The sequence below is a fragment of the Ammodytes marinus genome (assembly GCF_949987685.1).
Source record: "Ammodytes marinus genome assembly, chromosome: 4".
Taxonomy (NCBI): Eukaryota; Metazoa; Chordata; class Actinopteri; order Uranoscopiformes; family Ammodytidae; genus Ammodytes; species Ammodytes marinus.
Genome location: NC_137233.1, coordinates 13,924,497 through 14,068,675, shown reverse-complemented (window position 1 = coordinate 14,068,675; position 144,179 = coordinate 13,924,497). Strand labels below are relative to the sequence as shown.

At 40.0% G+C, this 144,179-nt stretch overlaps 1 protein-coding gene across 1 annotated transcript; it reads left to right on the top strand.

Annotated features, from left to right (window-relative positions):
• The first annotated feature begins 33,124 nt into the window (after positions 1-33,124).
• LOC307248906 (plasma membrane calcium-transporting ATPase 1-like) lies at positions 33,125-143,092 on the top strand. The gene is made up of 21 exons (XM_080025449.1): positions 33,125-33,635; positions 72,867-73,286; positions 93,305-93,502; positions 94,317-94,574; positions 97,724-97,849; positions 104,898-105,023; positions 108,080-108,115; positions 113,001-113,174; positions 114,557-114,771; positions 115,378-115,620; positions 116,603-116,844; positions 116,976-117,213; positions 120,488-120,667; positions 121,047-121,134; positions 121,402-121,508; positions 123,445-123,636; positions 127,510-127,723; positions 128,319-128,530; positions 130,895-131,002; positions 132,520-132,702; positions 139,788-143,092. The coding sequence occupies exons 2-21, from the start codon at positions 73,091-73,093 to the stop codon at positions 140,037-140,039; spliced, it is 3,588 nt and encodes a 1,195-aa protein (XP_079881575.1). The 5' UTR covers positions 33,125-33,635; positions 72,867-73,090; the 3' UTR covers positions 140,040-143,092.
• The last annotated feature ends 1,087 nt before the right edge of the window (positions 143,093-144,179 follow it).

Below are 144,179 nucleotides of genomic sequence, written 5' to 3'. Positions count from 1 at the left end.
GCTGCAGAGAAAAGTCAACAATAGTCTATTTAAACAAAGTTTGAAATAAGCCACTGAAGAACAACTTCCAACACATTCACAACAACCTATTTAATTTATCCTAAGTTGTACCAATATTAGGGCTGTCAAATTAACGCGTTAATTTCGATTAATTAATCACAGAAAAATTAACGCGATTAAAAAAATTAACGCAGATTAATCGCACTTCTATAATGCCTTTTGACCCGGTGCAAAAGTGGTGCGGAGCTGCACCTGTAGCTCGCCGGGCCGGGCGCGTGGGTTAAAGGGAGAAAGGTAAAGAGAGAAGCAAGGGAAAGGGGCCGACTCGAGGGCTCTATGGACGGTTTATGGGATGCATGAAGGTAGGAAGACATCTTACTTAATTCTCCGCAGTGTCCGTGCATTATTTATTTAGTGGGTGCAACAATGTAGGCTAGGTTCAAAACAGTGAGTAGGCCATATCTCTCAATCTTCCTCCAATTTTGTTTGCTAGCTGTCTAGCACCCGCCCCGTGTGTGTGTGTGTGTGTGTGTGTGTGTGTGTGTGTGTGTGTGTGTGTGTGTGTGTGTGTGTGTGTGTGTGTCAATATTTTTGCCTATGAGTAGGCTACGAAATGGTGGCAGTGCAGCGCTGTCTGTTGTGGGAGATGGAAAGTCGTAATTTTGTCTGCTTGTTTTTTTGAGAAAATTTGGCGCTAGTTCATGTATAAAGCTGGCTGAGGGGAGGAGACAGAAGTTACGAGAGACGGAGACCGAGCGCGCGCGCGAGAGAGAGAGAGACAGAGAGAGACAGAGAAACAAACTGTAGTAGGCTATACAGCTGTTTACAAACAGGTATAAAAGTGTCATATAAGTATGCGATTAATTTAGATTAATTAATCACAGAGCCTGTAATTAATTAGATTAATTTTTTTAATCGCTTGACAGCCCTAACCAATATGTATACTTATTTATTTAATAGGCTATGTTTAATGTTTTAAAGTTTGGTTTTAATTAACAGAAGGACATTTTCTAAAAATGTTTATTATTATTAATATAATAATTATATGTATATACAAAAAATATATAGATATAGATATTATTTTTATATTTTTATGGGGAAAAATAATTCTGAATCAGCAAACAATTGCAATTGGCAGGTTAGATTTTTTTGTCTAAATTGCAATCAGTGCACCCCTATTAATTTTTCCATAATTATTACTGCACACACTAGGATATAATATTAATTGAGAATCTCAAATGAGACCAAGATGACAGGCTCAAAGGTAATTACAGTGAAATGCAAGGGTTAAGGTTATGCAAATTTTCGATCATACTTTGTGTGCTACCAAATACATTTTTGTGCTACTGAATTTTTTTGCTTGCTACCACCAGTGCTACCACCTAAAAAAATAAGCGTACAGCCCTGTATTGCATATTATTACTTATTTATCCAATGAAGTAGGTTGTGCTCTCTCTGCAACTAAGTCAATGTGGCAGAGGTTTGTAGGTCACAGCAGACAAAAAAGCATGCTGGTTTGCATACTGTTAAATGTGACCCGATGTAGTTGGAAATCTGTGTATTTCTGGCAGAATTCATTTGGATGTATTAGAACATCCTAAATCTTTTTTTCTGGCATGCTAAATATTATTGACATATGGTAATTGGCACGCACAAATGGAAACAAAAGGGGGACGATGTGCAGGAATGGGGGCTGTGACAAGTTCAATATAAACTTTAACCTCTCCACAAATAACTTACTCCATCAGACCATTAGTTCCCACCAATCCACTTTGAGTGTCTGCGTCCAAAAGTAGCAGCAGGACAGTTTGAGACACGGGTTAATGTAGAGAATATGCACTTGTGTTTGTTCTTATCTTAAAGGTAAATGATTGGGGCGCTCGTGGCGCAGTGGTCAGAGCGTTGCCCCCCCCGGGCTCTGGCCCCGCAGCAGACTCGGGTTCGAATCCCGCCCGGGTCAGTTCTCTGCATGTCTTCCCCTCTCTGCCCCACTTCAAGTCTGTCTCTCCATACCTATCTAATAAAAGTAAAAATGCTCCTAAAAATAACCTTAAAAAAAAAAGTATATGATTAACGTGTGAAAACTGTAAAGATTAGGGGAGAACGGGGTAAGTAGGCACACTTTTTACTCTAGTGAGAATTGCTCATCACCTAAACATCTTTCAATAGTCATTCCTACATTAAATTGAAGCTTAAGGTGTTGGCTTGAAATGTGTACCCCTCACTTTTTCTATCTTATTGTAATAAAGAAGAAATTAATCATCAAAGACACCCTTACACATTGTGACAACCAACCCCATCAAGGGGTCGGTTGTCACACACTATGGGGTTGTTGGTCACAATGTTATCTTAATGGGAATACTCTTAAAAAGAAGGCAAGAAAGCAGAACTGAATTTGAAAGTTGAATTGCATTGTCAAGTTGACAAATAGGCCTACATAACTTACTTTAGCCTTGGCAGCTGGTCTAGTTTGGGATGCACTGGGTTGTTTTGATTTTTTCTTTTGCATGCTAGTTGCCTTTTCCTGCTCTATTCCCTACTTCTCTGGGGTGTCAGTGAGGATACAGCTTGACAATTTATTTCTTTATAGGGTTCCTTTTCTGGCTGCAGCCTTTGGATAACATGTGACAACCAACCCCCCCAAAAAATGTGACAACCAAACCCAACTGGAATTTCTAGCATCAAGGCCAACAACCATCGGACAACTAATTAGCTTGCTAACCACAATCTAAACTATAGTTTACCCTTCACACTTTTTATGGGTAACAAGTGTTTTGTTATAAACCCATTGTGTAAAAGCCTAGAAGAAAAAAACTGAGGAGCTAAATATTTTCAATTTGACATGAAAAACACAAACAGTCCTCTCACCTCAAATTCAGCAGTCTAACTCCAAGGAAGACTATGTAGGTGACCTCTGATCCCAATTCTGGATATTTACATACCAAAATTTCACTGACAGCGCCTTCTGGTTCCGAGATATAACGATTGTGACAACCAACCCGTGTGACATTTTACCCCGTTCTCCCCTATATAAGAGCCTGGGTTTGAGTGGAACCAGGGGCAAATAAAATTATATCATTATCAGAAAAAATACATGCTGTGGCAAAGAATAAAGTAAAGGCATAACTTATGTCAATGTGAATTGCATTGGACCAGGTATCGGCCCCTATGGCAACCCGCTATGGATGAGATTGATGATTCATCCCCATCAGTCACAGCAATCAATTCTCTCCCATTAACAATTCTTCACATTGAAGGTATTGACGTTCATTAAGCAGAACCAGCTGAATCAGCATGTTGCATATTTTGGCTGTAATGAGCTCTTCCTCCTCCAGGGGACACTAGCAGAACTTAAGATTGATGGTGTTTGCTTCACCTGACTCACAGTCTGTCTTGTGTGAATGACGCTAAGTAAAGTAGAAACTGAACGATAGTCACTCTCACACACACACACACACACACACACACACACACACACACACACACACACACACACACACACACACACACTTGACATTGACTAACTACCTCTGTGCTGCAGGGTACAGATATGATTTCTCTCTGCTTCACTCTTTCTGTCAGCTTCTCAGTATGGTGGGCATTATTGATCGGAGGAGCATCATCACCCACACTCAAATGTTCATCAAAGGTCAACAAAGGTCCCAGAGTCATCTGGGAACCTTGCACACTTTCTATGTATTTATCAGAGACTTACTGGGACTTAGTATTGATAGATTCATGATCACAAGGTCATTTAGTTACAACTACATACACACTGTTTTGACTTTATGATACGTCACAGTACTTATATCCAGTCTCAGTATCAAGAACAATCTGAAGTCCCAAAGTGCCATGTTCTTGTTAGTAATTTGACTTTGACTCATCTGTCTGGAAAGTTATCGGATCTTGATATATTCAATGATCCATAAAACAACTATCAAGGGAGGGTCTCGTGTTTAAGATAGGACTAAAAAAAAAGTGGTCTTGACTGGCATTGCTTTATAAAAGCATCCTGAATGGTTTAAATACACTGTAGCCAGTCTGACATTTTGCTCCTCTCTGCTGGATAAACTTTATAAAAAGGTTGAATTGGAAAGAGAAGAACACATCTTTGGGTTTGCATGACAGACTTATTCATATGCATAATGCTATTTTACAGCTGGAGCCAAATCCCAGAGGCAAAACAGTGAATATATGTTATTATTTATATTTATTTTTTGAGCAGAGCTTTGATGAACTCTCCTTCAGCAGCAGTGAACTCTGTTGGAGAATAGGATACGTCTGTTTTAGCTGCGAGGATGAAGTAGAAGCATCATCCGGATGGCTGCGTACCCCTGAGACGGTGAAAAGCGAGCAGTTTCAAAGACTGCTAGGCAAAATGTTCGTAAACAAGCAAACAGCATAATCAGGGGAGCTCACAGGGTCTATATACAGCATAAGTGATTGAGGGTTTGAAAAGTGTGAAATAATTATTCATGAGCTCTTCACTGAAAGCAGGTGAATGTGTTTTTGGAAGCATGCTCTGAAAAATAGGAGCCACATATAAATGTTCCAGGAGAATGACAGAAGTTATGACACCTGAGGCCTGTTTCAGATAGCTGGTTTTGAGGCAACCCAGAGTTTGTTCGCTCTGAGTTAGTGGAAACTCTCAGTTTTCTGTTTCAAGAAGCAGGTTCAGCGCAACCGAGAGTCAGTTACTGCGGCAACATACACTGTGGGTCTAACCTGCTCGGGAGGTGGTTAGACCTACCCTGAGTTTGTTTTGCTATATTTTGTTTAAAGAATCTCTACAATGCAAAAAGATGTCTTATGGAAATTTTGATTCATTTGAGTATGTGGCTCTCCAGTTAAATTCAGCCTCTAGAGCTATTTTCATCAATATCTACCGGCCACCACAATACAATACAAGCTTTTTGATGACCTTGCTGAACTACTGTCTGTAATCTGTACTGAGTTTGACTGTGTATTAATCGTCGGAGATTTCAATATTCAAACTGACAAACCAGAGGACAGATGTGCGAAAGAACTGTGCTGTGTCCTTGACAACTTTGGACTAAATCAGCATGTTGACAAACCAACTCATAACAAAGGGCACACGCTGGACCTTATCATTTCCAGAGGAATGAACATTTCAGACGTAACAGTGGCAGATATGGGTCCCCTCTCAGACCATTCCTGTTTATTTTTTGAGAGTAAAATGCCTGTGCACACAATTGATCAATCAAAAGTAATCAAAAACGGTATATTACAGAAAATATCAGTGAAACATTCATTCAAGCATTTTCTTCAATACCACCTCTCCCCTGTAACTCAGTTAAGGAGCTCTTAGACAAATTTAACTGCAAACTTACAAGTGTTATAGATGCTATTGCGCCCACTAAGATGAAGGTTGTCTCTGGTAAGAAAAGATCTCCTTGGAGAAATGCCCCGCAGGTCAGAATAGAAAGAAGAGAGTGCCGTAAAGCAGAACGCAGGTGGCGAAAAACAAATCTCCAGGTTCATTATGACATCTTCAAAGAGAAACTGTGCACGTTTAAGTCAGAACTGAGAAATGCAAGGCAGTCTTTCTTTTCTGACATCATCACCAAAAACAACAACAATGCACGTGCCCTGTTTGCTACTGTCGACAGATTAACAAAGCCTCCTGTGTCAGTAGCGTCTGAACATCTCTCCACGAGAGCCTGCAATGAATTTGCCTCCTTCTTTACTGAGAAAATTCACAAAATGATACAAGCTGTCACTGCATCAATACCAAGTTCAACATATGTGTTCCCTCTTAAAATCAATTCAAATGCAATGACAGAATTTTATCTTATAAACCACAAAAACCTGGAGGACATTATACAACACCTGAACTCCTCATCCTGCTGCCTTGACATTCTGCCCACAAGCTTCTTTAAAACTGTTTTTAGCTGTATGGCCTCAGATGTTCTGCAAATTGTCAACATGTCCCTTCAGACAGGTGTATTCCCACAGGCCCTGAAAACAGCAGTCATCAAGCCACTCCTAAAAAAGAACAATCTAGATACATCACTCATGAAAAATTATAGGCCCATATCTAACCTACCATTTTTTAAGTAAAATCATTGAAAAAGCTGTTTATCAACAGCTAAATAACTACTTAGCAAAGAACAACTGCTTTGATGTTTTTCAGTCAGGATTTCGACAACACCACAGCACTGAGACTGCTCTGGTTAAGGTCCTCAATGACATCCATTTAAACACAGACAGTGGCAAAAGTTCTGTCTTAGTTTTACTGGATCTCAGTGCCGCTTTTGACACAGTTGACCACAGCATATTACTAGATCGACTAGCAAACTGGGTTGGACTCTCTGGAACTGTACTAAACTGGTTTGAATCCTACTTAAAGGACAGAGACTACTATGTGTCAATAGGCAAATATTGAATGCGGAGTCCCCCAAGGTTACATTCTTGGGCCTCTTCTGTTTAACATCTACATGCTCCCACTAGCTCAGATTATGAATAAGAACACATTATGCTACCATAATTATGCAGACGACACACAAATTTACATAACCATATCACCAGGAGACTACAGTCCGATACAGGCACTGAGTAAGTGCATTGAACAAATCAATGATTGGATGTGCCAAAATTTCCTTCAATTAAACAACGACAAAACTGAAGTAATTGTCTTTGGTGCCAAAGATGAACAATTAAAAGTCAGCCCACAGCTTACATCCGTTATGTTAGAAACCACACCCCAAGCCAGAAATCTTGGTGTTGTCGTAGACTCCGACTTGAATTTCAAGAAACACATTAAATCAATTAATAAATCAGCTTACTACCACCTAAAAAACATATCAAGAATTAAAGGGCTTATGTCTCAGCAAGATTTAGAAAAACGTATCCATGCATTTATCTTTAGTAGACTTGACTACTGTAACAGTGTCCTTGCTGGCCTTCCAAAAAAATATATCAGACAGCTTCAGCTAATTCAGAACGCTGCTGCTCGAGTCCTCACTAGGACCAAAAAAGTGGATCACATTACCCCAGTTCTGAGGTCTTTACACTGGCTTCCTGTCACTCAAAGAATTGATTTCAAAATACTGATGTTGGTTTATAAAGCACTAAATGGTTTAGGGCCAAAATACATTACTGATATGCTGATACGTTATGAACCGTCCAGAGCCCTTAGGTCGTCTGGGACAGGTCTACTTACAGTCCCTAGAGTTAAGACTAAACAAGGAGAAGCAGCTTTTAGTTATTATGCACCAGAAATCTGGAACAAACTCCCAGAAAACTCTGCTGCAACTCTCAGTTATTCTAAATCGAGTCTGAAGACTTTTTTGTTTCCATTTTAACCTGTAAATTTTATTTTATTTGCTTCTTTTATTCGCTTTTAAATGTTTTATAATGTGTTTTATGTATTCTAATCTTGCCCCCTTGTGTCTGAATTGTGCTATATAAATAAACTTGCCTTGCCTTCACTTTACGCTGCAGTTCCGACTAAAGAAAGAGTGTCACTGCCACAACGCGACCCTGTACAGTTTAAAGCAAAATCACACCATAGAAATCTCCATCGGGATGTTTCTATCATTTCCTGATGATTTTACGTTTGATCGATCATTTATCTGATCAGTAGCATAGTTCTCAGCCCTTGTGCCGATATGCAGCCACCTTACACATCGTGAACATGCTCTACATTCAGATTAATAAACCTATTGTATTGTATGTATCTCATTATTTATTTTTATTATTATCAGGAGTTTTTTAACGTATGTGCCACTGAACATTGGTTATTTATGTCAGGTTGCACGCGGCTGCACACAATCGTTACTGTTCACTTGCGTGATCACAAAGTCACAGACGAGCCTCGTTAAATAGCCTAATATGAATATAGAAATTATATAATAATTTAAACTGTGATCACTAGAGGACAAGGGATCTGGTAATAAATCAATCAGGATCTACAATGGAAACTGTCATCTTATGTGTCAAACGTTAATATCTTTCACTCCCCATTTAAAAGAAGCGACAGTCTGTTTACTGCACAGTAGGCTATTATAGCTTGCCTACATAATACAGCGAATATAAAACACTGTTAGCAATGCTGTGCAGCGGCATCTTAATAATTTTGTTGCTGCTGATATGGTAACTTAATTCTTAAAATAGATTGCTTCTCATACGGAAGCAATGATGCTCTTGACAAAAAATGTTTGCACCGTTTTTTTCTGAATTGCCGAGGTGATTAGATCAGATTTATGAGACAATATCCCCGTTAATTCTTCTCCATAAGATCATTCATTAATATTTCTAACTCTAGTGGGAGGAGTGGAGAAGTTTTATTTTTTTTTATTTTTTGAGAAGTGGGAGGATCAAGTAGCCTGGTGCTACCAGACCATCGTACTTCATTTCATTTGTACAGAAAGTCTGGCAGTGCTGTAATTGGCAAACGTTCACTCATGGAGGCGGGTGTCTGTTAAAGTTTAAAACTATTGGATCTGCCCAGTGCCACTCTGGATTAGCCAACCAATCGCATAACGTTTGGTCGTCACGTGTGTCATGAGCCGGCTTCTGGCCACAACTGAAACTGGAGCACGACTTCGACGTCATCGTTCTCAGCCACTCGCTGATTGGACCGGCTGTCGAATCTCCGGCTAAACTGGGAAATGGGCTGTACACCCAGACTGACTACTGAAGGGAAAATAAAATTTGGCCGGAAGTAGGCAGGCGGGCGGAGCCAGGCTAAGGATCAAGCATTTCTTTCACCTGTTTCCATGGTGAATCATGTTATCAGCGATCCATTGACGATGGCTTTTACGCACACGCTCCACCCAGAGTGAACACGCTCAGAGTTGATTGACCCAACGCTGATCCACTGTTCTGAAACCGAAAACCCAGAGTTGCTCATCAACCCTGCGCTCTGAGTTGACCAACTCAGAGCGCAGGATTAAACTCAGAGTATGTAAAACCATCTACCTGAAACAGGCCTCTGGAAAAATAATTGATTTCCATACATATCTTTATTGTCCTAGGACTCCTATGAGAGAACAATGTAGCACGGCAACTTCAAAGCACAGAAAAGAGCTCACCCTGCAGAAAAAGTTTACCAGCCTTTTGTCATGGTATAATTCACACTCTGAATAGAGATGTACTTTACAATTAACATATGACATGTGTCCTTCAAAGAAAAATCTATTTTTTATTTTAAAGACATCTGTTTAGATCAGGTCTGGGCGATTTGACCTCAAATCAATATCACGATTAATTGATTTTTTTTACCTCGATTATGATAAATGAACGATTTTTTGTGTTTTTGCCCTCATAGTTCACCGACAAGGCTTGTACTGTAACGATGGTCAACTATTAAAGCTGGGATATTTTATCTATTGATATACTACATATCTTATCTTATCTGTTTTATTTATTAACAAAATGCACATAGTTATTTATTGAACATTTCAAACTGAAATCAAAGCATCACTTGGAATGAAAATGTCACGTTTCAGTTTTGAAGTAAAAATCAAGTTCTCCAAAACAGTAGAAAATAAATAACTTGCATTTCTTGCATACCAAATAAATGATTGTATTTGTCAAGAATGAAAAAATAACTAGAATCTCTAGTAAATGAGTATTTTAAATACAAATGTCATGTATAAAAGGGGCTTGGACAGGACCCGAATAAAAATAATCAGGTCGTCATGTGCAAGTTTAAGTCGAGTACAGGGTCTGAATGTCGTTTTCGATTCATTTTAGCCCAGTCCTGGGTCAGATGCACTTTGTGAACGCATTTTCTTTTGATTGGCTCATAAATGGGCTCAACAGGGTCTTAGTTCATAACAGTTCATGTCAGTGGAGGTCAGCTGCTCCTCAGGTGAATCCGTGTCTGTTTTTGATCAGCCTGCCTTTTCCACTCTGATTGGCTTTATGTAACCGCTCAGCTTTGTGTTGTTGCCATGGCGTCGATAGCTGACACTGCTGCAGCGCCTACATGATTTAGATGGCACAGTCATATCTGAATCACACACACACACACACACACACGCACGCACGCACACACGCACACACACACACACACACACACACACTGTATTACTGAAGTGTGTGTGTCACAGTGAGGGAGGCAAGAAAGAAAACAGTATTTAGTAGCTGCCTTTGTGAGCTGGCAGCACTTAAAATGGTTCCTCTTATTTTACACATGTATGTACGAAATCAATAAATATTATATGATTGTTGAAGTATGTCTCAATAGAGTACAACTTGAGCCCTGTACTGAGTACAACATAGATTTTGCATTTAAATCAATATGATTAATTAACATCTAATCATTATTGACTAATTTCTAATGTATATGTGTGAAGGATCTGATATTTCAGGTTTTTGTTGTCGTAAGTTGAATGTGGAGTTTGAGCTAAATGCTAACAACTCTGATTTATTGTTATTATTATAAACATGCAATGAACGGATGTTATCCTTCCTCAAGTTTTGACTGTTACCTAGATGATCTCACGCACAACTGATCAGTTGAAATTCTGCTTGTGACTGGATATATGCTGTGTTATTAGATGCTGTTGCTATGGAAACAGCTTGGGTCCAAGTTGGCTGTGGACAACAAACATTTATAAAGTCGATGGTAATTTTAAAAACAGGTGCCAAACATTGTTTTTCAGACCATTCATAGACCTGTCAGATGAGCTCATTGACATGTGTCCATTTGATGCACAAAAACATTATGTAGTATGTGTAATGTAGGCTATTAAACATTAATATTAAACATTAATAATTAATAATAAAAAACAGTTCTAAAATTGTAATAAAAAGTGGAAAACGTTACAATCATTTGCTTTTATACAACAACCAGAGATCAAAGAATCGTTGAAGTGTAGGTTTGGGCTCTTAATTATTTTTCATTACTTCTGGTTTGGCTGCAAAATGTTTTCATAAGCAGAAGCTGAATTATTTAACGTAAGAACCTGTGTACTATTGTTTGATAATGGGTGAGAAGTTGCAACCAGGCATCGCGCAATCAAAGGGCTCTGACACTGACAGGCAGAAAATACAAATTAAATATATATAATTAAAACAATACAATCAACAGCCTGATGCATGTCACTGAGTGAAAACAATTAATAAATGTTCTTTTAAGCTTTTTTCTGAAAAGTCAGTTCTTAATTTGGTAACCTTTAACCTAGTCAAAAATAAGCTCACACACTCCTGCTGCTACAGGCCAGTCCACGGCATGACTGTGTCACGGTCATCGATTATCAGCCTCCGTAGGATCTTTGTTTTCTGCAGTAAAAACAGGAAACAGAGAGATCATTGTTTCTTTGACGTCAGCGAGTAAAACCCAAGTAGTCACTCATTACTGAGTAACTAGGCCTACTTGGATTTGGTCATTACGCAATATATGAACACTTAAACAAACACATCATCGTCAAGAAAGACATAAAAAAAAATCAGTTAGCTGCAGTGTTATTGGCATCTCAAATTTAAATATTCATTAAAATAGCAGCTTCCATCCGAACATTTCTGCTAACTAATGCACTCAGCTTGTACCCATCGAATCTTGGGAATGTGTAATTAGAAACCACCATCTGTGTTGAAGCAGAGATCAGTCCTGAGGTCACTCTCAGATGAATCCATGGATTATACAGTGGTGATCAACAAACCGCAGACAGCTTTGTTTTGTCATGCTTCCCATCATGATCATGTCTGTGTTGTTGCTCGGGGGACTCTCATTTGACTTTCTCTGGAAGTTATACCAAAAATTAAGTTCCAGGTACTATTCACAAATACCGCATTTACTAAAGCAGTCAATAAACAGACTTGAATTGCAATGTTTATATACAAACACATCGTGTGTATATACATAAGCATTGCAATGTGTTAAAATACACACATGAAATTTTGATTCAGTGTGTGTTTTGCTGCCTTGTATATTTGTTCATTTAAGCTGTAGACTGTTGAACAGTGTTGGGAAATTTGTCACACTAACATTTGGATAGATCATGTAACGTCTCCAGTTCTGAGCTGTGTGCTCCACTGAGCAGTGGGGTGGAGCAACAAAACAATGCTTCACTATATTTTATTTTGAAGGAAAAGAAAGCTCAGAAACTGTTTCTGTGTATGCCGCAGTCTGTCCTCCCCACTGTTTCTTCACTGTCACCTCCTTCTGATTCAGGAGGGAATCGAGCTTCTGAGCGGGGCAGCTGGTTTGCAGCGGGTCTTGTTTACTAATCTACGCTCCATTCTGTCAACCTCCTACAGTGACTTAGGCGCTTTTATTATTTTTATGATATCAGCATTTCAGCTTTTACTGTTAAATGTTTGAGATAAATCGGTGTCTTCAACTGTTGTATGATCGTCTGACAAACAGTGCCTTAAAGTGAATAAGTTTGTTCTGCAATACCCTTCCATGAATCCACAATGGTCTAGTTTGTAAAGCCTAATGGGAAACGCAAGGCAGACCCAATAGAGTCAAAGCCATATGCCAGGGTTGCAGACAATCTTTTTGTCTGCAACAAAGGTCACTGTGTCAAATTAGACAATTATAAATCAATATCTTGGCCAAGACATGAGAGACTACATGATGTTCACCGATCCCATCAGTATCCGTCTGCCGTCCTCAACTACGTATGTGCAGGACAAGTATTTGTAAAGAAGTAGATCTACACTGTGTTCTTACACAGAAGTCTTCTGGTAAAAATATGAGAGCTCTTCCTCGACAGCTGTTACCATTGAGATGATAAATTATTTGCTAGCTTGATGCTACTGATGTTACTCACCGGGTTGCAGAAGTGCCTCTGATATTTCTCGTAGGCATTTTCTAGACACATTCAAAAAGACAGGGTTGTTGTTTCCAGAACAGGCCTTTCCTCAGTCTGGTCTCACAGTTCTACCTTACGGCAACGGAAACGTCACTCCTATTTCTCTTTGCCATGTTTGTTTATAGTGCTCCTTGCTCCTATTGGTTAACGTAACGAATGTGACGGAAAACGTCTAAAATCAAAATGCTATTCTTTCTCTTTGAACTGTTACTGAAAGCTTAAGGTAAGTAGCAAAAAAGACCAAAATGGGCGGAACAATATTTAGATTTTGGATAAAAATCTCGATGCTCTAGCTCAGTCTACAGAAGTATTTCTGAGTGGTTTGACTGTAACTTTAGTCAAGTAGCCCACACATAATTGAACTGGATATGGGGGATTTTTTATTTATTTATGGTCAAGCAGGGAGTCTCGCTCTCTATTTGTTTCAACTGGGTTCTAATACTGTGCGAAACAAACGATAGGAAAATGTACATAAACAGGAGAATTGTGCTTGTACTTTGAGAAATACAGATAAGATAATAATAACAATCATAACTCTAAAAAAAACACATAAAATATGAAAAATGTGCCTTGCAGTTAAGACATATGAACACATAAGTAAAAACTACTATATAAACACTGCAATATTCATTTCTGTTTTGTATCTCTCTACCTCCTTCGCACTGAGGCTTGACTTTAAAAATGTTTATCGCAAATCAAATGGCAATCTCAATTTTGGTCAGAAAAATTCTGCTTCGATATTCTCTACAAATTATTCATTACTACCATAAAAAGGATGAAAGTGAACAGGCACCTCATGTATGCTATAGTTGTGCTAACTATAAATGTAGTCTAGTTTGTAGGTTACACTCATAGATAGTATATAAAATGGATGTAGCATCCGGCCTGACCTCAGCTGCATCCAATCATCCTGGCTTATGCGCGTCGCCATCTTGTCAGAGTTTGAATTATTCGTAAGTTTTAACCTACGATAGTTTAAAAACTAGCGTAATCCAAAAAAATTCACCCCCCTCAGTGTTGTCATGAAGATATGACCTAAACATACAGACTAGAATGTTTTTTTGGACCAGGCCGTAAATACGTTTAATAATGATGTGAAAACGGCCTATTTAACACGGGACTCAATGAGAAATTGCTCTGTTTTGGTACCACCTCTTAGTGGCCACTCGGTGAATTTAGTTTTTTGTCTCTTCCGCAATGGATGCTGGTAGAACTCACTATCGTTGGGGCTTGGTTACACTGCATTGTTCTGCACCTCTTCTGCATATTTGTAAAGCCTTATTTATGTCTTTAAAGTCCAATAAAATAAACTTATAAGTATGCACAATATGCATTATTAATGAATCCACCTTTAAATATAAAAAAGGCTATACAAATTCAGGTCAATTAACATTTTATCATAGTGTTGTTTCACACTGTGCCAGCTTTGTGTAGAGTTCACACAGTGTGTGATCTTCTGCCAATAGTTGATGTGACCGGGTGGAAACAAATGTTCACATATTACTGGAATGTTTCATCTGCTTTTGTGATTTATTGATATCGCTTTACATTGCCCAGCAGCAGCTTTGAGCCCTTGTTTGATACAAGTCATATTAATGAGTTGGGTTGGATCAAGAATGTATTCAATATGATTGTGGGAACAAATTGGTTTGGTTCATTTAGTTTGTTTATATTTTGTTAATAAAAAACCTCCTCCTAGAGTTTGTTTTAAAGTGTCTCCACTCACATGTGTTATATTTCTATTGCACTTGTATCCAAAGCGCTTTACAGTGTTTGTGCAGCCTATTTAGCATACAGGCTGCATAACTGTGGTTTCAAATAAGGTTGGGGCTATTTCTTGGAAGCTATATGTACCATTGCAGAGCTGAAGTAAACCAGAAATCTGTATATTCATGTTGTGCTTGTGTGGACGGGCAAGTCAGCCCTGGTGGAAGTTTTTGTGAAACTGCAGAGGCTCCCAGACTCTGTTGCTAAGCTGCAACCTCCTAATGCACAAGTTTAAATTCAGAAAGTAAAGAAACAAGAAAACATTGGAACAGTTTCTGCAGAGCAACTGACTGGGTACAGCTATGTGTGTGTGCGTGTGTTTGTGCTTGCAGCATTGATACTGTGTGGGTTGTTAACTGTGTGTGTGGGGGGATTGAATGTCAAATGAATACAAATCATTGACATGTACATATACCGTAGTGCTTTTTCTGCTCTACTGATGTGATATATGAACTGTACTACATGGTCATGGTGTGACGCTGTGCATGTGTGTATAGTATGTGGTGTGTGTGTGTGTGTGTGTGTGTATGGTGTGTGTGTGTGGGAGATGAGGTTGTGCTGCTGTTTGAAGTGAGCAATGGGGTGCAGCGCTGCAGCTGCCTGTTTGCATGCTAATGCTGCGGCAGAGCAGGAGGACGTGGGAGAGGAGGGGAAAAGGCCAGAGCCCGCCCACACACACACACACACACACACACACACACACACACACACACACACACACACACACACAGAAAATCTGAACCTGCCATTTCACACTTCTACTAGTAAAAAATCCAAGAACAGCTTGGATGTGTTGATGTGTTCCTGCCTCTCTGCAGATCATCAGGAGGCTCAAACCCAACAACACATCAACATTGAATCCAGATGAACAAGAACATCTTTCAGCCATTGATGGACCAATATTAATTGGAGACCGCCCAAGTTTGAGGGCATTTTATCCTCATTAATAAGTCCTCCGAATTCAATACTAAATGAAACACATGTGATCCCACAGTGAAATATATCCTGTGATGGTCATTGGTCAGTGGTATGAGTACAGAACAATCCGCTGATTGCACCACTTTGTGGGAGTAATGAAAGTGCTTTTTCATGGTGAGTTTGATGGTGGGTCATAATGTTTAATGGTTGCATGCACATAAAGTCTTTGTTGAATTCACATATTCACCATAATCTGAAAGCTTTCATTATTAAAGTGACACTTAGGCTGTCCTTATGTCTATCATTCATTATGGAAGAAGTGGGACAAATAATGAACTCATATGTTGGCTCTCCTACGATCTTGTCAAGTCTTTTGTCAAACAAACACAGATTTTAACGGTCAGAGTTTTGCTTTGTAGCACCTACGGCACATCATTACCGTAAAGTCAGAACATTTTAATGAAAAAATTAATTATAGATTTAAAAATAATCCCTCTCATGATCACTTCTGCCTCACTAGAATATGGTGTGTATCTGCGCCCATCAGAGAATGAGACATTCCAGATCATGGTAGTTGAGATTGAGAAATTTCAATCATTACATTCTTTGTATGAATATGTCGGAATTGTAATTTATTGAATATGAACTGAGAAAAGTTAAGAGTGAATGTAATTTATTCTACAGTGTGAGCAAGCCCTTCAGCTTAGATAACTCTCTTTATCTTCAGTGGTATGCAGGTAATGAGTCAACGTAACAGGACAGACAAACCTGTAAATGGGCATAAACCGCATATATTTTCTTTTCTTTGTCTAATTTTTGCTTGTTCATACGGTATTCAATTTTTAAAAAAACATGTTAATTGTCTCTCAAGGGGCAAACGGATCAAAGGCCGAGGAGGAGGAGACTGAGGAGAGTGTGGGTGATCTCTGTAGGGAGTTGAGTCACTCCAGCAAATGACCAGCCCCAGACAATAGAACACCTGAGAAAGAAGACATGGACCATGGTATAAGTATGCTCATGCTTGAATAAGAGTGTATGGATGAAAGGAGGGAAGAGAGGAATGAGGTGGGGAGGTATGGATAGGTTGGGTCAAAACAGGACAAACCTTAATGTCTTTTACATACAAAAGTGTTTGTGCTGGGCCGTTGGTACATATGATTGAAAAGACATTGTGGTGCTAGTAATAGAGACGCATGGTTCACTTTATTACAGTTCAGTTGCAATAAATACATTTGAATATCTGCCGTTACTGTTATTGATTGTGATACCTGAGCTATTTAAAAAAAATATTATTGTGGTTGATGTTGGTGTTAATATGTGGTTACATAAAGTTGTACTAAACCACACCGCATATTCCAAAAAAAATATTTTTATTTAAACTGTTGAAGGCCTACTTCACCGGTTTGAATATGAAGGTGTATTGAATTCTGAGATCCTATGTAGTATAAATGTGCAAAAAAAAATTAAAATCGGTTCATCCTAGCCTGAGAAAAGGCAGAAAGAGTGTTTTTTTTAACCCCATATTTCTCCTTCTCGTGACATCACAGAAAGAGAAATATAGGGTTAAAAAAAACGTACTTTGTAAATATTACTGTGATGTCTTTTACTGTGACATCACAGTAAAAGACATCACCTTCATATTCAAACCGGTGAAGTAGGCCTTTAAGAACCATTTCTATACATGGGTTCAAAAGTTTAATAATATAATTTCGAAAAGTGTAGAGAAGACTTCATGAGTTTCTCAAAGTGAATATTTTAAATAAAAGTGCAAGAAATGTGTTTAGAAATAAAAATAAATATAGGGGAGAACGGGGTAATCTGAGCCACTTTTTACATTTGCTCCCCTCTAAGCGAGCTAAAATTATTTATCACGCAAATGTACACAGTTCCCGTTAATTCAGGATGTTTCCTATAAATGACAGAATTTATTCAAGACAAAGGGCAGTGAAAATATGATTGTTTAAAAAAAGTTGTCATGTGTCTCACTTTACCCCAGCTGTGGGGTAAACTGAGACAGACCAGAAAAATCAAGGGGGTAAACTACTTTTTCCACTCTGAAACTACCATAACAACACAAATTGTAACAGTTAGAATCCTGACAGCTAGCTTGAAAATGTCATGGTCTGTTTTTGTCTTGTCTTGTTTTGGTGGTTCCCCATGTTTCCTGTTTTATTTTGGTATGTCTGTATTGTTCCTCCCCATGTCCTGTCAAGTTTCCCTCCTGTGTGATTACTGCTCCCTCCCCTAATGTGATACACCTGTCCCTCGTTGTCTACCCTGTCTTGTGTGTGTGTATTTAACTCCCTGTGTGTCATTGTTCTGTGTCTTTGCATTGTACCTGTTGGTGAGTCTGTCCCTGTATGTCCCTGTATGTCCCTGTATGTCCCTGTATGTCCCTGTATGTCCATGTGTTCCATGTGCCATGCCTTGCCGCGTTTCTGGAGTTTTTGTGTTTTTTTTGGACAATAAATTACCCTCACTTGAAACTTTCTGCATTTGGGTCCTGCTTGCCTGTCTGCCTGTGGTCACTCTAACAGAATGCAAAAGACCAGAAATGGACCCAGCAGACAGCTCTTTTGAGGTGGACCGTGAGGAGGTAATCTTTACAATATCTTGCCTCAAGAAAGCCTGGGAGAAGGGCCCCACACTCGACCACCGAGAGGCAGCCTTGACTCTGGCACGTCGAGCTGTAGAATTACAGCCTTGGCTCAGGGAGTCCCTACCGGAGTGGGCAAATAACTTTTTATACCCTCCGCAGTTTTGGTCTCCCAGCTGCCAGCACAAGCCCAAGCCTCTGCCCCCTGTCCCCAGCATCAAGACTCTGACCCCGGTCCCCAGCTTCAAGCCTCTGCCCCGGTCCCCAGCTTCAAGCCTCTGCCCCTTGTCCCCAGCTTCAAGCCTCTGCCTCTGCCCCCGGTCCCCAGCTTCAAGCCTTTGCCCCCGGTCCCCAGCTTCAAACCTCTGATCCTGGTCCCCTGCTTCCAGCCGCAGCCCCCGGTCTCCGGCTTCCAGCCTCTGCTCCCAGACCGCAGCTACCAGCCTCCGGCCTCCAGCAGCAAGCTCCAGGCCCCGGCCTCCAGCAGCGAGCTCCAGCCCCCGGCCGCCTGCAACCTGCATGCCAGCTACCAGCCCCAGCATGCTAGCTACCAACCCGAGCATGCTAGCTACCAGCCCAAGCAACCTCAAGAGCCCCAACATGCTAGCTGCCAGCTCCTGCCCGAGGGGGACCACCCTTCGCTCCTGCCCGAGGGGGCCCGCCCTCCGCTCCTGCCCGAGGGGGACCGCCTGTTCTTTACATCTAGTTTGTTGTGGGGACCGAGCCCGCCATGGCAGCCACCACACCTCGTTAAAAAATAAAAATTTTATATTTAGTTTTATCACTTTTAAAACACAAGCCTTCATCTGTTGGAAATCAAACGTCATAGACTCTGTATAATTGTCCTTTTTACGAGAAATCATTGATCAGATGAAATCTTCTTAGACAAGAAACAGAATTACTAACTGTTTACACGTTAAGACCACCCCAGATAACTGGAGCTTGTTGACGTAGTAGCAACCGTCTTTTTGAACAGCATATGTCTTCTCCGAATTTAAGGGTATTACAGGCAGCATAATAACCTCCTTGACGCATGTCACACCGTGGGAACGCATATTTGTACCTGACAGATAGCATGTGACTGGCCCTTTTTACCATCAACAGGAATCCTCAATACACTGCAGTATATAACAGAACACACTTCACAAAAACAGCAAGAGTGGCCAACCAACAAACACAACCTCACCTATCTATCTCCTTCAGACTGGACACAAATTCTTTAACAATTCATGGAAAAAGACAAGTTCAGTTAATAACGACTGGCAGAATTATACATACCAGTCTGCTGATTCTGCTTTCCTTCGTGAACTGTTCGTTCTCGCGACACCATTCAGGATTTACCTAGTACAAGCACGCAAGGTTTAATAGACTTAAGGAAAACAATACAGAGACAGGTTCAGTGACCATGGGCAAGGAGATACATTACCCAGGCCGCCGTCCGTCTCTGTTGCCCTCTGCTTGAATCTGCCGTTTCGACAACGTGTTGACAGCAAGAAAATTTACTTTTACATGCAAAAAATAAATTTTTGTGAAAAAAACATGCTTACAACATCACCATGAGGTCCTCTCTTTCATGACCAAGGGGAAATGAGAGGGGCTTGAAAACATATATCTCACATGACCAAAAATGTGTTCCCGTGTCCTAGATACAGGGGGTGTCTCACATTACCCGATGCCTCACATTCCCCCGTCCTCCCCTACCATCAAAAAACCCTTTTAAAGGGGGCGCCCTTAGCTCAGTTGGTAGGGCGTCCCCCCCATGGGCCTCGGCCAGCAGCGGACCCGGGTTCGATTCCAGCCCGCGGTCGTTCTCTGCATGTCACTCCCCTCTCTGCCACATTTCAACTCGGTCTCTACACTACCAATAAAGCATACAAATGCCAAAAAAAAGAAACCTTTAAAAAACAATGGCGGCTTGGCTTCTTAAATCTGGGACAAATCAAGTCAGACTGTATTATAATGCAGCAGCAACAACTGTAAATAAACAACATGGTGAAAGGGACCTGGGTTAACCTGATTAGCATTTGGAATTCAGTACGGTGACATCAGTCCGATATCCGATACGTGAATTACAGGCGTATTGGCACCCGATACCGATATTGAATCTGATTGGTCCCATCTCTAGTTGGTAAATGTAATGTTTTCCAACCGGGTGGTACAGCAAAAGAAGGAGTAAAGTGGATAAAGCAAGAGGGGTATTTCTACAGTCTCTTCGACAAGTATACAGTATGTTGAAAACATGATGGGCTGCTCTGAGCTGAAAGCCGGAGCTGTTGATGAAAAGTTAATAATATCAGGAAATAACCCCCCCGGAAAGCAGTAATGGTAGGGTTGGACTCTGTGTCAGGGACCACCAGCAGAGCTCCAGGAGAGGGAGGAAGTCTCACCCCGCTGCCCAGGGAGGGGAACACTCTGCCTGTGGTATCCATCAGCTGACAGCTGCTGCAGGAGCCGCTGTGCTGAGGGTGATGGGGAACTCCCTGAGCAGGTGACAGGGATTGATGTTTGATCTCGAGCAACGTTGCCTCGTATCGATTATCTCCCGACCTTTCACCTCGGCTGTCCAAGGCTGTATTTCTTTTTTATTCTAATGTGGAAGCGCCTGAGGGTGTGATTTTAATGTTTTTCATTTCTTTTTATAGTTTTATTTTAATTAATATCCCCCAAGTAAAATTCAGTTTAGACAGTATTTCTTTTAATACCGCCGACAATGGTGTTCACCTTCTCACCTCGTCTCAACCCGGTGCATAGCAACACATGGTAGTAAATAATTTGATCTCCTTGCATTCAAGAAAAGAAAACAAAAAAAAAATAAATTGAAAAAACACACAAAAATAGGAAACTACGGTGTTTGAAATATCTGACAGTAATGAAAATTTGATAATAGGTATATGAAATTGAAAAGGAAACAAGTCTGAGTAAAGATCACCTGGCGCGATGCTGGAGATAGGTCCCTCATGGGGCAAGGTACAAGATGTTGCTAAAGACTGTGATGGATGGAAGAACATAATCGATGCCTTATGCCCCATTGAGGGCGAAAGAGCAAAGTGTAAGTAAAAATAGCAGTGCCTAAGTAATTCATCACAAAATTTGGCTTTCGACTTCCTGAATGGGTCGGTTTCCCGCTATGTTCAGGCGCAATAGAAAAATTATGGTAACTGACTAAAACCCTGGAAAGTGCCCATTCGTTTAGTATCTCTGTATTTCCAGGAACTCGTCCCAAATGCAGATGAAAAAGAGGTCAAACATAAGTTATCTTACTTGTGCAATGGGCTGTAGATGAACCAGCTCTGTCCTTATCATTTATGTTCACATAAATCAATTCATAGTACCACCGACATCAGTTAGAGACAAGCACACACTCCACTTGAACTCCAGTTTGTTCATATTTTCTGCTGATACTAAAATGCTCTCTCTCTTTCTAACTAAGCCTTTTTGTTTTTTGTACCTTCACATATAGAACTAAATCTGTGCATTTCAATATCATGTTATGGAGGCTCGGGAGAAGAAAAACCTGAAAATGCCTTTGTGATAAAAAATAATACAGATTACGTGAGAAGGTAGCCATGGATACAACATCCAGTCACCCTTGTCAGTACATATGTGGAGAGATGTATGTGTTTTCCACCTCAAGTTGTCTAAATGCTGTGTGTTGTCAGATAGCTGCAGTGTAGGTGGATCCTGACCCCAGGAAGTCATAGCGTTACATAAGCCTGATGGATTTGAATCACAGCCTTCATAATTAACATTAATACTGAAAAGTTTCTCAGTGAAACAGTGTTGCATTCAAGCAGCAGGGCTGATCAATGATTCTTATGGTTGAATCACACGAGTCCTTGTAAATGCCTCCAGTCAAAATGTAAACATGTTATTTAAAAAATGTAATCAGTTAACTATGATTTTTTTTTATATTCTTTAAATAGTCTTTATCATAATTGTCTGTCCCAACTAAAGTGACTTGAATAAAGAGGATTCAGACACCAGAATAAACTCTTATAAAATCCATGTTGCTTGTGAAAAAATATAGCAACGTTATTTAAAGGTGCTGTAAGCGGAATGGTTCTTTTAGCTAACTTCCTGTCAGTTACTGCAGTTAGCAGTCCCCTCGCTCGTCCCTACGTCACTACATTAATGCACAGCGGTCTTCAAGCAGCGAGTTATCTAGCATCATCTCAGATCCATAAGTGTGATAAAACATGATAAAAACCGTCAAAACAGACATTGGGAAGGATTTGTAACGGTTGGGTCTGGAGGACACAGGCGCGGAGACAGTATAAGTAAAAGATGATTTATTTCAGGAGAAACCAGCAGGGTGTTAGGACTGTGATCCGGGGAGGGGAACTGGCTGGCATGGGGGTCCAGGGAGAGAGCAACGTGCAAGTCCAGGGGGCTGAGTGGAAGCAGGCTAGAGCAGGCAGGCAGGAGGGGTCCGAGGAGTAGTGCTGGAGAGCTAGGGCTGGAGCAGGCAATAGTATCCAGCTGCAGCCCCGGAGACAAGCACCCTGGCGTGACAACGACACCCAGGCGTGACGGAAGTAACTGTGGTGTGACGGACGTTACCTGTAGATTTTATTTTTGCAACGTCATAAACTTCTAAGTTGTAAACAACGTCAAACAATAACAAGACAGCAGACCGATACTAAGTTTGTGTTATTTATATTGTTTTGGCGATTAGGTTCAGGCATCACAGTTGGGTGGTTAGGGTTAGGGCAAGGGGACAGGGAGAGGTTAGAATATAGATAGAACATTGACGGAACACGGCGGCGGCCATCTTGAGTACGTCACGTCAAACAATAAAAAAGACCGCAGACCGATAGGCTACTAAATTTCGGTTATTTAGGCCTATATTGTTTTGAGGATTAGGTTCAGGCATCATAGCTGGGTGGTTAGGGTTAGGGCAAATGAGTGACATAGCAGACATGTCATGGAAGCTAAATAGTAAAAAATCACGTCCGTCACACCACAGTTACTTCCGTCACGCCTGGGTGTTGTTGTCACGCCAGGGTAACTTGTCTCCGGGGCTGCAGCTGGACCCTACTCGGAGCAGGTGGCTGGAGTCAGGCCAGGAGAACTGTGGCAGAGAAACAGCGGTTAACCAGGAAAAAATGCAAAAAAAAAGCGGAGCTGTAAACAGGTGAGCAAGAGAGTGAACTGACTGTATGAAAACAGAAGCTACAATCTGGCAGTGTCTGGAAGGTAGGCCCGGGTATATGTAGAGCAGTTGATGAGGATTGAAGGCAGCTGTGAATGTTGTTAATTGACTCCAGCACACCTGGCTCCACCCCTATAATTAGCTCAGCACAAAGACAAGGGTGAAAGGGAAAACACACACAAGGCCAAGGGGCCCAAGCGGGATCATGACAGGATTTTTACCTGCTCCGCCATTGTAGGCGCATAAACATTCCCCCATCTGTTGCTCTGGCGTGCACCGGCAGTGAGACCATGAGTGAGACGGGTGTCGGTGTGTAGCGTTCTCTCTTGTGATTGGATATTAATTTCGAGATCCTCCAATAAGTTTATTTGCCGTTTACATGCAGAGCAGCTGACTGAGAGATCTGCTTTATGAAACGCGCACATTATGTAAGTGATCACTGTATGAATAAATAGCGATTTAACACTTATATTAAGATATATAAACCGCATACTTCACCTTTAATTAAAGTTCGAGTAATTTAGTTATTTTATATTTGGAAGCACATTCACAGCCTAATCACGTTTCTATCAGACTGCTGATTGGCAGGACAAGTGCACATTCAATGAGAAATATTGATGAGTCTCCTCAGGGAACAGGAGCATCAGAATTCACTAGATTTGTCACTGGTCTCTCCTAAAACAATGTCTTAGGGGGTTACAAAAGTCACGAAGACCACAAAGTCAATTTGTCTCTCCGCATATCGCTGTCAAGTTCGGGGGAGGAGGGTTTGGGAGGGTGTGGGGGGGTGGGGGTCATATTCAGGGTCAGCCGTACAGCACCCCTGGAGCAGTTTGGGGTTAAGTGTCTTTCTCAAGGACACAACGGTAGAGACGGTGGGCATGGTAGACGTAATACCAGCCACAACTAGTTTTACAACTAACACCCTCCTGTTGGGTGCCAGGGATCAAACCACGGATTTTTACTGGTCTTCCACCTTTCCTCTAGGCCATCTTCCACCCTTGTTGGCAAAACTGCACATGGCACACACTTTCTACTAGCCTGGAAATCCAGACCCTGATATCTTGAACGATAGAGGGTCTGGCCACGATCAATAGTAATTTCCAACTCACGGGGCGGCTCCTACTCTTGCATTTCAAATGCCACTGCACGCAGTTGGATAGCACTACAACCAATCAGAGCGATGCACAAGGTGACGTAAGCCCCGTTCGTTTAGCGAACAGCTGTTAAACTGTTAAATTAAACGTTTGCCATGGTCGGTCGGCAAAACAGAACATTCCACTTACTTGCTAATGAAAGATTTGAGTGCTGTCTTCCAAATCGTAAAGGGTCGAGGCCAAAGCAGTCTCAAACTCACACAACATATCCGCAGCCATCTTTGATGTTTACTATCACTGCTTCGACGTCGCATGCACGTCACTGTCGTCATCCGGTTACGTCCGCCCCAGAGCACCATACAAAGGGCTCTGGCACGCCCATATTAAGGCCAGGACACACCAGTCTGACTCGTTCCGACTACCCAAAAAATGGAGTCGCCGTTTCAGGAAGCTCCAGTCTTCCCGTCGCGGCCAAAAAACACACCGAGACGACTGCTTATTTTCCGTACGCTCTGCGCTTGCGCGGGACGTAATGTCTCCACAACAGCAGGCGGCGCTAATCTGTATTGTGGCCCGAAAAAATACGAAAGCCGGAAATGATGGGACAGCTCTCTAGAGCATAAACATAGATAGAAATACGTATTTATATATTTTTTTATTTTATTTTTTATTTTTTTAACCTTTATTTATACAGGTGAATCCCATTGAGACCGAAGACTCTTTTTCAAGGGAGACCTTTTCCTTTCCCACGTTACCATTCACACACACATTCATACACCGATAGCAGGCTAACTATCGACATTCACACGAGGCAAGGTGGGTGAAGTGTCTTGCCCATGGACACAACAACCATGACACAGGTGGCAAGGCGGGGATCGAACCTCCAACCCTTTGATCATCGGCCGACCCGCTCTACCAGCTGAGCCACAGTCGCCCACATAATGGACCATAAGAGCACAATTTTTAGCAAAGAGTGTCGAGCATGGTGTCGAGCAGTCAACAAGGGTTGATGCATGTGAGTACTCTCAAAACAAAATGAACAAACACATTAAAACGATGGCTAGCTGTTGTTAGCTGTTTGTGCTACCCGCCTCACTTCCGGGCTTCACTGATTCGCTAGCCCTCCACCAATCAAATTGCTCCAAATGAAAGACAGTCGGCCGCCGATTGAACAATCGGCTCAAAACAAGCCTGACGACCTCTACGTCGGCCGACGTCACGGCACACACCAAACAGATTCGTGTCCCGACCCCCTACCGACACTACGACGGCGATTATCTGGCCGGTGTGTCCTGGCCTTTAGATAGAACCAATTGAAACGTGAGCCCGGATTTCTGGTCTTCTTGAAAAAGCTTCAACGGAGAGTGTCCAGACCAGCAGGCGCAGCAAATTTTATTTGCCAGTGCCTAGTTGCACACATCTCTACAAAGACGACGGTAAAAACAACTTGTCAGACAAGTTATTTAATGAAGTGCCAGAAATGTGCGGGTTGCATCCCCATGTTGCAGTCCGGTAAATCAAAGTTGAACCAAGAAGTCACTCTAATTCTAATGCACATTTAGAGAGTCAGTCACCACCCGACTGTTGGAGGCGCTGCATGAAAGCCTTTGGCTTCTCCTGCTTCCCTTCGGACGATAACACAAAGTAATATGTATGAATATGCAATGAGAAAATTATGTATTATGTGTAATTGTCCGGAAGAATAATAATAAAAAATAAAAACGCCAGGCGATTCATCCTCGAGGGAACCTGAATATCTGAACCAAAGTACTCAGAGCATCTAAAAATAATAACTGAAAATATGAAGTCCTGCTTTCATTAAATTCAGCCACCTGCTCAGTGTTGCAGTAACTCTGAGCTGCAGGTGGAATCGGTCTTTCGTATCTGTGAAACTGCAGGGCAGCAGCACCAATGACACATCACCCAGTGATGTATGATGCTATTACACTGCAGAACCAGATCAGTCAGCAGCCTGCTTCAGTCTGTGCTGCACCAAGCTTTGTTTTTTATTTAGATAACAAATACAGCTTTCGAGATTTCTACCATCAACACTTTGTTGTTATCGTTCATACATGTCTGATAAAATTCTGGTTATATTGTTGGACGAGGATTTCAAGCTTGAACTCTCATATCCACTGAAAGAAGTAACTGAGAGAAACTGATTCAAATGCAGAAAACTTACAAGATAGATTTGAGTACCCAAACTAAGTCCTCGTCTCCGTCTCAGAAAACGGATTTCAAACTCAGGGAAGCTTTGGCTACTGTGGCTGTCAAAAACACTATTTTGGAAAGTTTCAAGTAACGTGTGTGTGTGTGTGTGTGTGTGTGTGTGTGTGTGTGTGTGTGTGAGCAAGCGAGAGAGAGAGAGAGCTACTACTTCATTCAAGGCCTTTAACAGATGTAGGGGTGACTATATCGCCCTGAATTGAGTCTCTCGGGAAAATCTCCCTTCAGGCTCTGGAATGCCTCCAGCAGCTAAATAAAAGTTTTAGATGCTTTAGGTTATGTATTGCGGGCCCCATTCATAGAACATCTTTCTGCTAAAAGTGGCTTTTAACTTGAGCCAATTAGGAGAGATTAGTTTCAGATAAGTTAAGAGAAACACCTAGAAATAGTTTCTGTGTCAGACTGTGGGCCATACTGACTTTGCACTCACCACATCCTTTTAAGAGAATCTGTAAAAACAACATACATCAGGGCAAGCACTTGCAGGTGCAAGCATCCTAAAGCTTTCTATAAATCTTTAAGTCTATGAGTCATTTCAAATGCATCTCTTTGAGTCGATCGAAAATATAAACAGAAAGTAGCCCCCTGGATTAGATGTTGTTGCCAGCTGTACAGGGATTTTCTTCCAGCTGCCTGCTCATCTGCAGACACACCAGTTTGTTTACATGTATGAGGTTGTGGGACAGAGTTGCATTAAGATATGCTCGCAAACAAGTAAAGGTCTGCCTCACCTTTTAAGGAGATTGAAGACTACTAGGTGCAGTTGTCTGGAGGTGGCAAAGTCATCTGGTTGAAAGCAAAGTAGGAAGAGCAAAATATGCCAATGACATGAGATCAAAGTCAGAATAATTTACACTCCAAATCAAAGTCTGTGAAAAGTTAATGACAGTCCAGAAGACGATTGAGAAACTTGAACACAACGAGTGAGTCTGCTGCTTGTAATGTGCTTCATTCTGCCAGAGTTTTAGAAAAGCACTTTTTTAGTAAGGAATCGGCTTGATTGTGAGAGTATTTTTGAAAGTGATGGAGTAAGATGCAATCACTTTGTCAACAAATCTAAATAATCCATTTACACCAGAGATGATTGTTTGCACAGGTCTCAACAAATGAGACACAACCGAAATGCAATTATGCAGCAAGGATGGAAAATGAGGATCTCAGCCCTTTTTATTCATCAAACCAGAGCTACAACAGTTCATTAAGTTTTTATTAAATAATCACCAGTGAAAATAAATACAATACTGCTGATCATAGCCATCACCTGTAGGCCTATATTTGGTGCAACACACCAAACATCAAACTCTGATCCTATGGTATATATACTGTATACATTTGATCTCACACAGTTTAATAGTGTTTTTCCCCCTGCCTTTCCGGTCGTATTGACATTATATACACAGGTGTGTTGTGAAAACAGAATTTTCAGGTCGGGAGGTGATGGACTGCAGCGAATCAAGCAAGTCAGTCCGGACACGGCACATTTCTCTGAGCTTGGGGGGATGGAGGCGACATAAACGTCATAAGGAGACACACATTGAAACAACAGACAAACTGGATTACTAACATTATCAGGTGACTTTGAAAGTTTATTTAATTCACATGAACAAATGAGAATAATTGATATGCTGGCAGAATGTAAAGTTTTAACTATACAGTTTTAACAAAAATTATTATTTGTCAACATCTAACAACTCAAACTAAAGTGTTAATAACAGGTGCTAAGGAGAGCCAACAGTCTGCAGGTTTAAACTCCACCCAGTAATAAGTACTCACACACAGGAGAGAAATTCACCAATGAAATCACCTGTTTAGGGGATTTGAATGAAAATATGCAGAGTAGTAGAAAGTACTATAGAAATCCCCCTAAACGGTACTATCGAAGCACGTTCAGCACCAAACTAGAGTATCTCGTGGACAAAGAGGAACATTTAGCAGCCTAGGAGCTAGATATTTCCCTCAAGAGTTGGTAAAGACAGAAAACAGAGCAATAAGGAGAGGATTATCAGATGGACACCAACACAAGTCCATATACGAAGGGTGCTCCCTATGTAAATAAGTGGCTGCTTGATAAATGGTCCCCCAAATGTCAGGTTTACATTTTTACAATATTTTGATTTTTTTTTGTTTACAGTAACGCTCAATTTATTTATTTATCTTATTTTATTATTTATTTATTGTAATTATCTATTTAGGCTACATATTCGCTTTTATTTATTTAGATACTTTTTAACTATTTATTAGTCTTACTTGTGAAGCACTTTGTGTCACCTTCTCTGTGCAAAATGAATATCAGTTGAAGTCATGTTTTATTAATATGTTTATATTATTAAAATGAGAACAAAGAATTTCTAAATATTTTGTTGGAAAACCATAATATGGAAAGCACAATAACCACTTTAGGGCCCTTTTAACATTTGCTTTTTCATAGAAAAAAAAAAGCGCTGTGTTGTTTTTGTAAACACATTGTTGGATTGTTTATGCTGGGTAATAATTCTGGGTTGTCTGGGTATTTTAACACACACTGTTGGGTTTATTGTGCTGGGTAAATGGGTTTGTGAGGAGTTCATTTGCAGGTGAACATCTGGTTGGGTTATTTGAACTCAGCTGTTGGTTCCTAAATGTTCTTCTTTCAGAATCAGAATAAGAAATGCTTTATTGATCCCCGGAGGGAAATTTGGTTGGTTACAGTTGCGCCAATTTAGAATAGAAACATGTGAAATAAATTATTCTAAGAATATTTGCTTAATGCCCCAAGGACAACCTACCAATAAAGTATAACAATATTAATGTAATTTTTTAATTTTTAATTTTATTTCAGACAACAAAATGAAAAGCATAAAAATACAATAAACAGAATGTATGTTTAAATGACTTCACAAAAAGAAAAAAAAGAAAACAAATTATCTGTATTGATGTGATATGCCTGAAAAGGAGCAGGAAGAAGTATACACTTATTTAATCCTACCCCTTTTCCATAGTAAAAAATTTTTAAATATTTATTATATTCGCTTCTTGTATTCCATATAATCTCTATACAATCTATACAATTGGCGATACTATATTTGACATTTACGATCTATACATACATACAACTTAATATACTATGATTTTTTATATTTTATATATTTATACAATGCATATATCTATATTTATATACAATCAATATATCCATATCTACATACATATCTGTACAATCAGTATATATATCCATATATATCAATACAACCCATATATATATATATACAGTCTTATGAAAAAGTTTGGGAACCCCTCTCAGCCGGCATTATAATTGACTCTGCTTTCACAAAAAAAAGATAAAAGTGGTATGTCTTTAATTTACCAGGAACAGCTAAGTACTGGGATGTTTTCCAAACAAAGATTTTTTGAAAAGCAGTATTTGGTTGTATGAAATAAAATAAAATGTGAAAAACTGGCTGTGCAAAAATATGGGTACCCTTGTGGTTTTGTTGATTTTAATGCCTGTAACAGCATGTAAAACTGATGACTTTAAACACACAGTTGGTTGGATTATGTTGTTAAGCCTTGAACCTCATAGAATTGTCTGTTTAATCATGAGAAAATTTATTTTAGGTGCCTAAATGCAAGTTGCACTTCTCTTTGACTCTCTGCTGAAGTGAGACAAAATGGGATCATCAAAACAGCTCCCAAAAGATCTGAAAAACAAAGATTGTTCATTGTCATGGTTTAGGGGAAGGCTACAAGAAGCTTTCCCAAAGGTTTCAATTGTCAATTTCGACTGTAGGGAACGTTGTCTGGAAATGGAAGGACACAGGCATAGTGGCAGTTAAACCCAGGTCTAGCAGACCAAGAAAAAAACAGGAGCGGCATAGGTGGAGGATTGTGAGAATGGTTGCACACAACCCACAGATCACCTCCAAAGACCTGCAAGAACATCTGGCTGCAGATTGTGTAGCTGTACATCGTTCAACAATTCAGCGCAATTTGCACCAAAACATCTGCTTTTTATAAAGACCAAATAACTTAATTTTTGTCTCATCAGTCCAAAGCATTTTCTTCCAATATGAAGCTGGCTTGTCTAAATGAGCTTTTGCATACTCCATGCAACTGTATCTGTGGCGTGGGCGCAGAAAGGGCTTCCTTCTCATCACCCGGCCATACAGATGTTTTGGTGCAAATTGCACTGAATTGTAGAACCATGTACAGATACACAATCTGCAGCCAGATGTTCTTGCAGGTCTTTGGAGGTGATCTGTGGGTTGTCTGCAACCATTCTCACAATCCGCCGCATATGCCGCTCTTGTACTTTTCTTGGTCTGCTAGACCTGGGTTTAACTGCAACTGTGCCTGTGTCCTTCCATTCCCTGACAACGTTCCTTACAGTAGAAATTGACAATTGAAACCTTTGGGAAAGCTTCTTGTAGCCTTCCCTTAAACCATGACAATGAATAATCTTTGTTTTTAAGATCTTTTGGGAGCTGTTTTGATGATCCCATTCTGTCTCACTTCAGCAGAGAGTCAAAGAGAAGTGCAACTTGCATTTAGGCACCTAAAATACATTTTCTCATGATTAAACAGACAATTCTATGAGGTTCAAGGCTTAACAACATAATCCAACCAACTTTGCGTTTAAAGTCATCAGTTTTACATGCTGTTAAAGGCATTAAAATAAACAAAACCACAAGGGTACCCATATTTTTGCACAGCCAGTTTTTCACATTTTATTTTATTTCATACAACCAAATACTGCTTTTTAAAAAATCTTTGTTTGGAAAACATCCCAGTACTTAGCTGTTCCTGGTAAATTAAAGACATACCACTTTTATCTTTTTTTTTGTGAAAGCAGAGTCAATTATAATGCCGGCTGAGAGGGGTTCCCAAACTTTTTCATATGATTGTATATATATATATATTTATCATTATTATTTATTTTTATTTTTTATAATTTCCTTCTTACTTTTCTCCCTCATCCCTGTACCTTTTGAAAATCATTGCTTTGAACCTTTTTTTAAACTGGATCATGTTTGGACATTGCTTTAGCTCCATGCTCATCCCATTCCACAGTTTCACACCCCCAATTGAGATGCATGAACATTATACTAAAATATTTACACAAATGCATTCCCTTGCTATTGGACAGGTTGGGGAACATTTTATGTTGAACCCTTTCAAAGCATCGAAAAAAACAACAACAAAAAACAACAGATATGAAAAAAATTAAGCAGAAATTACATTAGTCTCAAAATAAATTCCCAAACACATTAAGTCCTATAGTGACTAGGATAATTGGTTGAATACCTTTTTTTCTCTTATTATTTTTTAACTAACTGCAAAAACTGTTTAGTACAAAGACACTGAATAGTGGATACAATATACAAGAGAAGAGTATATTAGTATATAGTAGGCTACTAGTCTAAGTCTATCTATTCCCTGTCTTTCAGTGGAATCTCTCCTCTGCTGCTCTTTCTGAGATTTCTTCCATTTTTTCCTTATTAAAGCCTTTTTCTGGGGGGATTTTTCTTTATCTGAATTGAGGGTCTAATGACCATGGGTGTCCTGTGTTGTCCTATAACCTTAAAGTCCCTTGATGCATATAAGAAAATACATGGGATCGGTTACGAGAATCAGCAACCTATCTCTCCTTCATCTGCAGTCGGTTTGTATGTACAGTCAGGCAGCAATGTACTGTGCTGTTAAATGGCAGCTCTAACCACCTCTCTGTCATTAGCATAGCGTAGGAGGCAGAGCTGATTGAGTGGCCAGTTGGCAGTGAGAGAGAAATTTATTTTCAGTTTCATTGTTCATGTTCTGTGTTTGGTTCAGAAATGTTCAGCGTTCTCAAGCACAGTCTCTTTGGTGTAGGGCTACATATGGATAGGATAGGCAGGCTACATCCAACTCCTTTTGGCTATTTATTAAGGATGTGATCTCTTCTTCTCATAATAGGCTGTAGCTATATGCCTAACAGATGTGCACTGAATAATGTTTTTAGGAAATATTATTAGGCTACTTTTATCTTTACCATGTTTTATTTACGCTATAGCCTAGGCCTATGTTAGCCTATGACTTTAATCTCGAAATATTCTGACTCAAATCTGGAAATTCTGACTTTCTCTGTGTATTTTGACATTACACCTAATTTAGCCTACCCTGAACCAGTTGCAATCATCTCTTGCATCCTGTAAAATTAAACCGAAGATAGCCTCCTATTTAGCCTAATGATAAATGAGATAAGGCTAGGCCTATCTCTCCATCTCCTCTGAAACTATAGCAGAAACCATCCTTCAAACATCGCTCCAGATCCAGATGTGGATTTTTGTTCTCAACTTTCCAGGTTTGCAGCCTGGATCTTCACCCCGGGGCTGATGGTCTCGATAGCTGGGTTTCTGTTTCTTGCCTGATTACCCAATTAATTCATAGATCCACCTTAAATATAGGGTAATCCCGGGCTGGTCCCTCCCTCTCTCGCGGTCTCCAGCACCAGGCTCACCTCCCTCTTCTCTCTCAGTTTGGTTTCCCCCAGCGATCCAGAAAAAGACGCTGATCCGGACGTTGGGTCTTTTTCCCTGGTCCTGTCTGAATGTGTCGGATCCCCCTCCCACTCCCCAAACCCCCTTCACAGTCCCACCCACCGCTCGCCAACACAAACACACTAGCAGTCATCATTTACTGTATCAGCTCTTTGATATCAGAGCCTCTCTCCTCTGCCTTTATTTCTGGAGAGAGAAAGGGCGAGTTTGTTTCTTCCGTTTTCCTCTCGGATTGATTTCCTATAGGCTAGGCCTACTGAAGGATCTGGATCTGGTTTAATTCTCCTTCCTCGAGTGTGCGTGTCTGTGTGTGTGTTTGTGTGTGTGGAGGGGCTGCAAAGGAACTAGGAGGCCAATGCTTCCACGAATATAGCCTAAATTACATTCAAATAAACTGATATTCAAACGCCGGAACAAAGCGACGTGTTTTTTTAAAAATACCTCGGAGTGACAGTCATCTTTACACCACTGCAGTTGTCAAGTTGGAGCCCTGCTGGGAAATGGACAAACCCCTCTGAAGTAAAGAAGCTGCCCTGCCTTTCCAACACAACCACAGGACGTGATTTGGACGAGTGGAAGGTAACGTGAATTCTCTTGTTGTTTGTTTTATTCAAACTTCATCCGCCACAAGTGTGCTTTATTTTCATCAACTTGTAGCTGGGCGATAGAAACCACAACGTTTATTGTGTGTCGGTGTCCGTTATAGTGATATTTTGAAACCGTGTTTTAAAGGAGACTGTCGTGTCCCCAGTTGTCCGCACTGCTTAGTATCCGGGTTGATTTACCTTGAAACCCGCTTATTCGCAACTACAAGCGGATTTTGGGATGTTTCCACAGGTGTGAACGCACAACTATCCTCTTCAAGGGCACCATAACCTCTTTTTGGTTCTTTATTTTAATTTTTTCACCTACCTATTGGTCTCAAAGGTGTCTTACAAACTCCCAAAGGGCACGTTTTCCACCCGCTTCTTCTCGCCAAACGCCCCGACGGTTAGCGAGGTTACAGCCCCGATACGTGCTTCCCTCCCGTCTACGCTCTAACAAGCCTCCATTCAAAAACGCTGAGGTTAAAACGGTTAAAACGCGAACTTAACCAGCTTTTCCACCAACTAAAACACAATAAATCACACACATGGGGTATTGTACGATGGTTTAGGGATGAATAAAGCTATAACACATCGAATGGTACTTAATTTTCAGTAAAATAAAAAACTTTTAGACTCGGTAGGCCTATGGTGCTCGCTACACCTCCCATCCAGGAGAACGTGAGTGCGTATCAGTTGTTAAAAGTTGTACTTTTAGTTGAATACTATAATTTGCATGTGTACTGAAGGCATGCCGAATTAAAGAGCCCATCCTGCTGATTCCGAATATACTTTAAAATGTGTATCACACCTTCATGTTCACTATCTAACATGGGATTTAGTTTAAATTGGCAGATTTTGAATGGTGGTGATGTTGACCGATCTCCCCGGGCGACTGTTGCAGTGGCTGCGAGGCAGGCTGCAGACCGCCTGCGGATGTCCCCGAGTGTCTGGAAACAGTTTGCTCATGGTATCTGACTGCAATGTTTTGTTTTCCGGGTTAAATTTCCCTTGGTTACCAAAGGAACCTTTATTTTTTCATCAGTAAAATTACACGGTCTCTGGGAACTTCATACGAAAAACAGGCATTTCTCTTTTCCAGCGAACACTGTTTGCTGCGGTTGTTGCTCCTGCTTTGACATTAAAACGTGAGTAGCCTAATTGTGGTGTCCTCCTCACACTGTGCAGGACGAGCTTGTTCAGCCTGTTGGTGCGGTTTGGGCACTCACATTGTAAATACTTGTTCTGCTTTTTGCATGCTGTCATAATGCTGGTCAACATAGGCCTAGTGAACGAGGGTGAGGAGGAAAAGAAAATCGTTACCGAGCTCGTTTCATTGTAATTAACTGGCATTCAGCTCGCTATGAACCGTCCTGACGTCATCTGCCAAGCTGGGCGGATGAGCACCACCAGTAACAGCTCTGCTTCTTTTTCCTCCTCTCCGCTCGTCTCATCCATCTCCTCCTCCCATCTCTAGCTGGGTGTGTCCTGCCTTATTGCGTTAGGAAGGAGGAGGGGGGGATCCCGCATCTTGGCTCATGGTGACTCCTCCTCAGCTTGTGACCTCCAAACGAGGGCATTCTGCTCCTTCGGTTTTCCTCTACTGCGAAATTCACCTAGGCCTCACAACAGACGATATTTGCAAAGAAAATTAGAAAGCAAGGAAAAACGTCTATGCCTGTTTGCAGAAATAGGTTGAATTTGAGGTGAATAACTGACACCCAGATAGAGCTGTGGCAAAGTGACTGGTAAAAAAAGAAAGGCTCTTTTTGATCAAATGGTGTTCCTTTCACTGCAGCTCCAAGTGTCACAGCCTAGGTCTGTTTTTCCTTTTTTTTGCTACCAGGAATTGAAGGGAGAAGACATGTAGGCTAACAAGTGATGCACCTCTGTCAGATCCAGATTTTTTGCAGACCGCACAGTCTCATTGACATCCACTGGATCAAACACTAGTAATAAAGTCAGCACAAGTGATTTAAAACATACATGATTCTGTTGTTGTCTTCACAACACAATATATTGAATTTTTTTGCACAAAAGTTAGCTAATACCGGTAACTCTTCAGGGTTTCCCCCGTGAAAAGGGTCAGCTGATGATGTGGTCTATTGCCTACTGCCTGATGCATCTTGTCCTGTGACATTACAGTTTCAAAGATGACAGTCTCAGTAATAGCTTCACTATAATTTGCCTTTGCTGTGAGTTATGGCACCGCTGCTCTTTTTGCCCTGAAGGTTAACGTTGTAATTTTTATTACGAGTCAATTATTCATGAAGTGAGTTTAGGTGGCCTTTGCTTTTTGTAATGTGGCCTACATTACATCTGCTACATCTGGAGCTGACCCAATGAGTGATGAATTGACCAGATAAACATATTTTACAACTATTTTGATAATTAGGTTTTTGTTAAAGGTACGTTTTCAAGAAAAAAAATGCAGTAATTTTCCAATGCCAGCTTCTGAAATGTGAATCACTGTAAACTTCTTTTGGTTCTTAGCTGTGGATCAGAACCTTGAGGTCTGGTAAAATGTGATGGATATTTTCTCTGTTCTCGTATTGGTTGATCCAACATGCTGATCATACATGCTGTTTGCGTACATTTCAGCATAGCTGACAATTGTTTAATAGATGTAGGTGTTTGTTGTACACTTTCCACAGGATGAAATTTGATGCACTCAGCTATTTTTCTTTAACCTTTGGTCAGCTCAACTTGATGCTGCTTCCTTGTGGACATGTATGTTACCCCCATCAGCACTGTAGTCACGCCAGAACATCACCTGTGTATGTTTGCTCACCTGCAGCTGGGGGAAGCATAATAGTGAAACATGCTGTGGGAGAACCCCGATGTTAGCATATGATCCCTCCCAGTCACACTCAAAAGTGATGAGTCTATCCAAAACCAGACTGGCCTTTTGTGCTGGATAGGTGTTATTCCACTGTTTCCACTCCAGTGTTTCCCTGGTAGTCTTTAAACGTGGACACTTTTTAACTGACAAAAACAAAAACATGGAAAGACTTAGTCTGGCAAACATTGCAGAATTGACGATTGACAAAGTTGACTGACTGTAAATGTCGGAAAGCATAGAAAGGAGGAGATTGTGTTGTATAGTGTTAAGTTCTGTGTCTTGCTGGTTGGTTGCCCAGCATGGATATTATAGTGTTGCATGTGATGTTATGTGAGGCTGCAGGGAATTGTAGGTTACTGAGGCTGTTGTCTTCGAGGGAACTGGTCACTGTATTTCCTTTTTGCTGGACGGATTTCTCTCCCTGTGGTATAGTTGAATGTTGGTTTCATAAACGCCCCTCTGATTGCCCTCACACACACACCCACACACATGCACACACACACGCACGCACATTTTGTGTTTCTAAATCTGCTGTTTTGAGTTATTAGCTACTTATTGTCAGATGACTGCCCCAAGACAACTGCTCATTGCATTGGAATGAGCGAAAAATCTCACTGAAATGTCAGCGATTGTGTATTGTGCGATGTCCTCCACAACCACAATGCACACAACAAAATCATTTAGGTACATTATGGCTGACTTTAAAATTTAAATAAGATAACCACATTGAAAAATCTCTAATACTTTCATGTTAACCTGGAAATAATCAGAAGGTTTGGGGTTTAAGAACTATTTAAAAAATCAGCTTGTCTTGTGAAATGTTAAATTAGGAATAAATAGAAATATAGAATGAGCGGATCAAGAGTATGTCCGTACCCATAGTGGAAAAGCGCAATTAGATGCTAAGTTAGAAAAACTTAATATTTTCAGTTTGCATAATCCGTTTAAAATTGAAATTTTTTGAGCATTCAAGATCCAGTCCTCATTCAAGTGTAGGTCATTTCATGCAAGAGAGACGATGATAGTCAGCTATCACCTCAACATGAAGGAAAAGTTCCTTCAATATTTCCGTAGCTGGCTGTCAGCGGTCAAAGACTGTATGGTAGCGGCACATTGAATTTTCTCCAGTGTAATTTTTACTTAAATGTTAGTAAAGATGAAAGCAACAAGGCATCCTTCCTTCTTTGGCTAAAATGTGAAAGTGCACAATGATGTGAACAACTAATTTTGGTGTTTATAAAGTCGCTAGAATAAGGGGAAACAGTGTCTGTAGCCCCTTTTACACAGCCAGTGAAAGCCGGGAATATGCCGGCCTTTCGGCCCTCCGCCCTGCTGTTTAAATGCGACCGTTGCGGAACGAGGGAAGAAAGGTGCGAGAGATTGTTCCGGGAATTTTACTACCTCGGGGGGGAGTAAGATTCCCGACACAATCAGTTCCGCCTCTCTGTTTAAATGCTCCAGCTTGTTGTTGCGGAACAGGGGGGCGTTTGACGTTCCATAGCCTACGTTCTAAACATGCGACCAGGTTAGCAGTTGAAGGACGTGTGTTTAACATTAATCACGGCGGCCTGATGTCCCGTAAAATCACCAAATAAAAGGAACGGCGTATAATCTATCTGATCATGAGGTCCGTTGCTCAATCCAAACCCCGCGCTTCATTTTGCAGAGTGTATGAGTCTATTTCTGCCCAGGAGAAGTTGTTGGGAAAGCTAGGCTAGGCTAAGTAAGGGATAAAGTATAGCGAACGGGTCACTTGCTAGAAATAAAGACCGACATGCTTGAAGGTCTTTATTTCTAGCAAGTGACCCGTTCGCTATACATTATCCCGCTTATTACATGGCTACTACAAAAAATAAAGCAATTAATTGAAGCAACATGTTGTTTTAACAGCCAAAAACATTCCGCTACACGGTCGGAACTCACTCAGTAGCAACGGTTACTATGTCAAGCTGCGGCCAGTAATGGTAAATGGTAAATGAACTTGACTTATATAGCGCCTTCTAGCCGATTTTCTCAGCCCCAAAGCGCTTTACATATCTTACCACATTCACCCATTCATACACACACTCATACACCGATGGTAGAAGCTGCCATGCAAGGCGCTCTCTGAACCATCGGGAGCAATTTGGGGTTCAGTGTCTTGCTCAGGGACACTTCGACATGTGGCGGGGAGACGGGGGATCGAACCAGTAGTACGCCAGTAAATAGGAACGACCAAGGATACGACCTAGTAACGGGGGAATAGTCTGCTCGCCCCGCTAGACTGTCTGCTTCAGCTGACTGAAGGCTCCGGCTCAGCTGTTAGCCACAGAGCTACTGTTTTGCTAACACAACTCCAGACGTGAAGAGGTGAAGCGGATTGATTTTGTCAGTTTGGTTAACAGTCCCAGTGATGTTGGACTCAGCGCGTAGCGAGATCAACTGGCACATCGTGGGGACAGTAAAATACGGCCCTCTTACTGCAAGCTCCAGCACTTCTGCTCTCAATTCACCGGCCAGTGTTGTTGTTGTAAAGCAGCTGACCGGCGCGGCGCTAAATGTTTACGTCACACCTGACGCTGTTTACAAGCACCTCTTTCATTCCGGAGCGCTGTGTAAAAGGAGCTACTGATGCGCTAGCAGGCCGGCGTTGCTTGGTTCTGTGTAAATAACACAGCAGCAAGCAAAGCCGGCATATTGGAGTGATGTTGTTCCGTCAATATGCCGCAATCTCTGTGTAAAAGGGGCTTTTGAAACAACATTTTTTAATAGAAAAGAAGAAATAACAGACCTTTGAACCCCATTTTATGATGAACACAGATTTCTTTATACATGGTTTGAAGTTTTAACACCTCAGACTACCCTGCTTCACTGATAATGCTGCAAAGCAAGTGTGATACTCTAATCTTAGTGATTCGCACCTTCTGGGACTTGATTTACAGATCGAAGTGATCTGGGGGTGGTTTAACACCTGTTGGTCTGCATCTACTGTAGTTCACTTGGTTGGTTCACTTCAGATGCAATAATGATATACGTTATTTGTGGGTGTGCCTGTCATAGAAGCACAGTCCAACACCAACTATTTAGTCCATTGAGAGAGTAAATCAACGACCCTTTAGCAGCCAGATGACGGCGTATCGTCCACTTGGACCCGCCAAACACCCTGGCCTTAATGCCGGTTTGCCACTGAGGTTTATAAAGTTCACTTGTAATGTGGAAACCCCTCTGCAGACGTAAACCCTGCCTTATAACCAGATCCAGCAGGCACACATTGTCTCTTATGTAAGTCCACATCAATTATTAACAGCTCGGTCCTATATTTAAGATATTGAACTTCCTCCGTTCAGCCCAGCCTCAGTGTTTATGGTTATAATAGAGCTTTTGGCTCTTATCATTATTTTATTGCCTTGCAGGAAACCTCCACCCCACTGCAATGGAGAACCGCAGAAATATAACTCCATGTGTAGCGCTTTATTTATTTATCAATTTGAAAATGTAAGCTTTAAATAACCTTCATTGAAAAATATAATTAGACCTATTACCTTTTTAAAGATTAAGTACTTATACAGGGTTTGCTTGCTATATTAAAATTCCAACAGTATGTGATTATAATGGGCAGCTTACTGATGAATTTGTCTTTGTTTCACTCCATCTCACATTCACCAGTGGGCAAAAAATCACCTGTTCAGTGATGTACCATGTATGTTAAAGTGTAGGTTACCATAGCAACAGTACTGATGCTTCAGGCTAATTTAGCAGTTAGCTGATGAAACCAAAACCTGAACACCCCCTCAGCAGACATGTTAGTCTTCCATGGAGACCCTTTGTTGTCGTGGGTTCACTTTGCACCTGCCTTAAGAACTAATCAATACAAATGTTGTTTAGGCTTCAGCAGGATTGATGATTTTATCTGGGATCATCCAAGAGTGTCCTCCTGACACACACTTACATAAAGCCTGCATGTGTGTGATGGCTGGCAGGTGTTTAGTGGGTGGGTATGTGGGAGTTAATGTGTTTGCGTGATAGACAGGAAGGTTTTAGCAGCATGGTGAACCTTCGACAACAACATTTTCTTCAACACTGTTTAAAAAGGATGAACTCAACCAGACCCTCAGTTTCAAATCACATACTTAATTTTTTTTACTATTTACTATGCACGATATTGGATTTTTTGCCGATATCCGATATACCAATATTGTAAAAGTCATTCAGCCGATAACCGACGGAATTCACATATTATTATACATACTCTTATTGTGTTGGCCCACTGGCAAATGCAGACATAAACTACAAAACTTAAATTATGTAACTTTATATTTTTATTTATAAACTTGAATTCACATAACTTAAAACAGGTGCAGTTGACGTATGTGATGAAGCAACAGTATATTTATCAGTTTGGTCGGCAAGTTTTCGGACATTTCCGAAATCCGATATTTCATTTTAAAGACAATATCTGCCGATACCGATATCGCGCATCCCTAACTATTCAATCAAGGTATTGATTGAGTGTGATAAGATTTCAATCTACGTATATCTTTGAATTACTGTCTGAATAGTTCCATATTCAAGAGTAGTTTTGCTCTATTGGCTGGTTGAATATCTTTATTATCCAGTTCCTTTTGTTTGGATGCTAAATGACTAAATATATGTCTCTATTGTTTACTACCCAGATAATCAGTTCCTCTGCATTATTCAGTGTGGCATGGTGGTCAGATTGTCTGTTTTCACTTTGGGACAGGGAGTAATTTTGCTTTGTTTGCTTCAAGTTATTTGTATTTCTGTCATTTGTACAGCTGCACACATCTCATCCACACCATGACATCACCTGTTCTGATTCCACACTCAAACTCTGATTGGTCAGTTTATTCTCCGTGTGCTGTTTTGTATACCACATTCAAATCTGATGGAAACCACGCCCCTTCTGACACGCACAGATAGGTTCAGAACAACCAACTTGAACATGAAAGCCAAACAGAGAAGAAGCAATTATTACACTTAACACAAATAAAACAATTTAATTCTTAGCGATTAATAAGGGCGATGCTTGCTGGTTTCATGCATCCATATGCAATGTGCACAATGAGCTCCTATGAATAAACAAACTTAATCATAAACACAGAGAAGTAAGGTTAAACAAAAACTACACATCAAAGTTTACTATATATGTTTTAACCACAAGGTCATGAAGATAATCCAGTTTATAAAGGAACAAATTAATAGTTTAAATAATAAATATCTAAATCTGTGTGACGGATTTGTGTCTGTTTATCTTATTTTTCCTCTCGGTGCTCTAACTTTAACTTTTCTGTAACCTCCTGAAGGGGAAGGTGCAGCTTTGACGTGTGTTCGTGTGTGCGTCTGTCTTAATTCTGATGAAGCTGTCGGTGCGGAGAGGTGTTGAAGCTTGTTGTGAATGTGATAAACTAGCTACAGTGTGTGTGCGTGTAGAAATGTTATGCGAGTGTATTTGCCTCTGTGGGTTGTAACAGTGTTGATGTTCCTCAACAGTTGCCATAAGGATCAGTAATTGTCCGTTTCCTTCTCTCTGCCAGTTTATAATCAGCATTTGATCCGTCTATGATTGATCCCCTATAATCCTTGTTAATTGTTAATCTTTTCAAGATATGCTAATAGTCGGCAGTGTCAAGAAAAGAGTCGGTTACCTCGTTAAGCGACTGCTCTTATGTTTACATCAGTGGAGGCACCTGCTCGCTGTCTGAAAGTTTACTTAATGATCAGCTTTATGTATAATGTCTAAAACACACTGCGGTGAGCCACCTCAGGTCCAAGCTGGAGCTTCTATGTAATTTACACGTGTGTGTGTGTGTGTGTGTGTGTGTGTGTTTAATGTAGGAAGCTCACTTGGCATTTCTCTTCAGCATGTTAACGGCTGATAAAGGCGAGAGTAAGATTTGGAAAAATGAAATGTAAATAAATGAGAGGATAGGGTAAACAGAGTTTGTGGTTAAACCAGCAAATCAGACCTTCACAAATCAAAGCACATTGTCACACTGATGCATATTTATATAAACGAATAACGAATTAATGAAAACTCTTGGGGTATCCTGGAAAACGTTGTTAAGTGTTGACTATTTGATTGATATAATTTGAGTCAAGAAAGAATGAAAAGTTTCAGTAAGCTGCTTAAGGGTTCAACATCAGAAAGAGATTCCTCTCAGACTCTGAAAGAATAGGGCGGAGGTTTGTATGTGTGTGTTAGTGAGTTTTAAGTGACCGTATCCTCTCGGAGGTATTGAGAAAAAGGGATCGGTTGGAGGAGGAAGTGAGCAGATGGAGGGCTGATGGAGAGCCAACAGGAAGTGAAGCCTCAATGCTTTCCTCATGTTGGGCTGGCACTGGCAGCAGTCGAGATTTCACTTCCCCTTTAGCAATATAGCCAACAGGTGCTGTGTTTATCAGTGTATATATGTGTGTCTTTCATGTTTCAGTCCAGCTTTATATACACTCACTGGCCACTTTATTATTTATTATCACATGGCTGCAACTCAATGCATTTAGTCATGTTGACCTGGACAGGACCACTTGTTGAAGTTCAAACCGAGCAACAAAATGGGGAAGAAAGGGTATGTGACTTTGAACATGGCATGTGCCAGATGGGCTGCTGTGAGTATTTCAGAAACTGCTGATCTACTGGGATCTCTAGGGTTGACAAAGAATGGTCTGAAAAAGAAAAAATATCCAGTGAGCAGCAGTTGTATAGACAAAAATGCTGTGTTGAATGGGCAGACTGGTTCGAGATAATAGAAAGGCAACAGTAACTCAACTCCACTTGTTACAACCAAGGTATGCAGATACCATCTCTGAACGCACAACACGTCCAACTTACCTAATAAAGTGACCGGTGCATCCACTTCCATAAAATGAAATGTTTGCATTTTTATGAACATTAATTTGAGGCTTAACTGCATTGATGACGAGATGAGATGTGACAGGATCTGATGCAGCTAAACTGGTGATTTATTGATTGATCACACAGTTCTGCACAGCAATTAATCAGAGCAGCATGTTGCAGCATTAGTTGTAAATATGTGAGTGACATTTTTGTGAAACTGATAATCACTGATTCGACTACATCAATGCATAAGCACTAATCACTTAGGGTGTGATGGTCTTTAAGAAACGCCAAACCAGAAATAATTGTTACATTTTTGAGCAAGAGAAAAGCAAAGATCTTTGGATCTGATCTTATAATATATAACAATAATACAGAAAATTATTTAATTTACTTTCAATTGCAGTGCATCCGATTATTACAAATGTAATTATTGTTTTTATTGCATTGTGTGTCTTATCGTAAGAGTGGGGGAGATACCCATCCTGATTACTGCCTATTTTTAACACATTGTTTTTAATAGCACACCAAAACTTGTCATGCGATGAGGCGCATCAGTCTGGGTTTCTTAACAGTTTTGTGGGGAAACCCTGCTGACAGTCTAGGTTCCTGTATCAGACTGCAGACGCTGCACAGTCCCCGCTGTGGTTTATTTTCTGTCCTCCTGTCAGTGTGATGTGGAGCCGACCGAGAGCTCTGCCAACAGGGAACCCTGCAACAGGCACGCACATACAACCAGGTCTGACTCAGACTTCATTCCTCGGTCGTCTCTGGTCTGTGAGCGAGGAGTGTTCCTGTGGAATGTAGTGTTTGTGTTACAGAGCTGGGCGTGGCTTTGTTTGGCCATGGTGACTCTGAACACAATCGGCACGCAGCCATTCATCACAGTCTGCACACACTCACTCACTCACTCACGTGCACACACACACACACACACGCACACACACACACACAAACACACGTCACAGCCACAACACTCCAATTTGCGACAAAATTAAATGTTGTAAAATATCAAAAAGGGACAGGGGCCTGCTCGCTTCTGTGGTGTTAAGGAAAAACCTTTGCAAAAAAAGGCAAACTTTACTCTCAGCTGTTCCACTTGAGCTTTCTTGAACTCCGATTGTCACTATAACTTGTAGACACCTGACTCGAGGAATCAGAATCAGATCTCAGGGTTTGTTATTACGACCCTTGAGTGTGTTTTCTTAACGGTTTGATTCTCTGTACCGTCAGAAATCCTTTGGCCTCAGCTCTGTGAGATCATGTGCTCAATTAAACTGAAGTGGGTCTTGATTTCAAAGTTCACCAGAGGAAAAATAACTATCCGGGGAGGGGGAGGGGGGGGGGGGGGGGTTTGTGTGTCCATACAACACATTTACACAAACAGCTTTCACGTGACTTTTGAATGTGTCATATATTTTGTGTTCTGCTTTCAACATCCTGGGGGAAACTTGATGCTATATGTCTGAAAATGGTGTAGTACAACAAGTTCTCAATGGATTGCAAGGTTGGTGGTCAGTTGGATCCCCAAGTTGCTACGGATGAAAGTATCTTTGGCTTTTGGAGATGTATTTCTGTGATACTAAAAGCTGCAGTTGAAGAACTGAAGCTTAGTTTTCCACCAAACCTGATTTTTTTTTCTGACAGAATGTAGAAAATCTAAAAACTTTGTTATACTGATTGAGATGGGTGTACGTTAATGTTAAGCTCTAGCAACAGGGCCGCTACTTCACTTTAATTGGAGATTGATGTACTCCCACATGCTTTTTGGGCTTGTGCACACTTGATCTATCATATTGTACAGAAGATTTATGATGTAATAATACATCATGTTTTTGTTGAATGCTAGCTGTAGGATTATTGGTGCAGACCTGAGAAACTGCAATGATCTGCTGTGATAATTGGTGGTCAGTGCAGACAGAGCTGATGCTGCACTCACTCACTGTCCTCTGTGTGTCAACTCTGAACAGGCTTCTCAATGCATAATAACATGCTTTGCTCTAATCTTCACCTCTTGACCAAAATAAACAACATTACCTGTGCATATATCCGTCTTTTCTCTGCCAGACCAAATCCCACCTGCTACGATTTGCTCTAACCTTAAGTAAGATTAACGTCAGCCTTTGTTCCCTGCGCCGTTCTCCTGCATTCGCTTAATTAATTGTGTGTTTAAAGGTATTCTTTACAATCTAATATTCGTATAAACTATATGAAGACTTTTTTATTTGCTTTTTCTGTATTTGTTGGTCTTATTACACATAACCCCACTGCATCTTAATTCAATTTACCTTTATATTAGGGATGCACCGAACATTAGGCCACCGAAAATGACAAAATAAGTCATTTTCGGTTTCGGCCCGAAACAGTTAAAAGGCCGAACAAAATTACCGAATACTGACAAACTAAATGACAATAAGGAAATATTTTTTTAAAAGAGCTGCGCGCTTGCAAACCAGGAAATGGAAGTAAAGAGAGACGTAACCGTGTAGGCCTATGCGAGTCCACGTCTGGTCGGGAGCGCGCAGCAGGAGCAGTCTGTAGGCTGCGTGCATGAAAATGTCAGAGTCCAGTGTGGGAGCATATGTTTTCAAACTGGATGAAACACGGTGCATTGCAATGCTGCAGCATTAAGATAAAACGCTCGTCCAAGACTGATGTTTTATCACATTAAACACAAAAGCCTTGCGCGAGCGAAGCAGCGATTCACCCAGTGAAACTAACGGTTGGTAACGGTGTCATTCACAGTGACACCTTGCCGGTGAGAGCCGCAGCGCAAAAAAAATCTGGTTTGACGGCGAAAATGATAATCATATTGTCCGTTAGCGCTGTGGGAGAGAGGGGGGGGGGGGGGGGGCACTGCGATCTGATTGCATTGCTCGAGCCTGAATACATTTCTTTATATGTCCATCTCGGCAAACTGACAGCGTAACTAAATATATGTCCAGTGAGCCGCCTCCCCCCGTTAGTTTCAGTCTACAGCCGAAAAAGTTACAATCGCCTCCTAAGCATGGACATCGTTTAAAGCCTCTCATTGTTATGATCATTAGGCTTTGACGCAAATTCTGAAGTCTGATCATTACGGTGGGAGCTGTGGTGCAGCTTTTTAGAGCAACTCAACCTGCACTGCATTGCAAAAAAAATAAAAGAAAAAAATGGCAATAAGTCGATCTTTTTGTAGTTTCTTCCTCATATAAGTCAAGGTACAAATCAATGAGTGGTTCACAATCACATTCCTAGTAAAATGTTAATTTTACTCTTAGATTTTAAGGTTTTACTGTTTCTTTATTTATTTAGGGTTGATTTTTAGTTGTAGGCTATGTTTGAGGAGAACATTTGGGAGTTCATGTATGCAATGTTGAAAGAAGTGGCAAAATAAATAAACAAAACTGCAAAAGCCTCTTTCGGTATTCGGTTTCGGCCATTCGGCCAACTGTTTCATTTTATTCGGTTTCGGTTTCGGCCAATAATTTTCATTTCGGTGCATCCCTACTTTATATCAGATTTTTAATAAATGTTCTTTACCGCCACCAACACTTTAAGTGTGTAACTGCAGGTCTCTGGACTCTGTTGTGCCTCATACTGAACAACGAAACAGAACACTTGTTTCCTGTCACTTCAAACATCACATTCCTGCACATGAATGCATCCCTGTAACACTCAGCTGCTCTCTGATTGGACTCCTAGATACGCCCCTCCCACCCATCAGTATGAATGGCAGCATGTGTTTAAGACTCGGCTCTCTCTCTCTGTCTGATCTGATATTTTTCATAAAACCCAGGAATGTTTAGTGTCACATTGTCCAACTAGTTTCCAGCCCAACAAACAACAGACTGTGCAGCTGCTTCTTTTTTCCACTCTGCTCTCAGTCACAAGATGCTCCACTAACAGTCATCCGAGTAATGTTCTGTGTCACTGCAAAATGAACTGTTGTTGGGGAGTTGACTGCAAAATAGGAGAGGAAATGCCGTAACAAATCTTGTGCACAACAGAGTGCGTGTAATCCAGAAGTGTAAGTCGACTAATAGTCAGATTTCTCGGTTTTACTCGTACTGTAGTCCTCTTTTTCTTAATATGAACTTTTTAGAAACGTGCTACGAGTTTCTCCGTTGTTTTTCTACAGTATTTTAAGAATTGGGAAAATTGTACACCATTAAAGGTAATCTCAAGCAATGGCTCAACGTTTGTTTATGCTTACTAATCGCGCCCGTCCCGGCCCGTTCCCCAAAACGTCAAACCCTATAGATATATTAGCTGATTTTGAGTGCTAGATTATAGGGGAGAACGGGGTAATTTGTCACACAGGTTGGTTGTCACAATCGTTATATCTCGGAACCAGAAGGCGCTGTCTGTGAAATTTTGGTATGTAAATATCCAGAATTGGGATCAGAGGTCACCTACATAGTCTTCCTTGGAGTTAGACTGCTGAATTTGAGGTGAGACGACTGTTTGTGTTTTTCATGTCAAATTGAAAATATTTAGCTCCTCAGTATTTTTCTTCTAGGCTTTTACACAATGGGTTTATAACAAAACACTTGTTACCCATACAAAGTGGGAAGGGTAAACTATAGTTTAGATTGTGGTTAGCAAGCTAATTAGTTGTCAGATGGTTGTTGGCCTTGATGCTAGCAAGAAATTCAAGTTGGGGTTGGTCGTCACATTTTTTGGGGGGTTGGTTGTCACATGTTATCTCAAGGCTGCAGCGAGAAAAGGAACCCTATAACGAAATATATTGTCAAGCTGTATCCTCACTGACACCCCAGAGAAGGAAAGAATAGAGCAGGAAAAGGCAGCTAGCATGCAAAAGAAAAAAGGGCAACAAAATTAAAACAACCCAGTGCATCCCAAACTAGACCAGCTGCCAAGGCTACAGTAAGTTATGTAGGCCTATTTGTCAACTTGACAATGCAATTAAACTTTCAAATTTAGTTCTACTTTCTTGCCTTCTTTTTAAGATTATTCCCATTAAGATAACATTGTGACAAACAACCCCATAGTGTTTGACAACCGACCCCTTGATGGGGTTGGTTGTCACAATGTGTAAGGGTGTCTTTGATGATTAATTTCTTCTTTATTACAATAAGATAGAAAAAGTGAGGGGTACACATTTCAAGCTAACACCTTAAAGAGGACCTATTATACTACTTTTCTGGTCTTAATTTCTTGTTTTACACTGCTATAGAGCAACCTGACACGAATCACATCACAAAAAACTATGTAGATTTTCGGGAAGCTCTTTCTCTTATTTTGGCGATCCAGCACATCCTGTCAACACTTGAGTGTGTGTGCATCGGCCATCTCCGCTCCCTCCGCCTGTGCTTCGGCAATCTCCGCTCCCCTCCCCCCCCCCTCCTGCAAACCCCACTCCGTTGTGATTGGTTACCTTCCTTCCGGAACACTTTCAGTGGCGGGAAGCGCGAGCATGGACCTATAAGGGCGCGAGGCAGACGCGAACAGGGAAGTGACAGCATTACCATACATGGAAACATCCGCGTGGTGACTTCACACATTTTTTTGCGACGTCACAAATTATGAAAGGGTAGACCGCTTTGAAGACGTGACTTCTCGACTGGCTAGAATAGTGTTTAGTGCTCTGCACAGACACCCCAGACGGTCAGCAGGGAATACGTCGAAATGCATGTAAGTCATTATTTGATAATTTAGTATGGTTAAGCATGACTATGAATCATCATAACAACGTTTATAGGTCATAAAAGTCAAAAAGCATCATAGGTCCTCTTTAAGCTTAAATTTAATGTAGGAATGACTATTGAAAGATGTTTAGGTGATAAGCAATTCTCACTAGAGTAAAAAGTGTGCCTACTTACCCCGTTCTCCTAGCCTGGCTCCGCCCGCCTACCTACTTCCGCCCAAATTTCATTTTCCCTTCAGTAGTCAGTCTGGTGGTGGGGCGTATTAGTGAGATTTTTCCGAACAGACTTCTGAGTATCCAATCAGCGAACAGAGGAAGTGGCTGAGAACGACAGGTCGAAGTCGCGCTCCAGTTTCAGTTGAATGCTGCGTTCCCTTACGCTCGGAACTCGGAAATTTCCGACTTGGTAGTTCCGAGTTCCGACCTGTCTGTGTTCCAGTGCATCTGCTCGGGAAAGTATGGACGCCTACAACCTTTCTCATCCAAATAACTAAACGTTAGGCTCTAACAAGTTACCGTTGCCAGGTACCGGTAGATCCATAGACTACAATATGTAGTGAAGTCGGAAATTTCCGAGTTCCCTGAACGCACCGTCAGAAGCCGGCTCACGACCAAACGTTATGCGATTGGTTGGCTAATCCAGAGTGGCACTGAGCAGATCCAATAGTTTTAAACTTCAACAGACACCCGCCTCCAAGTGAGTTGACGTTTGCCAATTACAGCACTTCCAGCCCTTCTGTACAAATGAAATGAAGTACAATGGTCTGGTAGCGCCAGGCTACCGTTCTCCCCTACAGTATGCCTTTTTTTAAAAGGCAGCAGCAGGACCATCCAGAACAAAGGTTTACAAACAGGGCATACGCAGAATGCTTTATGATGCCCTAGGGGTTTGGCACAGATAGTTAACCACACTATCCCAAGTTTGAGTCCAACTTTGGGTGTTGCACATATTTGAGTGATTCTTGCTCAAGTGTCCTTAAGTCATTTTGCAGATGAGAACAAAATTGTGCAGCCTAAAAAGGGATTCCAATTAAAATGTGGAGAAACTACAGAACAGGAAAACAATAGTTTGGCTTTTTAATTCCAGACAATATTGCAAATTCATTCTGTGTTGGAAGTCATGTCAAAGAGTGTGTGTTCGTGTGTGTGCGTGCGCATGCATGTGTGTTTCTTTGAGTGTAAGGCAGTGGTTCTCAATTATTTTCTGTCATGCCCCCCCTAGGGGACAGAAATTTTTTCGCGCCCCCCCTAAATTGAAATACTATTGAGAGAACCTGCTAATATTTATTTATTTATATGTACAAAACCACTGTATGAGTTTCTGGCACGAGCATTCTGCATACAATCACCTTATTATCAAATTAGTTAACAAAAATTAGCTGAGATAACTTCTGCAGCAAAAAAATTCAAAGTTCAGTTTATTAGCTCAATTTGTTTGCATTTCATTCAAAACATTTTTAAACTGTAAACATAGTTAAGGTGGTGTTTTTTTATTATTATAGGCCAATAAGCCTTCTGTGATGAGATAACCAATAATTAATTAATGTTATTATTAGTCTACTTGCTTGATTTCTTTTTAAATAGCCTACAGAGACACTTGGAGACACGTGGACATTTATTTACTGCAAATCGCGGCCTTTCGCGCGGATATGACCATACACAAGCACACATCGCGCTTGGTAGCACTTAAAGTTGGGTCAGTTGGAAATCAAGGCAGCCCGTGCCCCCCCCCCCCCCCCCCCCCCCTTACAACTCACGGCGCCCCACCAGGGGGGCGCGCCCCACCATTTGAGAAGCACTGGTGTAAGGGAACGCATGTTTCTGCCAAAATGGGTGTCGTACGGTTAAAATATAAAATGATGTTTGTTGTAGTTTCCCTTGTTCTTTTCCACTAATCATAAGCAAGTAATGCTGATAGAGGCAAGGAGTCTGATTTCTGATGGTTACAGATGTGTTTTTACTTTATTAATCTCCCAGTTTGTCTCGTGGACTATAAGGCCTTTGAGTCTGCAGCAGTGGGAAGCTGTAGCAGTCGATCAGTTCGTCCTGTGGATTTTACACCCTCAACCAGGACTCTCCTGAAACAGTCCTGGGTAATTTCACTGGACAGATGAATAATGGTCATCACAACGAGTCGTGTACTCAGGATGTCATTTATTTATTCCTGTGATTCAGAGGCAAAATGTTGCATTGGCTATATTTCCCAAAGCTTGTGTGCTGTATATTTCCAGTTCACCTTTTCCTCTGACACTGTGTTTATTGATGTTGGATCCTGTGTTGCCCTGCAGCTAGTACCATCATTATTCAGTTCAGTGCAACAGAAAACAAACTGCCGCTGTCTGACTGCTGGTAAACAACACCTGTCCTAGGTATCATTAGGAGACAGTTGGAGTGGACTGAAGAGATGAAGTTGAAGGCTTTCATAAGGACTGTAGGGCTAGTTTCACAAAATATTGTCTTCTCATCAATTCCCATCAGATGTCTGCAGTGTGTGCTCCACTTAAGTGCTTATCCATTCAATCGGCTGAAACTCCACCCTCCAAGTAACACCAGAAATCTACTGGAGAGAAAAAACAGTTGGCTTAATGAGGAGTTACCAGGAAGAAAACTACTTTTTTTACTGGTTGATTTATTGGTTTTAATACCCTGTCTACTGTAGATATTTGTGTCCACAGTGGCACCACAAAGCTCAAAGTGATCATTGTTGAAAAGTCAACAGTGAATTGACTGCAGAAGATTTGTCTGATTTACGTCTTCTTGGAGATGACACTTTATCACATATTAGACTTGGGCTATGTCCAATACAGGTATTTTTGTAACCGTATATTTTTCTGTGTAATTTGGCCTTTTATCCACACATACGCCACAAGCGCCCCCATTCAAACATCTTATTTTATTCTTGCTGGAGAAGCACTTTATTCCCAGTCAGATGTCCTACCTCTGCTTTAATATGGGTGTAACAGTTTTTAATCACGACCGACAACTGGTCTTAAGTTTCATGAATCATGAAAGTCGTCGGGAATCTCTTTAGACTCAGCAATGCTGCATTTCCATTTGGACATACAGTAGGCTGAGAAGTAAATTCCTTTCATTATAAGGGAGGAACTGAAAGTGACAGCGATGGCATGTTATGGAACATAATTCCAAAGCAAAGGAAGAGAGGAAGAGGAAGGAAGGCAACTAATTGGCGACCTAACAGTGGGCTATTTCCCTCTTGATAAGTATCAGAAACACAGGAACTTTAGAGGTTAAACTTTAGAGGTTAAATGTGGTGACAGGTGGGTGACTTTGGTTTAAACAAAGCAACATTTGAGGTTGACACTTGAAGTTTTTCCTGCACTTCTCAAGCCCTCCCAATGACACATGCTGAACCTGACATCTCTCAAATCTGTTGAGAGATGAGCTCCCCGATGTCATCTGGAAGGGCCGGGGCGGGGCCCGATGTTTGACTAGTAGGATGTGTTGTCTTTGTGTTATCCTGCCAGGATGTTTGCAGCCCAATGCTGTCATATTTTTAGCTTCTTTTTCATTTACCTCACAGGGAAAATGTTGCTGTGTCCCACACCGTGTGCCCTGCTTATCAACAAGCTGCAGACAGACGCTGTTATCTAATGTTAGAAACACATTCCATGCAGAACTCACACATTTTTGTTAAATCTACTTTAGGATGTTTTTGAGATGAGAAACAGTTTTTTTTAATTTGTTTTCCTCAGCGATTATGATTCAAATTAATTTCAGGCTGATTTTCATAAAAGCAACAGTCTGAATCGGGACTGTACACAAGGACAGACAAGGACACAGTCTACATTTAGACAAGAATGCGCCAGATGCCATGAAGTGTTGTTTTTCTGCCCTTTTTATTTATTGAAATGTACCTGACTTGTGTTGAATAGTTAAGCTACCAAACTTAAAGGAGGTGTAGCACACCATAGCCAAAATCAAAATCCTTGGTGCATAATGCAACAGACGATGTCGCGTATCAGCAGGAGGTTGTTCCTGAAATGGATGTACATCTGTCTGCTGACTTTGTTAAACACAATTGGCAATAGTAACATTTCTTTGTTACTCAGTGAACTAGTGATGGCACTTTGATGAGAACAATGAGACCGGATTACTCCTGTCCTGGTTAAAAATAAAACATGGTAAGGGGGTTGTTATTAACAACCCCCTTACAACAGCACAGCCTCATTAACAAGTTGTTAATGAGGCTGTGCTTAAAACAATTATACAGCAATAGGGGAGAACGGGGGAATCTTAGGCATCGGGTAAAGTGACCCACCCCCTGTATCTAGGCAAGGGAAAACATTTTTGGTCTTGTGAGATATATGTTTTCAAGCCTCTCTCATTTCCCCATGGCCCTGAAAGAGAGGACCTCATGGTGCTGTGGTAAGCATGTTTTTTTCACCAAAATAGGTATTTTGCATGTAAAAGTAAATTTTCTTGCTGTCAACTTAATCAGCTGTTGTGCCAAAGCAAATGTATTCACGTAGAAAAACTTCTATCATACGTGTTGATGAACTACCAACATATGAAACCATGTGATGCTGATAACTGAAGATTAGCCTGAAATGCTAAGGGAGGTAGTTTTTCTCAAATTGTGGTGGTGGGGGAAAGTGAGCCAAATGCTGTGGGGGAAAGTGAGCCACTGTCTCACTTTCCCCCACCATGAGGCACAAGTTAAGTTTAGTCTTAAACATATTTTAATGTAATATTACATGACATATATGTTTTATTTTAATGTCATACACATTGTAGAAAAGCCATCATGCCAAGGAAATACACCAGAAAGACGACCTAGGGCAACCACACGGAAAGAGCACCTTCTCATCTTTCCCTGTAACCTTCAGGGCTGGAATGTAGAGTAGGCCTAGTTGTAGAGTATGACAGGCTGATGTTATAATCCAGTTGGGTCTTCTCCTGAGTCCCAGGCTGTTCTCGCTGGTTCTGATTTTCCTATGCTTTGACCCCCAGACACTAGCTGGCTCTAAGGGTCCTATGTTCTGACCCCCATACTGTGTTCTAATCTAACTGGTTATATCTTTCATTTGAATTTTATTAAAACCCTTTGAATTATAATATGTTGTATTTGATTTTGTTCAGAGTTACTTTCAAGTGTTTAGAAAATTTGCTTTGCTTAATTGACCAAACCCCATCATTCTTTTACTAGTCCAACATTAGTTCTGGAATGTGTGGTTAGCTTTCAGGATTCTTACTGTTACAATATGTGTTGTTATGGTAGTTTCAGAGTGGAAAAAGTAAGTGGATCAGTTTACCCCACAGCTGGGGTAAAGTGAGCCACATGACAACTTTTTTTTAAACAATCATATTTTCACTGCCCTTTGTCTTGAAAAAATTCTGCTAATGCCCATTTCAAAATCCTGAATTAATGGGAAATGTGTAAATTTGAGTGATAAATCATTTTAGCTCGCTTAGAGGGGAGCAAATGTAAAAAGTGGCTCAGATTACCCCGTTCTCCCCTATATCGTAACTTTTTTTTTAACACAGGTCAGAAGATTGGAAGGAACATGAATACATTTATTTTAAATAGTTTGACTTAAAGAACAGAGAGAATGACAGATCAACCTGCAGAACCTCAACTTCTTTTTCTTTAAATATTAAAATATATTTTTTAGTAAATTGTCTAAATTGCATACTTTGTGACCAAAACTATGTTGTGAACATTGCAGCCATATATGAGGATGTGAGAAAGCCTCCCTTCTTCTGGGAAGTCTCTCTGCCATATATTGGAATCTCACTGGGTGTTCAGCCACAAGAGCGTTATTGAGGTCTGCATCTTATGTTGGCTGATAAGGTCTGGCTCTTATCAGAGAACCAGTTAATCCCTAACGTGTTGGTTCAGCAGCAGTCAAGTTCTTCCACACCAAACTGGGAAAAACATTTATTTATGGACCTGGCTTTGTGCATGGGGGCATTGTCATGTTGACACAGGAAAGAGACAGACACACAGTTGGAAGCACACTAGTTAAACATTCAATTTCTATTCTGCAATATTAAAGTCACACTGGTGGCAGCTTGCGTTCTGTAATGTTTATCTGAGTAAAACAGAATTTGTAGGCGTTATATTAGAATTTGATAAAGCCTCTAATTTCATAGGCTCGTTCAAGACTGGGCGCGGTTTATCAAATAAGGGCTGGTGAAAAGAGGACCAGTGACATTTAGACTCTGCATGTTGTCATTTGCAGCAGTATTTACTCTTTACATGAACATGCAGATTTCATACACAGTTTATCAGTGTAACTGTCATCTCAAGTCCAGCACACTCATCATTTGACCAGCTCTAACATTCAAATTTCCTCACCTTTTTAAAGGTGTTCCATGGGTTACAATGATTAGACCTAATGTTCCCAGGTATCACAGTTTTAGTGTTTGTTGCTGCAAAGTTGAGCTACGTTTACAGTAAACAGGTCCTCTTGTTGAGGACAGTCCAGAAAACACCTGAGACTTGTTGACTCTGCTGCTCATCAATCAAACTAGTGTTTGGCATTTCTATAGTGACATTTTTACATTGTTTTGTACGATGTCGATCAGACTGACTATCAATGCCATTTACATTCGACACACGGTTGCCGTAGTGGCTTCTTGGCTCACAGTAAATGTTTGTAATGTCAACCACAGAATTACGTTGGTTTAAGAGCAAACATCTTCAACCCTTTCTCCACCTACAAAGCTCTGCTTGGCTCGGTTATTCTTCCACAGTCAATTACCTCTGAATCCCTGTTAAAACGATTCAGACCGAGATGTACCTTGATCTATATCTACTTTTCCTTTTTTTAACATACCAAATAATTAATCTAAATGTTGTTTAAATATAACGTACTAGTTTTGAGGGAAAATTCATTCTTGACCTTGAAAATTGCTGTTTGAAAAAAATATTCTTATCATTATGTCCCATTTCAGGGCTGTATGCTTATTTTTTTAGGTGGTAGCAAAAAATCAGTAGCACAAAAATAAATTCAGTTGCACACAAAGTATGATCGAAAACTTGCATAACCTTAACCCATGCATTTAGCTCTAATTACCTTTGAGCCTGTCATCTTGGTCTCATTTGAAATTCTCAATTAATATCATATCCTAGTGTGTGCAGTAATAATTGTAGAAAAATTAATAGGGGTGCACTGATTGCAATTTAGACAGAAAAATCTTACCTGCCATTTGTAATTTTTTGCTGATTCAGAATTATTTCTCCCCATAAAATGTATATCTATATATTTTCTGTATATACATATCATTATTATATTCATAATAATATTTTTTTTTGGTAAATGTCCTTCTGTTAATTAAAACCAAACTTTAAAACATCAAACATAGCCTATTAAATAAATAAGTATACATATTGGTAAAATTTGGAATAAGTTAAATAGGTTGTTGTGAATGTGTTGGGAGTAGTTCTTCAGTGGCTTATCAGTTATTTCAAACTTTGTTTAAAAAGACTACTGTTGACTGCTCTCTGCAGCTGAAGCAGGTGATTTTCAAGCTAGCGCACTGCAGGGCTGTGAAGCGTTAACTTCTTGTTCTTACCGGCTTCAAAATAAAAGTCAACTCACGTTTGGCTAGTAACAGGCTTTTAATGTGAAGGCGCACAGGAAATGTTCTGTTTGCACGCGCGCTAACTTAACTGCGTGCCATCTCCGAGTCCTTCCGGTTATTACCGTTGGTGAAGTGTATTAATCGCCGCACAAGCACAGGTCCCGAGCACACATCTTTCACCAGCCAAAGTGGAGGGTGGACTCAATAACTTACTTGCCTAAGACTACATTTACCCGAATTTGGAGAGTGTTAATGTAGAGCCCTCTAAGCAGTGTTGTGCAGCACTCCTCTGTGTCTCAGACGGACAGCATCTGTTCATTAGCAAGCTATCGCACTCGTGCGAGTGGAATTGTATTCATCATCGCACGTGATCAATTTCAGTAGCAAATGCGATCAAAACTGTTGCACTGTACAGCCCTGCATTTATTTATTTATTTATTTATTTATTTATTCATTCATTCATTCATTCATTCATTCATTCATTCATTCATTCAGAGCTTTCAGCCCCATCTCATGCCCTTCATACATTGATGGCATTCGCTCAGTTGCCATTGAGTGAGAAACTGTGGTCATATGATTACAGGTGGCTATACACTCAACAAAAATATAAACGCAACACTTTTGTTTTTGCTCCCATTTTTCATGAGATGGACTTAAAGATCTAAAATTCATTCCAGATACACAATTGTACCATTTCTCTCAAAAATTGTTCACAAATCTGTCTAAATGTGTGATAGTGAGCACTTCTGCTTTGCTGAGATAATCCATCCCACCTCACAGGTGTGCCACATCAAGATGCTGATCTGACATCATGATTAGTGCACAGGTGTGCCTTGTTTTGCTTTATTGGGGGTGTGGGGACTCAGAACCAGTCAGTATCTGGTGTGACCACCATTTGCCTCATGCAGTGCAACACATCTTCTTCGCATAGAGTTGATCAGATTGTCAATTGTGGCCTGTGGAATGTTGGTCCACTCCTCTTCAATGGCTGTGCGAAGTTGCTGGAGACGGCTTATGGTGGAGAAATGAACATTCAATGCACGAGCAACAGATCTGGTTGACATTCCTGCTGTCAGCATGCCAATTGCACGCTCCCTCAATGCTTGTGGCATCTGTGGCATTTTGCTGTGAGACAAAACTGCACATTTCAGGGTGGCCTTTTATTGTGGACAGTCTAAGGTACACCTGTGCACTAATCATGATGTCAGATCAGCATCTTGATGTGGCACACCTGTGAGGTGGGATGGATTATCTCAGCAAAGCAGAAGTGCTCACTATCACACATTTAGACAGATTTGTGAACAATGTTTGAGAGAAATGGTACAATTGTGTATCTGGAATGAATTTTAGATCTTTAAGAATGGGAGCAAAAACAAAAGTGTTGCGTTTATATTTTTGTTGAGTGTATAAAAACACCTGAACCCAATAAACTAAAAATGTCTTTCTAAAAAATGTAACCGAACATTATTGAATCCTTGTCCTCTTTTTATAAGGTCTGGGTCTATTCTTCAGCTGAAACCGGTATAATCAATATGGACATATTCTGCAGTATTTGATTAGCAAGGATTAGTCCATTCACAACATAACTTGGCACAGCTTACTCCCTAACTGTAGAAAAAGCCCTGGAGTACAATATTGTTTCCTGAAAAGCACAAACATTAAAGGGACAGCACACTAAATCGTTGAGCCCCCGCTTTGTGTTGTGATATTTGCAGCCAGTTTTCCTTCATCTGCTGCAACAATGGAGGCTTTTATCAGAGTGCTCCTTGTAGACATTCACACATGGGAGCTGAGCACTGTCTGATGTGTCCTCCCTAGAAACAGGTCTGATTCAGTCTGGATCAGGAAACTGCAGTGATGAACAGGCTCAGGCTTCAGGCTGTAAACAGGATTATTTAATCTCTGGATGCTCTCCAGATGTTGCTGCATTGTTTGGTTCAGAGCCTTCTTCTCCCTGGTGTCATCTTCTTTCATAAAGGAGTCCTCCTCTGAGCTGCTGTCCCCTATCAGCTGTGTCTCTCGGACCACTTTCTTGTCTCTCTGCGTTCACCCTGTTCACTTACTTCATACTGTATATGATGTCAGGAAATCACCGTCAACACACGTATACAGCATCACACAGCTTGACTGTGTACATTCTTGCGAATATTATCACATAGCATTTTTACATCTGTATGCTCAGGCAAACATTTTCAACATTGAATAATCCGGCGTTTGTTTAATAATGAATGAATACAGTTGTCTTAAAATGGCAGAAAATAGTAAAATGTATTCCCAAACCCAAGTTAACCTATGCAGACATCTTGTTTTGTCCAAAAACCCAAAGATGTTCAGTTTTACTAGAAGACTAAGAAAACCAAGATCAGATCCTCAACCAATGGATACAAATCCCTAGCTAAGAAGCTGCGCCAATGAAACAGTTGGCACGGGTGCTAAGAGGACTGATAATGACTTCAAGGAATACATGGCTGATCGAAATTGTTGCCAATTTGTTCTTGCAATTAATAAAACTTTTCAGCTCCACTCAACTTTACACACTGGATTTGATTTCCCTAAAATGTATAAACTTGACTTTGCAAGATGAAAAAAGTGTTTCACATTGCATTTCAACTTCTTAATGCATTCAAAACTTGGAGAAACCACTTTTCTAATGATTTATGGGGGAGCTCATACCAATTCTTCTTAACTACCACCCTCTCAGGTCATACTGCTACTACTATTATAAGCAGGTAGAGACAAATTACTACGGAAGCTGTGTGGATGTTTTGAGTTAGATAGACTATAGAAACTAGAATAGAGACTACAGGATCTGCTGTAAAGATAGGGGGAATAAAGACAGTACAGATTGTTTTTTTTCCATATTTTGTACTGAAACAGCCATGTAATTGTACACACACCCACTCGCTGAACAAATCAGATTCTATTTCTCTGCCTTAATGTCACACATAATTTTGCGACCACTGATCACATCTGTCTGAAATCGGTTGTTAAGATCATAACCTTGCGTTCATACATTTAAATATATATTTTATATCTGCTCGTATTTGTTCTTTGTTGAAAACAGTCATACTGAACTTATTTACAACCTTAGCATACGTTTGCAGATGTTGGGTGGAGTCATTTTATTTTCACACAGCTGGGTATGATCTCACCTTCATCACAGTCACAAAAAACAAAGACGGTATCAAGTAATTCCAGTGAGAGCTCTGATGAAACATGGATCATTGAAGAACCCGGTTGAACCTTGACAAACACTGACAGCATCTCAACAATGTTCGGTCAGTCTGACTCCAGTAGTATTCAGGCTTTCAACCACAAGCAGAGACGAGCCTGGTTCTAGTTCTTGACTGGTGTTAGTGTTTCAAAGTTGGTTCAACTTGCGAACCTTCCGGGAACTGGTTTGCTTTTCCACGGACTACAGAGCCTCATCTCTGCTGCACAAACATATTGTCATGTTTGATATGGCAGGGACCATGTCTTATATTTGTAACACTGTTTACAAATGAAATATCTTAATTTGTATATAAGACTTCCCGTACGTACATGCATATTTAGAATGCACAAAAACTTGTAGTTTGTATTTCACATAGCCTCTTAAATCATCAAACACAGGTCCAACTGGTCTGAGTCTGAATGCATAAAAATAAACAAACTATTTGTCTATGCATATAACATTGTGTGTTCTTTACGCTATGAGAGATTTAAAAAAAAAGGCTATGAAGCAGCAGTTGAAATTTTTGCAGGGACTAACTCGTTTACATTTGCAATCTTTTCTTTTTCATTATACCTTCAGAACCTACAGAAGAGGCTGTCACGTGACGCGCGTCTAGATAGATGTAAATAAGTAATAAAATAATAATACCGTTTCATATTTTAACATACCCTGGGATACGGTATTACCGTTTTGCTGCCCAACCCTATTGGATGGAAGCTGAACTCAAATAGCGACTTTAAGCCATTGTAGCCTGAACATTGACCTCTTTCCTGTAATCTTGAGAGGGTAGAACAGTTTACTTAAAGCTACGTCCTTTTATAGCTAACTTCCTGTCGGTGACTGCAGTTAGCAATCCCCTCCTTCATCCTTATGTCACCACCACATGAACGTGCAGCCATCCTCGTCAGATAGTGCCGCGATGGAGAACAGCGAGTCATCGTTCACGGGAGCAGAGACCTTCCTCTTTATAGCGCTGTGTCTCCTGATTGGATAAAAACGAGTGGGATACTCAAAAATTAAACTGCCAATTACTGCAAAGCTGAATGACTGGAAGACCTGTGTTATGAACTTTGCATACTGTTTAAGTGATTGCTATATGAATATAGATTGATTTAACACGAATATTAACAAAAAATATCACTTCTCCTTTAACTCCACTTCTTTGGAATAAAAAACCTTGTGCAAATTAGGGCCCGACCGATATTGATTTTGGAGTGCCGATGCCGATTTATTTTCAGAGAAAAATTACGATTACAATTAAATCGGCCGATTAAAAAAAAAATACAAAATAAAATCCCCAAAATATATATTGAAAAAATTTACTTTTTTTGAACCCTTAAATATATATATACCTTTTACTGTTGAAAATATGTGCAGGAAGTTTTTCTTTATTGCAATGCGCTTTGTCTAAAAAAATTAAGTGTAACAAATATGTCTAAATTCAGACATTATGCATTTTATCTTACTGCACCCAACCTTCTGCAACTCCCTCCCCCCAAACATCAGCATCGCAGACTCAATAAACTATGGAACGAATTCAGTATTAATGAATGCACAGAGAAGGATTCACACTTGTATTTTGTGATTTATATATAAATGACTCTCTTCTCACAAATACATTTCAATGCACACACAAATGAAAACCGTCATATATAAATATAAAATAAATCCATCTATAAGAAAAACGTTTCACAAACACATTTCCGATCCACACACAAATGTGTATTGTTTTAAATAAATGTTATATAAATCCATAAATATATTAATTTAAAAAAGATTTGCAATTTTCATCAAAAATGTGTTTGGATGTTATTACATTTATATACAAACTGTTACATTTGAATTTACAAAATGCTTTTAATTTGTGAACTTCCTTGCATTCATGTGTGAATTGGTCTGTATTTGTGTGTGGACTTTTGAGACTGCCCTGAGGTCGCTGGTTTCACAAATGTGTTTTTTTCAACCAGGAACTACCTATAGCCAATCGGATGTCTTCCTCGTTTTCAGCCAATCACATGAGCGCAGTCTCACAAGGGTCCGTTTACGCCCAGAGACAGAGGACGGTACGGTACGGCAGGACTGAATGAGCTCAACCTCAATGCATTATTTTTAAAACTGCCGTGGAGTTGTTTTGCTGCAGTGGACCACGTTTTTGGTGAATCATAAACGAGTCACCAAAAATTCCAGCATTTGCAGCGTCCATTTCTCCAAAGAAGAGTTTAGTAACTTTGGCTAGAAGGCTGCTGGCTTTGCAGAGCGGCTATGTCTAGCTGATGCCTGCTGGAGCTGCCTTTCTTTCCTTCAGACTTCACCGACCCCGTGCTGATTGCCGATCATGTAAGTCACTTATCAGCTTAGCTGTACATTACATTTTACTGTCTCATTAGCTTTAGTTATGCTACTACAGTGTATTTCACTTGTGTGTCTTGCTAACATTTAGCCCTAGGCCCAGTGTTTGAAGCTAACGTAGCTAACGTTGTTATCATAGTAGCCTACTACCAAATGTTTATTTTTAGCATGTCATGCTAGCTACCTTGATGACAATCACACAAAATATAACCACTGAATTAAGAATTATATTATACCCTAACAGAATATCTCTGTATTACAGCATTACAGTCAGCCTGTGCCAGAGTGAATGCCAGTGTGTTGAGGGCTAATGCGACATTGAGCCTGAACCTCTCATCTCAACCCGGGACCCTGGAAGACAGACGATGTGACCTACACCTGCAGTACCATGGAGAAGAAAAGGAACAGAGGTATTATGAAGAATCTACTCATGCTAATGTAGTTAAAGATATCCTAAACTGCATAGAACTCTCTGTATATTCTATTTGATTATTTCACTTAATAAGCTTATTGGGTGAACAAGCACACTGCATTTATTCTTCTCATAAGGACTGTTTTCTTCAGTGTCATCATTGTAAATATATTCAATTTCTTCTTAAAAGCAGAAAAAAGGTTTTACTCAAAGACATCTCGAAGTGCATCTTCACAATCTCACAAAAGTATTCATACCCCTTATACCTTTCCACATGGATAAATCACACGTACATTTATTTTATTGGGATTTCATGTAATAAACCAACACAGCATTGCTTATAATTGTGATGTGATGATACATAGTTTTAAATTTTTTATATTTAAATAAATAAATAAAAATGAAAAGTGTGGCTTGTAAAATAAGTTCAAGTGGTCTGAATACTTTTGCAACCCACTGTAGATCATTTGACAACAGTTAGCCAGGTCTGTGTGTGTTAACCATAAGCAAACCTTTACCTATTTTCTGTCACTGTGCTTTTGTGTTGCAGTTATCAAGAACTGGACGAGAAAGGACAAAGTGTTTTTGTAGAAGTGTCCTGCTCAAAGACCTACTGACTTCAAACTCTTTAAATAAAGCCTCACATATTTTCATTCAACACTGTGTGCATGTGTATTTATGCATTTTAAAATAATTATTTTAATTATAATATAATTGAAGTGTAATAAATGATGACGCATTTTCAAATAGTAGATACAGTATTATTGAAGAATGATGGATATTGAGTTATCTAGTAAGCTGCTTTCCCTCTCAAAGGCAGGGTTCCATAATGTTCCCTATATACGTAGAGCAGCTTCTAAGGCATAAGGGTTGAGAAACATTTGGTTCAAGGCCTTGAAGAAGCGTCCTGCACCTTGGATGCTCCAGAAGCACCTCGTTCCTGACCTGGAGAAAGTATTATTGTAAAGGGACATGCACTGGTACAGCAACAATGTTTTTCATAGTAAAAGTAATTTAGTTTATGCTCCTTCAGCCAAGGTAAGCCATCACAGAATATAGATAGAGATTTGAGAGGTATAATACATTTATTATTTACTGCACACCAATGTTACAAACTGCGACATACAATTTCTAATAGTTACTGTCGTCGTCTGGCACTCTCCACGGGAACACCTGCAAGTACAATATGTTGTTTGTTAATTGTTTATTGGGCATTTATTATACATACACTATAAGATTAGCATATATATTCATAAGTACCTGATCTGCATCCAAAGTATGAAAATGAGACAACCAGAGGACACTCCTGGACAACACCTTGACGACTTCCAAGTTGGAGGTCTGGTACAGTGGGCTGAGCTTCAAGATGTCTTTGAGTAAAACCTTGTTTCTGCTTTTAAGAAGAAATTGAATATATTTACAATGATGACACTGAAGAAAACAGTCCTTATGAGAAGAATAAATGCAGTGTGCTTGTTCACCCAATAAGCTTATTAAGTGAAATAATCAAATAGAATATACAGAGAGTTCTATGCAGTTTAGGATATCTTTAACTACATTAGCATGAGTAGATTCTTCATCATACCTCTGTTCCTTTTCTTCTCCATGGTACTGCAGGTGTAGGTCACATCGTCTGTCTTCCAGGGTCCCGGGTTGAGATGAGAGGTTCAGGCTCAATGTCGCATTAGCCCTCAACACACTGGCATTCACTCTGGCACAGGCTGACTGTAATGCTGTAATACAGAGATATTCTGTTAGGGTATAATATAATTCTTAATTCAGTGGTTATATTTTGTGTGATTGTCATCAAGGTAGCTAGCATGACATGCTAAAAATAAACATTTGGTAGTAGGCTACTATGATAACAACGTTAGCTACGTTAGCTTCAAACACTGGGCCTAGGGCTAAATGTTAGCAAGACACACAAGTGAAATACACTGTAGTAGCATAACTAAAGCTAATGAGACAGTAAAATGTAATGTACAGCTAAGCTGATAAGTGACTTACATGATCGGCAATCAGCACGGGGTCGGTGAAGTCTGAAGGAAAGAAAGGCAGCTCCAGCAGGCATCAGCTAGACATAGCCGCTCTGCAAAGCCAGCAGCCTTCTAGCCAAAGTTACTAAACTCTTCTTTGGAGAAATGGACGCTGCAAATGCTGGAATTTTTGGTGACTCGTTTATGATTCACCAAAAACGTGGTCCACTGCAGCAAAACAACTCCACGGCAGTTTTAAAAATAATGCATTGAGGTTGAGCTCATTCAGTCCTGCCGTACCGTACCGTCCTCTGTCTCTGGGCGTAAACGGACCCTTGTGAGACTGCGCTCATGTGATTGGCTGAAAACGAGGAAGACATCCGATTGGCTATAGGTAGTTCCTGGTTGAAAAAAACACATTTGTGAAACCAGCGACCTCAGGGCAGTCTCAAAAGTCCACACACAAATACAGACCAATTCACACATGAATGCAAGGAAGTTCACAAATTAAAAGCATTTTGTAAATTCAAATGTAACAGTTTGTATATAAATGTAATAACATCCAAACACATTTTTGATGAAAATTGCAAATCTTTTTTAAATTAATATATTTATGGATTTATATAACATTTATTTAAAACAATACACATTTGTGTGTGGATCGGAAATGTGTTTGTGAAACGTTTTTCTTATAGATGGATTTATTTTATATTTATATATGACGGTTTTCATTTGTGTGTGCATTGAAATGTATTTGTGAGAAGAGAGTCATTTATATATAAATCACAAAATACAAGTGTGAATCCTTCTCTGTGCATTCATTAATATTGAGACTGAATTCATTCCATAATAAACTCATTCAAAAGTCAACTCAAAACTCACCTCTTTAAGGAAGCATAATGACACCCGACTGAAATTCAAACCTTATTTAAATTTTTTCTGTATTATGTAAAAAAAAAAAAAAAATCGGCAAAAACGGACGATGCCGATAAATCCGAAATATGCGATAATCGTCCGATATAATCGGCTGGCTGATAAATCGGTCGGGCCCTAATGCAAATGTGAGACAAAAGATTTATATTTAATGTATATTTTTTTCTCTTGGCGATTGTCCCTCATAGCTTCGCTGTATGGTTTCTTGTGCATAATTTTAGACAAATCTCCCCCTCAAAATTCATATTTACACAAATTTACATATCTTAGGAAACTGCGATCACAAATTGCAAAAATTGGTTCTGACTGTCCAAGATGGCAGATACAACAATAAAGAGATAAATGGGAAACTGATGAGTCATTTACCGTGTGTGTGTGTGTGTGTGTCATGTGATGCTCCACAATGATCCCAAACCTCTGCCTCCTCTCTCTGCAGTGTGGGGATTTCCTTTTTCCACTCTGGTCACATGACTGTATATGGGTGTGGTTCCTGCATTCCTTGCCTCTCTCTCTTTCTCCCTCCCTCTCTTGATACTCTGTCTGGCATGCTGCGACACTCTCTCTCTCTCACACACACACATACACACACACACTCCGTCGTCTAGACCAAAACACACAGGCTCGGGTCGGCTGTTTGACGTGCCCTGCATGTAGAAATGTCTGTGAGGCCACTAGGACATTATTTCATGGGATTCTGTGTGTGTGTGGGAGAGTGATCTGTTGCTGGGTGCAACAAGAAACAAGTTCCTCTTTGTATGGAGGGTGTGGCCAGAAGTGTGTGTGTGAGAAGGAAGGTGGTGCAGGCTGCCGGTTTAGTATGCAGAGCAGGTGTGTCTGCAGAGGCACAGAGCAGAGGAAGACGGATCACAGCATTAGAGCAGAGGGACGGAAACAAATATGTGTAAATACTTTTTTACTACGACGAATAATACTACTCATTTATATGAACAATTTCTTTATTTAATTTACATTACGCTATATCGTGAAATGTATTGTTATCAGGATATGCAAATGCCTATATTGGGATTGGAGATTTTGGTCATATCGCCCAGCCCTATGTTGACCCATCAAAGCCACAGAAACAGCTGTTACTTGTCTCCTTGCCTTTCTAAAATGTTTAATGAAAGCTCTAGCATGTAAAACTTGTTCTGAGTCTGCTGTGTTAATTAATTAATGTACATCTGATTCCCTAATAATACAAACATGGTAGATGTGATGTTGGTCACCATGAGTCACGCTGAATCTTGGTTTATTTTAGTTTTACCCAATGTAATCTTGATGTGTACTCTGTTCACTCGGCCAAAACATACTTCAGGACCTCACTGAGGCGGATTATTTTTGGAAAACTATTTACATGTGATAAGAAGTGCGTACATTTTCTTGTTAATTTTTTTTCCAATGGTTCCACACTGAAACACCAATACAATAGAAATAAATATCTTCCACTTCCTCTTTTCCACAAACTTCTGCCCCACAGTGGGTTTTTTGCGCTTAGTAAACACATTTATATCAGAATATGGAACAAAAATCCTATGACTCAAGTGGTAAAAATAGGACTCTTTCCATCAATGTGATATAAACACAGCATGAAACAGGACGGTTGACGATTTTGGTGTATAAAAGGTCTAGATTACTTGAATAATTCCACCATGCATTAATCAAATCATAAATAAATAAAATAGAAAGAAAAAAAATACTTCTACAGTCATACAGGATTACAGGCTGCCCTCCGCTGATTCTGCTGATCTGCTCTGCCTTTTTCATAATTTTTCTACACACACACACACACACACACACACACACACGTATAAGTGGCTGGCAATAACATGGCTGCTGCAGCATAATCTTTTCTGGAGTCAATAACACAAAGATAAGATGAACAAAGAACAGACACACTGTCTCTCTCACACACACACACACACACACACACACACACACACACACACACACACACACACACACACTGGTTGTCCTGTAGCTACATTGATGCTCTATCTATATATAGAGACGGACAAGTCCTGACATCACTTCCTGTCGAACTCCTATAACTCAATACATAATCTCATTGAGGCTTCATTTCAATGGGTTTCTTGTTAGAAAAGTGAAGCTATCAGTAATGACCCCAAAAAGTCCCACAAAAATCTGTGTGAAAGTAACACAATATCACAATCAACTTTAGTCCCCCCCCCCCCCCAATAGGTCTCAGTTCTCAGTTCACACAGCCATTAGTATTCTCTCCTCTGAATTGATATATAATGGTGTGTGTGTGTGTGTGTGTGTGTGTGCGTGTGTGTGTGTGTGTGTTTGTCAAACACTGAGACACATGACAATGGCAAGCAAAGGTGTTTGCAGTGTCAGCAGGTGTGTCATTAAGGTCTATAGATAGGAATGCTCACCTTTGGGCTGCAGTGGGTGCGGTGGTGTGTTAACAAGCAATAAAGGTGTGTTTTTGTGTTATTTTTGTGAAAGTCCACCCAAAATCAGTGACTTAGTAGTTTCTTTCATAATAAAATGTATTTTCTTCTACTCTTTCCACAGCTCATATTATCGCCATATCACATTTCAATGCTGCATTTATTGTGGCTAAAAGTCAGACAATAAATTACATTATATATATATATATATATATATATATATATATATATATATATATATATATATATATATATATATATATATATATATATATATATATATATATATATATATATATGGTCATAAAAGGTCCCTAAAATAATACTACTTAAAAAGTGGACACGCAATGATCGAATAAACTGAACTGTGCAATGTATGTTAAAGCTTTGCTGTATAAACAACATCAACTAAAACAGGTCTGGTTGTTTTAGAGTTTAACACGGTCAACTGTTGATCACTTTCAATGCAGTTTTATTTTTAACGTTTTATCAGGTCTAAAGTTCATACCTTTTCATTTAAGCGTGCAGGACATTTTGAGTGTATGGTCTAATCCATCTGTTTCTGGGATGTAAGAGATTGTTTGTTCTGCAGGATCATAACAATTTAATAAAAGGCACTACATTAGAACATAAAATCCATGGACTGCAATGCAGTTATTTAGCAAACCTGACATCGCTCAACCATCTCTACACCATCTCTGCATTACTGCTAAAAAGCAGCACGGACAGAGTTTAAACGGAACCGTCAAGAATCATGTCATTTCATGAAAAATGCATGCTTTCTCTCTCTCAGCATCCATAAACTAGCTGCACTTAGGTCGACTAGCTTGTACTAGCAAAGCAAGTCGCGGTCAGCGCAGTCAGAGACAACACAAACCAGAAGTCCTGCACTGACTGCTCTTAGACTGATATAAAGGCGATCTGTCGTGGAGAATCAAAGTAAAACTGCTAATGAGGACAGGAGCACTGTGCCCTCTGAAAACAGCCATACATCCAGTAATGACTAATGGAAATTGTTGACGGCAGTGTTTTCATCAGAATGTTTCACAATAAAACCAGCTCACGGACAGAAGGAAGTATTCAAAATCTTTACTTTAGTAAACACATCAACACCACATGGAGAATACTCCACTGAAAAAAAATATAGGTCCTCCTGTATAAAAAAATTTGACTTAAATAAAATAATTAAAGTTTAATCAGCTAAATGTAATTTAAAAAAAACAAATATAAAAGTCCTCAAGTTGCAGTAAAATGTTCCTTGTCAGTGTTTTCCTTGTCTATCTGATGTTAATGGATTAATATTGATGCATTAGTTTTTATTTATATATCCGAATATCACAAATAGCCATTTGCCTCATATCAGTGGGCTTCACCGTCTGCCCTTAAACCCTAAGCTTGACTGAGAAATGTAGTTTAATCTACAGCAATGCATCATGGTCTATGAGATCATTGTGTTTTGGACGTGTTACCGTCCTATATATCTCTAAAGATTCCAGAAAAAATGCTGTTTTTGGCCTTGTGACAATTTATTTTACAGCTGATCCAAATGAGGGTTTAACTAGTTTATTTAGCTTACAGAATGCGGAGGATTTAAACCAATCACGGAAAAATGCAATCCTTTAAGTTTATCAGAAAAATTCATTACCATGGAGATAAGTGGTTTTCATTGGACAAGACAAATAGTAAAAGTATAAAATGGCATGGAAACAAGTAAAATAAAAGTACCTCAAACTTAAGTACAGTAGTTCCATCACTGCACATGGTTCTTCCACTGCTGAAAAAATAAACACATATACTGTACATTCCTTGACAAATGTTACCACTTTTGTGTTGTATTACCAGAGGAAAGACGTGAGGCTGTTCAGAGTATAGTGGTGTTGACCACCTCATTATGTAATCAGCATAGTGATGGTTTGTATTAAACCTGCCTGAGTTTATAAAGTCAAAGGAAGATTGAAAAAATAAAGAAGAACAAATCAATGCGTAAAGAGGAGCCAGAAAAAATATTATACCTCACGACTTGTGATAAAACGGCTGTCGTCAGTTTTATGCAAACCTCATATTTGATTATTTAATTACAAAGCACTATCGTTAATTTTATTCATGATACGAACACAGTAACCAAATTTGTTGTTTTAATCCGAGTAATCTATGTTGAATGATGTACCTATTTGGTCTGTTTTAATGAAGTAGTCGTACATTTCCTCTTTATCAGTGCCTGTATAATTAAGTAATATCATCATCTATAATTAAAGGCCTACTTCACCGGTTTGAATATGAAGATGTATTGAATTCTGAGATCCTATGTAGTATAAATGTGCGAAAAAAATTGAAATCGGTTCATCCTAGCCTGAGAAAAGGCAGAAAGAGTGTTTTTTTTAACCCTATATTTCTCTTTCTCGTGACATCACAGAAAGAGAAATATAGGGTTAAAAAAAACTTAATTTGTAAATATTACTGTGATGTCTTTTACTGTGACATCACAGTAATATTTACAAAGTACGTTTTTTTTAACCCTATATTTCTCTTTCTGTGATGTCACGAGAAAGAGAAATATAGGGTTAAAAAAAACACTCTTTCTGCCTTTTCTCAGGCTAGGATGAACCGATTTTAATTTTTTTTGCACATTTATACTACATAGGATCTCAGAATTCAATACACCTTCATATTCAAACCGGTGAAGTAGGCCTTTAACACGTTTCATCACAATGACATCACAAACTATTTGTGTAATAATGCACAACAAACATGAGTGCGCTGAGCTCAATGCAGCTCATTTCACATTATATTTCTCTGTAGTGTTGTTGTTATAATGACCCAGCTAATGGTTAATGGACAGACTGAACACAGAGAGAAAGGGAATATGGTTTGGTCTGTTCAAGATCTGAAACGTGTACTAATGTCACTTTTGGGGTATTTACATAGACTAACATTTATTTCCTGGAAACTTTACCTAACCCTATAGCCTTCACCACTGACACAAAAATCTGCATTTTACTATTGGGGACACAGATTTTGTTCCAAATTGCAAAGGCAGGGCACACTTTGTGAAACCTCATGATGAGGAAGTTTAAAATATGCTAAAAGACGGTAGTGGATTAGGGGAGAGGTAAAAAAAAATTGGACATTGAGCTCCTGATAGCTATTTCTCACCTTTTTTAAGAGCTGAGCAACTTTTCCAACATCACACCCAAAATTTAAACGTTAACAAGAAAAACAAAAAGGAGTCCAAAAGCTGTCTGAACCTGATTTTCCCTGTTCCGTAGATGCAACATTTAGTCTCCGGGTTCATATCTTGTTTATCAAGTGTATTTAATGAATAGTTAATGAGTCCTGACTTTACTTCCACATTTAGTTCCGGGGGTTTAGTTCCCGAGGGACCCTCCCACAGACACCATATTCCCTATGGTCCAAAATAGCGGAACCCTGTGGTGCTCACAGTGACGTCCCGGATGTTTTGGTGCCCTCGGCCAAGTCTCATCCAGTGCCCCCGCTGAATAAACTGGGCTACTCAGAGATTGAATAAATTAGCATTTACATGTTCTAAAATAGTTTTTGATGAAAAATTGTTTCTTCCAATATAAAACAGTTTGAGTTGTTTGCTATAGTAACACATGGTTATATCTTAAATTAATACTGAATGGAATTTCAGTTAGTGTTGGAGTAGAGACCACCTAAAGCAAGACCAAGTCATGACCAATACCACTGACCAGACCATTTTACAGTGCGAGTAAAATGTAGAACATGCAAACTAAAGGCACTTCATAAACTGATCTGAAAGATACATATTCCCATAAAACATATGGTGTGTATATATACTGTATTATTCAGTGTGTGTGTATACACTATAAAGTAAATAAATATATGTACTGTGTGTGTATGCAGTGATTTAGAAAATAAAAAATAAAAATATTCAAAAAGACAAAGGTATAGTCTGGACAGAACAATTGACTGGGTGGGTTTTTGGCTCATGGGTATTTTAGGATATAAAGCTCTCTGCTTATAACCAATGAACTGAACATTAAGAGCTTTGTAAAGAAAGAAAGACTTTTTGGCAGATTTGGATGTTTTACAATGAAACGGGAAACGCTATTTCTGCTTTGAGGCATTAAACATTCTCCCTCTGTAGACCAATTGCTCTTTTCTCAGACATCCCGTCGTGTCTGCAGGGAGAAAGCAACATTAATGCCCGAATGATCAAAAAGCCGTCACTTAAACAGCTTTAAGAAGCTGCGTTATGAATCTAAAGGGGAACAAGAACCTCTGACCTTGAACATTAAACAGTTTGATGTGCACTTAAATTTTTTGATGGGTGGTAATGTCCAACACATACACACACATGTATTTTTTTAACAATACATTTCATCTTTATCGTGATATCTAATCTTTTTCTCAATTGCAATCACAATAACTGAATTTGTTAGCCAACACTGTTTATACAATTTCTCCTATGCCTCCAGTAATGAATTCAAAGGCTCACTCCTGTCGTCAGCATTTATTGGAGGTGTGGTTAGCTCGCTGAATAGCTGTACATCTTCTTTTTACACTTCCGATCTGTGTGTTAATGAGTGTTATATGAAACACTAAAATAAATGAAATAATAATGAATTTGAATTAAACTGATTGAAAAGGTTGGACTGATTTATTTTCCAATGAAGCACTTTGGTTTGATGTTTTGAAAGATGAGATATTAATGTAAACTCTTTAGTAAACTGTTCTTTCTACATTCCAGTCATAAACTCAGAGTAGATGGTTCAGGGAAGGAATATATTTACCAACCAATTATGTGTCTCAGAGGTGCGGCGCAAATAGATAATCACTTTATATCATAACGACCTAGGTGGTTCAGAGGACTACGTTAATAATCTGATATGAGAAACTCTCCTCTAATTGGCCCAATTAGTGTTTGTCCTATTAATTAGTAAAAAATCAAGTTGAGTCTGAACTGATCTGTCCGCTGATGTTAGAATATTATTACATTGTGCTTTCAGGCCGTTTCCTGTCTGCATCTGGTTTCTAAAAAATGTTTTTTCCCTTTTTGTTTCTTCCACAGCAACAGGCCTGAAGAACATGTTTACTCTCCTCTTTCCATGGTAACAACCATGCGTTCATCAGCATTCATCTCCTTCGCATGCCTCCTGTGAGAACTACACTACCCACAATACCTGTGAGCTGACACACTCAGACTGACATTTGGATCAGTTTAACAAACAATCTCAGAGGAACAAAGACAACTACAACTAAAACTTCAACAACGCTGCTGTGAAGAGCACAAACATGGCCAACAACACAGCTGAGCACCCTCCGGGGAATTCGGTTGCAGAGGGCAACCATGAAGGGGACTTTGGGGTGACCGTGGAGCAACTGAGAGACCTGATGGAGCTGCGAAGCGCCGAGGCCGTCAACCACATACAGGACTCGTACGGAGACGTGCAGGGCATCTGCCGACGCCTGAAAACATCACCTATCGAAGGTAAGACACTCCCAACACAGCAAACCACATCCAATCGGTTGAATCGTTCATTTCCTGTCTATTTCTACATCTAGAGTTTATGTTTAAAGAGATACTGTACAAATGTATGCATAATTAGTTACATATGGCCAAAATTGCATATTTATTCAAACATTTCTTTCATATTGTATACAAAAATGTTAGTATTCAACTCCCAAAGTTCAATGTTATCTACAGTAAAAGTTAAAAGTTTTAACCTTTTCACCTCCATGTGCATAATATCAGCAGTTTTTTTGTTGTTTCCCTAAATACTAAGTTTGTGGTTATTACCGCAAACCTAGCTCATAATAGCGTTATAATTCATCATTAAATTTTTCTGCTGAATTGTACTGTTCTTCGGTCGGTAGTAGGACTGAGTATTCCATCACTTAATCGAGTAGTCGGATAAGAAGCTATCAGCTAAGGGCTGTCAGCCTGTTTAATTCTCAAATTAGCTGTGTACACAACTGCTATGTTTAAGTGGGTACTCATGTGCAGGGCCGCCGCTCCCTATACGCAGAGTACGCAGACTGCGTAGGGCACCAAGTTCCTGGGGGTGCACCCCAAAAAAAAAAAAATGATATATATATATATATATTTTTTTTTTTTTTAATTAAAAAGGAAAAAGAGATGGTCCGGGGGCCCCCCAAAATAGTGTATTTTTTTTAAAAGTTCATGATAATCATTACATTACAAAAAATATATAAATTAGTTATGAACAGGCCCATCGTTGTTTTTTCTTAATTGTGTAACCTATCCAGGGGTGGATTACTGCACAGGCACACCGGGCACAGGCCCAGGGGCCCAAGGGCTCAGGGGGGCCCTTAGCCAGAGATACTGATAGTAACTTTTCATGTTGCATAGTCAAAGAGCTCAGTCACTGATGTCAATAACAGGGTCCAAAAAGGAATAGCCTAAATATAAATACTCATTAAAATGTAACAAGATAGAAATCATCATGGGCCCCTCAACTAGTAGGGGAGAAATACAAAAGCAAGTTAAAAACAACAGCATTAGTAGCTCTGTCTAAGGGGGTTGAAGGCCCCCTCACACATACACAAATAAACTTTATATGTGTGAATTCTAAATTGTTCATATCCACCCTTTATCTGTTGAAATGGGCCCCTCCATCATAGAACATGGGTCTGCAGACCAATCTACTGTTTTTACAGTTGCAGAGTAAAGAGTGCTACCTGTTTAAGAAAAATCTGAAAAATAATGTTCCTTCTGCATCTCAGGATTTGATATCTCTCTAGTCTCTAAAATTTCCTCACAAAGTGCACCAGGTTGATGCATTTTACTTTAAAAAGGTAAAAAAAAATCCACCCACCCCCCAACAAGGTACAGGGTCCCTCCAACAATACCCCAAAATCCTGTGGGAAACACTGACTGCCTTAATATGTTTTTGCCATTAATTGTATGTATCCGTGTAGAAAATTCAGTGTACCTGACTGGATAGGGACAAGTGGGGGGGCCTTTAAGAGTGTAAGCCCAGGGGCCCATTATCTCATAATCAGTCTATGATCCTATCACTCAATTCCTTTGCAAAGGCAGTTTTTTCACAAGTTAAGCTGTTCTTTCTGTTAGTAAATGCTGGCAAATGTGCCAAAAAGCAGTCGCAGAGATCTTGCAAGGGCAAAAAACTTTTGCTCGCGCCCTGCGGACGCGAGCTTCTGGGTGTGTTTTTTTTTTGGGGGGGGTGGGGGGGGCATCATTGACAATTTCTGCTTAGGGCACCCAAAAGCGTAGCAGCGGCCCTGCTCATGTGACATATCTTTTGAAAGCTGAGACTCTTGTGATTCGATTATTGCAATGATCCATTTCAAGATACAATCACAGCAACAAGAATAATCTATGCTTCTGTCAGACCAACAACAAGCAAACAAAAATCACAGTAATCCAACAATCGATTACATCCCGACAAAAATGTGCGTGTAGAATCGGCAAAGGTCCACATGATCCGATCCATTTATATGTCCAAAACACATTATTACCTCAATAAATCCCCACTGTCTGCTGTATGTATAACTGTCATAACTCCAATTCACATGTAGACATCAACGGTGTCTTTATTTGAAAATAGTCGCTGCATGCTTACATTTTGATTGACACATCAATTCACCATCAGGAGTCTATAATAGCCAATGAGAGTCCACTTTGAAAGGTCAGGTGTGTGCAGTGTAAGCCATGTGTCTAATAGCAATAATCATGTGTGAAACTCAGGTCTTGCATGGAATGGAAGTTATATAAAGCTTTGAATTGATCATTTTCAGTAATCAAGTTACTCGCGGAATGGTTTAAACCCTGTTCATTTACTTGTTATAGGTCTGCACATCAGGGGTTGGGAATAACTGCTTTAAATGATACTTCATTTGATCAAGATATTTGTTTCAATCATCAGTCAGGGATCAGCTGATTTGAATCTCATTTATTCAGTCACCGGCAAGATTGATTCACCAACAAAGAAAAGAAGGCAACTGCCCTGGGGAACCACTAATATCGCACCAAATGCAGGTTCTGCACCGTTACCTAATCTTTACTATAGCCAGCAAACGGCAAATTTATAGGGCCATCTTTTACTGTTTGGCATTCATGGCTTTAAACCGTTACATATCAAGTCTTCTCTAAAAATGGCCTGGCTGCAGGCAGCATTTTGAAAGCCTTGTGTTCTGCATAATTCGGGATGCCCGCAGGATCTGCAGGTCCCCGTACAGTTGTTTGCGGCACAGTTTTTTTTTCTTCTTTATATTGTTGCTGGCGTGTGTGTGCAATCAGGTTAACAAGCTGCGTATGTTGGGCTTAAAATAAAAAGTCTGCTGGGTTATGTTTTCTGCCTCGGTTGTTTCATTTGAATTAAAACGATTGTGTTCATTTTATAATTCACACAGAACATCACTCTTTTCTGTAATTAATGCTTTCACACAGGGTTTTTCCTGGCTCAGAATGGGCCTTTGGGGGGTCAGTACGCGACCGACTCTTTTTGGGGTCGCGACAGTAAAGGCAAACGGTTTGTGTATTTTAAGAGGGGTGTTGGGTTGGGAGAGGGGAGTTTCTGTCCAGCTCAAGAGCATTTCAGTCAGCCTGTCAATCACTGCGTTACCATGGAGCTCACTGACGCTTATGAAATAAACAACCTGTAGATATGAAGTCAAAATACTAATAATGACTAGGCCTACCTGTTTAATACTTTAATTGTTTCTAATTGATCTAAACCATGGAAGAAGGTAGGGCTGCTCAATTATGAAAAAATCATAATCATGATTATTTTGAGTAATCACATTGTGTTATCACGATTATTAAAGACAGTTAATCATTGATTTAAGAACATTATGCATTATGCATTTATTTTACTTTTAAGGTTTTTTTCTAAAAACACCATGACTTTGGACTTTAAACAAAGGCCTAATTGAACTGAAAACAGGGAGAATAGAAATAGGCTAAATAAGTGAAACATATTTTTAATAATTTAATAAAAATATGTCAAAATAAAAATAACCAGTTGTAAATGGTGTTGATAGGGTCTTTTGCTAGCATTGAATGTAAGGGCATGATTTATTTATGTCAAGGAGCTGGCTGGATAGGCAGTTGCATTGTAGTGTTGACAGTTGTGGTGGCAGGAGTTAAGGAGCTTTAAACTTCCTGTGTTTTTATTCATTGATTGCTTGGTCATAGACCACTATGACTCGACTTAAAGTGAATAAACAAATTGGTCGGGATGTTTAAAGGTGCAGATCAGGTCGTATATCACTTTTCTTTCTCTCTCTCTCTCTCTCGGTCGCGTATGTCATGTTACTCGCGAGTCCGCGCGTGACAAATCTTGCACATTATTTTAGTCTGTTGTGAGTCTGAAGTGTTTTCAGACAACACAATTAGTTTTACCTTTATTCTCGTCATCTACAAGTTTTTCAAAACACCCGGCAATGCGCAACATCTCCCTCGTACTCTCTGGACTAGCCGTTAGCGAAACTATCAGGTGAGGGAGGGGCCGAGCGGAGCTCACGGCTGAAAGGGTTTGCTGCATTTATAAGCCTGCATGCCCCGGCGAGCGGAACAATGATAGTTTAATAACGATTATCCCCGACCTGATTTATTTTTTTACAACTGAGATTGCAAGTAATATGACTGGAATGGCGCGGAAATGGAAACACATTTGGAGCCGTTTTAAGTAGATTTTTATTTATTTATCTATAAAAAAAAAAAACACGCTTTGGCGCTGAGGATTTTCCTTTGGGGGGCGCTAAAATTCCTTTGGCGGGCGCCAAATTTTTTTGAATGCAGGAAAAACCCTGTCACATGATAATCAGTGCAGGCATTTCCCCTTCCCCTTAAAATTAAATAACAATAAGCGGGTAAGCACGCAGGTTTAAGAAACGGAACCATACGTTCTGCTGATAGCAGGGTGAATACAATACACTGAATTTTTTTTCTGCATTTCGACTCAGGTTTTCTATCTGCGAACTGAAAACAAGAACAAGTAGATGCAAAACCTTGTAATTAAAACAAGAAAAAACTAAAATATATAACAAAAAGTAATACATAATAAAATAAACAAATACGGTACAGTCCTAGCCGACACACACACACACACACACACACACACACACACACACACACACACACACACACACAAACACCAGGAGGTGAAAGCATGTAGGGCATTAAACAATTATAATTCATTCAATCAGATGGACTTCTAGTAAGACATGGCCACGGTCCTTATTTTGTGGTGATAAATGATCAGTTTCGATTTCAGTCAGAGATTTGTGTGAGGCCAGAAAATGGCCGACATGCTGCTGCTGTTGTTTCTCGTGTGCGTGCGTGCGTGTGTGTGTGTGTCCATGGGTCCATTCCAGGATTGGAATTAGTTCCAGCCCGTTCCCCTAATGGCTCCATAGATCATTGCTGTGTTCCATTTAGTAATCAGAGGACAGCTGTAGTCGCGTCCTCCACACAAGAAGTTACTCACTTTAATGAAGAAACTGTAATTATATTTTCACTACAGACAGTGAGGGAGGGAGATGGGAGAGAAATAAATAAGGGGAAACCTACATATCAGGGCAAAAACACACAGAAGGATTCACTGTTACTGTTAACCAGAGTGATCCTTTTTGTCTGTGTGTCGTTCATCAGCGTCATTTTGTGTTTATACTATGCTTTTAATAGGACTTCAGTAATTCAGTATTTGATGTACATGAAGGCCATGAACTCCCATACCTTTCAAACTCAAACACCTCCACTTTAAAGGGCAGGCTTTCTGATGTATGTTAATAGTCTCAAAGCTTAATCTGTGTGATATTTTGGATGACATCACAATGACATCACCAGGGTTATTTTGTTTCCCACAGAGTCACAGAAAACATCACATTGGACTTAAAAGTGTAAAAGCAGTGAATTGGCCCCTTTTTCTGTGTTTATCATTCTGTGTCAGAGGCTGTGGTATAGCTGTAGTTTAGGAATGGATTTGTAATTTGTTGTTGGCATTCATCCTCTAATATCACACTGCCATATGAGCTGAATGTGTCGTAGATCATCGCACTGTGTCCCCAAGAACTGCAAAATGGCTGTGACATTTTTTTGATTCACTACTGTGTGACACCGGGTGGTGAGCAGAAGGTTTACAGTAGGACTGGGTTGCATAGATAAAACCATTTATCACATTATAGTTTAATTTTGTGGAATTGTGTATCATTGTGTTACAGCCAGATTGATAGATCAATAGATTAGTATTTCATCAGACAGAATTAAAATATATTGTCTCATCTTGTGGTTCTGATTTAAAAGAACAATCCCAGATCCAGTCTGTTCCAATGCTACATTTTGCCTCGAGTTTGGTCACACAGCCGCATTTATAAGCAGTCCAAAATGTGTGATGTGCGAGGAAATTGAGCTCTGATTGGTAAGAATTTCCATGCGGAAAAACTCCCTGGTAAGGGTTAACAGTAAACATAATAGAAGAATAGTGAACTCAGATCTCAGTCATTGTTTATAACAGGGGTTTTCAAAGTGTGAGAGAGTGAGCCCCCCCTCAGAGAAGAAATTTCAGCGGAGCCTCCCCCCTAATTTTTTTTCAAAATCCCTGTGTGTTTTGAAAGATCTTATCATTATTTTACATATTTTTGAAACATTCTAAACATCTTTGTGCGTTTTTAAACACATTTCTTTAAACATTTTAACATCTTTATCGACGTATGTTTTTGTTTAGCTTTTTTTAAATACATTTGAACATCTTTATCCAGTGGTTTAATCCTGCTTCCTTTAAGCATGGATAGTAGTGACTGAGTGTGCTATGGAGTGAGAGAGATAGGCAGAAAGACTTGCCCAAATTATTGACTATTGTTAAATGTCATTCACCCACCCAGTGTTTTTTCGCTAGTGCCTCCAATGTCCTGCTGGGTGAAATTAGTAGCCAGCAGAGATCCTGACCCTCCTAGAGGGGTCCGGGGTTATTTGTGTGAACAAATATTTTGGAGACGCTGGGTCGGATGAATTAGAAGCTATTGAAGAAAGACACATGGATTTTCCATAAAAATGTTTATTTAAAATAAAATATTATGCAGGGTCCTCTGGGTTGGGCTTGGAGCTCTTTTTCTTTAACGAGACATATTTCTCTGTAATATAGTGAATGCATTTAAATGCAGTGAGAGGAACGAAGCAGAAGAACTCTTGTCCAGCTAGGCTATTAACTATCTAGACCAAAACATTGTATTCCTTTTTTGTAAGATAACTTACATTTGCTTAAAGAGGACCTATGATGCTTTTTGACTTTTATGACCTATAAACGTTGTTATGATGATTCATAGTCATGCTTAACCATACTAAATTATCAAATAATGACTTACATGCATTTCGACGTATTCCCTGCTGACCGTCTGGGGTGTCTGTGCAGAGCACTAAACACTATTCTAGCCAGTCGAGAAGTCACGTCTTCAAAGCGGTCTACCCTTTCATAATTTGTGACGTCGCATAAAAATTTGTGACGTGACCACGCGGATGTTTCCATGTATGGTAATGCTGTCACTTCCCTGTCCGCGTCTGCCTTGCGCCCTTATAGGTGCATGCTCGCGCTTCCCGCCACTGAAAGTGTTCCGGAAGGAAGGTAACCAATCACAACGGAGTGGGGTTTGCAAGAGGGGGGGGGGGAGGGTAGCGGAGATGGCCGATGCACAGGCGGAGGGAGCGGAGATTGCCGAAGCACACACACTCAAGTGTTGACAGGACGTGCTGGATCGCCAAAATAAGAGAAAGAGCTTCCCGAAAATCTACATAGTTTTTTGTGATGTGATTCGTGTCAGGTTGCTCTATAGCAGTGTAAAACAAGAAATTAAGACCAGAAAAGTAGTATAATAGGTCCTCTTTAATATGATGTTAATATCAAAAACGCAAACAATTATTATTATTTTTTTCACATATTCATCCGCGCCCCCCCTGCCACAACTCCGCGCCCCACAGTTTGGAAACCACTGGTTTATAACATTGTTTGCATTTATCACTCACTTTAGGCATTGATAAAGTTTAAAAAATGAGACCTGGCTGCGTTTTGGATATTGGATTAATCTGCTACATTTTGTAGAAACTAAATAAACCAAGGGCTTTTAATCCTACTCATAAGTAGTGCAGTCATAATGTAAAGCAACAGGCTGGCTATGGGAGCTAGTTTGAAAGCAGATCAACAATGTCTCTGTGCTATTCTTTTGTTCACACCGGCCCAAAATAACTAAACCAAAGGAGTAAATGCTCAGAGTTCAATTCAACAGAAGCAAACAAGGCAGGTGTAAAAGCACCCTTAATTTAAAAAAAAGCTTTTTGCTGTTGTAAACATGGTCTTCATCAGTGGATGACGTTTTCTCAGTTGGAGATGGACTGAAAGTTACAGCTACTGAGCTGTCATGTCAGCTGATCAGTCTCCATGACAACTAATGAAGGGCATGCAATAAGGTGGAAAGCACCAGTTAAAGGTGAAGTGTGTAATATGACATCATCAAGAAAGTTCTACAAAGTTCTAGAATGCAACACTCCCTGGGTAACCCCAACCCTTTAGAATAATAACAGAAGCTACAGTGGCCTTCAAGGACAAGAACCATTCTAAATTTTAAACAATGCACCTGATGACATTCCAACTATGACACTTTCAAGATGGCGGCACTAGGCCTTGGTCCAAAATATGCAGATATATGGACATATTTGAGACCCTTTCTAAGGGAAAAAATAATAATTCAAAAAAATATTTTCAGCTATTATGCACTAAATTAAATGTACTTATGGATATTATAATTACTTTCTACAAAATCTGCTAGAAAATAAAACCCAAAATTCTACACACTGCAGGTTTAAATAAATGGAAAATGAATTTGAAAAGTTCTATGCTTTTTAATGTGAATCAACATCAACAAAAGAATTGTTCAAACCCACAACAAAACCTATTATAAGGAGAGGGTAAATGACAGAAGGCAAATACATTGGATGATTTGATGAAAATTGTTGACCATAAATAGAATAAAAAAGGGGAGAGGAAATACTAAAAATCTTATTTTGTCATTGCTTTAAAAATAGATGGTATTGTTTCTCTGTGACAGAAGGGAAACCTGCTTGAAAGGTGAGATTCACACAGGGGTTATCCGTTTCTCACCTTCACCTGATTTCTCACATTGATTCTGGTTGCTTGTCGTCATATAAACAGTCTGCGTCAGCCCGGAACTGAGGCTGAGAAGACTTTTTCTCACATCCTAAAATACAACAAAGAGAGGCCGTCTTCTAGCCAGTTGACAGTGAGCTAACCTGATCAGCCCAGTAACAGAAGCATACTGTTAGCAGTTAGAGACTTCACACAGTTATATTTAACCATGTTTCTCTATCAGCTCTCTGTTCTGACTGCGATAATAAGCTGTTTTCTTCAGCTGCTTCTACTTGCATCCTGTAAAATCAGATTCCATTTGGACACTTAGCGAATGTCATTGTCCTGTGTTCAACCTGACCACGCACCCACCCACACACACACACAAGCACGCACGCACGCACGCGTACGTTGTAAACACACACACACAAACAACTGCAGCTGTGCATCCCGCTGGTTAATGTGTATTGATGAATCGGTCTGCTGCCCCTTTGGAGGTTATTGATCGTCCCTCTCATCATTTTACAAAATCTGAGTGTATGTCATGTTGAGAGAAACGCAGCCTCTGAGCTGGAGACGCACAGCGAGAGATAAACATAATTTAAACAGAAAGAGACCCATATGCACCTAAAAACGATTATTTTCGGAATAATTCCAAAGAACAGCAGTGTGTTCTTCTCTCACTGCTCAGGTGAGAAGAAGGCAGGAGAGGATTTCTTTTTGTCTCTGTAGCATCACTTTTTATTCATGTAAAGGAGTTAGTTTACTTGAAACAAACATCCAGGACTCAGAGCCGAAATTGATCAAAATGGATTTAAACAGTCGGTGAGCGTCACCAGCCAATGATCAGGGCCCGGTTTCCCGATAACGTCCTCTCTTAGTGTAGCGGCTCCCCATTAGCCACTAGGCTGCATGTCGTTGGGTGTGTGACGCGTGCCTATAGCCTACAGTTGACAGTAAAACTTTGAATGTCCACTCGTTCTTTTAGCGTTTAAAAGTTTACTTTATTTATTTAAAACAAATGAAGTTTCGACTTGCTACATCCAACTACTATTCTGTACAACTGAGCTCCGTGGGCACGGTCGAAAACAATTTGCCTTCCGGCATGCAATCACCTGGCGTCCCTGCTACGCCTGATTTATAGCCTTGCATTGTACTGCCGCCAGGCGGTCAAATTAAGTAATACAAACAAACAAGGTCAATGGCTCTTACACTTAGCGAGCTACGAAGACTCCTACGTTATGACTTACCAAAGTTGTTTACTTCTGTAGTCGTGGTTCCCGAACAGTGTCTTAGGAGAAACACTCCTTACGTCGTTTGTACACTGCTGAAATCGGTTGCTCCGAGTTCGATTATCCATTTCCTGCTCATTTCATGCGCAGCTGCATCTGTATGCTGTCTAATCAAATCTACCCGTGCACTTCTAGTGTAATATAAAGTCATACATTAGTTTGTTGAATCATCATCTGTGTTTTGGAACTCTTGTTTTATAATCTAAGTATCTTTAAGAACACTAATCACGTTACTTGGTGGGTCAGTAATGAAACTGAAAGTAGATATAATAGGCTATCGCCAATAGCCTATATAAATAAAAACAGACGGCCCAAACAGCGTCCAAATGAGCTAAAATCCTAAATACAATAAACAGTAACATGGCACACTTATTTTAAGGTAAGCTCTAATTGATTATTCATTAATTTTTTCGCACGTTTACATGTTTTGAGGCGGAGGATCCGACGCACTCTGCCCGGCTCAGCTCAGCCTGCAGCTGAGCCGGTGTGGAACACAGTGCGGAGGTTCTAGTGTTAACCATGGTCGAACATACTACCATAGCCTATACTGATTTTTAAAAAAGATATAGAAACAGCGGAGGAGATGAAGATTGTTTACAGCAATTATTTTCATCATGAATGACTTGTGGCAGTTCCATGCGCAACATGGATGTCACTCGTGTCCGTTTTACGCATGGTGCTTTACGGAAGGAAATGTGGGGGTTTGTATCTCCGGCGATGCCACAGCGATCGCAGGGACTTTCACTTGTGTCATTAAACTTATAAATCTGACTGTATTTCATATCACAGGGACACAGCGATGACTGTATTTAATAACAAACTGATAAAAACGATCCGACTGTAGGCTATAGTGTATCACGTAAAGTATTTTCATATTGACGGACATCGCATCCATTCAGTTAAAGCTGCAGTTGAGAGTTTCTCCCTCCGAACGACAGCTATGCGCGTTCATGTGAATTCAGTTACATTGACAGGAGACAAACGCCATGTCCGATTCCGAGGTGATTAAACATTAGTAATGATAACTACATACGTACATATTGAGCATACATTTTAATCACAGACATACCATGTATGTTAGCTTAAAATCATTGTAAGTGTGCTGGTTGGCCTAACAAAAGTAGCTGTAACAGCCAGGCAAGATAGCAAACTAATTGTAACAGAGAGGTGGAGAGCGGAGAGGTGTGTGTGTGTGTATCTCCTACTATCTATGCTCCTGCTCTGACCGCAGCTGGGAGGGGCTGCTCGGGGCTGCTGCGTGTCAGTGCTCCCGCTGCTCGTTGAGAAGAGGTGATACTTGCTTTGGCGAAAAAAGTCACCAATAACACCAGAAAAAAAGCTAGATTTGTCGCTTGTCGCTGTTGAAAAAAAAAGTCGCCAGGGGGGCTGAAAAGTCACTAAATATAGCGACAAAATCGCTTTGAGTTGGCAACACTGAGCACAGGACGAGGGCTATATAGGGCCAGCGGACGTCCTGCTGCTAGCGGCAGGCAGCCTAGGGGCAGAGGAAGGGGACGAGGTCGCGGTCGGAGAGGTCTTGATGTGATGGGGCAAGAAGACATGGCCGGTGTACTTTTTTTCGAGCTCTCTCCGTCTATCTTTCAGCAGTTAACTTTTCAACATTCGTCTTTCCTCGTTTGCTGTCTTAGCGGTGTTAGTTGTTGGTATCCTGGGAATGGTAAATTGAGGGTTCGTTTGTGAAGACATTGCTACTCGCTGTCCGCCGTAGTAGCCTAGTACCAAACAGTAGGCTAGTGTCAGACTGCTAGGGTCGTGAACGCTCACGCAACTGACGCATCAACGTCGTTGCCAAGGTCCCACAGCCAATAAGAACGGAGAATCTGACCTCGCTCTGATTGGTCAAAATTAACATGAGCGGTGGCAATTTTGGGGGGCAGCACACAGAGGCAGGGGGGAGCAAAGTGATAAAAAAATATTTTCAGACCACTTCACCTACATATAGCTGAATGGCTATTATGACAGTTTTGCCAAATATTACAGTAAAAAAAACTCTCAACTGCAGCTTTAATGCTGATTGTCAAGTCAGTTAGATGACTAAAAAGTAGGCTACTTGTTCATATAGTTTGAACACTTTGTGAATCAGAGTTAATGGTATTCTGCTAAAATATATATTAGCCTAAGCATACTTTAAATATACGTGATATACACTATACAGTTGGATCGTTTTGAACAGTTTGTTATTAAATACAGTCATCGCTGTGTCCGTTTGATATGAAATACAGTCAGATTTAGTAGTTAAATGACACAAGTGAGAGCTGAAACATCCCTACGGTAGAGCTAAGAAGGCTCTGAGGGCGCTCCAGACCAACCTTACCAACGTATGACGTACGAAAGAGATTCGTAGCAAAGAAACGTTAAGTAGGAACTCTACGTAGGGGTTACGAATGACGTAGCGTTAAGAAGGCTCTAAGAAGGCTTTGGGAAACCGGCCCCAGATTATCAGGTTTATACATATTTAAAGTACAGACATTTGTCCCTCAGATAAGAGCTTCAGACTTAGGTCGTTGTGTGTTACTTACTTTATAAGTGACAATAAAAAGGCCTTCTGACGTCCTATATGACCGACCAGAGCGTCCGGACTGAAGACACATCTCTAGAAATCTTTTTTTTTTTTAGATATTTTTTGGCATTTTTCATGCTTTATTGATAGTTTGAAGAGACAGAGGTGAAATGGGGCAGAGAGGGGAGTGACATGCAGAGAACGACCGGGGGTGGGAATCGAACGGGTCTGCTGCTGGGCCCGGCCCAGGGGGGGGACGCCCTACCAACTGAGCTAAGGGCGCCCCACATCTCTAGAAATCTGATTTAAATTGCATTACAGATTAATGAAATTTCTCAAAAGTTCATATTTTTATCTGAAATCAATGAATCGTTCAGCCCTAGATGGGCATTAACTAACTTTGGCTTCCCAAAAGTAAGTAAAGTCAGTATTGGCTGATTCTGAACATTTGAAAACCTGTCAACACTGATATCACACTAATACATTTACAGTACTGACATCCAGCAGTACTGTTTGGGTAAGATGATCATAATGTAGTTTAGTGCATAAAATGTCAAGAAAAGGGTCAATTTCAATATCCCACAAAGCAAATGACTAATCAGCAGTCAAGGGTAACACACACACACACACACACACACACACACACACACACGCACACACGCACAGTAGTAGTGTATGAAGGTTCAGAGGTTTCTTCGCCTGCTGGCGTGTAAAATCTCTTATGAGCGCTGTGGTGTGAGAAGCGAGTCTTTTAGATTGAGCTGCGTGACCCAAGTGTCAGTCAATGTAACGCACACACACACACCAATACATACATTTACACATACAAATATATACACACACACACACACACAGCCTGAGGCCCTCCATGTCTCTGCCAGTTGAAGGCTAATGCTCCTCTGAGCGAGAAAGAGATCAAGACATGCAACGTTCTTTGTTCCTTTCTTTTATTGTATTTTTTCACTCCGTCACATCTCTTATAGTAACCTAAATTGTTAGTTGTAGTAGTCTATGCCACCCTCTGAATTTACTCTCTCTAGACCTTCCAAGAACTGAAAGTAGCTGAGAAAACAAGTCCATCCATAAGCTACACCCGCTAATGGATGCATTACAATTTGAACTCCGTGGTTCAGATGCAATTCTTATACTGTATGTGAGAGGCACAAACAGGAGGACTAAATGAAGTCATGGCTAATCTATTGGCTGTTGAAGGTCACAGGTTTAGGCTGATCCCAGCTCATGTTGGCCCAAAAGGACGGCTGCCAGGAAATCAAACGGATTCAATTTAAAAATCTAAATATTAGTTTTTTTGTTGTTTAAAGGGTTTTAAAAGGTACTTGCTTGAGGATTAATGAAGCTCAATCATTGCATTATTCTGCTGCAGAGGATGTGAGTCTCTCTATTAAAGAAAGTCTTTGGATGAAGATGGTACTTCATACGCCACACCCTGCCTGTTAGCCTGTATATTAAACTTTTCTGGTAAATCCAACGTTCTTTCAACCAAGATGGTTATGTCTGTTTCTACAATGACAGGAAAGAAAATAATCCAACTAAATTTTATTGTTATTAAAGAAAATAGAAGTTTATAAAACATATTAGCGTTGTGCAGTTGGGTTAAGCTTAAATTATAGCCATTCATATCAGCTTGCTTTCAACGGCGGATTAATGCAAATTTTTCGACTGACTCTTTGTCAATGTGTAGGCCTATATGATGTCATTTTAGTAAGGGGTCATATTCGTGCAGTTAAGATGATGCGTTGAAAATTAAGATGTTACTTGGAAATGACACAGCTCCCTTTGCTCCATTTGCAGAGCATGAACATTATAACATTTGGCCCCCGGACTGCAGATATCTCACTGTGTGTGTGGTGTGTACAAACGTGTGTGAGCTGTGTTACCACAGAGCATTGCATGCAAAACATCTCCACATATCTTCATGCACGTTTAAGCAGAGTGAAAAGGTTTTCTTTATTTTTAACCAGAAAGACCCAAGGAAAATTGTATGTAATGCATACAGTGCTGAAAAGGTTTTTAAATGAAGTCATTTTTATATCTTACTTTCACTCCACAGCGAATGGAGGAAGTCCAGACTTATCTGAGTGAGTGAAACATTGTGAAGCTCACAAGTACAGGCTTTCTCACACCAGGCTATAATTCATGTGGTTCTGGGACACATTTGCAACTGTTTGTGTCCCATCACATGGTTGCATTGGTTTAAATATGCAATTAATTTCCTTTTAAAATTTGCTTTGCACCTTAACATACTTTAGTTTTGGTACTTGAACTAGGTCAGATGCAGCTGAAGCTTAAATGCGACATTAGCATCACTTGTGTGTTGTGTCTGTCAGTGACTGTTAGTCAAGCTATGGAAGTGAAATGACACAAAACTGCAGGATAATGATAGAAAAAAGTAGAACTGGTGGATGAACCAAAGACGGATATATAAAATGAAACCTCTGCCTCTGTCGTGGGCTACAACAATTCTGAACAATGAGACTGGACATATACCTGCTGCTGTGGTTTCACGTGTCAGAGAGAGAATGAATAAAAGTGAAAACAACTGTGCGGTAAAAGAAGAAGCTGCGCGTTGGCTGCTCAAGCTGTGAATTGGAAGAGACATCCTTTTGGAACAATGCCGTTCTTTTTAGCTGGAAGCTGAAATTCATTCAGATCTGTGACAGGCGAGCATGCAGCAGCCCGCTCTACTGTTATTGAACATCTTCTTTATTCTGCATCTCCACTGGGACGTTCACCATCACACCGGCCGACGCCATGCACCAGATGAAACCCTCTTCACGATCACAATTATAGAGCAGAGATCTAACAGACTTCGTATCGATCAGAAGGGCAGTGAAGGTGCTCTGTGATTGTGATTGTGTTTTTCTTTACTTTATTGTGACAACAGCTTGCAGCATCAATCACTGGCTTCGTAATGATCGAACCAAACTTTGAACTCAACCTCAGCGTGATGAAACATTGCTGCTGATGGCTTTGGCAGCCGGTTTTATTTTTTAAATCTGTTTGTGCAGCAGCTGAGCTCAGTCAGTCATGTTAGGAAGCTGCACTGTTGATATTCATGTACAAGTCTGCGGTGGAGCTTTTTATTAACTTATCATCTCATCTTATCATCGATGCACCTCCATATCTTTTTACTTCATCTCATCTCATAACTGTATCTCAACATCTCATCTTCTGATACTTCCTCTCAGCTCATCACATTACTTAATCACCTCTCACCCATCTCATTTCACCTAAAAGCACATCACCGGATGTCTTCTCCTCTCACCTCACTTTATCTCATCTCTAAGAATCTTGTGTTGTTTTGTGTCATCTCATACAGGACTGTGAATATTTTGGAATCCCACAATTCTATTAGTTTCCGATTCTTGGGGTCTCGATTCGATTCAAAATTGATTCTCGATTCTAAACGATTCCCCATTCAAAATCGATTTCCGATTTATTTATTTATCTACTCCAGTCTGTACTATAAAAACGCACGTATTGCAAGTAGCCCGATAATTTGGTTGGTGCAGTGAGGGTGAAGTACCGCCTAACAGCTGATCCCTTTGTTCGCTCCATGCAGTACTAATCTGTGCATGCTGCGTGTGCTGCCGGAGCATGACGTAATGACGTGTGTCGCACACATAGAATTTAAGTGAAGTTATTGGCTCAATGGATTAGCCTCATTGTCACGATACCTGATCTAGCTATTGGGTCAATATCGGGGTCAATACCTGGATTGGTGCGTCCCTCGATCACTCCATCTATCATCCCTTTAACCACCTTTAATTTCAGATCACACATTGGTTTAGACCTCACCAGGTCTAAGCCAATGTGCCAATCTCGTTTAATTTCAACCCCCACATCTTTTCTGATGTGGTCTCCTCTAATTTCATTATTATCTCACTTGCTCTCATGTCCTTATTCCTTTCACCTCACCTTGTCTTCTTTATCTTAACCTTTCACTTGTTAATTAAATCTAACATTGAAGCCATATAATTAAGGTTACATGACATGCGGACACTAGTACATATGTGTGATGTGGCTGGGTAATTTAATACTAAATAATAAACTGGTACCTTTTCTAATCACTGCGTCCAATGAACAGAGAGACAGATGGAGTCAAGAGGAAGGGGAGAGGAACTCTTTATTCAGTCTGTCTGGACAGAATTGTTGTCAAGGAATAAATAAGGCCATTATTTAAACATGAGACAGAAACATGTCCAAGCTCATGCTACTGCTGACTTACAGAGTCCTCCTTCATGAGAAATCCTGGCAGTGAAGCCTGTTGACATTCAGATCACGTTCCACTGCACATCTCCCAATTCCTCCAAGAATCCACAGCAGCCATGTTGCTGCCCACACAGCCATGCAGAGGACACCAGAGAAAAACACCCAATATTCTTCAGTGAAGCTACTTTTCATTCAGTCATTTGCGCCTGTTCCATCCTGAAGTTGTTGCAAATAAACACTGTTTACTGAAGTTAAAGTTAATGAGGTCCTGTGGTGAAGCTCCGCTCAGCAATTCCTCCGGTATTAGAGAGTGAAGATCAACACGAGCTGCTCATTACCGTTTTATTAATTGATGAAGTATCATATCAATAAACTGCGCATGGTGGTTTTTTGAAAATTGGCTTTTCACCCAGTAAGCAAGGAGCTGTAAAGACAAAGCCATCCTACTGTGCCTCCCTTGTAAGCATCTGGTTCGATTGAGAAGTCTTTTTGAGTATAATGCCTTTATATGGAGAATAAATGATCAGTCAGATGTGAGTCACTGCTGGAAGATGACAGTCACAGCTTTGGAATCAGTAACACACAGATATTGTTTGGTCTTCAGTGAGCAGAGGATTGTAGGATGTTTTTTTTACCAGGACACAAGGATAGACATCTTATTTCTGATTCTTCACCTAACTGGATCAATTAGTTGAAGAAATCCTGTTACTGGGATTGAAAGAAGTTTGTAGACGAGTACAATGACAGTACATATCCCATTTGGTTATTCCGACCTTATTTCACTTGTATTGCTTTTTGATCGTTGGTTGTCGGATTATAGGACGTGCAACTAAGCTTTCAATTATGATTTCCTTCAGTCTGTGGAATTAAAAAAAAAACTGCTTAAGACAAACCATTTTTGTAATTTATCTTAAGGATATTTAAAATTGTATTTCTGTTTTTTCCCCTTGTTCTGTATTTTGGCTGATTTTTGCATTTATCATCTGCTGCTCTATTCTTTTAATTATTTTTCTTGCATTTGTTCTGAAGCACTTTGTGAGGCTCTTGGAAGGTGCTATACAAATAAACTCATGATCATCTTCCTGTGAGCCAGCTGATCCAGACTGGGTTGGTCCGATCAGGTGGTGTGTTGTTAATTGACTGGCTTGGCTCTGGTGGAACAGCAGACTGTGTGTTCAACAGGGTGGAGGTCAACTCAGGCTGCTACGGACTCATCACTTACACCGACAGTACACACCAGTGGTTCCCAGCCTGGGGTTGGGTCCACAAATTGAACTCTAATAGCATTTTGGCGTATTCGTCTTTATTCTTGACATTTCTCGACATAATGAAAAAAAAACTTCCTTAATCTGATTTTTTTTTCCTCTGCTGTGGCGCTCAAACTCTTCTGTACTTTAGTATGTAGTACTATGTAAAAAGAAAGTATGTGATTTGGAACGCAGGGATAATCCTGATATTTTAAAATAAGTAAAAATACAACTTTTGCTTTGGAACTGGTGACTATCAAAGAATTTAACTATGCTGCTAAAATGTTGGCTATATCGGTTCTATATTTAAAGCCACTACGGGTAACATGGCACGTTGGCGTCCCCTTTGGACAAAAGCGGTGGTATTTTTACGACGTCCGCTGTCGCAAAGCGCGTGCCAGGCGCGTGAGTGTGAACTGAGACGGGAGCAATAGAGTGCATGTCCGTGTGTTGAAAGTGTGAGGACTCTTTTCGGCTCCGTGAGAGTGGTTTTGACACTGCATCAACTAATGCCAGTCACTGCCACACACACCTGATTGCAATGAGTTGAGCAGTGTCACCTAACTACTCTCTCTCTCACGGAGCTGAAAGATTACGTGTCCGACCGTGTCCGACTCCTCACAGAAAGCGAATGAACGAGAGACGGCAGTTAGTAGCCTATGGATCACGATGAGGTAATGTGTTTATGTTGTTGTAAATAATTACTATTTCAGATAATGGTTATCTGATGATGGTGAAGCAAAGCAAACTTTGTGTTAGTACCAACCGCTCATTCATTTAGGAGTAAACACTGCAGTCTAGTTTCGCTCTCGTGAAATTTTATACACGTTGCTTGGCAACGCCCTCGTCCCCCGTAGCCTATATCACTCTCCCTTTTAGCTTTTCATTGCATTCTCTTTTTTTTCTTTGATGGTTCAGCCCCGTTATCAGTCATTATGACAACAAATAACTGTATCAAACAAGGCTCCCGCTCCCCTTCCCTCACCTGGAGGGATAGGCTTCTCAATTCACGTTGCAGCGCCACACTGAAATCTGCGACCAATATGGATATGTGACCATAGAGCCTGCACGAGCGAACCGAAAATCGGACTGGGTGTGCGACCAGACCAAAAGGAGTAATAAAAACTATTTAAAAACGTCTTTCTTTGCACTGATGGTCTCGTTTGCTGTTAAAGGTAATTTATGATTATCAGAGGAAACATGAGGCTGTTTAAAAGATATTTAAATGTTACTCGTAGCCGCTTTAAAATTCACTTATTTTTTTTATATATTTATACTACTTAATTAATATTTGCTGTTCATATTTATATTGTCCACCTAGTGGATTGCTGCGGGTTGTCGAACTCTGTACAATGACAATAAAATAATTATATTCCAATGGTTGTTTAAGTGGGTCACATGCTTAAAATGTCAGGTACCCAATACTTACAGCTGTTTATAATTAAATTATAATCGTGGGGATTACTTTTCCAATCTGTCTGGCTGCACCTTAATGCTCCATTTGTCTGGGCTTTAAGTATTTACTGAATATACCTAAATATATAATTTCATGAAGCTGTCAGTCTAGCGACTGTTGTAGTGTGTGTAGATGAGTCTTGAAATGTGAAGAGTGAATCCAAGGCACCGAAGAAAAGGCTTTTTTTAATGACGATGAAATACATGCTTAATGAGACATTGAGTTACAGAAGGTATTCGAACAGATGCTAACCCAGATGTGAAGTCGAGACCGCTCTATATTGTGCTTGAACATCCATTGAACTATGTTAGACCTGGGGGACAAAGGTACATCGTGTTTCTGCACAACTGCTGCTGCTGCCTGATGTTTTGGTGCTATGATATTGTGGGACCCAAGATGAGAGAATTTAGTTCATAAGACATAACAACAAGTCTTTGACTGTAAAATTTACTTCAGAAAGAGAAAAAAAATTCAAAGCCAAAAGTCAACCTTTAAAATATACAGAATACAGAGTGCTTAATGATTCCAAAGATTGTACTTGGATTCATTCCCCCTCCACTCTAGTTATTTCCTTATTTTCTTTTGAAAAATGTCCTCTATTGACATGAATATTGATGCCTTGTGTTAATGTGCTCTTCAGGTCTTTCAGGTAACCCAGTCGATTTGGAGAAACGTCACACGGCGTACGGCCAGAACTTCATCCCTCCCAAGAAGGCCAAGTCGTTCTTGGCCCTGGTGTGGGAGGCTCTGCAGGATGTCACACTTATTATCCTGGAAATCGCTGCAATCATCTCTCTGGGCCTGTCCTTTTACCATCCACCAGGGGGCGATAGTGAAGGTAATGTTCGAGACTGAACTCAAAAATAAATGCTAATGCCAAACCTCCATTTTTATTTATATAAAATTCTATATTTTTGTACGCGTACATTTTGGAAAATGCAACAATCTGGAGGAGTTTTCATCCTATATTGAAAAGATATTATGGGTATGCTTTAAGCAGTTTTATTTAATATATATATAAATATATATATAATATCAGCTCGAAGAATACCAAAAATGTATTTTCATTAAATGTGATTACTGCAAGGCCAACAACAAAATAAAACACTAAGTTCCAATATTTGATATAATTCCTGAAAACACTCCTCAGACCTTCATGTCGGAGAATTAAAATGGACATAAAATATAACTAAGCAGTTAAATTACTAAATTAAATCTGTCATTTCTTAATCAAATTTCTAGTAAGTGTAATTTATTAAAATGTCATTCAACTATCCACATTTGGGAGGGGGCCCCAATACTAGATATTTATTTATATTAATTCATTTTTTCCCTTTTAATTTATTTTATAAATGCGTTTCTTTTTCATTAATTTTTTATTTTATATTACTTCATATTTATTTATATATTTGCTTATCAACAGTACTTTATCCTGGCTATGGCCCTGCAAAAAAATCCAAAATGAAACAAATGTAGAATTGAATATACATGATATAAAAAATAATAATAGAAAAGTGAAATTCACATCAAAGCATTTGTTGTTGAACATATTGCTGCTAAAAATATTCTTATCGTATTTGAAGCTGTAAGTTAGTCACAGTTTTAGTATTGACAGAGCTAACTGACCTGTTTGTTTCCTTGTCTTTTCGCAGCATGTGGCGAGGCTGCGAGTGGCGTGGAGGACGAGGGCGAGGCGCAGGCTGGCTGGATAGAGGGCGCTGCCATTCTGTTCTCGGTCGCCATTGTGGTCCTTGTGACGGCCTTCAACGATTGGTCCAAGGAGAAGCAGTTCCGTGGGCTGCAAAATCGCATCGAGAGCGAACAAAAGTTCACCGTCATCCGCAAAGGCCAGGTCATCCAGATCCCTGTAGCCGAGATCGTGACAGGAGACATCGCTCAGATTAAATACGGTACGAGACACATTCAGTTTTAAGACAGACTCAAACAGGACGGGAGGGTTCCTGCCTTTTGTCGTTCCTGATTTTTGTAGTTTTTCCTTTCCTACATTTATAAATGATAATAATGTTTTGAGAGTTTGACCCAAACCTCTTAGGCACAGACAAATCACAAGAAATGTCTTTATGAACCACCTGTGAACAGTAGGTGATTGTCATCTTGAAACGGAAAACGTCCTTCCCCAAACTATTGTCTCAAAGCTTTATACTAACTATCAATGCTGTCTGATTTGCTATATAGTGTACAGCTGATGGAATATCTTCACATACACAAATGGTCAAGGAGGATCAAAGAAAACTTAGATACAAGGCTAAGCTGAGGCTTCTTTTTTTTATACTTTATTGTAGGATCATATAGTATTCTGATGAGTTATGTTTATATTTACATCATCCTACAAACAATTTTTTTTTATAAATGTAAACAATATAAATAAATGAATAAGTAAATAAATAAACAAAAACAACAAAATATAGTAATGATAAATAATATATATATATATACATATACACATACACATGCATATATACACATACATATATATATATACATATACATACACATATATATGTACACGTACATCCACCTATGCCTAGGCCAAAATATATTCATCAGTACACATATACTACATATGAAAAAAATAAAACACAAAAAAAAGAACACAGAAAGTATATATTTACACGAGTTAAACTCTTCCAGCTCTTCACGACTATCTTCAGAATATTAATAATACTAGTTTAATTACAATCCATATATGTTAACCATTTATTCCATCGTATCGAAAACTCAGTTTCTAGGTTTCTAATTCTATAGGTAATTATTTCCATTTCTAAAATATTATTTACGTTTGACTTCCAGTTTTTAAAAGATGGTGGACTAGGTTTTAGCCAGTTCCTTGTTATCTGTTTCATTGCTGCTATCCTAAGTATCCTAAATAAGTATTTGTCTCTTTCTGATATGAGTTCAGCTGGTGTTACACCTAAAATTAAACATTTTGGTTCAGGTACCTGGTTAATTTGGAAAAATTTCACAATAGAATTTGCAATCAGTTGCCAGAAGGTCTTTAGTGATGGGCAAAAGTAAAAAACATGTGAATGGTCTGCGTTATTTTCCCCACAATTTCTCCAACAATCTGATGAATTTAATGTCCTAAACTTTGATTGTATTTTTGGTGTGATAAAGAATCTTGTGTATATTTTCCATGTGTACTCCCTCCAAAACCTAGAGTTTGTTGTTTTATGTATTGTTTTTTAAATGTTTTCCCAGTCCTCTTCTTTTAACTGTCCCCCTAATTCTAAGTTCCACTTCAATGCCACTGTGTCTTGTGTTTCATTCTTTTCTTGTAGTATTTTATATATTTTGGAAAGTGTATTCTTGATGTCAATATTATAGTTTTTAATCATAAATTGTACTAAGGGATGCTGCTCGTGAATGCCTGCTCTTTTTTGAAAGGTTTTTATATAGTTTCTAAGTTGTAAATATTTGTAGAAATTTGACTGGACTAAATCATATTTCTTTAAAATATCATCAAAGGAATTTACTTCATACTTAGTTATTATTTGTGAATATATTTGTAGTCCTTTTAAGGACCAGACTTTTAAGACACTGTCCATTTTGTTTGGTTTGAAATCTGGATCCCATGCCATTTCTCTAAAATAGAGTAATTCCTTATTTATATCATGTTTTTTCAAATGTGTTTCCAATTACATAAAGTATTGTTAATCCATCTATTTTGCCCTTTCAGTTGTGTCATATCTTTTCTATCAATGAATGGTAATGTTTTTATTGAAAATGGAGTTTGTTCCTTTTCATTATGTTATTTATTTGTGTGGCATGAAAATAGGTTTGGAGGTCTGGAAGTGCTAGTCCACCATGTTCTTTCGATTTTATTAATGTTTTAAATTTGACCCTTTTCCTTTTGTTATTCCATATAAACTTAGTTATTATGCCATTCCATCTTTTAAAACTTTGGGAAGGAATTAATGTTGGCAGATTCTGAAAAAGGAAAAAGAATTGTGGGAGTATCATCATTTTAATTGTGTCTACTCTACTAAAAAGAGAGTCCGGTATAGTTTTCCACCTGTTCAGATCCTGTTTGATTTTGTTCTCTAGATTCTGATAATTAACTTCGTGAACTTTACTTAAATCTTTATGGATTATTATTCCTAAATATTTCAGTTTATCTTGGTTCCACTTAAATCTGAGGTTTCCTTTAGAGTAATCTGTCAGTTGTTTACCTATGCATATAGACTCACATTTATTTTCATTCATTTTGTATCCTGAATGGTCACTGTATTCTTTTATTGTTTCCATTAGTTCTGGGAGTGAGTATTCAGGGGAAGTAAAATATAAAATAATGTCATCTGCATACAATGCTAATTTATGAGATTATTGCCCTATAGTTAATCCCTTTATGTTGTCTTGTTGCCTGATTGCTTCTATATATAGCTGAGGCTTCTTAATCTTAATCTTTTTTTTTTTTTTCTTTTTTTCTTTTTTTTTTACCGTTAAAGGGTTTCTCTGTTTTTTTTGTTTTTGTTTTTTCAGAATAGAGGGTCTGAGACAGAAGGTGTTGTATACGGAGTCAAATTGTTATTAACTAAAAGAGTCAGCTCTAAGAAGGCAATTTCACACTCTGCCTCCTCCATCTTTTTTGTAAACATTGGTCTGAAGAATCACTGATTGGGTCCTACGTGAGCAAACTGTGGATTTCTTGGACGTTACTCTCTCTCTTTCTTTCCAACAGTAACAACTACAGAGTCAAATTCTAAGTATTTACTTTGTTGTTTTGCTGTTCAGCTTTCTTGAGGGAAGAGAAAAGAGAAAATATCTGTTTAGATAGTTGAGATGGCACCATGTCTCGAGCTGCTCTTAAACTTTGCCTCTTTTTTTTATTTATTTTTTTTATATTGCATTGATGAAGGGAGCCTGAGACTCAAGAATTTAATTGCCAACCACTGCCCTTGTAATTGCTGTGCATATGCATTTTGTTGTATTCCTATGCAATGACAATAAAGTCTTTCTGATTCTGAAATAAACAATCTTGAAATCTTGTAGCTGTTTGGACAAATGAATGAAGTGTGCCCTCTGACTTCTGTGCCTGCAGGAGACCTGCTGCCAGCTGATGGTATCCTGATTCAAGGCAATGACCTGAAAATAGATGAGAGCTCCCTGACTGGAGAGTCTGATCAGGTCCGCAAGTCTCTGGAGAAGGACCCTATGCTGCTGTCCGGTGAGTGTCATGACATCATACTGCGCTAATTCTGCTGATATTCACTACAAACACAGGAAAATCCTCTGCAGCACAATGTGCAATCAGATCTCGTAAATCAGTGTGCGTTACATCCATATCAGATACAAATGGAGGCTGATGCTGTGGAAAAAAATAATCATAGATCAGCAGATAATCTAAATATGTGGGCAGGTTATCTAGACTTGACAATTTTCAAAAAATTGGCTTGAGCAACATTTTTGCTTTATCTTTCGTTTATTTTGTTATTTGTTCTTTTAAATCACACTAAAAGTTCTACTTTGATAATCCAACTGTGCTAATATGTGGACTTTTCAATCTCTTATAGATACAATTTGTACAAGATGTTTTGGGACTTTGTTTTAGGTCTTTTTGTTTTCATCCATAATGTTACCTCAGGAAACTCAGTCGCATAAAGCTGTGTCATCAGCATAGAACCTATTTTATGTCTCTAAAGATGCAACGGTAACACTTTATAATAACTATCCGTTGTAACTTGTTAAGAGATCATTAGTAAACTCTTAGTTAATGATTTGTTAAGTGTCTGTTAGCAGTTTGTTAAGGATTTATAACAATGCCTTACAGACAGTTAATAGACCATTAATAAACTTTTAGTTAATTGGTTATAAATGACTTGTTAAATGACAGTCAACCGTTTGTTAAGGATTTATAACTGTGCTTTATAGCATCGCAAAGGGCCATTAGGACGGATAATCCATGACATTGCCGTGATGTATGGACATTAAATGTCCATCTGAAATTCTGTTTATCCAGTGTTTACCACAAAAAGTTCCCAAACCTCATGGGTTTGTATGTTGTTGTATACTTTTGTATACTACTGTTATGCCATGTGATGGCTCAGTATGTGTGTTTCTATAGATTGTTGAACACAATGTTCAACATTTCATCTGTGGTGTTTCTTTGGTAAAAACAGTACACAGAACAGCCTATGGGTGGAACAAGGTTGAGGTACAAAAATTTGATATTTTAAATATCATGTCAAATTTCTGTACCTTGAACTTGTTTCACCCATGTGCAGTTTTACAAAGTTTCACTGGTATTAGTAGAAGGTTAATAATCTATTAACAACTGATCTGTAAAGTGTGAGTTAATATATTAGTTAAAGGCCTACTTCACCGGTGGGAATATGAAGGTGTATTGAATTCTGAGATCCTATGTAGTATAAATGTGCAATTTTTTTTTAAATTGATTCATCCTAGCCTGAGAAAAGGCAGAAAGAGTGTTTTTTTAACCCTATATTTCTCTTTCTCGTGACATCACAGAAAGAGAAATATAGGGTTAAAAAAAAACTTACTTTGTAAATATTACTGTGATGTCTTTTACTGTGACGTCACAGTAATATTTACAAAGTACGTTTTTTTTAACCAGTTTATATTACATACAGAGATATGATTTAGTCACGAGAAAGAGAAATATAGGGTTAAAAAACACTCTTTCTGCCTTTTCTCAGGCTAGGATGAACCAATTTAAATTTTTTTTGCACATTTATACTACATAGGATCTCAGAATTCAATACACCTTCATATTCCAACTGGTGAAGTAGGCCTTTAAGTATTAGTTAATAGTTTATATATGTTATTGGGACGTTATTCTAAAGTTGCAACTATTCCTCATTTACAAACAATTAATAAATGAGGAATAGTTGCAACTTTAACCAAAAAACGTACTTTGTAAATATTACTGTGATGTCTTTTACTGTGACATCACAGTAATATTTACAAAGTAAGTTTTTTTTTAACCCTATATTTCTCTTTCTGTGATGTCACGAGAAAGAGAAATATAGGGTTAAAAAAACACTCTTTCTGCCTTTTCTCAGGCTAGGATGAACCAATTTAAAAATTCTTTGCACATTTATACTACATAGGATCTCAGAATTCAATACACCTGATGTGTCCAATGCAACAATTTGGGAAGCTCTGAAAGCCTATTTGAGAGGTGAAATTATATCATTTGCAGCATACAAAAATAAATGTACAAAACAGAAACAAACTGAAATAGCTGATCAGATTCTGAACATAGACAGACAATACGCTAACTCACCTTCATCTGAACTTTACAAAGAACGTTTAAAACTTCAGACAGAATTCAACCTTCTTTCCTCTCGTCAGGTTGCAGACCAGTTGCTTAGGAGCAGAAGTACTTTTTACGAGCATGGTGACAAGATTGGTAAACTCCTGGCCAATCAATTGCGCGGATTTAGAGCGAAGCAACTCATCCCGGGAATACGGACAGACAGTGGGTGTACAACATCAGATCAGAAACTGATAAACGAAAAGTTTAAAACATTCTATTCAAATTTGTATAGTTCTAATTGTACAGTAGACGTAACGGTGATGGAAACCTTTTTCAGTGGCCTGAACATGCCTTCCCTCTCTCAGGAGCTGAGACATAGCCTTGAGGCACCTATTACTCAGAAAGAAATTTTTGCAGCAATAACATCTATGCAATCAGGCAAATCTCCTGGCCCAGACGGATTTCCATCTGACTTTTTTAAGACATTTTCAGACGAATTATCGCCTTTTTTATGTTCAGTACTTTCAGACTCATTTGACTCAGGTAAACTTCCGCCCTCGTTCTACCAGGCCTGTATTTCCTTGTTGTTAAAAAAGGATAAAGATCCTCTAGATTGTGCATCATACCGACCAATTTCACTATTAAATACGGATGTGAAGATACTTGCTAAAATTCTTGCCCATAGATTGGAGGGTGCTCTCCCCTCTATCATATCTCCTGACCAAACTGGGTTTATAAAGGGACGCCAATTATTTTATAATACCCGCAGGCTAATGAACATTTTATATTCCCCCAGAAATACTGAATCAGAATGTCTCGCTTCTATGGATGCTGAAAAAGCATTTGATAGAGTAGAATGGAATTATTTGTTTTTCACCCTGGAAAAATTCGGTTTGGGTCCTGTTTTCACTTCTTGGGTTAAATTATTATATGCATGTCCTTCTGCCTCAGTATTAACAAACAGCCGTTACTCAAGTAGTTTTGATCTGCACCGTGGGACCCGGCAGGGTTGTCCTTTGAGCCCGCTCCTTTTTGCTATTGCAATCGAACCACTTGCTATTGCCATTCGTGGTAACAAACAGATTCAGGGGATATGGAGAGGAGGAATTGAACATAAGGTATCATTGTACGCCGATGACTTACTTTTGTTTGTCGCCAAGCCAGCCTCCTCTTTACCGGAGGCTCTTTCTGTGTTGGAGGTCTTTAGTCAGTTTTCTGGCTATAAACTTAACTTGAGTAAGAGCGAACTCTTTCCGATTAATAAAGAAGCTCTTAAACTTGATTATACAGCTCTCCCACTCAAAGTGGTGACAGACCATCTGAGTTACCTTGGGGTATGTTTTACCAGAAATTTTAAAAACCTACTTAAATATAACTTCCTCAAATTATTGGACCAGGCGAAGCAAATATTATCGAAGTGGTCTCCTCTGGCTTTCTCTCTTATAGGTAGAATAAATTCAATTAAAATGACATTACTCCAAAAATTCCTATATTTATTCCAATGTCTCCCCATCTTTCTTCCCAAATCCTTTTTTCAGGCCCTTGACTCTTTAATGATAAATTATATTTGGAATGGTAAACATCCTCGGTTACGGAAAGCTTTTCTTCAAAGACCCAAACAAACAGGTGGAATGGCTCTCCCTAATTTCCAATACTATTACTGGGTGGCTAATATCCGTTCTCTAATGTATTGGGTGCATTTTCACCTTGACGACTCAGCCCCAGTCTGGGTAACAATGGAGTCCAGCGCTATTAGCCCACTATCTCTATCTGCCTTCTTAAGCGCTGCACTTCCACTCTCTTCGGCGATTCCCAACAGTAGTCCCGTGATTAAGCACTCCCTTCGAATTTGGACCCAATTTAGGAAGAATTTTGGAATGCAGAATTTTTCACTTTTTAGTCCAATTGCAGCTAATCATTCGTTTACTCCCTCGACTGTGGATGGTGCATTCAAGATCTGGCATAAAAAAGGCTTAAAATGCATCGGTGATTTATTTATTAATGATCTATTTGTTAGTTTTTCTCAATTGACAAAAAATTTTGGTATAGAAAAGACGAATTTTTTCCGATATCTGCAAATCAGGAATTTTACGCAAAAGTTAATTCCCCAATTCCCTCACAAACCCCCAGCCAATCATGCCGATTTGTTTTTTTCTGTAAACCCCACATTAAAAGGCTCAATTTCTGTGTTTTTCAATCTTATTTCGAAGTTGCATAGCCCTTCATTAGCAGCTATAAGAACTCTGTGGGAGCAGGACCTTGGTTCTGCCTTCACAGATCACATGTGGGATTCAGTCTTGGATCAGATACATTCTACCTCTATGTGCGCACGACATGCTCTAGTGCAATTTAAAGTAGTACATCGTATCCACATGTCTAAAACTAAATTAGCTCGTATGTTCCCCGATGTAGACCCGACCTGTGATAGCTGTAAGAACGCACCGGCATCACTCTTTCACATGTACTGGTTGTGTCCCACCTTGACTGAGTTCAGGGGCCTCATTTATAAAGCTTTGCGTGGGATTCACGTGGAAGCTGGCGTACGGAAGAAATGTAGGATATACGTGCGAACAAAAATATTCGGATTTATAAAACAGTGCGCACTCACGTCCTACGCCTGTTTCCCTTTATAAATCACAATCAACTCTAAATGTGGCGCAGCCTTTGCGGGCTTCACGTACCGCCCATATTTACCCATACATAGTCATCGACACGCCCGAATTAATATCATTTACTGAGTGCATGAAGGCGGTAGTGGCAATCGCCGACTGAAAGGGAAATGGAAAAATAGACTCCACACGGTGTGGATCACTGCGGTCACCCCGAAGTACCCGTTGGAGAAGTGGCGACCAGGGAAAATATAGTTTGGTGGCAGTGTGAGCGTAAAGGCGATAGAGTGCAGCCTGTGGCGATCTCTGTGAACGCTGTGGCCGAAATAAAAATAAGTGATCCGACATAAAAGTGGACGCAAACAAGTGCATATCCTCACACAGTGTTTGTGCCACGAGCGGGGGGCACTGAGACCCCCCATGAGATACAGATTCGGAGAATTCATCCCGGGGCAGTGGCGGGCGGCGGAGGGTTAATAATAAACTTCACAGTCCCTTTCAAAACACAATTGCGACGTGCTTAAACACAAAGAAAAACACATAGATAAAACGGACTAAAAGCCGTGAAAAAAATCACAGTAGCCTATGTGATGTACAGTAGGCTTATCATTAGTGTATGAAAAGGTGCACTCCTGTCTGCCTGATTGAGGCATCGAGAACAGCGTCAGTGTAAAAGTAATAGGCTGTATTCCACCTCAATATTATCAGAATTAATTCCACAACATGCAGATAGGTTATTCTTTAATAACTGCAGAGTTTATACGAACGTTGCTATTTGGTTTTTATTTGCACTCATATATCTCCGTTTGTAGGCTATTTAAGATCCTAATTCGTTTTGTTTTTGTTGGTATCACTCCATGGAAAAATCCGTGGAGGCATTTGTTCATTAGTTGTAAGAATGGCTTCATCCGTTTTGCAAAGGAACTCCCAATATATGATAGACCTACATGGCTTATACTAGGCCTATCTGGATTAATTTTACACAAACACATTCACGTTCTCGCACTTCATACATGTGCCGACGGAGTCGCAGTTTCTCCTTTCTCCACTTTCTGTGCGTACGCATGGGTCAGAGTTTGCGTGGAGGACCGCACATCTCCCGTCAAGTTTGGTTTTTATAAATCCCAATATTTGCTTAGAAATTGGCGTGCGCCCTCTTCTGGGCGTACGCAACGTTTATAAATGAGGCCCCTGGACATCAGTTTTTCAAACAATCTCTGAAGTATTGCAGCATCAAATTGAGCCGAACCCTTTCACCGCAATTTTTGGCATTGCTCCAAATCCGGGCTTGCCTAAAGTGAAGCTGAAGGTTCTGGCCTTCACCTCGCTGCTTGCTCGCAGAGCTATTTTACTCAAATGGAAAGATCCTGCTCCTCCTTCCCACTCATACTGGATTAAGGATATTATGTCATGTATGAATTTAGAGAAGATACGTTATACGGCCCAGGGATCGGAGATTAAATTTGACGAGATTTGGCGCCCCTTTATGAATTATTTTGATAGACGAACAACAATTTTACAGGAGTAGCAACCCCCTCCCCTCCTTTTTTTTATTTATTTATTTATTTTTAATTTTTTTTGTTTCTTGTAGTGTGTATTTTGTCTATGTAGTTTTCTAATATTGTGTATTGTTTTGTTTTTTTTATTATTATATATATATATATATATTTTTTTATGTGCTGCAGGATTGGTTGTGGGTGGGGGTGGGATGTGGGCGGGGTGTGTTCGGGGGGGGGAAAAAAGGGGAAAAAAAAAAATTAATCATTGTATTGTATTTGCTTTGCAAATTCTTTTGATGAATAAAAAAACCTTTGAAAGAGAATTCAATACACCTTCATATTCCCACCGGTGAAGTAGGCCTTAAAGTATTAGTTAATAGTTTATATATGTTATTGGGACGTTATTCTAAAGTTGCAACTATTCCTCATTTACAAACAATTAATAAATGAGGAATAGTTGCAACTTTAGAATAACGTCCCGATAACACATATAAACTATTAACTGATACTTAATAAGTCATTAGTAAGTAATTCACTACTAGCTTGAAAATTATCTATCGGCTATCTATAAAGCACAGTTATAAATCCTTAACAAACGGTTAACTGTCATTTAACAAGTCATTTATAACCAATTAACTAAAAGTTTATTAATGGTCTATTAACTGTCTGTAAGGCATTGTTATAAATCCTTAACAAACTGCTAACAAACACTTAACAAATCATTAATAAATCATTAATTAAGAGTTTACTAATGATCTATTAACGAGTTACAACGGATAGTTATTATAAAGTGTTACCGATGCAACTGAAGATAGATCAGGAAATAACACATTAAGACTTACAAAGTTTCCAGTTGTGACTTGTAATTTTTTTAATATCTTTCCTCAGGGACCCATGTGATGGAGGGATCAGGCAGGATGGTGGTGTCAGCTGTCGGCCTGAACTCTCAAACTGGCATCATCTTTACGCTGCTTGGCGCCGGCGACAGCGACGAAGAGAAGAAGGTCAAGAAAAGTAAGACGAAGCCTGTCCCACACATCTTCAACATGAGCTGTGTTTCTTGAGGTCTCTAAGTGTGTCGGGAGAAAAGTTTGGTTAGAAAGACGACTTTCACCATGTCAGCTTCTGAATATTTCTACTCGACTGTTTGAACAGTGCAGATTGGAAATATCTCACGTTTTTATCAGCTGGTGTTGATTTGAAGTGTCTCCTTTTGTGCCGGCCGACCCTGTCAGCAGGTAGTGTTCATCCAGTCTGAGCTGATTTCTGCAGAGCTGTTTGAAGGGTCCAAGTATGATGCTTTAACATTAGAGAGCTTCAATTAGAATCAGAAAAGCATCATCAGTGAATAAATGAGACCACAGATGAGTTCACCTGCAATGATAATTTTTGCTGAACAATATTGATATTGGATTCAAGTATCCGACCCAAAAAGATGTGTACAACAGCAGCAAGTTCACAAGTTTATTTTTTAATTGATTGTTCACTTAACTGCTCCCCTAAACAGTGATAGCTTTGTAACCATATCAAGGCATGGGGTCGTATAAAGAGATTGACTCCTCATCCAAACGGTTTATGGGGTTTCATTCATAGTCATTGTCTGCTAGTAATGTTAGCAGTTATAGTCAAGACGAGTCTAAAAAATATATATTATATATCATTAGACAAAGTTGTTCTTGTTTGAGTTAAAACCTAAGATAAATAGCTCTTAACTACAATACAATACATTTATTATCAAATAAAAATTATCTTTTCTGTTAAGTTATTTGTTGTACACTTTCAAATTAAGACATCACTTTAAAATGTGTTTCCACAAAAAAAAAAAAAAAAACACAACACAACACAACCCAAAAAAACGATTTGGTCACTCACCTTAATAAAAAAAACTCCATCATGGTCTCATTTATTCGTGGTTGCTCATGCCCCGGATACTGAGGTATTGATTTGACGGTGATGTAATGTCTGTTCAAAATGCCAAAAGCATCTTCCCTTGTTCACATATACATGCTTTTTGAAGTAGAACCCTTCAAAAAGCCAGACGATCCTTTTACTATCATAGAGCAGTTTGACGTAAACCAACAAGCTTCTGCAGTCGGTCTCTATTGCTTTTGATTTGCTTGTGATCATGCTAACCCCCTTTTACTCGTATCCTTTTCTTAAGTTTGTTTTTGTCTGATCATTTGTTTTACTGCCTAAAGTTTGAGTTTGTCAGGCATTCATTGTGAACTGGCTGAATGTACCAGCTCAGCGGAGAGAGACGCTCAAGTTCGAATATATTTCGGCCTCTAATGATTCGATTTTAAACCAGTAAGGATTTTCTAATGAGGAGAACCGTAAGACAGGTTTTCAGATTCAATGTTAATTAAACAGAAAATGAGCATTTAGTTAAGCATATCTTGCTTGTGCCTCTACTTTTACACTTATGAAGGACCTCATTAACAAAATAGATTCCCTTCCCCCTAGGTAAAACCTTAAAGAGGACCTATTATACTACTTTTTTGGTCTTAATTTCTTGTTTTACACTGCTATAGAGCAACCTGACACGAATCACATCACAAAAAACTATGTAGATTTTCGGGAAGCTCTTTCTCTTATTTTGGCGATCCAGCACATCCTGTCAACACTTGAGTGTGTGTGCTTCGGCAATCTCCGCTCCCTCCGCCTGTGCATCGGCCATCTCCGCTACCCTCTCCCCCCTCTTGCAAACCCCACTCCGTTGTGATTGGTTACCTTCCTTCCGGGAACACTTTCAGTGGCGGGAAGCGCGAGCATGGACCTATAATGGCGCGAGGCAGACGCAAACAGGGAAGTGACAGCATTACCATACATGGAAACATCCGCGTGGTCACGTCACAAATTTTTATGCGACGTCACGAATTATGAAAGGGTAGACCGCTTTGAAGACGTGACTTCTCGACTGGCTAGAATAGTGTTTAGTGCTCTGCACAGACACCCCAGACGGTCAGCAGGGAATACGTCGAAATGCATGTAAGTCATTATTTGATAATTTAGTATGGTTAAGCATGACTATGAATCATCATAACAACGTTTATAGGTCATAAAAGTCAAAAAGCATCATAGGTCCTCTTTAAGCTATATCTTTCAGTAACCAAAACCAGGACTGAACCACCAAAAAGCCCTTTAAATGAAGTGAGAACTAGCTACCAAGTTTGAAACTTTAATCTGTCCTCACAAAAATAGGAGTAGCTACACCACTAGACACAAGCACTGTTTTGTGTCTCTTGTGTTCTGCTGACAGACACAAAGCAGCCTTGACTGTCACACATGGCTGCATTTACCCACTCTACACACACACACACACACACACACACACACACACACACACACACACACACACACACACACACACACACACACACACACACACACACACACTCATGCATTCTTGTAAAGTCACACCCATTCGTTATCTTACGAGCATAAGGGCTTCGAGTGAGTGGAAACACAGAGATACACACACTTGCAGCAGTTCAGTCTCATCAATCACAAACTACAAGCAAAATAACAAAGAGCTGTATGTGTATGTTGACCTTGTCAAACCTGTTTTCACAATAAAAGCCAAAAGCTCCATTGCAGGGCAACAGGAAGTTAATGGCCCTGAGGAGGACAATGCTCTTGCGCCTGGCTCGTGCCGTCACATATCTGATGAGAAGAATCAGTTACAGATGTTAGATCCACAGGTCCATACGTAGATAACCATCATGGTCACAGTTCAGATGTCTGAATTGAAGAAAGGAAACAGAATCCATCTCAACTTAACCAGTCAGATGAGTGTTTGATTTAGATTACTGAGATATTGATAGATTGACTAGATCTGCTGTCAAATGCGGTTGGTCCTCCACCGCAGGAAGTCATGCGTCTCTCTCTTCTGATTGGTCCATTCCTGCCCAACACAACACACACACACACACAACACACACACACACACACACACACCTGTGGGTTTCTATCACTTTGAACTTTTGTGTTTCTCCCTCGGTTTTGATTTGATCTTATTTTTCTTTTGAGCCATCTTATCAGCATTCCGCCCTCTCTCTTTGTCCGAACAGGTAAAAAACAAGGACCCCCCGAAAATCGCAACAAAGGTAACCCCTCCATTCATCCATCTGTCCCTCTCTGTCCCTCCATCCTCCCTGTTACTCACCCTCTCCTCACCCTCCATCCAGCGGCAGGAGGGGGGTGTCCAGTCCCTCTCTCTCTCTCTATCTCTCTCTGCTGTATAAAGGGGGACGTTCTCTCGCCTTGCTTTACCGGTGAAAGGGTGCAACTCTCAACCTTCAAAGTCTTTGACAGCCAATTACAGCGTCCACAGTTGTCATGGTAATTGTCGTAGGTTAACTTTGGTATTATATCTGTGCCTTTTTGAAAGTACAGTGTGTAGAATTTATTGACATTTTCATTAGGAAGAAATTGAATATACTATTCATCAGTATGTTTTAATTCCCAAAGTTGTTGTTTAGTTTTATTACCTTAGAATTAGTGTTTTATATCTACATAGGAGCGAGGCTCGACGCCATGTTGCACTGTCATGTTTCTACAGTCGCACAGAATGGACAAATTTAACGGCCTGGCAAGTTTTTTTATATAGTGGTTGTCTGCTGGAAATGCACTTGTCGGAAGACAAAGAAGAAGAACTGTAAAATGTATTACTGAATACATGTTCACCTCAAGACTTGAGGCAGTGGTGGATGATGCTATGTTTAGTAACTAGCTTCTGGTCCTGGAAGGCCACCGTAGCTTCTGTACATTCTCCGAAAGGGAGCGTTGCAATCTAGAATCTCACCACTACATGACGCCAAATACACGTTATTACACACTTGAGTGAGTAAAAATTTGTATTCAGTTTGCTCAAATTAAATTATTATTTTGAGTGATACACATTTTCTCTCAAGTGTATTTCATATGTTTACAAAACATGTAATCTGCCCTATAAATGTCCCATCATGCTGTGAGACACGAGATACACCATTGAGGTTCACGCTTAAATACTAGTGTGACCTCTGGGGGTCCTTTATGAGCAACGCTGTGTTGAAATCAGGCGCTCCAATCAGTGCCTTGAAATACATAATATTTAAAAAATTTGATTTGTTTGTTGGCGATGACACCATTGTTCCAACCATCAAACTCGAGCAGCCAACCGTCCTCAATATCCCCTGTGATCCAACACATGTCCAACTTCCTCTGCAAGCTGTCTCTTCACGTCCACATACAGGCACACACACACACACACACACAGTTCCCCTCCTCTCGACCTCCCGTGGTTTGAGCATCTGCTGCAGACAGATTGCTTCTTGATGTACACACAAACATACTGTACACTCCTTTCTCTTGGACGTTCATGACACATTTCCACACATAAATATTCACAGAGCTGTCGTCACGGATGACCTCCACTAACAGGGGAAAAAAAAACAGAACAAAACCTGCAGAAATTCCTTTTGTCACATGGACTGTCACAAGCTGTATAGCCCACAGAGACCACGTCGACTCTTGTCAGCCTCTTTTAGTTCCTTGTTTTGGTTTCACGGCACGTTTACTGTGCAGTTTTAGTTTCAACCCCTTAAATTTACCACGTTTCCACCACCAGCCGGCAGCTGTTTTCGCATAACTCCAATCATGGAAAGATGATGTATCTTTGTGTGTGCTGGATGTAGAAGTAGGCAGCTGGTGCAGCAATTTATGATCGGTCAGGATTGTGTATCTGTCAGTTTATGTTGTGATTATTTTTCCCCCTACTGTACAAATAAAAGCAATAAAGCACCTTTAAATTAAACTCCCATGTGTTAAATACACACCACAAGGTATAGATACCCTTCTTCGTTGTGCAGATGTTTCACAATAAAAGCCTACTCAGAGAGTAGTAGGGCTTTAACTAAAGACAGTTTTTACTGACGAATAATATTGCCGTCACATTTTCCTAAAGCCCAATTTGACATCTAAAGATTGTTTTGTTTTTACCCCGTCCGACAGTCTAGAACCTAAAGTTGTTATTTTTGCTGTCACATTACCAATCAGTCGGCTCTCGTAATAATTGCTAATTATTTAAGTTCTAGGGAAAATTGTGCTTTTTGAGCTGCTGGACAGCTTTTAAAGTGAAACATTTGTGCATGAATTTTAAATGACAGTAATTTAACAGCGCTAGAAAAGAACATCTAAGTACAACAGCTAGAATTATAAAAAAGTAGAAGATAACAGCGTTATTGTTTAAAAAAGCAAAGTGGTACATTGACTCTGTTGTATTGATGGAATTAGTGTCGTGGACATTATAATGTATTTATCAAAGCAACAGGTGGAAAGTGTTGAGTTTTTCAGAAACTCAAGTAGTGGAAGATTAGAAAATAGTTCTTAAAGTTAATTCCATCAGTACTACAACATGTACAGTCATGTTGCGGCTTCTTTAAGTTTCTCTTTTTAACAGAGAACCTGTTTTCATTCAGTCAATCACCCACACTTAATATTTGACTAACATCAGTAAAACTCAAAACTTAACTCCTTCTGCTGTATTTCATAATAAATGCCTACCAATTGTTTTATTTCTTTTTTAATGTCTTGAGCTGTGGAGTATTCAAAGTGCTATATGTTCAGTTTTCCCGTCACACACATTTATTATTATCCTAATGAATGTGACTTTGTGTTGAGGAAAGACAGACTGACCCAAACAGTGCTGTGATGTTTTATCTATTATTTTTTTGGCTGTAGCAAGGCTGTCAGTGTGTGTGGGAGTTGCACCCTTTGCAGTCTTAGTGAGCTGTGGGCTGTCGTCTTTTTTGTTTGCGTACCTTCAGTTTCTTTTCTCTGCCTTTTGTTATTCCTGTCTTTTCTCTCACTGTTGCCTCCTTGCAGGGTGTTGCTCAGGACTTTATGTTGTCTTGTAATCACTGTTTGACTCTCTCCCTCTTCTCCGTTACTTTTATGTCTTGCTGAAGTCTCCTGCAGCCTCCACAGCTCTGCAGCCTCCTCTGCCTCCTCCTGTCTCTCTCTCTGTCGTGGTTCTGCATCGCTGTCGTTCTTTCGTTTTTTGGGGTGATCCTTTGAGTTTGTCTTCTGTTTGTTGACTTGCTTTTTTGATCGTCAGACCACCACCCCCTTCCCTTCTGCCCGCCGTGCGCTCTCCCATGGTTCAGTGCTGCGCCTGTTTACAGTTCTGTGGTTGGTCAGTGGGTCTCAGTCCTGTTCATGTGAAGCTGTGTCAGTTAGTTCTATGTTGTGGCTTGTCTTCAGAGTGGACCATGTGCATAAAGCTCCACAGCTTCCTGGTTGGTCACCTACATGTTGAGGTCATGCCGTCATGAGATGAAACTTAGTAAAGCAGTGACGATTTGGCCATGAAGGAGGTTTTAGGATAAATGTGTCATAAAAACACATTACATTAAAGATACACTCCCGCATCTTTGTATTTTTCTACAAACTATAACAATAGAGCAGCGAAAAAAAGCTGCTTCATCTAAGCAAATGTTTTCTTGGAGACATTGAACCCCATGCAAGAACATTTTAGTTTTTGTTGATGGATTCCTGTGTCTTAAGCTAGCATTACATTTTCTGTTATTTCAATGTAAATTCAATATAACAGCATAAAGAATTCTGATTGTCTGAATTGTCTAACTTTACAACTTTGTACATGATCTGTTGAAAATCAAAATGGGAGCATGGGAGTTCATAATATGTTTGCAACTCTAAGTCGTCTTAACTGAATTATATCTTTAAGCATTTTAGGCCACCTTGAGTATTTGTTTTGTACTGGCCGGCATTATATTGAGGGTTGTCTGTAATATTATCAAGTTTTTAAGTAGGGAGGAGAGCAAATCAGAAACGCCTCTCAACATATAGCTATCCCGTACAACTGTGTGTACAAGTTGTTCTTGCATGAGGTCCAATCCGTTCATTTATTTTGATACATTTAAAGTTTAAATTTCTGCTGAATTTCTGATGAACCATGTTTGAGTAGTTGTGCATTCATTTAACAACCGATAAGAACATTTTCAGTATTTAACGTAACAAAGGACTTTGATTTTGACTTAAAACCTTCATTCAGCATTGCAAAACCTGAATTCAGTGAAAGCTTAAACAGATCAAAAAGCTCCTTGTACAGTACTACAGTCCAAACAGGGTCCCAGCTGACGGGATTGAAATGCAAATTGACAGTTTGTCCGGCGTGCAGGACTTGAGCCCAGACGTCGGATCTCAGACTGACTCCAAACTCTTAGTGTGTGTGTGTGTGTGTGTGTGTGTGTGTGTGTGTGTGTGTGTGTGTGTGTGTGTGTGTGTGTGTGTGTGTGTGTGTGTGTGTGTGTGTGTGTGTGTGTGTGTGTGTGTGTGTGTGTGTGTGTGTGTGTGTGTGTGTGTGTGTGTGTGTGTGTGTGTGTGTGTGTGTGTGTGTGTGTGTGTGCCTGCGTGAGTAATTGACAGCCCCACTGGTTAAATCCTCTCTGTTGTATCTGCTGTTCTCTGTTCTGTATGCTGCTCTTCATTATGAACTGCTGCTCCCTACTCGTCTACGAACAATCTCTTGAAAGCTTCCCTGGACCTTTTTTCATGAATGTTCTGTGGCCATACATATATTACAATGCTACTCTCTGCACTCAAAGGCCAAAGGGTCCATATGTTTAATGATGAAGAAAAGTCTTTGTCTGAACCTCCTGAGAAAACTCGTCCGGTTACCTTTCAGCTTTCCCTTCTGACTGAATCTGTAACATTTTCTCTGCTTTTCTACCCTTCATCCCCTAACCACTCCTGAACCCTGCCCCCTTCATCTTTTTTGTTTTCTTTTGTAATTTATTATTTTTTCATTGATTTAACTCATGTTCCTTCTGTCATCCTCTGCTCCCTATCCTGACCATTTTGAAAAAAAAAAAAAAATCTCCATTGCACACTTCCCTCTCTCCCTCCTTATCATTATCTCTCTTTACTTTTCGACCCGGTTCTTCTCCTTTTACCCCACCACCTTGCCCCCCTTCCTCCACCACCCCACAGCCAAAACCCAGGACGGCATCGCCCTGGAGATCCAGCCGCTGAAGAGCGAAGATGGTGTGGAGTCTGAGGAGAAAGAGGAGGCCAAGCCCGTGAAGAAGGTCAACGTGACCAAGAAGGAGAAGTCGGTGCTGCAGGGCAAACTGACCAGACTGGCTGTGCAGATCGGGAAGGCCGGTGAGGAACACGCACACACATACACATGCGCGAACATTTCGCGCACACACACACACGCAGGCACACACACACACACAGAGAAAAAAACGCACTCACACACACATGCACTCACACACAAGCAAACATGCACTCACACATACGTGGACATGCACACACACACATGCGCACACACACACACACACACGCACACTTGAAGCAGGGGGAAAAGTTTAACAAGATAAACAACCCCAAGTCAGGTCAACATATTCATTCATTTATAAACATTTATCCACCAAAGTGCTTCTTGAAAATAAATGGATAAATAACTGTAATAGCCTGTAATGTAGGCAATATTAAAGCATCTGTGTATTATTATAGTTAAGCGGGGTTAAAAAACACTGACAATATTTACTGCCAATCTAAACAAAACTAAAGGATACAGCCACGCGAGTAGTTCAGCGAGGCACTTGATTTTAAGGCCAAGCAGAGTTTTGAGCTACTTCCATGCTGATGATGCTGATGATGAGAACATTTGCAGTCATTGCATGCAATCTGTTTTTTTACTAAGGATCTTTTTCTCCACAATAACGTGAGTTTTTCTAACAAGTTTTCTTTAGTTCTTGATTAGTTTTATATTTTGACAACTCATTGTGGGGTGACCAGGTTGTATCTGGAACATCTTAACCCACCTACACTACGGGTTGGATTGGTGATGGCTTGTTGGCGAATGAGACCCATTTATATCAAACTGCTGCTTTTGGAGTTATAAGAAGGTGAATGTATGTCTCTCAGGAGTAAACTGACCCGCATAACTGGACAGAAATAGACTTTGGGCCAAAACACTTGACGGGGAAACAATTAGCAGAAGAACACAAGCTGTGGCTTTATCTGTTTCTGATTTCACACTCGGGATGCTCTCTGACTTACAGACCAACAAATCATTTTCATATTTGTAAGTGCAGAAACTTCTGTAAAATTATTTCCTCATCGTGCATGCAGACCTCACAGGCTTGCCAAAATATAGATCAATATTTTTTTACCTTTTAACCAGAATTCCTTTGTCAATTGTGATTTTAGTGTGTTTTCTAAACCTGGTATATTCAAATGTTGCATTTGTCAAGCATCAGTAGATAAATGTGATAAAAATGTTTTTAATTTGTTTTCCTATTTATTAAAAAAAAATCAAATCCTTAATTTTGTGTTCTCTCAAGTAAAATTTTAAAAGCATTTCCTCGATAAGAAAAAATTATTTGTGATAATCCGTAATTGCGTACCTCCAGTGTGTGAAGATCATATTTCACGCTGTAATAAAAAACCTGTGGAAATCTCTACATATACAGTAAAGTGACTTGGCTTTGAATATGACTTGTTTGTGTTTAAACTCTGCTCGTTTCTGCCTGCAGGTCTGATCATGTCAGCTCTGACCGTCGTCATCCTCATCCTGTACTTTGTGATCGACACCTTCGCGGTGCAGGGCCGGTCCTGGGTGGCCGAGTGCACGCCTATCTACATCCAGTACTTTGTCAAGTTCTTCATCATCGGTGTGACTGTGCTGGTTGTTGCCGTTCCTGAGGGGCTGCCCCTCGCCGTCACCATCTCGCTGGCCTACTCTGTCAAGGTAAACCATGACCGGTTTGCAAAGGGGATTCTTTAACTAAGAATCATGGCATGTTTGTTGAAGATTTGTCAACTACATGGGTGGCCCACTGATTGCGGTGTAGGTGGTTCGATACCCCCTCCTCCTGCCTGTCGAAGCGTCCTTGGTGAACCTGAAATTGACCCCGATATTTAGCTCGCACTATGCATTGTAGCTTCTGCTATCTGTGTAATGAGTGAATGGGTGAATGAGATAAACTATGGTGACATGTTTGGAAAAGGAAGACGAGGAAGAAGTACTATCTTTTAAGTAATTAAATACATCTTCATCTCATCACTTCATATTGTAGAATGACTTAAGCCAGTGTTGTATAATGCTGAAATGTAGTGACTAGCTTCTTGTCCTTGAAGGCCACCATAGCTTCTGTAAATTCTCTGTATGGGATGGTTACACTCGGGATTTTTGCAATCTAGAAGTTTGACCACTACATGACGCCAAAATACAGCCTTATTACACACTGTTCCTTTCGAAGCTAACAAAATGTTTGAAAGTGTGCCAGGTAGTGTAGTTTTCCAAACTATGTATAACAGGAAACTTTATCCTCCAAACGCTTTCTCCATATTTTAGAAAATGATGAAGGACAACAACCTGGTGCGTCACCTGGACGCCTGTGAGACCATGGGCAACGCCACAGCCATCTGCTCCGACAAGACGGGAACGCTGACCATGAACCGCATGACGGTGGTGCAGGCGTACATCGGCGACACACACTACAGAACCGTCCCCGAACCTGAAGCCATCAAACCAGACACTCTGGAAGTCATGATCAACAGCATCTCCATCAACTCGGCATACACCACTAAGATCCTGGTGAGAGCCCTCGCTGTTACAGCTGCACCAAAAAAAAAACACTGACGCATGAACAAAATTTAACTAGGGCTGTCAAGCGATTAAAATTTTTTATCTAATTAATTACAGGCTCTGATTAATTAATCTAAATTAATCGCACACTTTTATACCTGTTTATAAACAGCTGTATAGCCTGCTAGTACAGTTTGTTTCTCTCTCTCTCTCGCTCTCGCTCTCCCTCCGTCTCTCGTAACTTCTGTCTCCACAACAGACAGCGCTGCACTGCCACAGATGCCTATGCCGATTCATTCACCATCGTCGTACTCATAGGCAAAAATATTGACACACACACACATACACACACACACGGGGCGGGTGTCCGTTTACGCGGGAGACGAGACAGCTAGCAAACAAAATTGAGACAAACGGAGGAAGATTGAGAGATACTTTTGAACCTACATTGTTGCACCCACTAAATCAATAATGCACAGACACTGCGGAGAATAAAGTAAGATGTCTTCCTACCTTCATTCTTATTTGCCCGAAGCATCCCATAAACCGTCCATAGAGCCCTCGGCCCCGCCCTTTCCCCTGCTTCTCTCTTTACTTTTCTCCCTTTCACCCGTGCGGGCTGTGTATGCAAGCTACAGGTGCAGCTCGGTGCAGCTGCGCACCACTTTTGCACCGGGTCAAAGGGCATTATAGAAGTGTGATTAATCTGCGTTAATTTTTTTAATCCTGACCTTAACAATATAACCCTGTCTAAAACAGTCCCTTTGATAAAGTTAGGACTTTTTCAAGGTCAAAAGCCGGCTTCCACAAAGATGCGAGTGAAAGACTAGTAAGAAATTATTATTTTGCTGTAAGGAACTTGGTCCCCGTGGATCTGCTCAATATTTATTCAGACACATGCTTGTGTGAAAGAACATTCATTAATCACAACTGAACCACACATATACATGCAGAATTGGGCTATTGGGTAATATCCAAACCTTTTTCTCAGCCTCCGGAGAAAGAAGGTGGCCTACCACGTCATGTCGGCAACAAGACGGAGTGCGCTCTGCTGGGCCTGGTGCTGGAATTGAAGAGGGACTACCAGCCAATCAGAGACGAGATCCCCGAAGAGAAACTCTACAAGGTTTACACCTTCAACTCTTCCCGCAAGTCTATGAGCACTGTACTGAAGAACCCTGACGGCGGCTACCGCATGTACAGCAAAGGAGCGTCGGAGATCATCCTGAGAAAGTAAGAAAAAAGACTCGAATAAACAGAAGAATAATATAATAAAGAGGAGAGGATGGAGTTAAAGGAAGATGTTATTTACCAAACCTAATGATCCCACCTCCTCCTGTCTCCCGCTCCTCTCTTTCTCCCAGATGCTCCCGTATCTTGGACGCCCAGGGTGAGCTCCGCATTTTCAAGGCCAAGGACCGCGACGAGATGGTGAAGAAGGTGATCGAGCCGATGGCGTGTGAAGGGCTGAGGACCATCTGCGTGGCGTTCAGGGACTTTCCCGCCGAGGCCGGAGAGCCCAACTGGGACAATGAGAACGAAATCCTGAATGACCTCACCTGCATCGTGGTGGTTGGCATCGAGGATCCTGTCAGGCCAGAGGTACAGAGACACACACACACACACACACACACACACACACACACAGATATGGAAACACTTCATCTAATCAACACCTGGTGCTGGCTTATGTGCTATATATATATATATATATATATATATATATATATATATATATATATATAATTAATCACCATCCAAATTTTTTTTTTATATACAGAATATTTCATCATCCGTTCCAGCAGCTATACGCTTCATTTGAGTAAAACTGAGTTTCCAAATTGGGTACTGTCGTGATAAGAAGCAGAATGATACAGTGTTTAAAGCAAAAGGTTTATTTCAAAATAGCAAGGGTCCTCCGGAGGGGTCACTAGTGGCATATACACGAGAGTATCTTGCTAGTAGTGACGCCGTTTCCTTGAAGTCCTCCCATATTTAAGGAACATTTGCTCCCCGGGGGGGAGATGTCTAATGCCTCGTTTCCACCGAGTAGAGCGGGTCGGATCGGTTCGGTCCGGGTAGTTTGGCTTTTCATTTGCCAAAAGTTGGGTAGGGTACGGTTTAAGCGCACCTAACCGCTCTGAGCCGCTCCCGATCTCAGTACTCCTCCGTAGGGGTACTAGCCGCCTGAAAGCGGACCGAAACGGCGGAGCCGTCATTTGATTGGTCTAAATAATCATTTCCGCCATGTGTAGTCATCTCGGCAAGAGTGAAGAGAGTCTTGTGTATTGGCGAAAATGTGAGCACAGCAATGTTTATTGTGTGGTGTTTTTCCTCGTCAATAAATTAATCAGTTGGTTACACTGTGTCCCACTAGTCACGTAGCTGCCGCAGCCTCTATCAGTTGCAACTTGCACCGAGCCGTCTCTGTGTGTTTTCGCCATAGATAGCCTAGTAGGCTAGTAGGCTATACACGCTCACAACAACACGGGGGGAATAAATAAAGAAACGGCTGGTTTGACCAAGCAAAAACGAGAGATCGCTGGCTTGTGAGCGCGGCACTGTTTATTGTGTGGTGTTTTTCCTCGTCATTAAATGAATCAGTTGGCTACACTGTGTCCCACTGCTACGATGTCACGTAGCTGCCGCAGCCAGCGCTGTTCTCTCACTGTCTCTATCAGTTGCAACTTGCACCGAGCCGTCTCTGTGCTCACAACAACACGGGGGGAATAAATAAAGAAGCGGCTGGTTTGACCAAGCAAAAACGAGAGACCGCTGACTTGACCACATTTGATCCACAGCCCGATAGTTTAACCCACATTCTGGCGGCGGCTATCGCAGTCCAGCCTAAACCCCGCCCCACCAGTAAGGGTAGGGTCATAAACCCCGCCCTACCAGTAAGGGTAGGGTCCGCGGTGGAAACAACACGAGATTCTTAAAAGTGAGCTGTCCCGCTCTGAGCCGCTCTGATCCGACCCGCTCTACTCGGTGGAAACGAGGCATAAGTTACATTACAGTGGGTTGGAGGAGAGACCGGCTGTGAGGCAGACAGTTCAAATATGCATACATTGATATTGTAAACATGGGAGGGGCAGGCTGACCAGAGAACAGTGGGGTTGGAGAATATACATACATTGATATTGTAAACATGGAGGGGCAGGCTGACCGGAGAGGGGGCTGTCTGTATGGACAGTGTGTTTATTCAGATGTATAGTCAGGCTGGCTAGTTTCCCCCCACAGTACAATTTCTAATAATTTTTAGTATAAAGACTGATATATGTCATTCATTACTACTCATTGAGTTTATTCAGCACCAGGGTGCCTCCCAAAGTATTTTGTTATTGAACTAGAAGCACGTTTTAATTTTATTTATTGATATAATTTCTATTCAGTAGAGTGTGGCACTGAAAATTGCTGTGTGTCGAGTGTTTTGATGTGAGATAAATGTGTGTAATTGTAACTTTGCCTGAAACATATCTATAAAGATGGTAGGGAGCTGACAACACCTGCGTACTTACAGCGGATCCAGCTGTGCTGCCATCATCATGAACTGACATATCTTCGGATAATGGTTCAGAGAAGGGAGACTAAAGCTCAGGGAGGAACTAAGACTCTAGAAAAAGATAAAGGTGAGAGAAGTGAGGAAACACCTAAGGCAAGGCAAGGCAAGTGTATTTGTATAGCCCTTTTTCAACGACAAGGGCATTCAAAGTGTTATACTTAAGGTTGAAATGCATATAGAAGAGACATAACAGAAAGACGAGGCGATATTAAAAAGACAGGTTAAGTTCAAAGCCCTTATTTAAATAAGACTGACAACAAAGTCAGTGCATTTGAACCAAATGTAATGATAAGTAAACAGTAACCGTAAAGATCACAGAGGAAGAGAACACAATGCTGATATTTTCCACGTGAACAGTTTAACTGAACTGATCAGACAGGATTCATTTAATCATATAATTGTATTTATACCAAGAAACATGAAAGGGTGAACAGACATTCAGTAGTTCATGATGACGATACATGAACATTTTCCGAACATCAAGACTGGATTGACTCCTGGTCAGGTGTGCTGGATCCACTGAAATGTTAAATGAAGCCTGTAATGAAGCTCAGAAAGCCTTGGTGCTGCCTGCTGCTTTAATGTCAGAGCACAAAGATCACAGACAGGATGGAAATAAACTGGAGAGCAGCAGGAGTCAGTCAGCAGCACACAACGCTTGTCTCTATGCAACCTGCGATGTGACGGACGCAAGACTCTACAGAATAGTGGAGCTTTTAGACATAAAATAATTCTTACTGTTTTATATTCTAAAACATTGGAACATGTATGTGGCTTTGACCTGATGGTGTATAGCTTGCACTGCAACTCTACAAATACTGTAACTATATATTGGACTAATTCTCTTTAAAGAGCAGGGACCCAATTTAGCCATTTGGAATTAATGGTAAGTTCCTTGCTCAGGATACACCCCCTGTTCTAGCTATGTAAAGCAGATCTGAAACTTGGATTGCTTCTTCTGTCTGTATGCCATGCCTGGTGTGTCCCAAGGGTGTCGCATGACCCTTCCTGAAGCCTCACCCCCCCCCCCAAGTTACTGTTGCTATGCCTGGCAGCTTTCAACCATAGCATGTCACATGTTCAATTCACAGTGATAAATGTGGCAGATTTGCCATCGGAAATTCAGTCAGCAGATTCTCACATTTTAGCCTGTGTCCTCTCTTAGTCCTTCAGGCTCCAGTCGTGAAACATCATCTTCAAACTAGATGAACATCTAGATGAGCAAGAGAAACTTGCGAATTCATCCGACATATGTGCACGTCTTCTAGTTTTAAAGTTTTGGAAACTTTAAAAAAAATGTTTTCTTTCTTCCAGGTACCCGATGCTATTTCCAAGTGCCAGCGTGCAGGCATCACTGTCCGTATGGTGACAGGAGACAACATCAACACCGCCCGCGCCATCGCAACCAAGTGTGGCATCCTGCTGCCTGGAGAAGACTTCCTGTGTATGGAGGGCAAAGAGTTCAACCAGCATATCAGAAACGACCAGGGAGAGGTCAGTCAAGTACACAAATGCAACCAAAAAGACTGTAATTAAAGTGTATTTGCCTAAAGCTCTGTGAATTTTTTTTCTTCTTTTTACTACATTATGACTGAAAATTCACAGCAACTTAACCTTGGTGTAATTTAAGCTCATCAACCCTGGTCTCTTAACAGCAGACACAAAGCAACAGGGGCACAGAATAAGGATCTATTGAATCTGTTCAAACAAATTTCAGTGTGGTTTTATCGGATGAATATCGGTGCTTGGTGTGAAATGGCTTTTAAAGTCTTTCCTGTTATCGGTATTAAGGGGTTTTAATTTATTTTTAACTTAGCAAACCATCTTGATGCATACTTTATATTTATATTTATATTTTGTATGTTATTTCCAGGTGGAACAAGAGCGTCTGGACAAAGTTTGGCCCAAACTGCGCGTTCTGGCACGTTCCTCTCCGACAGACAAACACACTCTGGTCAAAGGTGGGTTCATTCTAACTGGGATTTAGTTTTATATGATGTATAATTAAATTTATACTAGCATATTTTACTGCTACTTGCATGTTTATGTGTCCTTTTTTACAAGGTGAGATTGTTTTGTATTTTTGATATGCCTGAAATAAATTCAATCAATCAATCAGTGTAGTGAGATGTTTACATTTTTAAAGCTCTGGCAGAAGCACAGAATTCATTTGTTCTTCACGTCTTAAGATGGAGAATTGTTTTTTTCTTTTCCACTTGTATGATCAGGCATCATTGACAGCTTGGTGGGTGAAACAAGACAGGTGGTGGCAGTGACAGGAGACGGTACCAACGATGGCCCCGCCCTCAAGAAGGCTGATGTTGGCTTTGCCATGGTAACCATTTCATTTTTTCACCTTTTGTTTCTGTCGTCTTTCATTTCCACGGCTCAGTTTGCTCCGCATCATTACCAAAAGGGGGGGAAAATCCTTTTAGTTAATTACATTTCCAATGCAGCCATGAAATAAGTATTTTCTCTAAATGACATCCACGTAATGGTTTAATGCAGTGGATTCATTAATATAGCTGTGAAATGGGAAAAATAAATCAATAAATGTTGAGCTTGAATGCCTTGGCTCATCAGCTCAGCAGGATTCCATGCTGCTGCTACGTTACTGATTCTCCGAAGATCAACACACAGAGAGGGACAACAGGGAGACTGGCTTCATATACACATTACATTTATTCAGTAGATAATAGATAAGACTATGCTGTTAACACTGCTGATCTATTTAAGTGGATACTCATGGCACATATCTTTGTGTTAATTCCTAGCTAATTGTGGTTGCCATTGGTGCTTTAGAGTTACAGTGAACAAATGATCAGCTGATGCGATAGAAAATACAGATCAATTAAAAACACAGTGTAGCTGCTGTTGATGAGCTCTGCTTCCCGTGTGTTGTAGTGACCTTTTATTTACTGGGCAAAGTCATGTGTACACCGTGTGTGTCTCCAGCAGACTCCAGAGCAGATGTTGTGCTTTAACCAGCCTTTTGGCAGAAGTTAGTACTGTTCCTTAACACATCACTGAGGTAGTCTGGGGATTTAAACCAGTGACCTTCACGTCCTAATGTGTCCCATTTGGAATATTTTCAGTTTGCTCCGAAGTGTCCCTGTTCAATTATCACCTGTTCAGCTGGAAAACAGAGAGCGATCCGCCCCCGTCTGTCAGGGAGAGTCTGACTCCGCAGAGAGTCACAGCAACTCACATTACAGCTTCTTTATGGTTACTGCTAACACGAGACCACTTATATGCTTTAATATTTACTGCTGCTTCAGTCCATTTGGTTAATTACATTCTCACTTAAAGGAGAAGTAAGTCATATGGACCTTTTAGCTAACTTCCTGTCGGTGACTGCAGTTAGCAGTCCCCTTCCTCGTACCTACGTGCGTCACCACCACATTGAGCACACAGCTGTCTTCGTCAGATAGTGCCGCGATGGAGAGCAGCGAGTCATCGTTCACGGGCACGGAGACCTGCCTCTTTATAGCGTTCTATCTCCTGATTGGAGAAAACGAGCGGGATACTCAAAATTGTATCTAACTTCTCCTTTAAAGCTTTAAAAACCTTAGCTGCATTATCCTTCAGATCAGGGGTGTCAAACTCAAATCACTAGGGGGCCATGACAACCTCCAAGAACAATATCAAAGAAACTGCGGTGTGTTTTTTGTCAAAGGTACATTTTATCCCCTCGGCAGCTGTGCAGCTTTCTCTCTCCTCTGCCGCATACCTGTCATCATGCTTTTTAAAAAAAAGTTGAATTATATAACCAACTCTCACATTCTTGGTGCCTTGTTTAAGAGCACTAATTTGTAGATGTTCAGTGGATTCAACCTCCATAACCCTTTTTTTTTTCGATGTTTTGATGATATTTTTTTTCTTTTTTCATCACAGTTCTTGCACTTTCATTTCAAATATTCAGTTCTGGAACCTTTTATGAAGGAGTTGTCAATTTGCACTCTTTGAAATTATGTTATGTTTTTGAGCTCATGTGACTCACGCAAAGCAGTTCAAAACAGTTCGATTTAGTTTTTTGCAATCCATTTCAAATTAGATGCATTTTTTAAAATATTCTTTCCTCTTTTAATAAGAAAAAAAAGAGCCCAAGTATCTGAATCATTATTTGTACCAGCAATCCAGCTATTGTAATCGGGTCGGAACTGTACAAAAGGTGCATCTCTAATAAGATGCTCGGCCCCAGCTGCCGACTGGTAATATTGAGTTTTGCTTGAATCAAAACACCTGAACGTCGCACTCTGCTTTCTTATCAGGGAATCGCCGGCACAGACGTTGCTAAGGAGGCGTCTGACATCATCCTGACCGACGACAACTTCAGCAGCATCGTCAAGGCCGTCATGTGGGGCAGGAACGTCTACGACAGCATCTCCAAGTTTCTGCAGTTCCAGCTGACCGTCAATGTGGTGGCCGTGATTGTGGCGTTCACCGGCGCCTGTATCACACAGGTAGGCTAGAAGGTCAATGTAGGGCTTTCTGATCATTGTTGTAACCACGAGGGCTTACACACATAAATATTTTTTCAGTTGGAATAAGATGGACAGGTCAGTGTTAACGGATGAATTAACAGAGCAGGTTGGACGACGCGGTTAAACTGATCATATGCTGTTTTTATAACTGATCATTTAGTTTTTATTTTGTATCATGCATCTTGCATCTTTGGTGTTTTTTTTACGGAAGTGCGGGGATGCCAATATCAAAATGAAATCGTTTAAACACATTTTTATTTGGGTGCATATACTGTACACCCAAATAGAAAAATCCTATTTGAATTTAATATTTGTGTATTTTTCGAAGAAAGATGTCTAGTAAAAAAAAAATATCCTCCAGACTAAAGTATTTCATGTCTCTGACATCAGCCATCTTTTTCTACTTTCTTATGTGGATTATCATGATTAAACATGAACCCTAGTCCTGATTTTTATGCTAAAAGTTGACTCTTGCTGTTGTGTTTGATGCATCGGCTCTTTCAGAATAAATCTGTTATTTTCCTATTTGATCAAATCTCCACAGAAACAAATAAAACCAAATTTTAATATGAATGTCTCAGTGCTGCAAGGTATCCGTGTCTCCTTTTTTTTCCATTATGCATCTCTAAACAGAAAACCTTAAATCCTGACACAATTAAAAAAAAGCTAACTTGCGGCTGTGTATTAATTGAAAGGCTCGCAGCTGGCAGGACAGATAAACAACTATTGGTATAGAGCACAAAGTAGGCTAAGATACAGCCTGAAACCATGGCAACACGTCACCGTGATAATCCTGAAATATAGCAAATACTCACGTCTGCGCTGTGATCATCTCAGTTTCTGTTAGGCTACTGACACATTGGCACACATCATTAAAAGATGGAGAACTGATTCATGTCTTTATTGTTTATTCAGTGGACGGGGTATGTTTGGTTTCAGATGTGGAGCGGGCCCTATGAAGCGTGTATGGAAATCCTTTTTCCTGCGTTTAGAGACATGTGAATCAGTGAAGCAGAGACCACATTATGGTGTAATTGGTTTGTTTAATGATGGTATCATAACAAAACAAATGTAAATGACAAACTGTATAATTCAGTATTATTAGAACACTATCCATATTTAAAAAGGACAACTAGGTTAAAAGGTTTAGCTACGGGGCGCTCCGGTGGCGTAGTGGATAGAGCGCGTACCATATTGGCTCCGGCCTTCGTTGCAGTGGTCGCGGATTCGAGTCCGACCCGTGGACCTTTACTGCAGGTCATCCCCCCTCTCTCTCTCTCTGTCTCCCCATTTCAACTGTGTACTATCTAATAAAAAATATCTTTAAAAAAAAAAAAAAAAAAAAAAAGGTTTAGCTACACCCGTATACAATAAGGTATAAAGTCTGAGGCCATGCCACATTGAAAATCTCTTATATGTTCACATTAACCTGGAAATAATCAGAAAGTCTGAGCAATTAACTCAACTCTCACTACAGTGTTCAGCTATTCGAAAGCATGATATGTTGATGGTATGATAACTTTAAGCAAAAATACCACGGTTTCACTGTATCAAGGTAATGCGATTACAGCTCTCAAATGTGTTATGATGAAATGTTCAGGTAAAAACTTCTAAACATTAATAAACTTGTATGATACCATAATAAAATAAATAATTAAATTATACTATACACAATTGAAATAAAAGCAGTCCTTTAAGTCAGAAGCTCAACAAGGTTTTTAGAGACATGCATCACTTTCTACACAGTTAAAGTGGTTATGATGCAGGAATATTAATAAAGTTGTATATTAAGATCCTAGTGTGTTCTAGTACCTTAGATCGGTATGACAGAGGTAATGGCGGTATTGAAACCTTGACTTTTTCATATGGCGCTATACATAGACATTATAAAGGATAGACCCCGCATTGGGCGTTGAGCGCGAGAAATGCGGGCGCCATCTTGGACCGGTCACACGTTCCACTCAGTGTAGTCTGTTTGGCAGGTGGAATGAACTGTCAGTGCATGTAATTAATCATATCTCATTAAATACCAAACTGATTTTCACGCGGTTTTCTTTGCTGCAAAGATCATACATGTAGCTAAGATACAGGGCACAAGTTTCGACGTGTTTTAATATTCATAGTGGGCTTAACAGTCATAGAAGATTCTGATATGATATAAGTAACCAGACGTCCGAGTCACACACTTCGTCCGGGAGGAGATTGAAACGGAGGATGTGTTTCTGCTTGGGGAACATATTGAGGAGACACAGTTTGGCATCGACAACCACCATTCCGACTTGTTGTCATTGGTTGTGTCTGTCTTTCACAAATTAAGGCTGCACCACATTGCCAAACTCGCCTCGCTTGAATTTCTCTTCGGAGTAAAATGCGATTGTAAGGATGGTTAACTTTATTTTATGCATTTGAGTATTATTGTTTGCTGTTGTTGTTTGATTTTCCCTTAATTTAATACTTTTGATTGCTGTGGTTTTGTATTGAATGTGTTTTTAAATGTACCGCGCTGCAAGGCACGCATTGATTTCCTGTCTGTGTCTGAGGAACCAACTCGAGACTAGACTGAACTTGGTATTTCCCCCCTAGTATAGAACATTGGACAACCAAGAAGACTTTGCTTTTAAATAATCCCGTCCTCTTTTAAGAGGCAATTGCCTAACAAGCTTGTGTTTTAAATTAGAGAAATAAAACATATTTTTACATGAACACTCATGTTGTCCTTCTCTTTTAATGAGATATTATATACACTGGTTTTTATTTATATTTAATGCCTTCATGGGAAACATCCACCCCTCATATGTAGCCTACCATGCTCGACTACTCCTCCTAAATTGCCCCGAGCTAACTCCAGTTTAGGAATAACTGCCTTTTCATGTAGTGCCCCTAATTCATGGAATGCTCTGCAGAGCAATTTAAAAATGACTGCTCTTCCTACTCTTGGTTTATTTGAATCTATGATTTCTGAATTTTACACATCTGACTGTAACTGTTTTAGCTGAATTCATTGTTCATTTAGTATTTTATTTTTGCTCTTGTTTTGTATTTTGTATAGGACTACTTTATTTAAATTAATATATTTTATCCTATTTTATTTCTGTTCTCTGTTTATGTTATCCCTGTGATTGTCTTTATTGTGTATGCTCGTCACTGTAAATGAATAAATATATTTATATATAGCCTAATCATATATTGTTAACTTATTAAAATAGCTGACTTTACTGCCCCTATCTGTTTCTGCTTCTCTATCATATTTAGTCTAAAGTGTGTGATTTGCAAAATACCTATCATAGCCTACATCACATATCATAAAGGTGACCAGACGTCCCCATTGTTGGTTGCCTGTCCCTGGCTAAACAGAAACAACTACCTGTTCCCGTTTTGTTGACACCTCATTAGGTTTTTCAATCAGATTGCTAGTCAAACTGGAAATGTCTCCGTTTTCCCCCTTTTCGGGGGATGTTCCTCGTTTTGATCTCGGACGTCTGGTTACTTATATCATATCAGAATCTTCTATGACTGTTAAGCCCACTATGAATATTAAAACACGTCGAAACTTGTGCCCTGTATCTTAGCTACATGTATGATCTTTGCAGCAAAGAAAACCGCGTGAAAATCAGTTTGGTATTTAATGAGATATGATTAATTACATGCGCTGACAGTTCATTGCACCTGCCAAACAGACTACACTGAGTGGAACGTGTGACCGGTCCAAGATGGCGCCCGCATTTCTCGTCAGCGCCAATAGGCAGTAGCGGCCAACGCGGGGTCTATCCTTTATAATGTCTATGGCGCTATACCTTTAAACCAGTTTATCATCCCATGCCTAATTCTTTCCTCCTCCTTCTCCTCCTGCAGGACTCTCCTCTGAAGGCTGTGCAGATGCTGTGGGTCAACCTGATCATGGACACTCTGGCTTCTCTGGCTCTGGCCACCGAGCCGCCCACCGAATCTCTGCTGCTGCGTCGACCGTACGGACGAGACAAGCCGCTCATCTCCAGGACCATGATGAAGAACATCCTGGGCCACGCAGTGTACCAGCTCATCATCATCTTCACCCTGCTCTTCGCAGGTGAGTTAAAAAAAACTTTTAAAAAAAATTCTAAAATTCAAATTCATTCAGCCAAGTTTGTTTTAAGGAAGTTTTTGAGTTATTGTTCTTGTTTGTTAAATGCAGTGAAAATCAAAAAACAGTTTCTTTATGATATGAAGGTATGTGAATAAACTATACTAAATATTTCAGTTAGTAAGTAAACATTGATATTAAAGTATCTATAGCAAAAGTGTTTTTAAAACACCAGCGCCTAAACTTGTGCCAGTTGAGCTTGCATTTGTTTAGGAAGCGATTAAAAGAGAAATGGAGAGAGACCGCAGAATGCCCGCGTTGAGGTTATGTATTTCACATGTAACTATGTCAGATTAATAATGTTAATATGACAAGGGTGAAGCAAAGTTAACTTTGATTTAGTTCAGGAAACACAAAATCGGACCCGTGCAAATGCATTAACGATAACAATTATTATTTTATTTTTTGCATTGTTTCTTGCTGATGGTCTTGTTTGCTGTTACAGGTCAATTTTGATCATGAGAGAATTTTTTTGACTTGTTTCATAAACATTCAAAATGTTCCTCGTATGAGATATTTATTTATTATTTGTTTTTCTCAGGTGAGAGCATTTTCGACATCGACAGCGGCCGCAACGCTCCCCTTCACTCCCCACCGTCGGAGCACTACACCATTGTGTTCAACGTGTTCGTCATGATGCAGCTCTTCAACGAAATCAATGCCAGGAAGATCCACGGAGAGAGGAACGTGTTCGAGGGAATCTGGAGGAACCCCATCTTCTGCAGTGTCGTCCTGGGGACCTTCATTCTGCAGGTAACTTCATCATCATCATCATCATCATCTAATGCAGTGATTCTGACACTTTTTCTAGACACAAAGATTAAAATGTCACTCTAGGTAGGAAGGGGGTCACCATTAAAACCCTTAAAGGCCTGCCTAGTACACAGGTGGTGAGCAGTAAAATCAGGGACATAACTGCTTTTCTGAAGTTTATCCCACATTTTCATTGGAATTATGTGTCTTTAAGTTGTCCCTTTCTTTCACAAGGACTTTATAAAACTTCACCGTCAAGAGTTCTTGCAACATATTTTTGCAGAACCTTGCTTAATTTAACTACATCATTATGTCAGATGAAGTTGTTATATCACTGATTCTTGAGAACCGGGACAAAAGGCCGTCTTCCATATGTAACTGCTGTTATGTTTAAAACTAAAAATATTTTAAATTGTAGATGTTATTAGGGATTAAGAATAGAATGTCTGGAGCACATTTATCCCCTTAAATTTAATTGTATCATTATTATGTCAAATATATGACACTAGTAGGGGCGCCCTTAGCTCAGTTGGTAGGGCGTCCCCCCCATGGGCCTCGGCCAGCAGCGGACCCGGGTTCGATTCCAGCCCGCGGTCGGTCTCTGCATGCCACTCCCCTCTCTGCCCCATTTCAACTCTGTCTCTACACTATCAATAAAGCATAAAAGCATAAAAATGCAAAAATAAATATCTTAAAAATAAATGACACTTGTTATCTTCTCATGACGTCCAAAACAGTGTGTCCTCAGAGAAGGTTTCAATCTTTCATATGCAATTAAACCTATTAAAAATGTACTTTAATGATTAAAAAGAGCTTTTTTCATCAAAAGCAACACTAAATTATCTCTCATATCAATAAAAACAGTTTTTCTACAACACATTCATGTTTTATAAGGATTCTAAGTGGTGGGACACTTTACTGTAAGTCAACACCGTCAGACATTTCATTATGTCATTATTTCATTATTATCTGCAGAGTACATTAGAGTCAAACAGGCCCTGATAAGTGTTGTAGTTTTAGAATATTTTACATTCCGAATCTTGAAAGTCCTGTGTCACAACCATGATATGGCAACAACGACTTAGAATTTCTGAAGAAGTTATTAATAATAATATAAAAATTCCATTTGTTATGTTTAAGAAACGTTAAATATGTCAACACCGTCAGACTGGAAATCTGACGGAGTTGACATCTGACAGTGGTGAAAAAAAAAAAGCTGGGAGGTTGTGTCAAAGCTTAGCTTAGTAGCTTAGTATATGTTTTGTCCCACTTCTCAAGAATCACTGATATGTTGATATGATGTCAAGGAGAAACAGCACAGTTGCTTTATCACACAGGAAAGGTCACATATTTAATGAGGTACTTGTAAAGGCAGTCGTCTACCTTAAATAACAATAGATCTGTAGGAAATATCACAGTTTTACGAGGCTTAAGTCAGTTTGATCACCAGACATAGTTTGTTTCACATGTGCTTTTACTTCACAGTCCTTTCACAAACTTCTCCATGCTCTTTTGTGGTAACAAAAAATGCATCCAGTCTTCACTGAAGAATACATCTTTTTGTTTAAGTAGGAAACGTATCTGTAGGCAATAGTGCGCTTGTTGGGGACTATTTGCAGCAGCGGATTGATACCTTTTCAGAGCCCTAGTGAATATTTCCAGCAGCAGTATGTTGGATTAAGTCAAAATGAATTATTGTGTGTTAATGAAGGAACATGTCGCCAAGTGCTACAATGTGGCTCACTGATGTGTTTTTAATGGAACTCTGTCCCAGGAAGATTAAATAAGCAGTTTGTCAAGGGGAATTTGCATTTTTCAGAACATAATTGGTAGAAATGGAATTCAATAATAATAAGAATATTTTAATTAGTGTATAATAGCTTAAAATTCAAGTTTTATTTAAATTACCTGAGAATTAGCCTTTTATTTTTTCATAAGAGCGGAGTTCGCTGCCATGTTGCACCACCATGTTTCTACAGTAGCACAGCATGGACAAACTAACGGTACTGTAGAATAAATAACTAAAAACATATTCTTCACCACAAATACAAGTTGTTGTTTCTTTAAACTGTGGAGAGACTTAAGCAACTTGTCCTTGAAGGCCACTGTAGCTTCTGTAAATTCTCTTGAAAGGAAGGGGTGATCACAGGAGGGTTGCAATTTGGAATCTCACCACTTGATAAAGCCAAAATACATCTTTTTTTTTTTTACACACCACCTTTAAGCTTTATCAGACTTTGGATGCACATATACAGATACATAGAAATACTAACCCTTGGAAACAATTATCTACTGGCTTGTGTCGGCACATGTGAATATGTAAGACACTGCCAACGTGTCCCGTATGTTTGGTTTCCTCCTCAGATCGTCATCGTTCAGTTCGGAGGGAAGCCTTTCTCCTGCACGGCTCTCACCATCGACCAGTGGCTGTGGTGTGTGTTCATCGGCGTGGGAGAGCTACTGTGGGGACAGGTGAGAACCACAAGTGTTTCCTTAAGGCATGAGAAAAAGAAGAAGAAGAAAAAAGACTTACTGAGGTTGACGATGAATAGGTGGTGGAAACATGAGGTTTTGTGGCAGCAAACTGTTTCCTGTCGCACTCGCGCTGCTGCAGTGTTGCCATCACAACCATTGCCATGGTAATGAGCTCGGGACATGAAAACAGCGCAACTACTGTTTACGAGCAAAGAGGGGAAAACAAACGCAGCATGTCAGTCCCTCTGTGGAAACACACACACAAACACACACACACATACACATCCCATGCATGATCCTGTTAACATGTTTACACACACACACACACACACACACACACACACACACACACACACACATACATAGGCGTAGAAAGCATCCATCATATTAGGGGGGGAAATGTTCAGTGGTAAGAAGAATGGTGGGTTCATTCGGAGGGCAGAGACTGTCTGTGATTTATTTTAGAGAGAAGTGCAGCTGCAGCAGGAGGCTCTCTCTTTCTCTCTCTCTCTCGCTCTCTCTCTCTCCCTCCAATTGAAATATGAACAAAACAGTAACATAGGTAATATAATACAACATATAAACATAATAAATTAATATAATACATTTTCTTTCAAATGTTTTTTTTATTAAATGACAAAAGTGCAAAGCAATTGCAGTACAATTAATTATAAATTGTTTCCCCTTTTTTACCCGAACATACCCCACCCATATCCCACACTCCCACCCAGTTACAAACAAACCTGCATTTAGAAATTACTAGACAAAATAATACATAAATGTTGAAAAGGTTAAGAATGGTAGAAACGAAATACATACTTTAAAAAATAAAAATAAATTATCAATATGAAACAACAAAAAACATAAATACATAAAATGGAATAAAATAAAAGAGTGGAGGGGGTAGCTACTCTGCTATTGTTGTAGTTGGCTTCAAATTTAAGAAGGGGCGCCATATTTTGTAAAATGTATTCTCAGATCCCTGGGTAGTGTAACATATTTTCTCTAGAAAATGGAAGACATTCAAATATTTATATTATAATAGAAATAATATTTTCTTGTGCCATTTTTGATGGCAGTTCAATAAAAGTGTTGGTTGATGAATCATTTTGCAAATGAGGTGGACAAATAGACCAACATTTGATTTGAGAGTTGATTTTGTTTTGGTGGTCAAACTACCAGGCTATCGCACAGTATCACTATGACGACCAGCTACACAGAGTGCTATCTTGTAATATATATAAAAAGAAAAGTAGCTGATACCAAAGGCGAGTACAGTACAGTAGAGCCAATATCATGTAATGGAAAAGCGGATTTTAGTCCTTTGAATGAAGCTCCAAAATACACTGGATCCTACATTTCCTATAATGCAGCTGGATAGTATCTTAATGTTTAAACCACCGCCTGGTATAAACACCCACGTCCTTATAGCTCCACACAGCTCCATTTTGTAAGGCTTAGTAGTGTGGGGCGAATGACACGTTATCACATTTTTTTTTTTTTGTCGCACTCAGCTGATCTCGGCCATCCCAACCCACCACCTGAAGTTCCTGATGGAGGCGGGCCACGGCAGCACCAAGGAGGAGATCCACGAGGAGCAGATGACTGAGGGCAATGATGAGATCGACCACGCCGAGATGGAGATGAGGAGAGGCCAGATCCTCTGGTTCAGAGGGCTCAACCGCATCCAGACTCAGGTACCGCTGCCGCCACCACTAACTTTATTTTTTACGTTTTTTTTTTTGTTTTTTTTTCTGATCAAGTTTCAGAGGTTGTGAGGATGAAAAGATAATGACTCCACTCAAATACGTTTTCTCTCATTGAACGCTGCAGAAAAACAAAATCAGTTTCCATGGTGATGGAGGCGTTTGTTTTTTGTTTTGTTTTGTTTTCTGGTGAATTGTTCTTTAAAGTTGAAAAGCTGTTCTTGTTGTTTCTGATTGCTGATATCTAAAATCAAACGTCTGGTGGAAGATAAAAAGGACTGAGAGCATAGACCGAGCTCATTCACTATAACTTTTTTTTACTCTTTATTAGAGCTGCAGTGCATTTACAATTAGCCTGAATATGTGCCGTTTCATTTATCCAACTTATCTTTAAATAAAAAATGAAGAAAGAGCTAAACAAAATATTGTGGTAAAGATTATTTAGAGACACTCAAAAAGAAGAGTATTGTTTCTGCAAATCTCAGAAACTACAAACTGTGTGATGTTCAAGAAAAACTCATGAGGTCAAAGCTAAAACTAAAAGATCTGCTTGTTTTTTTTTTTATCTTCAAGTGATGCCAAGGTCACACTACATGATTACAGCCCGATAAAGGTCCTGGTTAGAGTCTGACATGTTCTCTCATCCAAATCACTGCTAGAATTTATGGTTCTCTGATCCATTAATCTGACACAGGGAGTGTCTCTGAAGACTAATGTGGGGATCATCCGAGTACACAGCACTTCAATCATTTTTATAACCTTTATTTAATCAGGTAGACTCGTTGATATCAAGGTCTGTTTAGCAAGAGAGACCTGAGTACACCAAAGGAAAACTTAAGTTGTGATAAACACAAACACAATGCTGTATGAATGTAAAGATATGACGAAAGGGGGAACAACAGGATCCTTATTTTAATATGTATTGCCTGTTTATCATCTGAGGAGGAGGAGTGCTTTGCCTACCACTGATGTTTCACTGTATTCTGTCCTGTAGCAGTGATCACAGAGCAGTGATAAAATATGAGTATGGACGCCTTAAACCCTTTCAGCAAAGCAGTACCTTTATAGATTACGTTTGTTTTTTTGTAAAAAAAAATATATATATACAAAAGTAATATAAAAAAGCAAACAAAAACCTTCAGCTTAGGGTGAATTAAACAAAGCAGATTGCAGGCCTCCAATATCAGTTCATGATCAAATGACGCAATAGAGCGTCACGCGGGCTGTAAGAGTTAAACCAAGGTGACATTTCCAGCACCACTGTTTTCGATCACACTAAAGTGACTAGTGGCAGCACCATCTTAAATAGAAAATGTATCAAGTCACATGATATAGATACATAAAGGTATCGACAACACATACACAGCCCTGTACATAAAAGGAATCCATTTACACCTATGGAAATACAAACGTGCATGATGGCGAACATAGTTCTGCATGTATAGAGTAGAGTGTGAAGTTTCCCATCATATCCTTAAAGAGCTGAGTATTTTGATAGTTGAATGGTTTAAAATAGCTGAAAATCTGAAGGAGTTACAGTGCCAAGACATTCTGGAAGCACACACATAAATGTATGTATGTGTGTGTGTATGTATGTATGTATGTATGTATGTATGTATGTATGTATGTATGTATGTATGTATGTATGTATGTATGTATGTGTGTATTTTGTCCATACCTATTTTTATTTCACATTGGAGACTCTATATCATGTGACTTGAGCATGTCATTATTTAAGATGGAGTTGCACATCTGAAAATGACAAACAAGTTCACTGGGTCCATTCAAGCTCTACTTTTACTAGCTCTAACTGAGTGAAGCTTCATGTTGTGTCCTTAGTGACACACACACACAACATGGTGGTGTGTGTCTGTAATTTCACACAGAAATTACAGACAGAAACATTTTATTAAAAAACTAATTAAAGACAGCATAGAGTGTGTGTGTGTGTGTGCGTGTGTGTCAGTCGGTCACGTTTGTGTTTATATTCTCCTACAGGATAAATTAACACTCGCTAAGCATTAGCATGTACACAGGCAGATCCATTCAGTCCCTATGGGGTTCATTAGCCTCCATGCTAACACCCACCTACGGTAACAGTAGCCACGGCTTGCTCTGCTCCCACGCAGAGAGGTCAGGTGATTTCCTCTCAACTTATACTTATTGTGGCCCTGGTGTAAAGACATCGGCATTAATACAAACTAAAATCTTCTCTTTCTTTGTCCTCTTGAGTTTTTCTGCTGCAGCTTTCCGCTTACTCACACAGACTCTCTGTAAAAGAATCAAAAAAACATACTCAATGAATATCGGACTTTTCTGTGTCCTTTCCACCAAACAACCAACATTACATTACTCCATCTGCTGATTTCAGATCAGAATCTACTGAAAGGACCGACAGGTGCAGGTTTTATTCTAGTACAGGTTGGGAAACTCTGACACTGTTGCCAGATAAATGACCTTCACCGTGACCTTGGTGAAGCAGCAGAGCGCAACGAGAGAACAAAGGGATGCGAGGAGAAGCAGAAATAAAGTTCTTCACCGTCACAGACATGCGGTAGAGAAAAGGGGGACGCTCTCTCTTTTCTCTTCATGTTGGTGTGTATCTGTAATATCAGTCTGTCATCCTCCTGGGATGGAGGGGATGGAGGCAACGAAAAAGGCTGCAAGCTAATTAGGTTCTTATCTCTCCACGCTCCTCTTCCTGTCCTCCTCCTCCTCTAATCCTGGTGGGCAGCGTTGGTGCCGCTCAACGCCTCGACAGTCAAACACAGTCGGGGGAATAATTGGTACAAGCAAAGCAGCAGCACCTCGCTGACAAAACTTTATCAATCATGCCAAGTGACACAGTTTCTCTTATCTTAAGCTGCTTCTCTCGATTCAAAAGCTTTTTTTATTATTATTCCTGGTTCTTCTTTCATCCCTTCGTTCTATCAGAGCGTTTTCTTGATTCTTAAATTTTGTCTTTCCCTAACTAAATGACTGCCTTGTCTCTATTTATGCTCTTTGTCTGAAGCTTACCTCCCTTTCTCCTCACTCCTGAGCTCTCCCTCATCCACCTCTCTTATTGTCTTTGTGTCTCTCTCATGTTTTTCTCTGTCTTTTAATCACATTCCATCGACTTATTGTCTTTCTGCCAGATTGCTGCTGTGTAGGTTATCCTATGGGAAGATGGGTTATGTAAAAAACAGAGAAAGAGAGATTATTACTGAGACTCCTTTAAAGGAGCCTTTCTTTCTCTACGCCAAAATAAGAAACAAAAGTAAGTAAAACACTTATCAAACCTGAATCAGATCTGTATCCTGATATCTATTCTGTATCAGGAAAAACTCATCACCCAGACCATATCGTATACCATATAGATTCACATTGTGATCTGTCAGGTGTCAGTGTCATGTGTACAGTTTTGACACTATCCAAAAATGAAAAATCCAACCCAACCAGTTGAAAGATCACAAGAAAAGCTGCAGACATCTTCAGACCAGCTGAAGATGATGTCTGTCTGTGAAAAGCTAAGGCCAACACTTTCTGACAGCATGTATCAAAATACCATTGCCCTCTCCGAAAGGCCCTGTGGAAACTATATAATACTTGTAACATCACATTCACTCTGTTGATCCGCTGCTGTACCTGGACTCTCTCTTATGCACTGTAGACATGAAACATACACACAATACTGACCTTCAAACCCCAAATCTGTCAAACTCTTCCATCCTGCCTTCTTTTTTTACCTCTCTAACCTCTCCAGAAGTCTTTCATCCCTTTCTGTTTCCTCTGTGCTATCTCCCGCTCTGTCTCTGCCTCTCTGCTATCTAACCCTGTGTCCTTCCTTCAGATGGATGTGGTCTATACCTTCCAGACGGGCCAGGCGCCGGTGCCCGGTGCCCTGCGCCGCCAGCCCTCCGTCGTCAGCCAACACAATGATGCCACTGCTACCAAAACTCTGTCTAGTCCCACCCACGTGGGGCTTAGCTCCTCTTCCTCTCTCACCAACTCGGCCCCTGCTGCTTCCTCCTCCACTGCAGGCAGTGAGTGGGTGACCAGGGGCCAGCTAACACAAGGCTTAACTGTTTCTCTTCTGCTTGAACTGCATGAACCACTGAACGCTGCATGACTCACCAATGCTTAATCTATCAACCTGTGTTTGTCAGCAGATGTCTGCACATCCTTAACTAATCTAATATATTTGAATGATTACCTTGAGCTTTTATACATAACGGGAAGTTGAGTTAGCGCGTGATAGCCATCGTAGCTGAAAGCAAAAAGTAAAGTTGATTGTTCTCTGGTAAAACGATACCCTATCGTATCAGGATTTGTATTTTCAAGACATCATTTGTGTCAAGCTTTGCCTTTTTTAAATTTGTAAATATGGAGGTCATGAGACCTTTTCTTTTATGTGCTATAGTGTGTTGTGTTGCTGTCAAAATAGCAACACATAGCCTACTTATTTTGATTTTAAAATAAAACCCCTAACAGAGATCTCAGTGTGCACTGAAGTGCAAAATAAATAAATAAATTCAACACCATTTATCCCTTTTATCTCTGAGTAAGGGCTTAGCGTGGCTTTGTTCAAAGTAAGAAAAATACAAAAAAAATATACACCTCCCCAGCACAATACATTTAGTCTTGTTTGTTCAATCTGTAGGGAAAAAAATAATGTAAAAAAGGGAAAACCACAGCTTTAAAAAAAAATTCTTTCCTTTCTTTCTTTCAAAGGTTTTTTTTATTAAATCACAGAGTAGCAAAGCAACTGCAGTACAATGGATTATAAAAAATGTTTCCCCCCCGAACATACCCCACCCATATCCCACCCTCACACCCAATTACAAACAATCCTGCATTAAGAAATTAGTACACAAAATAATACATAATGTTAAAAATAGCAGAAACGAAACGCACACTTCAAGAAACAAAAACAAACAATCAACATGAAACAAAAAACATAAAGAAATAAAATTGAATTAAATAAAAGAGGGGAGGGGGTAGCTACTCTTCTATTATTGTAGTTGGCTTCTTAAAATAGTTTAAGAAGGGGCGCCATATTTTGTCAAATTTATTCTCCTATCCCTAGGTAGTTTAACGTATTTTCTCTAGATTCATGCACGACATAATGTCTCTAATCCAATGTGAGTGGGAAGGAGGAGCAGGATCTTTCCACTTGAGTAAGATAACCCTACGAGCAAGTAATGAGGTAAAGGCCAGTACCTTCAGCTTCACTTTAGGCAAGCCCGAATTTGGAGCAACGCCAAAAATTGCAGTAAAAGGGTTCGGCTCAATTTGATGCTGAAGTACTTCAGAAATTGTTTGAAAAACTGATGTCCAGAACTCAGTCAAGGTGGGACACAACCAATACATGTGAAAGAGTGATGCCGGTGCGCTCTTACAGCTATCACAGGTCGGGTCTACATCAGGGAACATACGAGCTAATTTAGTTTTAGATATGTGGATACGATGTACTAATTTAAATTGCACAAGAGCATGTCGGGCGCACATAAAATAAATGTCTTTCCTAAAATTTTAAATGTATATATTTATGAAAGCCTGTTCTTCAGTAAGAGCCACAGAGAGGGTAGGGAAGTCATTGAGAGAAGGACAAACACATTGTTTGTTTCGGAATTTTTTAAAACCTTTAACTCCAAAAAAGAAAAAGAAAAGAGAACTTAATCTTATTTTCTGCCTTTTCTTTAATACCTTTCATCACTTCCCTCTCAGCCTGCAGCTTCCCCTTCCCGCATGCTGGTGAGATTTAAACCCTTAACATGCATCTAATAACTCTGATGTGACTTGCTGCCTGACGAGTCGGTGACAGATCACAACTGTCTGCACACGTGACCAACCAGGAAAGAAGGAAGCCATGGATTGTTCTGATTCATGACAGAATTTGTTGTTTTCTTTCTATTGCTCTTAGGCGACAGCCTGGGCACCAAGATAATTGTATGGGTTAAACCTGAGCACGGTAAAATCTGTCAGGCTAAGCAAGTCTCTCGTGGTTTAACAGCCAACAGCTCTTAGTGTGTGTGTGTGTGTGTGTGTGTGTGTGTGTGTGCGTGTGCGTGTTGCATGTATGCACTAAGCTGCAGCTCTCTCTTGTGGTTCAGTAATAGAGAGCTTTGAACTGCAGGGTTATTAAAGGCCTACTTCACCGGTTTGAATATGAAGGTGTATTGAATTCTGAGATCCTATGTAGTATAAATGTGCAAAAAAAATTGAAATTGGTTCATCCTAGCCTGAGAAAAGGCAGAAAGAGTGTTTTTTTTAACCCTATATTAATCTTACTGTGACATCACAGTAAGATAAATATAGGGTTAAAAAAAAAACCTTACTTTGTAAATATTACTGTGATTTCTCCTACTGTGACATCACAGTAATATTTACAAAGTAATTTTTTTTTTAACCCTATATTTATCTTACTGTGATGTCACAGTAAGATTAATATAGGGTTAAAAAAAACACTCTTTCTGCCTTTTCTCAGGCTAGGATGAACCAATTTAAAAAAAATTTGCACATTTATACTACATAGGATCTCAGAATTCAATACACCTTCATATTCAAACCGGTGAAGTAGGCCTTTAAGTATGATGAAGAGTGTCTGCTGGTGCGTATAAATCAGTGTGATCAGCCTCTATGGATTCATGACAGAGGAAATGACTTAAGGCAGAGAGAGGAGAGCAGAGGACAAAATTATCCTGCCTATGAATGTGATTGTGTGTGTGTGTGTGTGTGTGTGTGTGTGTGTGTGTGTGGCCGTTGTGATTTCATTTCATTCAGCCGCCTATTGTTGAATTTTTTCGTTGCAGTTTGTCTTCCTGCCCTGAGCCGCTTCCACCATCATGTTGACCTTTTATTTTGACCTCTTCTGTTGGTGTTTTGTTTTTTAGTTCACCTGTTTCACTTGTGTAAAGCTGTGTTTTGTGGTTTTGCGTTGCCCTCCCATCCTGATTCAGACGCATGACCACCATCATGTATCCCATCAGCCCCCTGCTGCCTGTGTGACATCACATTTTTCATACTAAAAAGGACCAATAGCTGCTGATCCGCTCGTCCTCTTGACGTTTTCTTTTTTTCTTTCTTTGTTTCAGATTAAGGTTGTGAACGCGTTCCGTAGCTCCCTGTACACGGGGCTGGAGAGCCCAGAGTCCCGTAGCTCCATCCACAACTTCATGGCCCATCCCGAGTTCGTGCCCCTGTCTGAGGAGGAGGCTCGCATCCCCACCATCGAGGAGAATGGAGACGAGATCGACCCCCTCCCCAGCTCCTCCTCTTCCGGGGCGGAGGGAGGAGGAGGAGAGCCGCCCAGCGCCTTCCCCCACTGCCGCGAGCCATCCATCTGAGCTCCTCCTACCCCTCCTCCCTCTCCTCCCTCTTTACCAACGTCATCTATCATCCCACCAACAGAACTGTCACACTGAGGAGAGGGAAGTCATCACTCTGCTCATACACACACCCACACACACACACATCAATCATGCTTCACATCGTCCCCACCCCTCCTCAAGTCATTTCTTGCCAGTTTTTCATACTGACTGTTCTGCCTGTAAGTTTGTCCCTCCACCCAACCACTGGCAACACCGCACACACATATCAGTAGAGGGTGGAGTCCAGAGTCTCCACTGTGGAAGGCCTTTCTTTGTCCATTCATGTATATTTTTTACTCAATGATCCTTTTTGAAAAGCTTTTAAACTATGTTGGGTTTCGACCTGCGGGACTAGCAGCAGCATGTTGTGTTCTTCTGTACTCGCTTCATTCCGGACGTAACGCTCTCAAAAACAGCACAGAACTTTTCAAAGAGTGCAGAGATTCTCGTGTACATAACGCTTTCGCTCGTCCACACAGCTAACAGTCGGGTTTGATGATCAGAGGATTTTAGGCAAATGCAAAAATGTAACTTTTGTTTGTTTGTTTGTTTTAAAAAACCTGCAACGATTTTTAATTGATTTGTTCAAATTCCTGAGAATGTCTTGTGAGTGCGACACTACAGTCTTCAAGGTTCAAAAAAATGTTCTTCCCTTATCGTGTCTGTGTTGTTAGTTTGTTTTTGTTTTATAGCTGCTATGTTGCATGTGGAAGGACAGAATGTTTACTACCCAAAAATATCTAACATGGCGGCGTCCAGAGAGGGCTCGCTCTCTGCTCATTGGGGGTCTGACTTCATCTCATCTCAGTCAGGGTTCTGGTTCTCTCTCTCTGCCCCTCCCTCTCCCCCAGTATGTCCACAGTGTCGATAGGAAACCGGTGTGTGGTTCGTGTTTCCCTCCCTCTAGTAGGATGCATGATATGTTTCATTCGTGTTGAGTGGCATGATAACTTAGGAATGAATATTTGGGATTCTGTTTAGGCAACTATATGTTTGTTAGTCTGCAGCAGCGTCTGTTCAGAGCTCCACTCACTTCCTGTAGGTAGGACCGAACATTTTGTTTCCACAACAGAACCAAAACAGACTCATCAATACTTATTAACGCTCTAAAATACTCTTTTATACTACAATGGGTGTCTACATATGTTAGGTTTGTCCCAGGAGAGAACTTTTTTAGAAAAGACCCCTCCTGGAGTTTAGTAACCAATCAGAAAGGACCTTCACACTGTGAGTTGACCTCACCCCAACGGCTGACCACTGCCCCACTGTGCTGTCCTCACAGATGACCAAATGTATATCACAGCTCTAATGTAATTTGAGCTATGACCTGCTTTAATCATTTAGCTCACATCTTTGAGTTTCGGACTCTCCAAACACTTATGCCACAGGATGAGAAAAAATTCATCCCTTTGTCTATTAAAAATAAAAGGCCTTCAAGACAAAGTTGTTTTCGCCACTTTATTTTCTAGATCTGGGCTTGCAGTGGCATCAGACTAAGCATGGCATCCCCGAATTACGTTGTCTTCTCCCCAGACAGATCTGTAAGCTCTTCCTGAATCTCCAGGTGTTTCCAGAGCAGATGAGATAGGAGAGGAGAGGATGTATAATCTCATCAGCGAGTCTGGGTCTGCCAGGGGCTTTCTCCCAGTTGGACCCCTGTCAACATGAAAGAGAATGGGTTCTACTGTGTGAGCTTCACATTTCACCTCCCGTAGACAAGCCTTTAGCTCAGTTTGCACCACCTCCTTTTGGGAGATCCTTTTGTGTCCGTTCTGAACACACGTTGACCACAGTATTGATGAGTCTGTTTGGGGGGTCAAATTGCGGGAGGTTCAGTTGATCTCTGAACAGGGTCTGTACCGCCTGTCTGTGTTTGAGACAAATCTTAGTACCATTAACAGCAGCAGTGTTTTTACATCATCACTCTCCACGCTGACGTCTATGGGAGACTGATAATGTCACTAGTCAGCCTGTAGAGTTAAATCCACTGTGTGCCGCTCAGTTCTTCTCGCCTGCCGTTGTCCTGCAGGTTTACTGTCTTAAAAGAAGAAGGAATCATCTTCCAATCAGATACAGCAATGCGTCTTATCCCCTCTTAGTCTGCGGCCATTAACCTATCTATGAACTAGGACACGTTATTGAAGTAATGTGCTACTACTGCCATATTTCCAACTTTTTTGTCATGACTAGGTTCTTCCTCTCTCCCCTCTGATGAGCTTTTTTCTATGTAACTCAGAGCCATATTTTATAGGTTGTCTGTATTGTTTTGTATCTCATTGTTATCGAGGTTTCCTTTGGACTTTCTCACCCCTGACCCCCTCGACTCCCCATCCCCCTCTCCCTCCTCCTTCCCTCTTCCCTGGCCCCTTTACTCCAAACATGACCAAAAAGCAACGAGAAAATCTTCAGTTGTCACTGCCGAACCAAGTTAAAAGGACCTCTACAATGTTTACATGAAAAGCAAGTGGGTGGCAGTTTGCCTGCACTTCTCCCATCCGACCACTTCCCTTTCATTCCCTTGCTTTCCTGAATCTTAGAGTAACTATTTAACTAATTGGGGAATCTTTCTTGCATGGTTTTCATATAAAATTCAATGTTTTGCTCATTTTTTACAATTCTTCTGTATTTTTATATTAAGTACTTTTTAATATTTTGGAGATATATGAATATATATGTATAGGCTGAAGAGTTTGGTGACAGTACAGTACATGAATGAGATGAATCTAACGTGGACTGTGTCTTTTTACAGCTCTCTATATATTTATGCCACGTGTGTCGTCTTGGTCACCTGATGTTAGGGCTCAGAATCCTGCAGTGACTTGTTTACTTCCTGTTGGCCGTTAAATTGGAATCTTAACTATCTTATCTCATCAGCCCCCCTTTTACATGAGTATATTCACTTTATCTAAGCTGTTGTGATACACTACATGCTATGTGATTTCGCAGTAATCCAACTCCATTAGTGTTATGCAAATGCAACGTGAATACAGCTAACTGTATCAAACATTAAATGGGAGTGTATAATTATTTATCCAACCTCTGGGTTTCTTTTTTTTCTGTAATTTGAAGCTGCCACTAATGATTTATTTGAATGATTGGATTGATGCTGTTTTTTCCAACTGACTGCTGTCGGAGCTGATGAAGCTGTGTCCCGCTTTAGGATTTACCACCTTTAAAGGGGCGTCTGCCATCGTCCAAAACCAGTTGTGAACCACTGAAACACACCAGAACTGAGAGACTAACCTGAGGACCAAAGAGGGGTCGGCAGGAGTCATGAAACAAACCAATTGAGCGAGAACAAATCCTTCTCACACAGACCCTGGATCCTGTTTCCCAAGCATCTTAAGGTTAAAATGACAGTAGTCCCAATGTAAGTCTATGATTAAAAAAAAAGGACTAGCTCCAAAATTTGACTTTGGACCTGAGTCGTTACAAAAAGACAATAAACAAAATGTCTAATCATTACGAGAGCCCCAAAAGGGATATGGTCCGGCCCTGGATTATAGGTCAGGACGTCTAAATTCAAGCCAAAGATGTACACATTTTCTGGCTTCATTTATTTTTGAATTTGGTCACAAGGAGGCGGAGCTTCTGACGGGACACAGCTGCAGTGGTAGATGTCATGGCAGTTTTATACCAATAATCAAGTTCAGACACATTTCTTTGGAAGAGAGCAGGACTATTTAAGCGCTTGTGTCATCACTTCCTCTTCCTGCCATATGTATGTTGGCTGTGAGTGAGACACACCATCCAAACGACACCTGTGCTGATCCTGCAGTCAGTTCGATGTAAATATTGTCATAAAAGTGAAAGAAGTGTACCTGCTGTGTGGCTGTGACAGGAATTGGGAAAGAGGGCAATCGGCCAATCATCACCCAGCGACGCTTAAAGAATGCTGTGCCAAAGTATTTTCTTTTCTTCGACTACACAAGTTTGTTTAGAAAGTTGCTGCCACATGACCCTTCCTCCCTCCCTTTCTCCCTCCCTCGTCTTCTGCCTGGATAAGATTGTCCCTCTGCTCTTGCCATGGCCATGGTGCGGCTGTGGTGGTCATCTGTTGGACTGGTTGCCACGTCTCATGCCAGGTGCACAGTACAGCCCTGCCACCAGATACGC

Bases quoted from the DNA above. Each gene is read 5' to 3' on its own strand.
- LOC307248906 (XM_080025449.1), top strand. From the start codon at position 73,091: ATGGCCAACAACACAGCTGAGCACCCTCCGGGGAATTCGGTTGCAGAG. The intron at 73,287-93,304 runs GTAAGACACTCC...TGTGCTCTTCAG, and splicing joins GAAAACATCACCTATCGAAG to GTCTTTCAGGTAACCCAGTC. The intron at 123,637-127,509 runs GTAGGCTAGAAG...CTCCTCCTGCAG, and splicing joins CCGGCGCCTGTATCACACAG to GACTCTCCTCTGAAGGCTGT.